At 42.0% G+C, this 120,602-nt stretch overlaps 1 protein-coding gene across 2 annotated transcripts; it reads left to right on the top strand.

Moving 5' to 3' along the window:
- Positions 1–18,669: 18,669 nt before the first annotated feature.
- On the top strand, positions 18,670–119,096 carry UVSSA (UV stimulated scaffold protein A). Of its 2 annotated transcripts, XM_045019033.1 has the most exons (14): positions 18,670–18,800; positions 20,902–20,999; positions 21,415–21,745; positions 30,681–30,801; positions 31,987–32,424; positions 33,570–33,679; positions 34,587–34,715; positions 60,651–60,759; positions 81,355–81,532; positions 83,663–83,815; positions 100,343–100,526; positions 101,950–102,061; positions 110,184–110,373; positions 118,694–119,096. In XM_045019033.1, the coding sequence occupies exons 2-14, from the start codon at positions 20,902–20,904 to the stop codon at positions 118,785–118,787; spliced, it is 2,247 nt and encodes a 748-aa protein (XP_044874968.1). In that variant the 5' UTR covers positions 18,670–18,800; the 3' UTR covers positions 118,788–119,096. The 2 variants fall into 2 exon arrangements, with proteins under 2 accessions (XP_044874968.1, XP_044874969.1); XM_045019034.1 differs by lacking the exon at positions 21,415–21,745 and having other exon boundaries at positions 18,703–18,800.
- Positions 119,097–120,602: the final 1,506 nt, after the last annotated feature.

Below are 120,602 nucleotides of genomic sequence, written 5' to 3'. Positions count from 1 at the left end.
CCTTCCCTCAAATAGCTGAGAAAAAAACAAAGGAAATCAGCTGTTGCCACCAGCTAATTAAACAACATATGCACAAACCTCTTAGGGACACACAAATCCGATCCAGTTCTTAAAAAAGGTAAATGTTATTAAACCCAAAAAGAGAGGAAATACATTTGGAAATTAAGCTTTTTGCTAGGTCTTAAAAGAAACAATTACAAAAATTGAGCATCAAGATAGCTCTCTTGAGGTTCAGCTTAGAGGTTACAAGCAAAACAAAAGCATCTGGGGTTAGCACAGAGGAGTCCACAAGCAAATAAAAAATAAAAGAAATAACCCTAATCACGTCTTCCTAGACATTCCCTAATTTATTTTCATTTCTGGGGTTCCAGATAAGCAATATTTAGGTATGATCTGATGCTTTTTCATACCTGGCTTAAAGCTTCTCACAGCATAACTGCTCCCTGTTCCCCTCTTTCCCGGAGAACAACAACAACAACACAGACCAAGGGAAGTTTTTCCCAATTTTAAAAAGTTCTAGCCCTCCCATTGGCTCTTTTGGTCAGGTGCCCACTTCTTTCCTTTTACCTGTGGCTTGTTAACCCTTTACAGGTAAAGCAAGTAGAGAACAACCACCAAGACGGATTCCATAGCCAACTGGCTGGCTGGGTGTCCATAAAAGGGAGCTACACCCCCTCCCCCTTCATTTATCACAACCTAGTTAAAGGATGAATTTGCTTCCTACCCTGGAGGCACACTGCTATGAAAATTCCGTGGTAATGGATCTGTGGACATCCACAGAAAGAAGAAAAGGAAAATGTATCTGAGCTTTTCCAAGAATGTCCTTTCTAATAAGATCCCCAGATCCAGTCCCCCTGGGAGACAAGCAGTTCTTCCAGAAATAGAGAGAGAAACTGACATCCACTTGGAATTTACCATGCTCTGCAGTAGGACAAATTTATGTTTTTATCTCAAAGTTATATTTAGCATAATCTGTAATTTGGGAAAGTAGGTTTGGTTGTGGAAGTTATTTCAACTGGAGGTAGGGTTGCCAACTTTCTAATCCCTGAAAACCGAACACCCTTTCCCTGCGGCCCTACCCCATGCCCCACCTTTTCCTCTGAGACCGTGCCCCTGGCCCCACCTGTCCCCGTCCCCCCCCCACACACACACACTCGCTGTCCCATCCCCCAGGGCTCATCTGCCGCCTGCAGAGCCGGGCTGGGAGGAGCTGACATGGATCCTGCCCATCTGCCCAATCAGGGCACAGCAAGGGTCCGTTCCTGGGGCACAACAGGGTGGGGGGGTCCATTCTTGGAGTGAGGGGCTGGGTGGGGAAATTGAGGCACAGCAGGGCATGGGGTCCCCAGAGTGAGGGGCTGGGTAAATCGGGGCACAATGGGGGGTGCAGACAGGTATACCCCCCCCAGGGCAGCACTGGTACCTGCTTTGGAGCCTGGTGCGGGAGCCAGCCAGTTCTCTCCGTCAGGCGGGGGCGTGGAATGGGGTGGGAAGAGCAGCAGATGCTAAGCAAAGCCGTGCTCCTCCAGGCTCCAGCAGCAGCTGCTGCTCTTCCCACCCCACTGTGGCAGAGGCCGGTTATTGCAGGTAACTGCTGACCAGACTGGACATTCTGGTCAAAAACTGGACACCTGGCAACCCTAAGGAGGGAATTTCAAGAGGCAGGGCATTCCCCTTCTGCCAGTGGCTGGCAGGTCTGGCTCTGCTCCCATGCTGCAAGCAGACTGATGTATTCATTGTAACAGATCTGTGGACCTTATTACTCAAAGAACGGAAATGTTCAGGTAACGTGGATAAATTTTCCTAAAGGAAACAGAATAAAATAAAACATGGACACTTAGCCTGATTCATTGTGATGAAATTCTAGTTAGTTTCTAATGCCATTTTTCTTAATTTCTTAGGGGGTCTCCTCCTGTGAGGGTGCATGTAAGTCCTTAACAGGGAGAGGAACTATGAGAATGTACTGAAGGGAGAAAATAAATACCAATTGCAATTTTTTGTAAGAGAAATAGTCTCTTACTACACATGCCACTGGTTTTCCTATAGTGCCATCTGCTGGTTAACATGAAGAACCGCTCAAATAATCCAGTTTGAAACATTACATAGCAAGAAATTACTATGAAAAATACACTCTAGGATGTCACCTCAATAAGATTTGTAGAGATGTTCTAGGTTTTATTCAGTCTTGCTCAATGAATCCACAGATGTATAGAAAATATATAGTATTAAATTTGATTTGTAAAAATACAATGTGCTTCTTCCCCTGGAAAGAAATATAATTTGTGCCTATAGCTTATTATGAATATTTTTTCTGGAGGAGCGGGAGGGAAGTCAAGGGCTCTGAGTATAGTGCCTTTCCTCTGATTTTCCAAAGTACTTTATCTTCCCCAAACCGTTGTGAGGTAAGTAACTAACTATTAATTATACTCATTTGTCCAGATAGGGTATCAGTGACTTACCCAAGACCATGTAAGAAACTGGTGGCAGACCGAAAGATAGAACCTTTTCTATAACTTTAAGGTGTGAGAAGGTTTGGGGTTGTTTTTTTGCATTATCCAGATCATCCCCCTGTATCAACCATGAAGTTCCTACACTACCGCCATACATTTACCTTGTCTTGTTTTCAACTACTCGAAAAGCTCTGCCATTTTCTTGTTTAGCATAGAAGGATGTTTCAAACTATATCACCTTATGTTGAGTACTCAGTGCCTTGCAGGACTGATCCCTTTGTCAGGTGCTATTGCATAGTAATTCCCAGTCAGACATGTGCACATCCCCAGAACACCGTTTGATCACAAAGTAGGATGTTCTGCTTGAAATATTTCACCTCTGATATTTACTTTAAAAATGCATGGATAATTTTTTTTTTTGCATTGATGAAAGTAATTAGGTATTGCAAAAAAGGTAGTTTGTCTTTTGATATCTTAATATCTTTTTTCTTGCAGAAAGGTTGATCCTGCTCTTGGGAATAGAAAACCTTAGAAATCTTTATCCTTTGGGGTCCTATTAACTGAGGTAGTCTTCTAGATCTCAGTCCCCAAGAACTTCTGAATGTCTAGCTGCTGAATTACTGACGCAAAGCCCTACATACTGGAGAAAAGTATTTATGCTTTACCCCTTTGAAGAGGGAAGAGGCTATTTACTGCTTTTATCAAAAAATGAGTTTAAATTAAGATTATGCCGGTTGCAGGAGTAGGATTGCTAATCTCAATTTGTGGGTAAAGGACCATTGCTGAGAGGCACTGTAGCTAGGGACTAGGAGTCAGAACACCTAAATTCCCCCATTCTGCCACGTACTCCTTGCATGACCTCCTGTAAGTCACCTAACCTCACTCTAGCCTCAATGTATCTCTCTGTAATATGGTTATAACACCTGCTTAACAAGGATGTTGAGGGTTAATTCCTGAAATGTTGTGAAGTCTTTTGAGATTCTCTGAAGTATACATTAGATATGAATAGTGGTACGTTATTCAGGAGAAATGTAATGATAGTATTATCTGTATCCTTTCACATTATATAGTATCCCTTTTAACACCTCTTGGAAGTATCCTAACATAAACAGTTATTATTATATTCTTTAACCACCAGTATTCCTTTAAGAATTACTTTTCAGAATTATTTCAGGAAGTGGTAGCTTCAGGATTAGTTAAATTTAGCAGATGTCTTCTACCCTATCACATATTATCTTAATAACGTAGTTTGATGAGGTGCTGCTTATGTCAGGAAGGGACAGGTGTAATATCTTGCCTTGGTTTGTGGAAGAAGTTCTACTTGTTATAACTAAAATCACTCTTGAATTCTTAAGAAGCTTGATCAGTCTGAGGACATGTCGAGTTTTAATGACCTTAAGTCCCAGTTCTATCTTTCCACATAAATTATGATGGATCACTATGAAAACAAAGATAATAGCATACAGAAGATCTAGTCCACTGATGCTTTAGTTGTGGTCTTTTTCTCTTCTCTCTCTCTCTCTCCTCTTTTCCTGGGGCAGAGGATGATGTGAAAAGAGAGACACTCTCCCTCTTCTCCTCAAAACTTGAAGCCCTCAGTTAACAGTCTATCACCGAGATGCTGATGCTATGCTTAAGGGAGCCATATTGGTACCTAAATCAACATTATTTTCCATTCCATTGCATCATTGTCTGATGATAAATTTGTGAAAAATAAAAACCATTTTTTTAAAAATCCATAAATTAATGCCTCAAGACAGCTCAAGCCATTTGCCATCTAGCTCTCCCTACAGTTATTCCCCTTTCACTTTTATTTTTTTGGTCACCTCACTATGCCCTCATCCCTTTGTTCCTTGACATCTGTTCCTGTCTCAACTAGTTTGTATCTCCTCAAACCAGGGACTTTGCCTTCTAGCTGTAAAGTGCCACTCACACCTGTGTAAATGGTCTATCCTTAAACAGGGAATGATTTCCTACGTGCTAAAGACAAGATGTTATTTTACGATGATAATAAGACAAGTTCATTTGATAAGCTGGTTCCCACACTCATCAGTTTCTTACCCACTGCCCTTGTTCACTCTCCCTGAGGATCATCCAAATGCTCTGCTGAATTGTTGTTTGATTGCTGCAGTCTCCTCCTAACTACTCTGTGCTGCAAATTGGGAGAGAGCATTTCAAAATGGATCACAGATTTGACGCAGTTCAATATGACCTATGCAAGTGTTGCCAAAGTATTATCTGTGAAGCTAAAATGCAACATTTTACAGCAGCAGTATTGTTTGCAACACACAGATCACTGATTCGGTGATTTAAAACACAGCCACTATTCACATACCTGTCATTAACTGGCTGACCCCAGGCAAGCACACATGAGCCACAAGATTCCCAAAATGGTGAGTAGCCGCAAGGGCAGGGGAAATCAGTGTTCCAGGACCATACTGTACACTGGGCCTGTGGCTCTTGGGGAGAGCCAGCTCTCTAGGGGGGTGTTCTGTGAAAGACTCTTGCACTTGATTTTTGTACTACTTTATATGCACTTTCCAGTTAGAAATTGTGTTCATTATGGAAGCTATCTCGTGGCTGAGGGTGAGCAGGGGGAATCAAGGGAGGGTCTTCTCCAAGACTGTGGCTTCCGCCCTGGCCCTTATGCAGCTCGCCTGTGTGCAGCAATGGTCCCCCGCCAGTGATGGCGGAGTGGCGTGGGAAAGTTACCCTTAACGGGGCAAGAAACAAAGCAGCTCTGCCAAAGAACCTGCAGCAGCGGATTGCCCAGTATCTCCATGAGGGTTTCCTGGAGATCTCTGATGGAGATTCCCATGAAGTGAGGGAGTTGGTCAACACCCCGTTCTGCTGTTCAGGCTAGGCATGTGGTGGTATGTGCATCATACAGACACAAGCCTGCTTTCTGCAATCCTCCTGCCCCCAACAACTCGCTTCAGCGATTCCCAAAATAAAAGCCACTTACCAAGTGCCTCCTCTCCCGTTTGCACTTCACCAAGCTCTGACAGCTGTGACTGGCTAGCCTCCTCTGGGGTAGAGAAGAGCTCCTGGCTGCATGCATCTCTGACCTCCGAGTCATCCTCTGCCTCTGGGTTCCCCTCCCCATCCACATCCTTGTCCAAGATTTCCTCCTCCTCCTGCTCAGTCCACTTTCGACTGGCACGCAAGCCACCGAAGTATCCACAGTGGCCTTTGCAGTGGAGGTGGGATCGCCACCGAGTATCACATCCAGCTCTTTGTAGAACCGCCAGCTCGTGGGCTCAGCACCGGAGCGGCGGTTTGCCTCCCATGCCTTGTGGTAGGTGTTCCACAGCTCCTTCACTTTGACCCTGCACTGCGGTGTGTCCCAGTCATGGCCCCTTTCTGTAATGCATTGTGAAATCTGTCCATGGGTATCATCATTCCTATGGCTGGAGCCCAGCAGGGACTGGACACCCCCCTCTCCCCAAATGCTGATGAGGTCCAGCAGTTTGGCATTGCTCCAAGTGAGGAATCACCTGGTGCCTGGAGCAGGCATGGTCACCTGGAAAGATGTGCTGAGACCACTGCACGCGTCACTGAGCAAACAGGAAGGGGACTTTCAAAATTCCCAAGGAATTTAGGAGGTGGGGCTTACAGTTGGTCACCTGAGGGCAGGGCACTAGAGCTCAACCGATGACCAGAAAGGCGAGAACAGGCATTGTGGGACACTTCCCGGAGGCCAATCGTAGTTCTGTAATCGACCAGGGTGTCTACACTGGCACCACGGCACTGTAGCCCCGGCGCAGAAGTCTCGTCAAGGTAGTTTTTTTAGAGCACTGCAACTGTGTAGTTTCTGCGCAGTAAGTGACTTGGCAGTGTGTACACCTCGGGAGTTACACCGCAGAAAGCTGCTTTACTGTGCAGAAATTTGCCAGTGTAGACAAGGCCTTAGACAGAGCTCTTCTTCAGGTCTTGGAAATGTACTCAGAGTGTCACAGATAAGTACTAGGTGAAACAGATTGTTGAGCATAAGTAGTTAACACATATTTCAACGGATCATTCAAGGTGAAGTGGCCCATTAACACCTCCTCCAGTCAAAGGAAAGGCAGGGCAAGTGTGTGTGGGGTGTGATTAGTGGGTTATAGATTGTTGTAATAAGCCATAAATCCAGTGTCTCTGTTCAGTCCATGATTTTTAGTGTCTAGCAAAGTTATGAATATAAGCTCTCAGGCTCATCTTTTGAAAGTGTTGTGCAGGTTTCCTTTAAGGATGAGGACTGATAGGTGAGATATAGTGTGCTCATTTGTGAAAAGTGTTCACCCACGAGTGATAGGGTGTTTTTGTCCTTTATCATTTTCCTCTGTGAGTTAATTAGACAGCATAGTGATTGTCTGGTTTCACCCACATAGTTGTTATGTGGGCATTTAGTTCACTGGATAAGGTACATCGCATATGGTGATAGGCATGTGTAGGATCCCTGGATCTTGAAAGACATGTTGGGGGGCGGGGGGGTGTTGTTCCCCATCAAGAGCGAGTTGTAGTTGTCTGATGATACCCCAACAGGTTGCAGTGTGGAGTTGTAGGTGACAACTAGGGGTGTGTGGTTGGAGTGGGTTTTATTTCTGTATTGAAGCAGTTTTGGGGGGGTATTTGGATGGTCCATTCCATTATGTGATCTACTTCTCTGGTGGAGTGTCCCTGCTTGGTGAAGGTGGTTTTGAGTATAGGTGTATATCCCATTACTATTCCAACCAGTTTACAAGTATTTAATTATCTAGATTGTGCAGACCCAGATTCCTTCATCTTCACATATCTAAAAGTATAAACTGTTGTGACAGAGCGAACAGTTGTCACAGCCCATGCATTTCACATCAATCAGAACAGGTTGCCAAATATATTGATGGGTTAATGAACAGACGATGTTTCTGTTTGAGAATATCTGTTTAAATATAGCACTTATTCCCTATGGGGTAGTTTTGAGCTTTCAAATAACTGCCATTCTTTTGCTAGAATCAAACGTATGGTTAAGAATCTATTCATCCCATAGAGAAGGTCAGTATTTTCTTTGTAACCCAGCTGGCAAAAACTCAGTGACAACTTAATACCAGTATTTATCATGTTTCAGAAGAGATCCAACTTGTATCTTTAACCTCTGAAACCGTTACCACAACTCTAGATCATCTGCAGGGAAGATTTCCTGTGCTTTGCGCTATTTCCATTTTGGCAGGAAAGAAAGCCCTCCTTTTTAATTTCATGTCATTAAGCTGGATAAAGTGATTTCAAAAAAAGTTCAGCAGGATTTACTTCTGTCTAGCATGTTATAACACGTTTTTTTAAGCTGAGAAAATTGCTTAGACAATGAATCATTTAATTAAATAGTGGAACTGTCTCCTACTTGGATTTTTCTCTTTATTGACCCTCCCATAAATTTATTACCACATAAAAGTTTGAAATGATCCTTTCAAGATCTGTCTGTTGCAGTGCAGCTTTCTTGATCAATGATAATCGTGCATCAGCACAACTCTTGCAAGCTGACACAGGTACATGTTTTATAAATGTCTAATAAACTAAATAATGTAGAGAATGTGTATTGTTTCATTAAATCTGTAGTAGGAAGTCTGGCATGAGGGCCTGGGCCAGACAAGAACTCAGCTGTGAACCACAGACATTGTATCATTACAGATAATATCATTTTCCTTATTCTAATAAAGTTTCTTGCTCAGTGATAGAAGAAAATGTTCATTTTATATTTAAAATTTTGGTGGAGTCCATTATACAGAGCAATTACAAGAAGTGCAAATTGACAAGTTTTCCAACACTAGTTTATTATTGCTGTTAATCTTTAAGGCCCAGGGCTACCAATCTATCAATTTTTAACTCATTGTCATCAAAGTTTATCAATACGAGTTGCAGCATTAAACATTTAGAATACTGAACTTTACACAGTCTGATTACACTGCTGATGTCGTACTGATGAGAGAATGCAAGTAAAGTTTTTCTATCTGAATACCTCTTGTGTTTTGCTGCTTATCAAACATTCCAAGAGATCAATTGAAGATCAATTGAAATGTAAATACTGAATAGCTCATCTCCAATAAGTGTTCCACATCACTTAATCAATTTGAGTGCACATAGTCAGCTAAAATCAAGCACAAGAGAAGCTGAGATCTTGGTCATCTCCAAGTTTATAAATATATATATATATATAATCATTATTATTAGTTTCCCCAAGTGCTGACAATTTATTAAGCATGCACCTTCTCTTTTCTTTTATCAAAACTTGACTTAGGTTTGTAAAGAATCACGTGTGAACCCAAAGGGGGAAAAATCTGTTAGGTAGAACTGGACTGTTAATAATCTGGCTCCATTTCTAAACAAACAACCAAAATCTCACCAAACTAATCTTTATGAATGAAAGGAATAAGTCTAAAAGTCCATTTTTATTTTGATGTCATTGGTGGCTATTTTGATCTTCAAACACACTGTTTATTTTGAATGTAATTCTTTTGAAAGTTCACAATGGTCCAATACTCTGAAGTCAATGGCAAAAATTCCATTCCATTGTTTGGGGGTTGAGCACCCTGTTTTTCTGCCTGTATTCAGAGAAAGGGGGAATACAGTAAAAGATCCCACGAGAGCTCTGGAACGTGATGAGCAGTTGTCTAGTACTAATCTTTGACTTAACTCAGAATAGAAGAATATGAAAGAGAGAAAATGTAAAGACTCAAAAATTTCTTCTCCCTCAAGGCATCTTACCTTCACTTGCATCTTCTCCAAGCTCTCTCCTTCTTTCTTCTTTCTTTAAACTCTCTCTCTCTCTCCCCATCCCAAGACTCCCTGCACTTCTCAATCTCTCACTTACCAATGGGCCCCACTATACTTCACAGTGTTGACATGTACCCACAATATATTCCTGGGCAAATACTCCTCACCACCAATGGATGGTACAGATCATCATAGGTAGATTCCTGACAGGGCAGTACCCTCATGGATCCTCTATGATACTGTGGAGTGTCACTGTGCCAACACCAAACCAACAGTTTGCTTAGGAGAGGAGACTGAAGAATGTGATTGTGCTGGTCTGTCTGTTTTCTGGACACTGCTGATCTCACAACACAACAACAACCAAACATGAAGTAGCAGAATTGCACCTTACTGACACTATTGGTAGTTACCCAGCAAAACTGAGACTTTGTATGCTTGGGGGAGTAGTGTTCATCCTTGCCTCAGCATATCAACCTGATAGTGCTTGATTCCAGGTTATGTTAAAGTACCAAGAACAGGTTAAATTGACATATTAATGGAAAATTAATACAGATACTTAGTAGCTGGGCCCTTTGCAGCAAAGAAAATTATGCAGGAGTGCTGGCTGCTTTTCAGCCTTTTATCATGCCTGCACACATGAAGGAAGTATGAAAATATTTGACTGGCAGGCACTTACCCCTCTTGATTTTTCTTACTTATATAGGCGTTTTTTTAAATGACTCCGCTGTAGCTGGGATTTGCCCAAGAGACAACCGTGAATGAGTTACTCAATTGAACATTTATTCATTGACTGAAGATTTGCAAAACCTTATGGCTCCTTGTGGGAATTTTTTTTAAACTTCATGCACAGACAGGAAATTGGTGCCTTTTTAGATGTTAACTATGCTGCTTGCAGCTCAGTTTGAAATATTGTTTATGGATAGCAAAACCAATGTTAATTCTCCAGCAATAAACTTATAGGAAGCAGTTGTTAAGGTATCATTAATCAAATTAAGAAAAGATGTGTAAAACAAGGAGGGAAATCTTGAAAGATTAAACTAATTGAGATTAATTCTGCAGCATTTTGTATACATTCCATATGGAAATTTACTGGGTGTGGGATGGCAATGAATGGAAAGGAGAAATATTATATAAAGCAAGATGTCACTGGTTTCATATGTCAAATCAGGAATAATAGAACCATCTGCAGTAATTTAATTAATATATTCATTTTGCTCTGTGTGTATATGAGAGAGAGAGAGAATTTATTACTTGGGAAGGGTGCTGGGCAGGGAGCTCTATTTCTCAAAAAACAGTACAGGCAGAAGCAGTGTAAACTCACTTATGCTGCTGTGACAATGTGTCTCAACCCTGGCCTAGTAAGAACATCTTCAAGGAACAAGAGTAATTTAAGATAAAATTTTCAAAAGTGACTAGCGATTTCAGATGTCCCAATTTCAGTGAATAGGTGCTCAGACTTTTCTGAAAATTGAGCACGTTTAAAGCATCACAAATTGGGCACCCGAAAATTAAAGCACCCAAAATGACAAGCTTGAAAATCTTGGCCTCGGTTTCTGTGGCCTGTTTGTCGACTGAGAGAAATACCAAGGAGTCCAACTGTGATTGTGGTTCTTGTGATGCAGATACTAGTTTGAATTACTATACTTTTCACACCAAAAGAGCAACTCTACTCTGAAAAGTGACTCTAATCCAAGTAACTTCTGCTGATTTTGGTGGGAGAAAAATATTTTTTTTGTGCTAGTTTTTAATTTTGTTGGCCTTGAAGGCCTTCGGCCTTCTTTGTGAAGGAGCTGGATTCTTGTCCATCTTGTGCACCATCCACAGAATTGTTTACTAACCACTTACACCTTTGCAACCCCACTGGAGGTCTTGGGGTTGCCCAGATGTCAATGACATCAGTTGGCCAGTATTCCTTTTATGATCTGTGAAGTATGAAAGGAAAGGATGCAGCTTGACTTTCAGAGGCCAGGCTGTATCTGCTGAGCTGGCAATTAGAAAAAAATCTTACTTGTAAACTGAGCACATTTGATCTGAAAATCATCGAGGGAAATTCATGGAGCCCCTTGCTACCTTATAAAAAGTAGCTAATTTGAAATATGGTGTGAAAAATCCACAAAATATTCACCTAACACTTTTAACATGCAGCACTTTCAATACTGCAAAAGCAATCTATTTATATGGAAAGGACATGTAAATTAGAATTATGGGGATTAAAACACGGTTAAAATACTGTGGAAAATATCATTTCAGCATTGTTCAATTGTTACCAAAATCATTTTTCAATAAGTATTGATATGGATTTTCCAGTTCTTCTAGGTTGCCCTAGTGCCAGCATGCATAAAATAGATAAATATAGTTGTAGACACAGGAGCTTGATCCTGTAGGACATCAATCCCAGGCAAGATAATGGAATGACTGATATAGGACTCAATTAATAAAGAATAAAGGAAGGAAATATAATTAATGCCAACCAATATGGGTTTATAGGTCCTGGCAAACTTTTTATAAGGTAATCGTGTTGATGTAATAGACTTAGACTTCTGTAAGGCATTTGACTTGGTACTGCATGACATTTTGGTTAAAAAACTAGAATGAAATAAGTTAACATGAGAAAGACAGGGTAGCATAAGTAATATCTTTTATTGACCCAACTGCTGTTGGTGGAAAGGACAAGCTTTGAGCTTTGCAGAGCTCTTCCTCTGTGGTAACCAGAATGCCCCAGATAAATACAAAGTGAGACAGATAGTTAAGCATAAAGGATTTGTACATATTGCACTTAATAACTCTGCAGGCATAGGAGGGTTAGCAGGCAGTAGGGTTTGTTACAAATTGTTGTAATGAGCCATAAAACCATTGTCTCTGTTAAGTCCATGGTTTTTAGTGTCCAGCAGAGTTATAAATTTAAACTTCCAGGCTTGTCTTTTGAAGGTGTGTGCACGTTTCCCTGAAGGTGAGGACTGAGTGGTGAGATATGGAATGAGTGCTCTGTGAACAGTGTTTGACCATCGGTGACAGAGTGTTAACCCTTCATTGTCCCGTGACTACAGTGTTATTAACTCCCCACTTCTTTTTAAGTGGTCTCCCACAACATGTGTGAACCCCTTGTGCTTAACTATCTGTTCCACCTTGTATTTAGCTTGGACATTCTGGTTACCTTCTCCAGACCTCAGGAAGAGCTCTGTGAAGTTCAAAAGCTTGTCTCTTCTACCAACAGTAGTTGGTCCAACATAAGACATTACCTACCCTACCTTGTCTGTATTGTATCGTGAGACCAATACAGCTATACAAACACTGCAAACATAAAATTAATATGGCACATATTAAATGGATTAAAAACTGGCTAACTGAGAGGTCTCAATGTAGTTGTAAATGGGGCATCATCATCAAACGGGTGTGTTTCTAGTGTGGTCCCATAGGTATTCATTTGGGGCTCTACTCTATTTAACATTTTTATCAATAATCTGGAAGAAAACATAAAATCATCCTTGAGAAAGTTTGCAGATGAGCCAAAGATTGGGGGAGTGGTAAGTAATGAAGAGGACAGGTCACTGATATAGAGTAATGTGGATCACTTGGTAATCTGGGTGCAAGCAAACACTATGTGTTTTAATATGAGTACATGTAAATGTATACACCTAGGAACAAATATGTAGGCTATACTTCCAGGATGGGGAACTCTATGCTGGGAAGCAGTGACACTGAAAAAAAATTGGGAGTCATGGTGGATAATTAGCTGAACATGTGTTCCTAGTGCAACGCTGTGGCCAAAATGGCTAATGCAGTCCTTGGATGTATAAAGATGGGAATCTTGGGTAGGCGTAGAGAGGTTTATTTACCTCTGTATTTGGTACCGGTGTGACTGCTGGTGGAATACTGTGTCCACTTCCGGTATGCACAAGTCATGAGAATGATGAAAGGACTAGAAAATGTGGCTTATAGCAAGAGACTCTATTTATGTTAAAAAAGAGAAGTTAAGGGATGAATTGATCACAGTACCTACAGGGGGTGTTCCCCGTTGCTCTCTGAACTCAAAGCTGTGGTAACTAATCTCTGTTTTCCAGGCAGTGTCAGGAAATAAATCAGAGGGGCACACAGCACCTCTGTCTGATAAATGAGAATGCCAGAATGCTTTCACTCAAAAATCCTTATTGTATTGAGTACAAAGCACACATCAAAACTAGCAATAGTCTAGAAGCACCCCAAATATAGTTACCCAAAGTCCAAGCTGGTATCAATAGATTCAGCAGCAGAGTTCTGGGGGCCAGCCTTTCTTTTAGCTATTGGGGAGTTTGATGCCAGTTTCCTGGCTTGTAGAAATCCTCTCAAACTTCTCTCCCAAGCTTCTCCAGAGCACACTGTAACTAAACTATTTTATATGTAACTCAAAACAAAGCATAATAACAACTAATAGGCTGGGATATCCCTAACAACAGCATAAAAACTCAGATTTTCTACTTATAAGAAAAGCAGTTTCCAGTAAGAAATTTACAAACACAGGCACCTAGAATCAAGTTTACAAATACAGGCACCCAGAATTCACATACCTCCCCCTTCTCATGAATCTGTCCTTGCTAGTAACATATTGCAACTGTGTAGTTGTTTTTGTCTGCCTAAGCAAGGCCAGATTTTCCAGATGTTGTGATGTCCTCACTTCCAGTTTATGGGGACTAAGATAGCTGTGAATTAGATCAAATCCAGTTCTCTCGTAACAGGGGACAAACATTTGATAACAGGCTCTTCAGTTTACCAGACAAAGAGATGCTAAATTCCAATGACTGGAAGCTGGAGCTAGGGAAATTCAGTTGAGAAATAAGGTGTAAATTTTAAGTGAGAGTAATTAACCATTGGAATAATTTATGCAGTGTCAAGGTAGATTCTCCTTCACTGGCAACTTTTAAATCATGATTGCATGCTTTACCTCTAATTCAAAAGGAATTATTTTGGGGAAGTTCTAGTACCTGTGTTAATAGTAGGTCAAACCAGATGATCACAATGGTCCCTTCTGGTCTTGGAATCTATAAGCAGATACCACTGCTTTTCTTTAGTTAGCACTAGGGCCCTATCAAATTCACGGTTGATTTTGGTCAACTTCACAGTCATAGGATTTTAAAAACAGTGAATTTCACAGCTTCTGATACTTAAATCTGAAATTTCACAGTGTGGATCCCAACCCAAAAGGGGGGCGATGGGGTGGTGGTGGTGGTATTGCCACCCTTACTTCCGCACTGCTGCTGCCGACACTGCTGCCCTCAGGGTTGAGCCGCTGAAGAGTAGCGGCTGCTGACCAGGCACCCAGCTCCGAAGGTAGCATCACTGCCAGCAGCAGCAGCACAGAAGTGAGGATGGCATGGTATGGGGGGGTCCTCACTTTTTTTGGGGGGAAGGGCTGGCCTTCAGGGTGGGCAATGTAGATGACCGCCTAGGGTGCCGTGTTTGTGTGCGGGGGGAGGAGGTTTCCGTGGTCATCCCAACACACACACACACAGAGCGCCAGCCCAAGGCCCTTTTAAATCCTGACTGCTGGGCCCAGAACTAGGGAGGGGCAGGGCCAGGGGCACCCTGGCCGAGGGCTCCTACCGTATGCGGGGCTCCACTGCTGGTCCTGGCCAGGCTGGTGAGGGATGGGACTTCCTCTTATTCTTCAGGGGCCACTGCCACCCCTCGGAACCTATCCTGGCTGCAGGAAGCTCTGCAGCTGCTGGCTGGGAACCCAGTTCTGAAGGCCGTGCCACCGCCAGTAGCAGTGCAGAAATAAGGGTGCCATGATATTGCCACCTTTACTTTTGTGCTGCAGCGCTGCCTTCAGAGCTGGGCTCCCAGCCAGCATCCGCTGCTCTCCAGCCAGGTAAAAGCACACAAAGGACCAGATTTCATAGGGAAGACCAGCTTTCACAGTCCCTGACGTGTTTTTCACGGCCATGAATTTGGAAGGGCTCTAGTTATATCACACATCTCCCATTCAGCTCTTAAGTAGGTGTTCTTACTTGTTGTTTGCATTACAGAAGTGCCTAGTGCTCCCCCCCACCACCCCCACCTATAGCACTGAGGCGTCATTGTGCAGGGTGCTGTATGTTCACAGAGTAAAAAAGACAGTCCCTATCTAAGGAACTTCTAATCTGCATATGGACAAGCTGTAACAGGTGGGTGGTGCACAAATTAAGGAAAAATAAGAATAGCCATTTTTTTACCAAACTGCTGGCTCATGTAGTCCAGTATGCGATCTGACACTGGCTAGTATCAGCTGCTTCAGAGGAAGGTGCAAGAACCAGTTATGGAATAATCTGTCCATACGGAAAGATTTTTTTTTTAACTTCCTCAGTTAGAAATTGGCGTATACTCTGAAGCATGAGTTTACATCCCTTCCATTTTTTTGTCTTAGTAAGTACCTCTGGATGTTCTTTAAGAGGGCAAATCAAAGGTAACAATGACAGGAACCTGAGGAAATGCAGTGAGTGTTATGGGCATAATTTGCAAGTTTAATTTTTTTTCTTAATATAAATGAATTAATCTTTAACTGACCACTAGCCATTAAGTGGAACCCTAAGCCTAGCTCCAACTGCCTCACCAATAGGAACCCTAACCCTAGGGCAGGAACCACTAGCCATAGGAACCCTAACCCTAGCTCCAAGTGCCCTACCAATAGGAACCCTGACCCTAGCTCCAAGTACCCAACCCAGAGGAACCCTAACCCTAGCTCCAAGTGCCCTACCCATAGGAACCCTAACCCTAGATCCAAGTGCCCTACCCATAGGAACCCTTTCCCTAGGGCGGGAAGCCCTACTCATAGGAACCTTTACCCTAGGGCGGGAAGCCGTACCCATAGGAACCCTAACCCTAGCTCCAAGTGTCCTACCCATAGGTACCGTAACCCTAGGGCAGGAACCACTAGCCATAGGAACCCTAACCCTAGCTCCAAGTGCCCTACCAATAGGAACCCTGACCCTAGCTCCAAGTACCCAACCCAGAGGAACCCTAACCCTAGCTCCAAGTGCCCTACCCATAGGAACCCAAACCCTAGCTCCAAGTACCGTACCCATAGAAACCGTAACCCTAGGGCGGGAAACCCTTCCCATAAGAGCCCTAACCGTAGCTCCAAATGCCCTACGCATAGGAACCCTAACCCTAGCTCCAAGTGCCATACCAATAGGAACCCTAACCCTAGGGCGGGAATCCCTAGCCATAGGAACCGTAACACTAGGGCCGGAAGCCCTACCCATAGAAACCCTAACCCTAGCTCCAAGTGTCCTACCCATAGGAACACTAACCCTAGCTACAAGTGTCGTACCCATAGGAACCCTAGCCCTAGGGCGGGCAGCCTTACCCATAGGAACCCTAACCCTAGTTCCAAGTGCCCTAGCCATAGGAACCCTAACCCTAGCTCCAAGTGTCCTACCCATAGGAACCCTAACCCTAGCTCCAAGTGCCCTACCCATAGGATCCCTAGCCCTAGGGCGGAAAGCCCTACCCATAGGAACCCTAACCCTAGTTCCAAGTGGCCTACCCATAGGATCCCTAGCCCTAGGGTGGAAAGCCCTACCCATAGGAACCCTAACCCTAGCTCCAAGTGCCCAGGGGCGGCTCTACATATTCGGCCGCCCCAAGCAGTCATGCGCGGGAGACGCCCCGGAGCCCCGGGAGCAGCGGACCTCCCGCGGGCATGACTGAGGACGGTCCGCTGGTCGCGCGGCTCGGCTGGACCGCCCGCAGCTGCGGACGGTTGGCTGGTCCGGCGGCTCCAGTGGAGCTTCCACAGTCATGCCTGCGGGAGGTCCAGCCGAGCCGCAGGACCAGTGAAGCGTCCGCAGTCATGCCCGCGGGAGGTCCACTGGAGCCGCGGGAGGAGCGCCCCCTCCGCAGTCATGCCTGCGGCAGGTCCGGTCGTCCCGGGGCTCCGTTGGACCTCCCGCAGGCATGACTGCGGCAGGTCCACCGGCCCAGCCTGCCGCCCCTGCCGGCAAATGCCGCCCCACGCGCGTGCTTGCCGCGCTGGGGTCTGGAGCCGGCCCTGCAAGTGCCCTACCCCTAGGAACCCTAACCCTAGCTCCAAGTGCTCTACCCATAGGAACCCTAACCCTGGGTCCAAGTGCCCTACCCATAGGAACCCTAACCCTGGCTCCAAGTGCCCTACCCATAGGAACCCTAACTCTAGCTCCTAGTGCCCTACCCATAGGAACCCTAACCCTAGTTCCAAGTGCCCTACTGTCATAAATAAACAGATCAGGGTTACGGTCTCTTTTACCTGGAAAGAGTTAACAAGCTCAGTAACCTGAGAAACACCTGACCAGAGGACCAATCAAGGGACAGGATAATTTCAAATCTCTGTGGAGGGAAGTTTTTTTTTGTGTTATTTGTTTTTTAGAGAGTCTCTCCATCTTAATCAAGTCCTCCCAGGTTTCTGCAGTATTGTTTTTCTATTCAGTCTAGTGAGTATTAGAAAGGCGAACTAGTATTTTTTTTACTTTTATTTCTGCATTGGCAGTTGTGTGTTTTGCTAAAGTAATCTCTTTATTTCTATTGCTGTACTTTGCTTTTACTGAGAAAGAAAGGGGGAGGGGGAGTTCTCTCCAGGTTTATAATTTAGACTCTGTGTATTGTTCCATCCTGGTATGACAGAGATAGTGTACTTTCTTTTTTTGTTCTTTTTAATAAATTCTTTTCTTTTCTTTGGACTTGGTTAATTCCTTCTCTTGTGGAGATTCAAGGGAAGGGGAGGGGGGAAGAGTGAGTTCCTCCTGAGGTTTACTCACAGAGTTGAATCGGTGTGTATCTCTCCAGAGTGGCTAGGAGAGAGGGACGGGGGAAGTGGGCTGCTTCCCTTTGTGCTGAGATTCAAGGTGGTTGGATCTGTGTTCCCCAGGGAAAGTTCAGGGGAACAGGGAGTGTGCTAGACACTTAAAAACCTAGCTGGTGGCAGCGTAGTAGATCTAAACTAGGATTTTAGTTTAGAGGAGTCTATGCAGGTCCCCATCTTGTGAACCCAGAAGCTCCAAGTGGGGGAGAAACCTATGACACCTACCCATAGGATCCCTAACCCTAGGGTGGGAAGCCCTACCCATAGGAACCCTAACCCTATCTCCAAGTGCCCTACCCCTAGGAACCCTAACCCTAGCTCCAAGTGCCCCATACATCCCTCGCCCCAATGTCTCTGGGCCCTTGGTGTACAGGCAGCTGTGTGTTCCCAACACCCCTCGCCCCAGTGTCTCTGAGCTCTTGGCGCACGGGTAGCTGCTTGCCTCTATGCCCCGCGCTGATGTCTCTGGGCCCTTGGCGCACGGGTGGCTCTATGCCCCGCACTCCCCCTGGTGGAGTCTCTGGGCCCTTGGGTGGCGCTATGCCCCGCACTCCCCCCCCGCCCCGCGGCGCGGCGCTGGGGTCGCTGCACCCCCTTCCGGCCCGCGCGCTCCCACGCTCTCTCCAGGGAGCACCTTGGTGCTGCGCCGCGAGCTCGCGGCTCCTTAAGACCCCGCCCCCCGGCCCATCTCGCGCGGAGACTCGGCGCAGCCGAGTGACGGTTACGTGACGTCATCCCGCAGAGGCAGGCGTTTGGCTTTGTGAAAGCGAGGTCAGGGGGCGCGAGGACCCCGCCCCGTTTCCGGTCTGCGCGGAGCGTCGGCGGGAGCGCCGGTATGTGGCGCGTCTCTGGCCGGAGCGGCTGAGGGGCGGGTTGGTTTTGTATCCTGCGGGGGGGCTGGGAGCTATTGACCCGGACTGTAAACTCTGTATATGCTGGAAACCACGTCCAGCGCGGGGGTGCGGCAGCCCCAGCTCCCCTAGTCCCAGCACCTGTGTGTGGGGCGGGTCGTGTGTGGCGCTGGCTTCCCCCATCGCTGCGGGGTGCCATGGCTGGCCCTGTCTCCCCCGCTGCCCCGGGGCGAAGGGGCCTCAGAAGCCAAGCAGTACTGTGAAACGTGGAGCAGTCACTGGATAGGTTTCTTTAAAATCCCAGGTTTCAGAGTGGCCGCCGTGTTAGTCTCTAGCCGCAAAAAGAACAGGAGTATTTGTGGCACCTCAGAGACTAACGAATTTATATGACGGGTTTCAGAGTATCATAAGCTTTCGTGGGCTACAGCACACTTCATCGGCTGCATAGAATGGGACATGTAGTAAGGTGATATATATACATACATAGAATATGAAAAGGGGGGAGTGCCCCTACTGATGCTAAGAGGCTAATTAATTAAGATGAGCAATTAGCAGCAGGAGAAAAAAAACTTTTTGTAGTGATAATCAAGATGGCCCATTTCAGACAGTTTGACAAGAAGGTGTGAGGATACTTAACATGGGGAAATAGATTCAATGTGTGTAATGGCTCAGCCATTCCCAGTGCCAGGGTTCCCTCCCCACTCTAAACTTTAGGGTACAGACATGGGGACCCACATGAAAGATCCCCTAAGCTTATTTCTACCAGTTTAGGTTAAAACTTCCCCAAGGCACAAATTCCTTCCTTACCCTTAGTATCGCTTCCACCACCAAGTGATTGAAACAAACATTCAGGGAGGGCCACTTGGAGCCCTACCTCCCCCAAAATATCCCCCCAATCCTCTACACCCCCTTTCCTGGGGAGATTTGAGAATAATATCCTAACGAATTGGTTACAAAGTGAACATAGATCAACCCCCCTGGATCTTTAGGACACTGAAAAACAATCAGGTTTTTAAAAGAAGTTTATTTTTAAAAAAATAAAAGAATCACCTCTGTAACATCAGGATGGAAGATAACTTTACAGGGTAACAAAAAGATTCCAAACACAGAGGATTTCCCCTCTAGGCAAAACTTTACAGTTACAAAAACAGAGATAAACCTCCCTCTTAGCACAGGGAAAATTCACAGGCTAAAACAAAAGATACTCTAATGCCTTTCCTTACTATTACTTACTATTTCTGTAATATTAGATGTATCATCTCACTAGAAGCTGGACTACTTGCTTGGTCTCTCCCTTTGTCTCCTGAGAGAACAAAGGACAAAACCTTCCCCCACAGATCTGAAAGTATCTTCTCCCCTTATTGGTCCTTTTGGTCAGGTACCCCCAGGTTATCTGAGCTTCTTAAGCCTTTACAGGTAAAAGAGGAATTAACCCTTTACAGCGTAAAGAGGGATTTTATGCTATCCTTAGGTGTATGTTTATGACAGTCTCTATTCAAGCCTAAATTGATGGTATTTAGTTTGCATATTAATTCAAGTTCAGCAGTTTCTAAATCTTTGAAATTTGCATATATCCACCTGCCTGCTCAAGGGGCCTTTCCCCCTTCCACCTAATGAACAGGTACCTTGTGAATAATGCTGTGCATGCCCCAATACACTTCCTGTCAGGAATGCTGTTGAGCTGGTCATGTCAACATGGGTAGAGTCCTAATCGCTTTCATTGCCCTTCTGAAAAGACAACTTCCCCGCTCATCTTTTGCCAAGGCATAACATTATGCCACTTGTCACACAGGTTCTTTGTGGTTGATTTTGGCAAGCATATCTGCTCCCAATCTATGATAACCAGAAACTTCTATGCTTAAACTCTGTACAGTTTTCTTTTTATTTTAACATCATCTTAATAAAATTCTTAAAACTGGTCAGATCAAGATGAGGGTATAAGCACTGGTTCAGGTAATGTAGCGGAATACCAAATCTGCTGGCCTGGCAAACGTTAAATATATATAAAAATACCCAGTCAAAATATTAATGCCAGGGAAATAAAATGTGATCTTATTTATCTTTGTTTTGTGTGTTTCTGCAGATGGACCAAAAGCTCTCTCAGCTGGTCGAGGATCTCACAACCTCAGGAGATCCTCAACTGAATCCAGAGAAAATGAAAGAGTTAAAGAAAATCTGCAAGTATGAAGCATGGTTAAATTCTTCAGTTGAGGAACATACTGGCATAGGGCTGTTCTCTCTAGCATTTTATCATCTTACACTATTTCATATAAAAAACAGGTCATAGTGACCCATTAGTCTGGCCTCTTCCAGACTCTTCTTTTTGCTTTAAGCAACACTTTGGAATTGATTGTTGCCTTGAAAGTTTAGGGAAACTCGTAGGAATAATGGGTGATGGTGGGTTTCCTCCAAAACTCGTTAAGACTCCTAGTGATTTTTTTGGGAGTGATTTTTTTGGGGGTTAAATATCTTTTAATCTCATGTCAAAACAGCAAGCTTCCTTTTTTCTGTTAAACAATATTTTTAATCTGTAGGACAAAAAGCTCGCTTGCTGGTGGTTGTACTTGTGTTGATAATATTTGTTACTTTTCAAAAGGTCTTCCGATGAACATATTAGTCATGCGTATCATCTACTGATGACACAGCTGAATCAAGAACATGCAGAGATGCGCTTCTCAGCTTTTCAAATTGTGGATGAGCTCTTCACCCGGTCACATCAGTTTAGGACATTAATTATTTCAAATTTTCAAGAATTCTTGGAGCTCACAATTGAAACAGACCATGAGCAGCCTCTTCCCCCACCAAAAGAAGTAGCACAAAAACTGAAAAAAACAGCCATTAAATCTGTACAAGCTTGGCATGAGAAATATGGAGAAGCCTACAAGAAACTCTCCCTAGGATATTATTTCTTAAAACAGAACAAGAAGGTATTTTGCCTATTTACTTCTGCATGTTTACTTCTCCACGTCTACTCATACTCTGGCTTAGAAAGATAAGACTGATTTCTGGAAGATGTTGATTTCTCCACTGTAAGATAATATAAAGGGATATATGCTGGAAACAAAGTTGAGGTCTGTTTCTTTCTGTCTAACTTTCTGTCTTTTTTGACAAATGTGTTGAATGCTGTTTTTTCTTGCTCACATCTTTGTTGAAATTTAGATACCGGGTAAGCTCCCCTCCACCCTCCCAACCTAAGTTCTTTCTGTACTGCTTAGGACTTAAAAAAAAAACAAAAAACAGCACAACCTGTAAACTTTTCCTACTACATGTCTTATTTTACTGCTTCAGATTAGAGAGTGTAAATTCCCTGTTTGGATAGGTCTTTTCTTATGTTACAATACCTAAAGCTCACTTCAACACAAATTTTATTTTTCTAGAGGTGTAAATCAAAGGCAGTAACAAGAAATGAGACACTGTAATATATTTTGTATTTCTTGTTTTTTTCTGTTAGTTAATTACTGTCTTGCAAAGCTTATATACTACTTCATATGCTACTAAACAGAGCGTTAAATATACCCATTCTCTATTGATACTGTAATATCAATGTTCACCTTTAGCCACTATCCTGTTGGATCTCATTAATAAAGGAACAATAGTTCAGTGCCACATGATCTCTTGGGGTTTTTCAGGATTCTGTTTCTTTAATAACTTTCCTGTTCAATGGGTACGTAGCTTATTAGGCGAGCTAGAGGGGATGTATAATCTCCTGTTTCAATACATGGATGGTGATGTTTGGCTCTTTCTGTCTCAGCTGAAGCCAGCTGGTGTAAAGCCAGTGCTCACATATGGCTAGATTAATAAATTACAAGGTTAGAAAGGACCATTGTAATCAACTAGTGTGACCTCCTGTATCACACAAGCCACAGTACTTCCCTGAATTAATTCTTGTTTGAACTAAAGTATATCTCTTAGGAAAACATCTAATCTTCATTTTAAAATTTGATAGTGATGGAAAATCCACCACATCCCTTGGTAAATTGTTCCAATGGTTAAATACCCTTACTGTTCAAAATTCAGCCTTAATTCCAGTCTGAATTTGTCTTGCTTCAACTTTCTGCCTTTAGATCTACTAAGGGACTAAGTAGTTGTGTGGTGGAGAGAGGGAGAATTACTATTATGGATCAGAAACCAGAAAGTTAAGAACACAATTGGTCAACCTTCATTATAGGAAAAGGCTACTAATGGGATGGCATGTAGTGCCATACTAGGATTGGTGTTCAATAATTTGTAAAAGAGGATGAACAGTGACTTGACAATTTGGAGATGAAACAAAACTTTTGGTTAGTTACGATTAGAAAATGCTGAGGAACTTCAGAGGGACATACCTATTCACCTAGCTTGGGTAACACAATGGTAGATGAATGCAAAATAACATTGGAGGACATTTGAACTACGCATACATAAAATTGTAGGGTTGGAAGGGACCTCAGGAGCACATCTAGTCCAACCCCCTGCTCAAAGCAGGACCAATCCCTAGACAGTTTTTTACCTCAGTTCCCTAAGTGGCCCCCTCAAGGATTGAACTCCCAACCCTAGGTTTAGCAGGCCAATGCTCAAACCACTGTGCACAGCTCATAGATTATCAAGACAGAAAGAGACCATTATGATCATCTAATAATCTGACCAACTGTATAATAGGCCATAGAACTTTACTCCACCAAGCCCTCTTGAGTGGAAGACTTTGACTGACAGATTCCACAACATCTGAAGATAAGTAGCTGCAATGGCTGATTGCCTTGACTGTTAATTAACACTGTTATTTCTAATTTTCAATCTGTCTAGTTTTAATTTCCTGACATTGGATCTTATGCCTTTGTGTTAAATTAGTCTCTTCTACTAATATTTCTGTTCCATATTTGTAGACCATGATCAAGATGCCTGTTAACCTTCTCTGGGATAAACTAAATAGATTGAGTTTCTTGAGTCTTGCTATAAAACAGGTTTTCCAGACCTTAAATTATTCTTTGTAGTTTTCTTTCCAGTTTGTATAGGTACCAGCACTGGACACAAAATTCTAGTAATGGTCTCACTCATGCTGTCTACAATTGTAATACTACCTTCCTACTTCTAATCAATATCTTCTCTATACTAATCTAAGGATTGCATCAGCTCTAATAAAGGCCTCTGCTCAATGTTCAATAATAGTAAAAGAAGCAAAGAGAATTTTAGGATATGTAAGGAATGGGATTGAGAACAATGAAAACATTTTAATGCCCGTTTTATAAATCAGGGCATGCCCTCACTTTAAATACTGTTAGATTCCAGTCACTATGTTTAAAAACAGGTACAATAAAACTAGAAGACATTTTGAGAGGGACAATGAGAATGACTGAGGCAATGACAATGACTGGGGGCATGCATAAACTCTGGAAACAGATTTACCCTAATTTACTGCTATCACAGTACAACAACAAAGAGATGTTCAGTCACAATGAAAAGAGTGCAAGATTGATAAAAGGAAATATTGTCACATAATGCATAACTGGCCTGTGGACTCACTGTCACAAGATATTCATTCTGGCTAACAGCTTGGCAGGACTGTAAAAGAATTGGATGCTTTATCTGAATGACAAGAATATCTAGGTTTGCAGTGTTGTTGTAGCTGCATTGATCCCAGGATGTTAGACAAGGTGGGTGAGGTGGTATCTTTTATTGGACGACTTCTGGTGGCGAAAGAAGCAAGCTTTTGAGCTACACAGAGCTCTTCCTCAGGTCTGGGAAGGGTACTCAGCGTGTCACAGCTAAATACAAGGTGGAACAGAGTGGTTAGTGTAAGTAGTTAACACACATTGTAAGGGACCATTCAAAGTGAAATGGCCCACTAACACCTCTGCAGTCATAGGACAAAAAAGGAGGTTAATGGGTTATTGTAATAAGTCATAAATCCAGTGTCTTTACTCCATGATAGTGTGTAGCAAAGTTATGAATTTGAGTTCCCAGGCTCATCTTTTGAAGGTGTCCTCAAAGGAAACCTGCTTGACAAGGTATGAAGAAAGTTTCTGCTTTGCCAACAGAAGTTGGTCCAATAAACAGTATTACCTCACCCACCTTGTCTCAGGAATAGTTAGATTCAGAATAGTAAATATTAGATTTTTTTTAATATAGTGTACACACATCCACACAATATTTTCATATATATATATATATAGTGTGAATGTGTGTAAACTGCTGTCGTTAAGGGTTTAAGACATCCTTTAGTTGTAGGGGATTAGGAGGAGAATTCCCTTGTAGGTACACAATCCCATAACTACCTCCTGCAACATTTCTTATAGCATTCTCTAAAACAGCTGGCATTTGCTACTGTTAGAGACAGGACTCTAGATCAGATGGATCACTGGTCTGATCCATTGTGAAATTCTTAGCCCCAAATCAATGTTAAGCATATCTGACTGCTCCTCAACATGAGCAATACTAAACTAGTGCTTGTAAACCGTTAAAAAAAACGGTTGGCTGAAGTCACTTTGACTCCCTTGCATGCACGAGGGAAACACAGCTACTGCTCGTACCTCGTGCCCCCAATCTGGGGAGGGAGGAAGGATGGTCCAAGTGGACCTCCAGCTGCGTTCTATGCGCTGATAATAGCACTGACCAGGAACACTTTTTTTCAATGTGTTGGTCAAAAGTTTTCTTTTCAGATGCAGTTACCTACATCTGTCACCTTATTAGTGTGGATCAGTGCAATAGCACAGTATGTGCCTGCCTAATAGTTTTGCAACTTGTCTCACTAGGAGCATATTATGCATGTAGTCTTCACTGGCTTCCAGTTTGTTCCAAAGTGGTGGTTTGACTTATGCAGCCGTAAATGTCTTGCATCCTAATTAATTACCTAGCAAACTACTTCTTCACTTGCATAATACTTGACATTTGCAATTAATAGAGGTGATTTATCTGATATTCAATGATTTAAACAAAAGGGGTATTGGGAGGGGATTAGGGCTTGATGCAAAATCTGTTGACTTTAATGAGCTTTGGATCGGGTCCTTACTCAAGGGCACTGGATTCTGTTTTCTCTCCTTTTTCTCCCTTTACTAGCCCTACTCCTTGTCTGGTCTAGTAGAGCCAATGTATTGACCTTATAGACCTTGCAGTATGGTCTGTCTGTTCTTCCAGGTGTTGGAGGAATTCCAAATGTATAAATATCTTGCTGCCTCTCCCCCCAATAAAAACTTACAATTTTCTTCACAGCTTATTTAAGCAGCAACAATTTGCTTAGAGCAGTACATATAACAAAGGAAATTAAGAATCCTGCTTGGAGGCAGCTTGCAAGCTATAGCCATAACCAAAGATTTTCTGCCTTTATAGGCAGCTGATTTAGGATCTGAAGCTTTAACAGAGCAATATTAACCAAATCACTGATATATATAGGTAACTTCGTTAATTGGATATAGAAGTTACATTGTTTCATTTTACTGCTCCACAAGCACTGATTTCCACACATCCCCATTCCCCTGTAGCTGAGTATTTTTAAACCATTTGATACTGCTGGGAACTGTATTGGTTAATAAACTTAATGCCTAGCTGTATTACAACATGCAACTTTTTCTGATCAGAAACATTTCAGACTGGTGGTAGTGATGGTGCGGGGAAGAGGTGGACACAGTGGAAGAGCATATTCTGAAGGCCACAGATCTCCACCTCTGCTCTGCCCATTAGTAATGTAATTACTTGCTTACTGTCCCAAAAGGCTTAAGATATCCTTATTGGCAAAGTGGGTTTCAATTAGATGTAAAAAGATTTTTGCATTTATAGCCATAAGTGTGTAATGAGATGTTCTGTTGCATTTCTGTTAGTATCCCTGCTGATTTTCCTTTCCCACCTAGCCTTCAAGTTCTGTTTCAGACAGACACCACCTTCTGCATAAGGGAGACTGAACAGGTCAGCACATCCTAATAGTGAGGGGTTGCATTTGAGTGATACAAGACTCCTATTCAGATTAAGTAGCGTGAGTGCTATCTGCACAGTATCCTCAACCTTTTTCACTTTGAGAAGGGCATCAATAGAATTAAGAGCTGAGCGTGGTTTCCTGTGTGCCATGAAAGCTATTATAATTGGGCCTACACATTTATTCTAACTGTGAGCTTAACTGTAAAAAGTATATGAACATGCATACAGGACATTGGAGCAGAGCCTGGAGCTGGAGCATGGAGCAGTGGAGCTGCAGGTTTTTGCCTGGAGCTGGAGCAGAGCCGGAGCACAGTTCCAAAGCCCTGCCTGCATAAGATGTCACAGTAACCTACAATAACAGATGTTGAGAGGAGTGGAGAGGAAAGTGCCAAAAGGGGAGAGACTAAATTGGTCTAAACAAAGGGGCCTACTGCTATGGTTCAAGAACTATGATGAAATCATACTTGGTAAAAACAGAAGATGTGGAACTGGAATTTGAATGAATCAAAATTGGTGTAGGATATTAGGCCTAGTTGGTGGACAAAATAATGAGGGGATGGGCTATTCCCCCATCACTTCTTTTTTGAGTCCTTAAAGAAAAAGACTTTTTTTGGGGGGGAGGAATATAGAAGCAAGCTTCACCATCATGGTTACCATCCCCACCATTTCCTGGGATCCTGGGCCTTTGTCATCCTAATCCTGAGAGATGTCCTGACCAGACTGATGCAGAGAATGGGACCCAGATAACATTTCTACCTCTACTGGCTCTAGTTGAATCTCAAACAACACCTGGGATAAAATGGGCTCAAACTTTAATAACAGCTACAGCCCATCGGAACTAACTTCTCTTTTTTCTAAAAGGATAGTTCTTACCTCCTGGGATACCCTCTTAAGGGAATGTCAAACAAGGGAGTTCTCCTTCTAAAAACTATTTCCAGCAAAGGGAACTAGGAATGTTGTCAAAATGAAAGCCATATTTCATACTTTACATTTCAAATGTGTTGACTTTTTTCCTGGTATGAAGGAGGCTGAGGTCTTTGTACCAAACCTTGTTTAACACTGTTTAATGTTAGACAGTGATTGGGTCCTGTTGACACTTTTTGGCCCATCTATTCTATTTAAATTAATACAACAGAGCCCAACTCCTACATCACTGGGCTGATAGTTATACGCTATGTTGTTCCCAAGATTGAAGTAAACATTTTTCTGTTGTGGAATATATATATATATATTTTAAAAGCTATCATTTAAGCGGGCCTGAACTGAGTACGACTGTGTGCCCCTGCACCTCAAATTCTGGTATGTTGGTCTGACTAGCACAAAGGAAAAGGCATCTACTTCTGAGACCAATAGAGGCAGAACAATTACTCTGATCTAACCAAGAACACCCAACATAATTTCTCAAACCCACTGAGCTAACACAGAGTAATTCTATTTTAGCTTTTTAGATGCTCTTTTCCCTATGTCTGGGTGGCCAGCCTATGGCCTGCAGGCAGTGCAGTGCCCACCAGAGCATTTTATAAGGCCTGTGGTCTGCTTCAACACAATATACTAATGGCTGATTCATTAGCATTTTTTCATCATGTTTACATCATTTTAATTTACACAAGTGTGTAAATAGACAACACTGTACATAGAAACAGCCTATCTATAAGTCAATACAGGTGACTTTAAATCTTATTAAAATATGTAGAATAGTGGCCACACAAGGTTGTGCTTAGGGTTTTGTGGCCCTCCTGTGTAAAAAGGTTGGGCACCACTGGTCTATGTAAGAATGAAACTGCTTCATGAGAGGTGTCACAGTGAGAACACAGGATTGGGATTTAGAGAGTCTTGGGTTCTAATTCAGACTGTGCCACTAGCTCACTGTGCAACCTTTTCACAAGTCTGAAATCATAAATGAAATGTTACCTACTAATGTTAGATGCACTTGGTATAACTAAAGATCAGAGGAAACTTTCTGGGTTTTATTTCCATTTATTTACTTTGTATGTCTGACATCACTGTATACAATTTTCATTGTTCACTGAAAGAGCGACACGCAATGTGAGGAAAGAAATATTTCTAAAAAGCAAATGTAATTTGTAAAACCACTAAGATTGATGAGGGAAATCAAAATCAGGTGTATTCATGCAACTACCTTTGTCTGTCTGTAGATATAGATGCATTTTCCCGCCTTAAATGTACTATATTGCAAGTCCCTCTGGTTGTCAGTTACTTTGTAAAATTGAAATATTGCCTACCTCACCCCTTAGCTTCAAGAAGTTTACAAATATTAGTTAAGTCTCACTTCATTCCTGTGGAGTAAACTAGTATTTGATGCACAAGAAGATTAGGGCCTTGATAGATAAAAATATGTATGTGCACGTGCTTAGACTCAAAGCCCAGTGGTTTGTGATTAACTCCCATTGACTTCAGTAGAATTTAAATCTCTGCTTAAAGTCAAACAAATGTGTAAATGCTTTGCAGAATTGGGGCTTAAGAAATGTGCCAGTGGTTGCACAGAGAGTGAATGACAAACACACGTGACTGGACAAAAATGTGTGAAATCCAAGACTAGGAACAGACCTGATTTTCCTGATTCCTGGCTAGTGAAGTACAGGTGCATGTTGTAGAGGAAAGGTTCTTGGAGGAAGCAAAAGGGGATGCTTGTTTGCTACACACTTATAGTTTGATCTCCAAATGGTACAGGCATTTATTATGCATGTTAGATTTTTCTCTCCTACTATAATTACAGTCACGTGAAAAAGGGCGGTGATTTAAAGCACATGATCTTGTGGACCTTATATGGTCTTTACATCACAACAAAACAAAATCTCAGAAACATCATTTTATTTTGAAATATGGTTTGTTTCATGTACAACAATTATGATCAAAGAAAATTTCATCTGGATGTTCAGAATGTGAATTTCGCATCTGGGGAGGGATTGCTAATTCCATTAGAATAATAGTTCCTAAGTACTCCTTCCATAGCATTTTACAGTATAAACTAGCATTGAAGTTAATGCATTGTAGAAGAGCTCTGTGTGGCATGAAAGCTTGTCTCTCTCACCAATAAAAGTTGGTCCAATAAAAGAGATTACCTCGCCTATCTTGTCTCTCATTGAAATTAATGGAAGTTAGTTAATGGTACTCAGTAACTTGCAGGATGAGGTGTCTCATGTAACTAAATTATAAGGTTTAAAGCAACCAAAAGTCAGCTTTTTCTTAGTGCTAGCTCATAGATTTGTACATCAGAATGTAATTTTTGGAAGGGAAAAAAAATTAAATTCTCAGGCCTTTTCATGAGCAAATTAAAACAGCAAAGCAAAAAACCTAACATTTAAAATTAATAAAATCAAAACAGTAGTTGGAGCTACTGTAAGGTGAATGACTTAAATTGTGTTCTGTACTTCAACAAATAAGAAGTAAAGGAGTAAAATAAAAAATAAGATTTGAGAAAAATCCACCAAAGCCAGGAAATTTAGTGTAAAAGCCAAAATTCAGTGATTTTACTCACTGCATGTTGCAGGGGATATGGCTGGCTCCTGGACTGGTTAGTTTGCTTGCATGCAAAGTTCTTGGGGGAAAGTGTGTGCAAGTAGCAGTTTTGGCTTTTACCCTAAAATTCTTGAGTTGTATGGGTCAACCTAGCAGAGAATATGCAAAACTTATATCTAGTTCATATGTGACACCTCTTTCCCCCTCCCCCATTACTGTAAGTGAGGGCCTCCCAAAATTATAAAGGGTACATCAAGATAGATTCCTTTCTGGACAGCAGAGAGAATGTTCAGGTTTCTGCTTTCTATGATCTCATTTTTCACTAATAAAAAAGTTACCATAGTTACTGTTTCTGGGAGAAGGGGCAATAAAAGGAAGTACTATGAAGAGATCCACTGCTTACTGATGTTAAAGGATATTTCATCAAAGAGAGGAATCTTGGGAGTGTTTCTGTATTTCTTACAATGAATATAACACTTTTCTTCAATTCCTCCTCAGGTGGATTTTCAAGACATAAATGTCAGAACTCTGGCTGAAAGGAGAAGGGAGGAGGAGAAGCAGAAACGATTAGATAACATTTACAAAGAGAGAGCCAAAAGAGCTGAAAAAGAAATGGAAGGTGAGATGTTCTGAAAACTTTAAAGTTTATTAAGGAATTATGCTATATAAAATACAGCCTTCAAGAAAGCAGCTATCCATGTGGTAATGGGCTGTAGAGGCGAATGAGGAAAGTAGTGCGTATGTAGACATAATGTAGGGTAAAAAAAGCAAGTGATGTTGTGCCAGGAGTTCAGGTAGAATGCGGGGTGATACAAAAGAAGGTAATTAAGTGTCTTGGGCCTGATTCAGTAAAGAACTTAGATATATGTGTAAATTTGAGCATGTGAAGAGTCCAGTTGAAATCAATGGCTGTATTCACATACTTAAATCACATGTCTAACTTTAAGTATCTTCTGAATCAGGGCATCAAAGAGGTGTCATGTAGAGTATCTGTGTTCCAAAAGGCTTTGCTAAATACCACTGTAGGAATCCTGTACATGGTATAGGAGGTCCAGCAAAAGTTCCATGGATATCTGTGCATACTGGAAAGCTGTTTCTTTAAGCAAAGATTTTGTAGCAAACTAATTTTAAAAAACTCAAGAATGAGTGGGGTGTGTGTGTGGAGACTCTTACCGTACAGTTTTTAAGTGTTGGCTTCACTTACAAATACTTTTTGCTGGTGCACTATGAATACTTGTGTGGCTGTGCGCTATAAACAGTTGTGTGGATGTGGAATTTAAAACTGTGTCTTAAGTTTCCTTAAGGCATTTTCAGCTGAAATGTGTCTGGGTTGTTACTCATAGATGCATCAGTAACCAGCTGTAACAGCATAACTTCCAGGACTGTAGGATTCTTACCCAGTGACATTGCTGAGAATAACCTTACCAATCCATCTGCTCTACTTCATATTTTGTAAAACAACTAAAAGGCCATCTTTGATAAGTGCTCTGAGATTTTCAGATTTTCGGGGGAAAGGAAAGAGAGTTGTTTCTATTTTGTACGTCTTGAGACCAGAGAATAATATCAGTTTGATGTGGGGGGGAGGGCATTTGGAGGGGAGGAAGGCAGGCATGAGGACCCATGTGCATAGGAATATGTTACTGATTTAAAGATAAATGAATTGCCCCTTTGGCAGGTATACTTACATTGTAAGCATTGTACTGCCTCCTCATAGTGGGGAATGGGAAAGAGTTTGTTCCACTTCTGAGCTGTAGACATTTTGTATCGCATGTAGTAATATTCTAAAATAATTATCTCCTGACAGAAATGTCCCAGGAAATCCAAGACACACTGACAGAGATGGAGAATTGTTTCCAGCTTTTGATGCCAGATCCATTTGACTTCACTGTGAATGATGCAGAGTTAGACCCTGTCATAGAGAGGACTGCTAATGAGCACAAACCTACTTCCTCCTTATCCATGCAGATAGCAGATTGCCAGCCATCTTTGCTTGGACACATGGATGACGAACAGCCTTGTTGCAGCAAGGACCTTCCTTCTGTTTCCCCATGTCTAATAGTTGGTAGAAACAGGGACCTGAACGAAGAGTTGGGGCTGCCTGAGCAAAAGGAAATAGACAGAGGGGAACGTTCAGAAGCTGAAATAATTGCTGCTGCCTCCAATGACGATGACTATGAAACCTTCGTTAGGAACCATGGACTTGGTTCTCATAAATACACTCTCAACCTTGAAATTTCCACAGGTACCTAGTACTGTACCTCACAAACAGCTTGAGAATGTCTGTATCTGAAGTTAAGCCGTTAACTACAAAACTGAATATTTTATATTTCAGCCCTCTCTAGCAGATCCCCTGCTATGTCTGGCCACTCATCTCGTAACCATTCTTCAATGCAGATTTACTAATGACGTGATTTACAGATTTTACTAATCAACCATTTTGGTTAAGATTTAGTATATGGCGTTGTTAATGTATTACAACACCTAGAATAAGACAGATTTCCTGTCCTGAATTGCTTGCGTTCTGTTTGCACGATATATATAACTTTATTTGGAGGTGGAGAGGAAGGCTGTGTTTCAATGCTTTCAACACTTACCTCTTTAAAATTACTGACCTCAGTCATGACCTTACAATAATATGCTTGAGTTATAGTGGGGAAACATTTTTTTAATAGGCAATCAAACTCTCAACACTTTGTAAAGACATCATAAAATAGTGAATTGAATGCTGGTAGCAAGGATTTTAAAATATGTTTCTTAATATCATTTCAAGAGGTTGAGTTATTTGTAGAAAAACCAGGCTTGATTTTTAAGGAGTCTGGTGCCTTACAGTTAACTGTACATGTGCATACAGTTAACTACAATTTCACATGTAAATGGCTAGTAAGATATATAACTGGCCATTTCTGCATACAGCTCTAGGAACTGTGAAAGCTTAATGGGCAGTTGCATATTTTGCACAGGTAACTGCATTCCTGACGTTTTGAAAATCAGGCTCCTAGAGTTGTTGCTTGGGGTAGGGACCGACTTTTCATTATGTGTGTGCTGTACTTAGCATAGTAGGGTTCAGATCCCTGATTGGAACCTCTAGTCACTGTTGCATTACAATTATATCCTTGATTCATATGGTAGTGCCTAAGCTGTGTTGGTTTAGCATCAATTTTTCAGAGTTATGCAGCATAATGAAAGCATTTTCCCTTCTTTCTCTTTGGTCTTTGAGTTAAGTATTTTTAGCTTTAACGCTGAACATAGTAATCTTGTGACTCATCTCTGAAGAGATCAATTATGTTAGAAAGTTTCATGTTGTGCCATCTCCACTTATTTATTGTAGGTTCTTATTGAAGATGCTAAAGACATCATGCTTGTGTATTTTTCCTCCCTTTTCAACAGATGTGAAGGTGCATGAGAATGAAGACAATACTGCCATAATAAACAATATCATAGATGCGCACAAACTCATCAGAAATAAATTCTTGCCATCTGTGCAGTCTTGGATTCAGGTGAGATGACTTCTGCCAAGAAAAATAAAAAAACCCTCTTTCCCCTCTTTTGCTTGCTTTCAGCCTGTCTTCCATAAAATGCCAACACTCATTATGAAACCACGTAATTTGGGGACCCACATAAAGACCATCTTGCCAAAAGTTACAGAAGCCTAAAGATGGTGTGGCTGCACCAAACTCAGTGTCTGGATGCAAACTAAAGGCTCATGCATTTATGTGTTGAATCTTTGGTCTGTACGTATGGCAAAAACAACAACAAGCAATAAAAGTGTGTGAGGGTAAAGTCTGAAGAAAACTAAACAAAGCAAATTAAACTGAGAAAAAATAATTGTTATAAATATGTGAGGTGGGGAGGGTGGTAATAATTGGCTAAATATAAATCTGAGTTAGGAACTGTCAGTGTTGCATCACTTATATTTGAGTGCATTCAACATTGCTTAAGCTACCTAGCACAGTGCACAACCTTTTCATTTTTGGAGATGTCAGTTTAAATGTGGCCTATATGGTAGGTTTAAAGTGAAAATGAATACGTCTTTATGAGATAAGTCGACATTAGAAAATCACTTATTCATTCAGCACAATTGGTAGTCTCTGCTCAAGTGTCCATTTCAGGGGATCGCAATTTTGTATGGTGAGGTGCGCTCACAGAGGAAAACTTATACTGCATCTGCCTACTCCTTGGTTGACTCTAGCTGCGGCTATCAGCTCTTACTCCCCCAGTTTAAAAAAAAAAGGTTTTTGAAAGAAGTGCAGGTAAAAGGAGAGAATTGGGATCACCGGTGATTGCTTATTATAGTAGCAAACTGCTTTATTGCATGTCATGTTACAAATGGACGAAAACCAAGAATTTTTTTCTTGGGGATGTGTGTAGCAGAAATAATAAGAATGTATGTCTCTTGCTTTGTAGTTGTTCACCAGAGCAGGAATAAATGATGATTGTCTAAGATGTGCCATTGATTTTAAGAATAAATTAGAGACTGCTATGGAGAAACATAAGGAAATGAACATTGACTATAAAGAGAGGAAAAGAAAAGTGGTGAGTGTTTTAAATTAAACATTTTTTTGAGTAGACTATCAAACACTTGAGTTGCACACAGAAAAATATAATGCTGTCTAAACATTTTCTTGTAGGCCCTAATTCTCGCAAACACTTAAGCATGTGCTTAACTCTATATATTTAAGTAATCCATTTGACTTCAGTATGACTACTTCATGAGCCAAGTTAAGCACATGTATAAATGTTTGCAGAGTCGGGACCTTCATTATTAGATAGGACATTAACACTGGATGTCTTAGTATTTTTTATACAATGAGGTAGTTAAATTTTAGAATTCTCTTTAGTCCCAGTTTCTTCATGTACAGTTTGTATTCTGACCTTTGTTCTCTTCTGTATTGGCATTTAGTGTTAATAAAGGAAGGCATACATATTGTTATTACCATTTTATTATTTTGAAACATGCAAAGCTATGCCAGCACCTCACAAGTGAGAAAAAAAGACGTGGTCTCTGATTTACAGTGCTTACAGTCTACAGAGGTTGGGTAACAGACTTGGAAGCCTCTCATAATAATTAACTATCACATGGTGCTTTAGTGCTTACAGTGTTTCACAAATGTTTACTCCCAGTGAAAATTTTGTGAGATGAGTAAGTTTTAATATCCTCATTTTACTATGCCACAGAAGAAGTCAGTTAGAACTAACTACTATTTTATTGTGTGAGGAAACTAAGGCAGAGAGATTAGATGTCCAAGGCCACAGAAGAAGTCAGTGACCCCCATCTATTCATCTAAAACAACAGAGTTTACTAAGAATTTTTAAACTTGTCTGTGGTCAGATAGTGCTTGTTAGGTATAAATGGCCAAACTACGTTTTTAAAAAACTAATGATTTTAGGTCAGAGTGTCGAGGAGTTAAACATGGCTTTTAACTGGGTTATAACACGGTTTATATCTGTCACGGCAGGCTAGCCTAAATTGTTAGTCTGATTCAGCCACAGTGAAGTTCATCAACTGTTGTTAAACTCTATTTGGCTGTATAGACAAGGCCAGATTGGGAATTTTGAATTTCCCAGTCCCAGCACATCTCCCTGGGACAGAAGGGTCCTGACTATGTATACTACTCCAGCTACAAATGCCAACACTGAATGAAAGGTAATATTTCAGAAGACTCTCTTGCCACTGCTTTCCCTTCAATGGGATGGCACATAACCAGCTATGGAGGAATCAGCACAGTTGCTGCAATCCCTGTTGTCTTTTTTATGGGAAAGGCTGCACATGCTGGCCCTCTGCCCAGAATATTGGTTACTGCCTTTTTGGTAAGATTTGAAAGACATTCAAGCCTTCATTCTATGAGTAGTGGAAAATAATGCTGTTACCATTCTTGTTCACCATTGTTTGATGTCTGATTCAAACCTTGTAGAGCATACAGCTAGGAAAAGGGAAATATTTAAAGGTTCGCTTATTTTGAACACAGTATTTGGCAACTTAACAGAATTTGAGGCGTGGAACCTGTTAAGAGATGTTGGAAAATAAATGAATAGTAATTCTTCCATTTTTTTCATGGCAAAATGCCCAAACTTGTTCTTAACTAGTGCTGAGCTGCTTAAATTTAAGCTGTGAATGAGAAGCATAATGAGCATTTTCAAAAAAAGCCTTTGGTTTCTCTACATGTGGTGGATTATTTAGTTGAAATTTACTTTTAGACAGAAATTGACAACATTTAAAAAAAAAAAGAAGTCAAAATCCAAGTCCAATGATCCAGCAAGCAGCAAGGCCTATCAAACAAAGAATGTTGTGCCCTGATCCTGCTAGGACTTACGCCCATACTTAACTTCATACACTCTGGGTACTTCCTTTAGCACTACTCAAGGTCATGAACATTAGCCCATATGTAAATCTTTGTAAAGTTGGTGCCTTAGTTCTTACTATAACAAAGTCTTGCTGTCTTTTGGTGGTGTCCTCTGTATGCCTGGAGATAAGAGAAATGTACTGATATCTTGATCGCTGAGCATCACTGCAAAGATCAGAACATCAGCAGATTTTACATATAACTGCTAGCACACTGAGTCAGCAGAATGGCACAGCAGGGAGTGTAGATATGCACCATGTGCAGAAATAAGAGGGAGGGGAGACCATGCAAGAACTGGAGAGAAGAAATGAACCAAGTAGGATGGTTATTGTGGAAAAGATCACTTGTAAGTTCCTGTCTGCTGTAGATCTGACATAAGCTATATGTTGTGACAATTGATATCAAGTCATTGTTATGTACCAGGGAGCAATTGCAATCTGCAAAGTAAATTGTGCTAGATGAAGATTATCACACTAGGTACAGGAGAATTGTTTGCATATCTGCTCATCTCCTTCAGTGTTGTCAAGACTCCCTATTAAAGTCATGTCTGTATCTTTCAGGGAGAGCATATTTTATTTTAGTGGCAACACCAAAGTGGCAAAATGTAAAACAGAAGGTTAGGGACTTACAAAATTTGCATCCATGACTGCTGCAGTGGCAACATTGGAGGATTAGCACTATTTTTATGCAGTTACTCTAGTCTTTAATAGACCAGCAAGAATGGAGGCTCTATCGAGCATTGCAGCCTGGATCCTCAGATCAAAATGGGTTTGTAGTCTTAGCTATCCACACTTTTGCATAAAAGATGAGAGCAGTCACTCATACTTCTGCTCTTGGAAGGAATTTACGAGTATCCCTTTGCTAGGGATATAGGTGTACTTTGCTAGTTCTATGGTCAAGATGTTAATGGAATTGATCCTTAACTGTTTGAATAAGGGACTCGGTACTAGCCTTTCTGATTCTTTGAAGAATTATCTTTTTAAATATTTTTCTACTCTTGGTGAACATAGCATCTAGAGTAGTAGTTATCAGCCTTTATATATTTTGTGTGGTATCTCCAGTGTTGCAAACTCTTGTGATTTTTATCTTGAATCTAATGATACTTAGTGTTTTTTCTTAAAGCCCCAGCTCCCGGAGGCAAGTGATTACTTAAGTAATCTCAGCTTTCATTTTTTTAGGCAAGTTTTTAGTCCTCCTGGTTGCAAGTCAAAAAATGCATCCTAAAGGCTCAGAACCCAGAAGGCAAATAAAAAGAATCCAATGTTTATTATTTTTAGATCTCACACTTTTTAAAGCTAATTTCATGATTTGTTGGGCCCTGCCTTGTCATTTTTGAAAGTGTGGGGTAGCAGTATTGTATCTTCCTTGCAATCACTGGGCATCTCTGCTTTCTCCCTGCTATCCCCTTGAACCAGACCACAGTTGCCACCCTTTTGTTTTTTCAGTTCTTTCTCATATATAGGACCCTACCATATTCATGGCCATGGAAAATGTGTCACGGACTGTGAAATCTGAGCTTCCCTCATGAAATCTGGTCTTTTGTGTGCTTTTACCCTCTACTGCACAGATTTCATGGGGGAGACCAGCATTTCTGAAATTGGGGGTCCTGTCCCAAAAGGAAGTTGTAGGGGGAGTTGCACGTTTATTTTGTGCTGCCTTCAGAGCTGGGTGGCCCAAGAGTGGTGGCTGTTGGCCAGACGCCCAGCTCTGAAGGCAGCGCCCCGCCAGCAGCAGCACAGAAGTAAGGGTAGCAATACCATACTATGCCACCCTTACCTCTGCGCTGCTTCTTTCAGAGCTGGGCAGCTGGAGAGTGGCAGCTGCTGACTGAGGGCCCAGGCAGCAATGCAGAAGTAAGGGTGGCAATACCATACCATGCCATCCTTACTTCTGCGCTGCTGCTAATGGTGGCTCTGCCATTAGAGCTGGGCTCCTGGTCAGCAGCCACTGCTCTCCAGTTGCCCAGCGCTGAAGCAGTGCCGCTGCCAGCAGCCGTGCAGAAGTAAGGGTAGCAGTACTGCAACCCCCCTACAATAACCTTGTGACTACTCCACAACTCCTTTTTGGGTCAGGATCCCTATAATTACAACACTGTGAAATTTCAGATTTAAATATCTGAAATCATTAACATTACGATTTTTAAAATCCTATGACCATGAAATTGACCAAAATTGACCGTGAATTTGGTAGGGCCCTACTCATATATACATATGCCATCTCTGATCTTTCTGTTTTTCATCTGTTTTCCTATTTGCTTTCTGCTCCCTGCCTCCCTCCTACCTCAAGTCATCATGCAGTTTCATACTGCTCAGGGTGAGTGTATGAGACAATGTGGTGGCGTTTTTTTAAGCTCTGTAGCAGGAAACCTGGCAAGAGAAGGTTGGGAAAGTTCTTTAAGTGCTGATCCCTATGGTTATAGTTATTTGCACAAATTTACCTTCTGCCCCTACCTTCAGCTAGCGCTATGGGAGGAGAAGGAAAAGAACTACAAATGTTGCCTGTATCCTTTGACTGTCCAGAGCCAACCGTCCGCCCCCCTTGGTGTTGCCTTTATAAATATTATTGCATTAGCCGTATATCCTGGCTGTCCAGATTCAAGCTCCTCTGGCAGACATTAAATAGCCATCGCCACATTTCTCATTCTGAAAGAACGTCTATTGTTTAAATTTGGGGTTGAAGGAGGGGCAGCCTGACCACATTGGTCAAGGATAACCAAACACAAGGATTACTATTGGTACTCTTCTGTTAGTGAAAGTCCTTGTGTGCTTACACCATAGTTAAATTCATATCATCAGCGATTATTCTGGGACTGAGTTAGATGTTTACATTCCTTAAGAAGAGTATTAGATTTTGAAAGTATATATGAGAGTTTAAAAGCACTCTGTGTGAGAATCTAAACTATGATTGAAATGAGGGAGGGGGTAAGCGGAAAGCCCTTGCATGACGGGACATGTTGCATTATAGTCTCTCTTTTTATTAAGACTGTTCAGAATAATCTCAGTGCCCAGTAGAGGGAGTGCATACTGCATGCTGGACATTTTCTTTTGCTTTTTCTTTATCTAGAGCAGGTCATGTCTTAGTGTGTACATGTTTTCTTGTAAACTTATTACAGCAGTACTATGTCAGACCTACTGTAATAAGTTAGTTCTCTGCTCTATTTAGGTGAATTATTGTAGTGTCACAGTTCTAGTTATTGGCTGAGATTGGTATTTATAATAGAAACACCTATTTTTAGAGGTTTAATGCTGTTTTAAGCATAAATTGCTTATGGCTGGAACTTTGCTAAAATATTTCCAAACAGGGAATAATTTGTTTTTATTTTTATCTTGTTGGCATGCCTGTCTTTTGTTCCTTTATTTATTTTAAAACAGATGTTTGGATTTTTCAAGATATTTTTTCTTAAAATGCCAGATTTTGCAGATGTTTATACCTGAATTGCTTTGCATTTTTAAAAGTTATAAAAGAAAAATCCATGTATTGCATCTTAAAAATCATGCACAAGTATGATGCACATCTACAGCATTTCCATAGTGACTAATGATAAGACTTAACACTTTAATAACATCTCTATTGAACAGCATAGCATGTTCTGATGACTTCTTAATCTTTTTCACATGTATCTATAATAACCAATAAATTATATTTAAAAATGTAAGAAATGTACATATGTCAAACTAGACTAAAATGAGTGTTTGAAACAAGAGCCAGGAAATTTGCCATTACTCTACCTCCATTATGTATGCCCTGCAGGTCAAAACATTTGTTTTCTTCTGCATCCCCTCGTGTGTATTTTTTTAGTTTAGAGTTTAATTTAAAACTGTGTTTTTGCTTGTCTTAAAATGTCTTCCTAAAATGGATTAAGCAGTTGTTTGTGCTGTTATGATTTTTACCCTGAAATAATTGACTGGACTATGATTTTATTTGTGAAAGAGAGAACACAACTGCATGTGGTTTGTTTACGATATGTTGTGGTGGAGCCTGCAATAAGGGGAAGAGGGAACTATTGATGCTCAACCACTTAAAAATAACAGATGACCAAGTCGTTTAGAATGCACTAATATTAATAGACTGGCTGTGTTTTAATGCAGCAGAATAATGTAGATTAGAGTGACAGAGAGAATTTGGTAAAACCATACAATTGGCAAAGCTTTTGGGATGATTTGAGTTTGCTGCAATGAAATTGGATAGGTGGAGTTATGCCAAAAGTCTTCTAATTGCTTGTTAAAGACTGAACACCCTTACCTCCCATGAGGTTGTGTTCAGCAATTCTAGAACATGTGTTTAACCAGTCTAAATGCTTTTTAGTTGTTTGTTTAAGACATTGTTCCTCAAATAATCTTACTTTTGAATAAAGTTCTAACTCTTCAGTAATTTCTACTGTTTGGAAGTGGGTTGGGGATTACTATATTGTAGATTTCACCATAACTCTTTATTGCAGTGTAGGTGAGAGAGAATCATAGAAATGTGGGGCTGGCCGGGACTTTGAGAAGCAACCTAGTCCATCCTCCTATGCTGAGGAAGGATCAAGTATACTTAGACCATCCATGACAGGTGTTTGTCTAACCTGTTCATAAAAACCTCCAAAGATGGGGATCCCACAATCTTCCTTGGTAACCTATTCCAGTACTTAACGATCTTTACAGTTAGAAAATTTTTCCTAATATGTAACCTAATCTTCCTTGCTGCAGGTTGAGCTGATTATTTCTTGTCCTACTTGCACTGGATGTGTAGAACAGCTAATCACCGTCCTTTTCATAACACCCCTTAACAGAAGATGCCCAGTTCTTCTTTGAGTGATTGCACATATCCATTCCAGTGTTGGCATGTGTGTGTACCAGTACACAGTTGTGCCACCCTGAATGGTACCGCTAAGGAGACAAACTCTGACAAGTGCCCTCTGGTGCCTCACACACAGCACGTAGGTGTAACGGGTGCAGTTACCCCCAACCCTACTCAGCCCCTTCCTACTGCCTGTGACTATTGGGTAAATAGTGGCCATTGTAATCTGTATAGTTAGTGTAGTTTAGTATTTAGTTAGTATAGTAAAAAAAAAAAAAAAAAAAAAGTGTGTGCATCTGGCATCCAGCCTTGGTACTGGCCCTGATACCGGAGATATGCCACATTCTCTGGGTTTCAAGCCCTTCCACTCTTGTGGAAGGCAATGCCTAACAGTGACCCTCACCCTGGCTGCCTTAAGTGCTTGGAGGATGCTTTAATGAGTGTTAAATGTAGTATTTGTAAGGGCTTTAAGCCCAGTTCCAAAAAAAAAAAAATCCAGGACAGCCAGATTGAAATATCTGCTGCTGGAGTCAGTGCTGTGTCCTCCATCTGAACCATCTACCTTGGTCCAGGTTGCGAGCACTACCAGCATTACCAGTACTGAGAGGTAGATCAGCATCACTGGTACTAAAGAAGAGGCACTGTAAATCAGACTCGGTACCAGGACCATCAGAGGAAGCAAAGAGGTCGAGCTCATCAAAGGGCTCAGGTGGAAGCTCAAAGAGGAGGCACTCTTCAGAGCACACCTCTAAGCAGAGGAGTTCAGTGACTCCAGAGCCCACCACAGCTAGTCTCAACGGGCCTCCTGAAGTACCATCTTCGGGATCACCTCGCGTCCCGGTACCTCAGAGTGCTTTCCCAGTACTATCTATGCCTGAAACATATGAGGCTGCAAAATAATTGTTGAACCTCTGGGTACCACCGTCACTGGCAGTTCAGGAGTCTTGCTTGGCACTGGTGCCCAAGATATCTACTTTAGCGGCTTCACCTCCGCACCAGGCAGGTCCATCTGATTGGACTATCATGATACCATTTAAGAAGGTACCGTCTAGGGCAAAGTCACAGATGATCTCTCTGGCTCAGAGTCTGACATTTCCTTCCTGGTACTGACCGGTATGGCCCCACCATGGTCGCAAGAAGAGGATTCTTCATCAAACTCTGAAGTGAAATCCTGTGTCCCCCAGCCAAGCTGATCGCACCACCAGGAATATACCATCTGCCTGCCTGGTTTTAGCCTCCGTATCAACAAGGGGCTTACTGAAAGGACTCTTAGGCCATGCACAATTGTGGACCAGGGCTGTACCAGTGGCCCATTTGAAACATATGAGGTTCCCCTCTTAATCGAGAGCATCCCCACATCCATGTCAGCTGACTTAATCTACTGGTTGTCAGGAGCACTGACACTGCAAACGCCCTTGCATTGGTACTGAGCCCATCACTGAAGATTCAGGACCCCTCTTAATTGTGGCAGAACCTATTTTCTGCCTTCTGATGATGAGATGCATCACAAGTTATTGAGGAGTTGGCTATGGCCCTAGACATCCACAAGCTGATGGTCATCTTGGCATCTATGGCCCAGGCTAGAATTCCTGTTTACTAATGATGCTATTTTGTAGCCTACCAAGATTCCTTTGGCAGACCCCGCTTCCCTGCCACTGACTGCAAAAAGAGTGGAGATGAGATACTATGGTCCCTCTCAGGGGTTCAAGTATTACTATAATCATCCCCCTTTGGGCTTCCTGTGTCAACAGCCACAGAGAGGTGGTGGTGGTAGAGTGTTACCACGCATCAACTCCAAAGAATAAAGAGATTGAGAACCTGGACTTATTTAGGAGGAAGCTTTGTTCCACAAGCAGGTTACAGCTTTGTATTGCAAACCAGCAAGTTTTGCTGGGGAACTATGACTTCACCCTGTGGGATACAGTTTCAGAGTTCAGAGACAAGCTCCCAGATGATGGGAAACTAGAGTTCTTTTTCCAGCCCAATGGCTGTAAGATTTTTAAAGGGTTTGGACAGACCTTTTTCTGCAGGTACAGAACTCTATTCCAGCCTGGGGCCTGAATCTAGTCTTAACAGAGCTGATAGGTCCTCCTCATTGAGCCTCTAGCAATATGCTGTTGCACCTGTCAATGAAGATGGCATTTTTAGTAGCCGTTACAACAGCCAGGAAAGTTGGGAAGTTGAGGACTCTCATATCAGATCCTCCTTATATGGGTTCGATGTGGACAAAGTCTACCTTCGTCCTCATGCAAGTTGTCTTACGAAGGGCGTCTCCACTTTTCATGTTAACAAAGCAATTTTCTTACCAACTTTCATCCCAAACCCTTGTGGTAATAAGGGGAGGAGATACTGCATGCTCTGGGTGTTAGAAGAGCTTTAGCATTTTATCTGGAATGAACTAAACTTTCAGGTCTTCATCTCCATTGTTTATTGTATTTACAGACAGAATGAAGGGCAGTCCTGCTTTCATGTAAAGGATTTAGTTAATGGCTATCCAGCTGTATTGGCCTGTCTTACCAGTTGGCTAACATGAATCTCTGGATACAGAGTGCTGGGCCATTAAACTAAGTTTGAATTGACCTCTGCAGCTTTTCTGTCTAATGTTCCTATAATGAACATTTTCAAATCTGCAACCTAATCTTCACGTCACTCATTTGCCTCTCACTAACCTATCTCTCAACAATCTAGAGATTGATGGTAAATTTGGATGAATAGCCCTCTAGTTGGGACTGCTTGTGAGTCACCTACAGTGGAACAGAGGTGTAATCACTTGAAGAAGAAGAAAAGGTTACTAACCTTTCTGTAACAGTTGTTCTTTGAGATGTCTTGTACCTGTCGTCCTTTCCCTCTCTATTGGAGTCTTTAGGTAGGATGGAACTGAGTGGGCTGGAGGCAGCTCCACCCTTTATGCCTGGGCTCCATTCACAAGGCAACAGAGGGCATTTATTGCCATCCTGACAGGTACCACAAAGGAGAAAATCTCTCAGAACTGTGCATTGAAGTGTGCACACTCCTACAGTGGAATGGATATGTGCAACACATCTTAAAGAACAGCAGTTATGGAAAGGTTAATAACAGTATCTTTTCTTAACTTTTCCTCATAGGTCAGGTTTCTAAAACTTTTAATAATTTTTGTAGCTGTCATTTGGGCTATCTCCAATTTATCCACATCTTTCTTAGACTGGATACTGTACCCCAGCTTCACCAGTGCTGAACAGAGAGGGACAATTACCTCTCAGGTCTTACACACATCATCCCTGTTAATACACCTCAGAATGATAGCCTTTTTTGAAACTGCATCATGTTGTTGGCTGTTATTCTATGTATGATCCACTAATAACTCCCACGTCCTTTTCTGCAGTACTACTGCTAGCCAGTTATTCCCTATTTTGTAGTTGTGCATTTGATTTTTTTCCTTCCTTCCTCCCCTCTCCCTCCCCTCCCTTCTAAACGCTGCAAGCCAGCTGATTGCTGCATTCGGGAGGCAGGAGAGAGAGGGGGGAGCCTGCACACCGAGTCCTCACTTCTCTCCCCTCCCTCCTGCCTCCAAAACGCCACAAGCCAGTTGATTGCCCTGGGCAGGAGGTGGGGGGAGGAGGGGGAAGGTGCTGATCCGCGGGGTCTGCCGGTGGGTGGGAGGCGCTGGGGGGGGGAGCATAGGGAGTCTGCCAGCTGTGGAGAAAGCAGGCGGCCAAACAACATAAGAGTGGAGCATTGCACAACTTTAAATGAGTATGTTCCCTAATTGATCAGCAATGTAACAACGAAACAACGTTAAGCGGGACGACTTTAAGTGAGGAGTTACTGTATTTATAGAACCTCTTCTTATTGCTTTTTCTTCCCTTGCCAGATGTAACTCATTTTGTGCCTTAGCCTTTCTGATTTTGTCCCAGTATCCTTGCTCTGTTCTTTTGTACGCATCCTTAGCAATTTGTACATGTTTTTCTCTTTTTGATTTTCAGGTAATTAAAGTACTCCTGATGGAGCCATATTGTTCTCTCAGTATTCTTCCTATTTTTCTTCTGTGTCACGATAGTTTGCTGTTGTGCCTTCAATATTGGCTCTTTGAGAAATGCCAGCTCTCCTGAACTCCCCTTTTCCCCCCTTAGGTTTTCTTCCAATGGAACCCTACCTAGCCGTACTTTCAATTTGTTAAAATCTGCTTTTCTTTTCAAGTTCACTGCCCTTACACCATGTGTCAAGTGTGTTGGCAACTACCATTTGGAAACGTGTTCCCCCGATGTAGAAGAAATTAGTGTATATGATACAAAAATAACTGAGTGAAAAACTGATTGCTGCTTCCAATTTTCGTTTTGTGTGTTGTCTAGTTTGGCCTTACAGCAATGTAAAGTCTTATCTATGCTATAGTACTTTGGGGGCATACCCTGTACCATGGGAAAATAAAACTAAGTGCTTTATGCTAATCCCAGCAAAGCATCCACCCTATGTTGTTGGCATTATGCAGAAAAAGAATAGCCATAGTGAAGTATTTCCCATTTATGGCATCTTGTAGATGTCACTGGACAAAAATGATAAGGGGTGGTGCTCTGGAGGACAAAAAATAATTTTGACAACTCTTTATGTCGAATAGACATTTCCACTCCTTATATACTGCAATGTCTTTAGCAAAGTGGACAACAGGACTTCTGCATCTCTCCAAAGGTATCAAACTGTTAAACCCTTTGTCATCTGGGAAAAGCCTTTTAAAATAGTGTATCTCCTCTGACAACATGACTTAACTCCTAGAACTGGAAGGGACCCCAAAGTGTCATCGAGTCCAGCCCCCTGCCTTCACTAGCAGGACCAAGTACTGATTTTGCCCCAGATCCCTAAGTGGCCCCCTCAAGGACTGAACTCACAACCCTGGGTTTAGCAGGCCAATGCTCAAACCACTGAGCTCTGATCCCTGTCTCATCAGCCACCCACACAATGCAATTTGGTGGATCTTTTTAATAGAGTGTAAAATAAAGTATGATTTTGCTCCCCACTTCTTTGGTATGCTATTGCTGTTGTTTTAAATAAAGTTCTCCCTGACAGGTAGGATCATAATGTCCATAAAATGTATTTACAGAGATCAGTACTGGATAAATTCATGGTGGCTAAGTCCATAAATGGCTATTAGCCAGGATGGGTAAGAATGATGTCCCTAGCCTCTGTTCGTCAGAGGATGGAGATGGATGGCAGGAGAGAGATCACTGATCATTGCCTGTTAGGTTCACTCCCTCAGGGGCACCTGGCATTGGCCACTGTCGGTAGACAGATACTGGGCTAGATGGACCTTTGGTCTGACCCGGTACGGCCTTTCTTATGTTCTTATAATTAGCTACATGCATATTTACAAAAATTAAAAAGAGAAAATTATGCAGGCTTTTAATATCAGTAAGAGAAGTTATGATTAAAAACTAATACTTCAAATACAGTATATATAGGAACACCAAATTAAAATAAGCAAAGAATCCTGTGGCACCTTATAGACTAACAGACGTATTGGAACATGAGCTTTCGTAGGTGAATAAGGTGCCACAGGACTCTATAAGGTGCCACAGGACTCTTGGCTGCTTTTACAGATCCAGATTAACATGGCTACCCCTCTGATACAAAGTAAAATTGTTATTACACCTCTACCCCAATATAACACGAATTTGGATATAACGTGGTAAGGGGGGGGGCAGGGCTGCGTGCTCTGGCGGATCAAAGCATGTTCGTTATAACGCAGTGTCACCTATAACGCGGTAAGATTTTTTTGGCTCCCGAGGACAGCGTTATATTGGGGTAGAGGTGTATTTAGAATTAAATATATGTTCCTAAGGCCCTGATTCAGGAAAGCCCTTAAGTACATGCTTAAGAGCTATTGACTTCAATAGGGTGCTTTCCTGAATTGGGATCTATAATAATACATTTAGAATTCTTTTATCCCACCTCTTGAGAACTGGAAATACTATTTCTTTGCAGCCTCCACAGTCAGCCTCATCTATTCCACTCATCTTGGAGGGATGACTAAACCTTTGATCTGAACACTCAGGCCTTTGGTCCACTCACCAGATAGGCCACTGCAGACCAAGTGTCTTTGCAGAATGATATTTTTGTTCCTGTTAGGAAACTTTCTGTAATGTGCATCCCGAGTCTCAGCTTGCACCCATAGAAACAAACGACAAAGCTTCCGTTGACTTCAGTGGGCAGGTTCTGTGAGGTTTCCTTGCTAACTAGCACGTGGCTAGCCTTATATTTTTCTGAGACATGCCCATTAAACCTCTCAGACTCTGGTTTGTGGAACCACAAGTCAGTGTACATTTCCTGGTAAGGTGGCTTGATTCTTACAATTAAACACTAACAATAGAACATCAGCCCCAGTACTAATAATTTGACTATCTCATTTATTGGCATCCAAGAATAGATGATAGTAGTAACAAATGTAATGTTTGAAATATGTTAAAAATTGAAATCTGTAGTTACATATTTATGCATACATTGTGCAACAACCAAAGTAGCTTGTATTTAAGTTACTGATTATTTATAAACACAGACATACATTGTAGTATATGGTTATAAAAAGGTTTTAATGACATGAGTTTGGAACAGTCTAAGCATTAGGTAAGTAGAACCAAACAAGGGCTAGCAAGGCCGTTCAACACCACTAATCATTTTGTTTTATACCACGTTTTAGATAAGATATTAAAAAATTGTCAAGTATCAGAGGGGTAGCCGTGTTAGTCTGGTTCTGTAGAAGCAGCAAAGAGTCCTGTGGCACCTTATAGACTAACAGATGTTTTGCAGCATGAGCTTTCGTGGGTGAATACCCACTTCTTCAGATGCAAGAGATGCCCTTGCATCTGAAGAAGTGGGTATTCACCCACGAAAGCTCATGCTGCAAAACATCTGTTAGTCTATAAGGTGCCACAGGACTCTTTGCTGCTTCATTAAAAAATTGGAGTCTTCTAAAAAGATGTCTGTGGGTAAGGTTTTTTTTCCCCCTTTTTCTCAGTCTGCAGAGCTAAGTTTCCTCTGAATAACAAAGGAATGAGAATAAATATTAAAAACCTTATATCAAATTTTTAAAAAGACTTTGGGGCCTTGAAAATTAGGTCCAGTGTTGCTAAAACAAGCAGGGCTACTTAACCAGTGCTGTATGATACTGGAAAGCCTAGAAGCTTTTCCTTTGGGGACAAGCGGGTATTTTTAGTCCTGGTCAGCTTTGAGTTATCGGACCTAAAACAGCTGCATGGACTAGGAGTGAATATAGCCAGCCTTTAGGCCTCATACGACTGCAAATTTAAGTACCTGCTATTGTCTGATGCAGACTGAGGGGCAAAAAATGAAAACGTTTTTGGAGCTGTTTAAAAATGGCAGCTGTTTGGAATGTTAGTGTAATCCAAACAAAAAATGACTGTAGAAATGGCACCACCTTACTTCTTGATCTCTGTGTTTTGAGTCAGATCTGCTGACTGACTTTAGTGGCATTAGTTTTATTGCTTTTTACCAATGAGAAAATCTCAGGAACTGTACTATGGTGTGGGCATACAGTATTCAGAGCAGCGGGCTCCAAAAGATGCATGATTAGCTTGTTATCTAGCTCTGCAAGGATTTCAGACTAATCACCTCCTCACTATACAAGGTTGCAAATGCTTCGTCTTAGAATGGAGGATACAGTGGAAACTGCAAGGAGGATTTCATGGTGTTTCCTCATATGATTATGCATTAGCTAGAAAGAATCCAGCCTGACTTTCAAATTCCAGGTCGAGTTTGCGTCTCTAACAAATTTAAAAAAAACCAACAACTTGTTAAACTGATCCCATCTACTTTGGAGTTATAGAGAAACATTAAGCGTAGAACAACACCATGCATCCTAAAGAGTCATTAGCTGGCAGAATTCAGATTTCATGGAAGTGAATTGTTTAGAGGGGCCAGAGTTGTTGTATTTGTTGGTGATAGTTAGCAAGGCTGGATTAACAGAGAAGCAACATATAGTTGTACTTTGTGAAGGCTCTCTGCAACTGACATGGCTAGATATGTTTTGGGTTTTTTCCAATGTAAGTGTAGAATGAAAAGCTTAAGGATAAAACATCTTGGAAAATACTGTATTGTTATAAGTGTGTGTGTGTGTGTGTGTGTGTGTGTGTGTGTGTGTGTGTGAGAGAGAGAGAGAGAGAGAGATGAGATGATGAGTTTGATATGTATTACACAAATCCTATTGTTGTAAATGAGAGCCTCCCTGTGCATCTAACAGCAGAATATGACCTATAATTTTTTGTTTTAGATTTACAAAATCAATGTATACTGATTTCCCTACTGTTTAATTTGTGTATAATTTGACAATAGGAGTTTTGTAGGGGATGAACCAGGTTACTGTTTTAGCTTTAATATTGCGAGGTACCTACTTAAAGTTAGCAGACTTTAAGTAGCTCTCTGGGTGGAAGGAAAGTGGTGTCTGGGTCTCCTGATTGTTTGCGTGGGCATCCCGGTCTCACAGCCCCAACCATCACTATCCCTGGTCTCAGAAACATCAGCGCTGGGCTGGGGCACTCACCTGGGGCCCCTCAAAACTCAAGGCCTTTGGACCCTGAAAGAACTCTCTCTTCACATCAATGTCAGAGAACTCAGTGCAGTCTGCCTGGCTTGTCAGGTGTTCCTGACCCCTGTTGCAGGCAAAAATCTATTGATCCTCACAAACAACATAGCGGCCATGTTCTATCTCAACAAGCAGCGAGGCGCTTGCTCTTTCCCCGTATGTCGGGATGGCGGTTTGATTGTGGGAGTTTTGCATAGCCCACTCAATTCACCTCAAAGCCTCCTACCTGCCATGAGCTCAAAATGAGCTGGTGGATCACCTCAGGAGATCCTTCTTTGATCACCATGAGTAGTCCTTTTGCCTGGACATTGTGAAGCTTATTTTCTGGCAGTGGGGAACTCCCCAGGTAGACTTGTTTGTCACCCTGCACAACAAGAAGTGCCACCAGTTTTGCTCCCTTTAAGGTCACAGGCCTGGGTCCCTCATGGACGCCTTCCTTGTCCCATGAACAGGTCACCTGTATTATGTGTTCCCTCCTACCCTGCTCATGCACAAGGTCCTGCTGAAGATCAAGTGGGACCAAGTGCAGGTCATCCTAATAGTTCTGGCATGTCCCACCAACATTGGTTCCCCACCTTGCTGGACCTCTCCATGGTGTCCCCGATCCTAGTCTCTCTACACCTAGACCTGATCTCTCAAGATCATGGTCATCTGCTCCACCCGACCCTCAGCTCCTTCCACCTGTGTGCCTGGAAGCTCAGTGGGTGAACTCCAGAGAACTAGCCTGCTCAAAGCAGGTCTGTGAGATCCTGTTAGGAAGAAGAAAGCCCTCCACCAGGGCCACATATCTTGCAAGATGGAAGCGGTTCTCCATCTGGTCATCCCAGCGGTGTGTCTTGTCTACGGGATCGTTGCTACCATTCATTCTACAGTACCTGCTGTACTTGAAACAGCAGGGTCTATCTATTTCATCAGTTAAAGTTCACCTGGCTTCCATATCGGCTTTTCATCCTTGGGTGGACAGCTCATCCATTTTTTTCAAATGATATATCTATCTATTTCCTTAAGGGACTAGAGAAGTTGTATCCAAGGAGTGAGAACCTGTCCTTCTGGGATCTCAACCTGGTCTTATCAAGGCTTACAGCCCTCCCCCCCCACCCTCGTTCGAGCCGCTAGTAACATGCTCCCTGTTATACCTTAGTTGCCATTACTTGGTCACCTTCTTAGAAGTATGGCATTCTTAATTGCCATTACTTTGGCCCGAAGGGTCTTGAACATCCATGTCCTCACTTCGGAGCCGCCATACACCATGTTCTTTAAAGATAAGGTTCAGTTGCATCGTAACCTGGCTTTCCTTCCAAAGATGGTCTCCTAATTTCATATAAATCAAGCTATCTTCCTACCAGTTTTCTGTCTGAAGCCTCATGCAAATAGAGAGAAGCAGAGACTTCACTCGAATGTTAGTTATTCACTAGCTTTCTACATAGAAAGGATCAGACCAAAATATACCAAGCTGTTTATAGCAGTTGCAGACAGGATGAAAGGTCTCCCGATCTCGGCTCAGAGAATTTCATCGTGGATCACGTCATGTATCTGCACGTGTTATGAACTGGCGGGTGTTCCACCCCTGCCTATCCTAACTGTTTGTTCCATAAGGGCACAAGTTTCTTCAGTGACAATTCTAGCACAGGTTCCTATTCAGGACATTTGTAGAGCAGCAACTTGATTGTTGGTGCACATATTTTCTTTTCACTATGCCATCACTCAGCAGCCAGGGACAATGCTAGATTTGGCCACGCTGTGTTGCCGTCAGTATGTCAGTGAACTCTGAGCCCACCACCTATACAACTGCTTGGGAGTCACCTACATTGGAATGGACATGTGTAAGTACTCGACAAAGAAAAAATGGTTAGTAACCTTTCCGTAACTGTTGTTCTATGAGATGTTGTCAAGGTTAATTCCCCACTCTGGCACTTCAAGTGCAGAAGGAGGGGTCCCGCAAAGATTCTAAAAATTAATACCGGCCACTCCAGGCTTGTATTAAACTCCCAAGGTTACAGCTTTTCACTGACCTTGGATTGGTAGATGCTGCCACCACCCAAGTGCAGAACCCCTTTGAGAGCCCAGGAAGGCGCACTTGGGAATACCTTCCTGTGGAGTACCCTCAAGTCCTTTCACCCCACCACCACCCCCCGGGGAAGAGCAGAGAAAGAAAAAGGAAATCAGCTGTTGCCACCAGCTAATTAAACAACATGTGCACAAACCTCTTAAGACACAAAAATCCAATTCTGTTCTTTAAAAAGGTAAATTTCATTAATAAATAAAGAAAATACATCTGAGAACTTAAGCTATTGCTAGATTTAAAAAAAAAGAGCAATTACAAGGATTAAGCACCAAGAATAACTTTTTTTGAGGTCCAGCTTAAAGGTTACAAGCAAAACAAAGCACCTGGGGTTAGCACAGAGGAATCCACAAGCCATAAAGAAATAAAAGGAGTAAACCTAATTGTGTCTTCCTAGACATTTCCTGATCTACTTACATATCTGGGGTTTTAAATGAGTAGTTTCTAGGTATGATACTGATGTTTTTTCATACCTTGCCCAAGCTTCTGACAGCATAACTGCTCTGTCCGCCTCTCCCCCGGGAGAACAACCACAGACAGACAAAAGGTGAGTCTTGTTTCAATTTTAAAAAGTTCTAGCCTTCCCACTGGCTCTTTTGGCCAGGTGCCCACTCACTTCTTTTTACCTATGCATAGCAGAGAGACTTTCTAACCCTTTACAGGTAGAGCAATTAGAGAACAGCTAGTAAGAGGGATTTTGTAGCTACTGGCTGGCTGGGTGTTCATAAAAGGGAGCCTTCCCCTCCCTCCTTTATTTATTACAGATGTGTTGCATGTGTCCATTCCAAAATCCACCCTCCTACCCCTCTTATGGGAGTTGGCTGGAAAGAAGGAACTGAGGGGGCGCAGGGTTGGCGAGGCCCTTTATACAGGCACTATGGACGCGTTGCACCAGAGTTGACCTGATGGATACCACTGAGGGAAACATTTCCGGCAACTGTGCTCGGGGCATGCACACACCTACATTGGAATGGGTGTTTGGAATACATCTCGAAGAACAACAGTTATTGAAAGATTAATAACCGTTTTTAATTAGATTCTGAGATGTTAGGTTGCTCTAAGTAAGAAACTATTACACACTCCATTGAATGTGAGTTTTATGAAAAATTCAGATTACACAGTTGATAATTTGGCCATTTTTTTCTAATGTACAACATTTAAAGCATTAAGTGTTCGAAAAGTGACTACTTCCATGACTCCTACCCAAAACATACTGAACTCTGTCAGTGTACAGCATTTTCCTAAAATACACCTCTACCTCAATATAACGCTATCCTCGGGAGCCAAAAAATCTTACTGCATTATAGGTGAAACCGTGTTATATCGAACTTGCTTTGATCCACCAGAGTGCGCAGCCCTGCCCCCCCGGAGCACTGCTTTACCGCGTTATATCCGAATTTGTGTTATATCAGGTTGTGTTATATCGGGATAGAGGTGTAACTATTTTGTTACCCCCACCTGATCGCCTGCCTTTGCTGACCTACATTGGACAGTAGATGAATAATCTAGTACAACATCTGAAAATGATGTATGCTTAATTCATCTGAATCATGCATCACTAGGATATAAGATTAAAAAACACTTAGACTACTGTACTTTGTCAGGGAGAAAGAAAGAAAAAGAAAAACCACATTGTAATGGAGTCATTTAATGTGAAGAGTCACCAAAACTGTACCTTTTGCTTTACTGCTGGGTCTGAAGTGTATCCCCTTAAACATCCATTTCCAACTCTTGAGCAATTCGAAAAAGTATGAAAAGGGCATTCCCAAACAATCTTGTATCAAGTTGCCCAGATTTGCCTGCTTACTATTGAGCAAATACAAATGGAAAAGGAATGAGAAGGGATGCTTTTGCTGATAAGCACAAAATGCAGTGTTTGACTAGGCTTCAGATACAATTTGCAGTCATTTGAGTGTGTTTTCCCCCCTCAGAAATGTAGCTTTTCTAACAGCTCATATTTATCTAGCACTACAGAGAAAAATCAAACATGATTTTGAAATATGACAATTTCAGTATTGATATTTCTGTTTCAACATATTTTAGAGGGTACAAAAGGATGGGGATAGAAATGAAGTTAAAAAAGACTTTCCCAATAAAAAATGTTTTGAGGATTGTTCCATTGTCAGTTATTTAAAAAAGGTTTTTTTACTTTGTTACCAATGATTGCGTATTTGTTACGCAAAACATCCCTGTCCCTCATTTACGATTACTTAATTATATTTTGTGGTGTTCTTGTGGCTGTATACAAAATGTGTTCCTTTAAGTTGCACCTTCAAACGGGTTCCACTATGATAAGTATTATAGTTCCTTGGCCAAAATCGTCTGACCTCTAGAAAAAATGTGTAGTTGGCTGTGAGTAGATGCACATGAGATATTGGCATGGTGGAATAATTTGCAAGATCTTCCAGTGAGAGTATTAGCATATAAATAGCAGATGCAATGACGACCATCACAGCTGAGTACATTTAATTTTTAGTTTATAAGATAGAATGGGTTTTTAAATGCATAGCCATCAAGCCTGCTGAAAGACAAATGAAGTTTAGAGTTCACTTGTCTGAGGATGCCTTACATCATTTTTTTTAAAAAGGGAAACAGAGACACATAAAACAGAGCACAAGTGATTTCTAGGATGAGAAGTAATTGAGATTGCAAACCAAGTTAATTAGACCATACAAAATTTATTTAATGGTCCCAGCTGTAGTTTGCAAGCAGTGTTTTAGCGAGTAAGTAGATACAGCTTCTTTACGTGTTGTCTTTTTTTCTCTTTCCTTTCTAAAATAATTAGTAACTCCTGTACATTTAGTTTTATAAACTGATTGCATTATATATTTTAGATATTGTATTGCTTGTTTAACTATGAATGTGGAGACTCCGTTTTCTAAATCCTCTTAATGTAGGAATCCATATAAAACTGAGAAAAGGACCAAAGGCTTCATATCTTGCAACGTATTTTGTTGCAGGTTTTTTTGTATTTGTGTAGTTTGCTAGCATTTAGGATAAATGAGCAATGCATGTAACTGGATGGTTGATTATAATAAGATACATTAACTCATTGGATGCATGGTAAGGCATAGGCTCAAAAGTAGAGAGGAGTTGTGATGAGATTTCTGCCAGCACACTATATCTTGTTTTGGGCTCTTATTTTTTAAGAGAGGCCTCAGGAAGGAAGCATCTGATTTATTTTTTTTCCCTTCTAGAGAAGGACTAAGTACACTTAGCTACTAACTACATAAGTCAGCACTGCTTTAACCTACTGCCATTGAACATGCAGTAGAATTGACAAGACATCCATTTTTCTATCACATTCCTAACATTCTGAACAGATACAGTAGGAAATGTTTCACTGTGGCCTGTGAATTTGGAAGTTGGCTTCACTAAAACCAACACTATTCTGAAAGGGAGGGTCTATTCAGGAATTCTGTCATTTTAGAAAAATGCTACTTTATCAGTTGGGTGGATATCTTTTATTTTAAATTTAAATTAGTTTAGTGCTTACAAAAGATGGATTGACAATATTCATTTGAAAGAATGCATTTATCCACAGAATATGTATATCATGAGCAATGACCGTTACAAACATCCCTACGCTGCCTCATAAACATATGTTAACTCTATATTTGAGGGACTATCCTGTAGTATAAGAGACGTAGTTGACTCTCCATTATCCTTCAGATCTGGCAACTAAGTTGATACTGCCAACAAGGATGCCAGTTGTGATGATGGCTTTTGTGAAGTGGTCTCGTCTCAACTGCTAACTAGACTGAGAACACAAATATTTTACCTGTTGTGTGGTAACCACTTTTGGTGACTGCTGACCTTAGTGGGGATTTAATTCTGTGGCCTAGAAGGGAAAAGCTTTATATTCCAGTATCCATCACCTGAGCTTATATTATATTTCTGTTCAGATATAGAGGAGCACAAGAAGTAGCACACAGATTTCTGATCTGCATGCCTCAACACTTGATAATTTATCAGTTTTGTTAGATTCATATACATTATGTTTTGAATTGTTTTTGTGTCTAAATTTATCTGCCATGAATTCCAAAAGGCACATATTTCAGTGAATTGCACCATTTAAAATGTTAATTTAAATGAATATCTTGTGAGCTAATTGGTAGTTTGAGGTGGCCGTTGTTAAGAAATTAATCCAATTTAAAACTGGTTGCCAAAATTTACATTTCTTATTACAAAAAAAGTGGAGAAGCAACATTAGGATGGCTCACATTTCATAAAGCATTTATGCTGTTCAGTCTGGGAGCAACAAAAGGGCTGTATGGAATAAATGCTCTTAGCAGGTGCTGGGGAAATGGAATTTATATCAGTGACTTCTCTGACTAAAGTAATGTTGCTGGGGAGTTCTCATCTGACTGAGTCAATTGTAGTGGAATGGAAAGGGAACAAAATTGCATGAAGGGAATGATATAGATGTAATTAATTTTCTTCATTCCACTGACATGTTAAGAAGTAACTAGTCAATAGTACCTCACAACTTTTGAATTTCTAACTACGATTAACCTCGCTACATATTTGAGAACCAAAAGGAAGATAGAGCTGCTTGTTTAAAATGGTATAAAAATATACGTTATGTCTGTTAAGAGAGAAAAGGAAGCTTAATTCCTAATAGTTAGCTAAGCAGTTAAATATTTTTACAGGAAAACTAAATTTAATAAAAGTCCCCATTGAAATTCAAGGGTGCAAACAATAAGCATAATATTTTATGAAAATGACCCCCATATTTAAAATCTGGCATTATATGTTATGCATTGTAGCACCAAGTCCACATCTACCTTTTTAGAAAATTAAAACACATAAATTCTGTTTAGTGTTTGATATGCACTGCACTAGCTGAAAGCCATAATGCCCCTAAAACCTTGGGTTGCTTTTCACCTTTCATAAATTCCTGGGTAGATTCTATACAAAAAATAATTTTCAGCTCCGTGGCTCATTGTTATTCAAACTTGATTGATCGTCGTCATTTACTCAGTGAGGAAGTTAAGTGCTCCTGTCATTTCCGAAGAGTATAATTGGGACGTTTCACAGGTCAGCGGTAGTGACAGGTTTCCCTTTTGATTAGTGTTAGACTGATAACAAAAATTACAGTTTCCTATGATTAATGTTTCCTATAGTACCTAAATGCGCAGTTCATGGATTGTACCTAAACAAAGTGAATTTGCATCTGATTATACCTTTTCACAGCAGGGCTTTTTGTGTGCTTCGAAGTTTTTGAGATCATCCAGGTATACAAGGATGTTGCTCCTGGTTCAGTTTTTAAGTCAGCTATGTGAGATATGCAGGTTGTTTGGTGAAGCCTCTTATAGCTAAGTTTTTCAAGCAATATAGAGGAAATAAAACAAACAAAGCAAGGGAAATTTAAAGTTAAGAGAAGTTCTGTGTCCTGAAGTCTTGCCCAAGTTTTGCAATATATATAATGTAGGTAAGTATTTGAACTAAAACGTCTCCAATATCCTAGACACAATGTATTGGGTTTAGGCTAGATTATCAGCCTTAACTAAGTTTTATTTTTGATTTTTCACATTTTGCACAAACAAATTCTAGACTGAGATCATCCATAACAAGCTTCAGTTTGCTGTAATTTGTTTTATAGCTGACTCAGAAATAGGAACTGAGAGTAGAAAGTTTGACACAATCATCTCTCTTAACAGGACAAACAGGCAGCTCTAACTAGCCAGAAGAGAACTAATTTGCTCCCATCTCCTAAATTGCCTTTAACAAGTAGAAAACGGGAAAAAATAGAACTTTGAAGCCACACTGCTAACAAACTAGTTTCTTTTCAGTCTCTCAACTGTTCATGTTGTGCTGAAAGCAAAACTCTACAATATTTCTCTTTCTAAAGGCCAACTGAAAGGTCTTCTAAAAGCTTGAAATTTAAAAATTGATGTGCCTCTTTTGGTAATTGGCTAACCCAGTCTGCTGGTGTGTTTCTGATTGGCTGTAGCGCACTTGACCCTTTCTGTGTTGGAACCCTAGTTTGACTTCCAATCTGGGCCATGAGAGGTCAGATGCAGCATTTGTCTGTCTTGGCCATACCAGGCAGGGATGAACTGTTTCTTTCCTTAAGATGAAGAGGAATAATTGCAGTGGGAAGTGAAAAGTAATTTAAAACTCAGAGCCCTCCAGCATGCCTAGAGCATGACAACTCTCGGTCTGCTGATTAGAGGTAGTGATAGTGTGGCCAATGGGACGTCCATGGTTGTAGCTACGTATTGTTGACTTCAGGGCTGGTTTCAAACGAGTTTCTGGGAATTAATATTAAACCCAAAAAATAATTAGGGGAAGAAAGATACTGTTTGGTTATGATGCACTTGATAAATCTACTGTCCTTTAGGACTTTTTAAAATTTAGGACTACAGTGTTCTGTGGAAAGAGTCAATTAAGAAACAAAGAAATCGTCCTCTAAATTTCACTTACTGAAGGGTAAATTGCAGTGTCAAAGGCAACTGAACGTTTTGTGTTAGAAATGAGCTTCAGTGTCACTTATAAGCAATGCTGATGCAAAGTTTTGCTAAGTTTGTTGATTTTTAATATAGTCAGTAGACTAAGGTTTGGTTTCCAAGTTTTTTTGGCTTCAGAATCTCAGTATGATTTAGAGGAACTCAAGTGTGCAGCTGTGACACACGATTAGATTAGTGAATTACATTGGTAAAATTCTGCTGCAGGGGGAAATTGCTTCTTCCTCCTGTGCTTTTTACAACTAGTACCTGCGTGAAAGAGGTAAGTGCAGTGGGAAGGAAATTAAGTGATAATCTGTGGTGGGGGAAAAATTATCATAGGTGATCTAATCACCTATTTCTCTGTTGAGTTTGTTTACTTCAGGGAATTTGAATAAGTGTGATTGAGAGTTCTGTCGTAAGACTGTTCATTTATTGGATCCTTTGCATTGTTTTCCAAACCCATAAAAGCATGTTTCAAAACTACAATAATTCCTGTATTCTGTGACATGTAAATCTCTTAAAATCTCCCCAAATTGGGCAAGAGAAATAAAATACTAGTGATTGGCAGCATTGTTGTCTTTTTAAGAGACTACCAGAATTTAGGGATTTTATAAGTTAGCTATACAAATTCTCATTGAAGAAGGGGCAAATGGTGTTTGCCCAGATAATAATTTTTGAGGGGAAATGTATTGGTAGATGTATGTGAAAGAAAGAGGCATTGGAGGAAGGTTGTAGAGTCTCATTGGCATACTCATGGCAAAAATTAGCTGAAAAAAAATTTAGGAAGCTGATAGCCTCTAATATGGGTTAGTTACTTTGATTAATTGATAGGAACTGCATTTTTATTTTTCAACTACTCATAACTATTCCAGTCTATGTATAATATGGGCTATACATGCATATATTTTAAAAATCCCAATAATTTCAGTTCCTTAGATTCCACGTAGTAAGGTTTGCAACCTAATGATGTAATTGTTTAGGGTCTTTCAAACAGGGCCAGCTCTACCATTTTTGCCGCCCCAAGCAAAAACAAACAAACAAAAAAACCGCTTGGACCACGGCTGTCCAAACTGCCAAAGCGCAAAAAAAAAAAAGCTGCCTGGACTCTGCCGCCCCAAGAATGGACAGAATGCCGCCCCATAGCATGTGCCACCGCAGGCATCTGCTTGCTCCACTGGTGCCTGGAGCCGGCCCTGCTTTCAAATCAGATAAGATATTTATGTATTGCAAGTATTTTTTTCTTTTAAAGCTGCTGTCAAAAAGTAAATACAGTAGAATCCCTTTTAATTGAATCCCACTTAATTGAGCCACAGTCTTATATCCCAGTCTCCCATATCTACTGCAGACTTTACCGCAGTTTGGGTTCTCAGACTGATATGCAGTGAAGGCCCTTGGCCTGTTGAAAAGAATTGTTCCTGATGTTGGCTGGATTCTTAATGCAATCATATATCCCCAAAACAAAGTGATGCAAACAACACGCCTGTTGGCTTTTCAGAATGGCTTGATTTATTGGGGTTGTATTAGTTTCAGCGTGTCTCTTTTAAAATTGCCTGGACAGTATTCTCTAAACTGGGGAAACCATTGTGAATGTGGATGCCCTCTTCAGACAAATTGGGTATACTGTAATAATTATCTTATTTTAAGATACAGGGTCTCTGGGGACTATTTAAAAATGTCCCTCCATCCACCCAGGCAACATGCCTCAATAAGTCCCAGAATAGACTCCAACTCTGCAAAGGAGGAGAAGCACAGTAAAATGGCATGACATTAAGGCAAGTTTGAATGTCCTTGATTTTATCAGAGTTGAGGCTGCCAGCCCATCCTTTGCTCATCCTATTTGGCCTGTTGTATGCGTAGGGGAGGTGTACACAGTGGGTGATCTTACATAACCTGTGCTGAATGAGCTGAACCAACAAAACTAGGATAGGCAGTGATAAGGCTCACTATCACTTGCTCATTAAGTCAAGATCTTAATGTTGTTTTAACTTTTTTTGTATTTTATAGTTTCACACTTTCTCACACTTCATCAACTGTGTGTCTTCTAATGGATAAGAAACCTTTAAAGAAGATATCTCTTAGGGATTGAAGATGGCTTTAGAGATGAAATGTAAAACAAGGGGTCTAATCTTAGATGATGATTAAATACATAATTAGGGAAATACTTTTGGCTCAGAAGAGCCTCGGTAGTGCACTGTCTTGCTGTCTGCTAATATTCTCAATATGGAGGGAAGAAAAAATAGTCTCATTTTCTGTATTTTTTTCCTGTAGATGAAAGTCTCCGACAATGAAGATGATGAAGATGAAGATGAATTTGTGGAGGTCCCTGAGAAGGAAGGTTATGAGCCCCACATTCCAGACCACCTGCGTAAGGAATATGGTAAGTTTGCCCAGCTGTGAAAAGCTTTATCCCTGCATGTTACTGCTGCAGTAAAGTAAATAAACAGCTATTATGAAGTAATAAAGTGATCAGTGGTGTGGGTAATCTCTCTGACTGCTGTGAGGAAGTCATTACATAGATAGGGGAGCAGCGATTGGCTCTAGATAAACAAATACTTTCTAGGAGGAGAAGCAACTGAGACCAGGAGCTTATTTCATTCAGCCATGTTCCACTATAATTTAGAGACAGAAGCTGCTCTGTATGTGTGTGTGCATGTGTGCTAAAAAAGGATATTTATTTACTCAGAATAGGGTGGTAGGAGAGTATAATTGTAAACAACCATGGCTTAGAAATACTGAGGATGGTTTGGTGAAACAGGATAGGATTTTGTGTTGCTCGCTGCAATTATAGCATCTGCAGGCACACAGCCACTTAACGCCCTGAGGGTGGTTAAATGTGGCCCACAACCTAGCCTCTCTCTCTCCAATGTGGGTGTCATCGTAACAAAAGGTTAAGTGGAGCTCAACCTCTCAGTACTTTGTTGTAGTGTCACTAAGGGAATCCTAGATGACAAACAAAATATAATCTTGTTCTTGTCTGCTTCATTTAAATCTAGCATCCCTCTTTTCCAAACACATTCTAAAGCTTTTTGAAATAAATGAGTACTTGTAAAGTATACCTATAAAGCTGACAGGTGAATTATTGGAAAAAGTTGATCTAAAACAGTTAAATTCCAGTACATTAGTCCTTGTCCTTCCCAGGTAATGCTTCATAAGTGTCTGGAGTTTTACTTCTCTGTAACATTGTGCATTTTGAGCATCAGAAGCTTTTGGTATAGAGGAGAATGCTGCCATCAAGTAAAAGTTAAAAATCCTTGGCAGTGTAGTAAGTTTTTTGTTCCTGCCTCACATTGCTGCTGATTGTGAGACTGACTAAAAATGTTGTGTGAGTGGTTTTTTTTTACACTCTTCTTCATGTCATTTTTTAAAACTTCTGTGTAATTTGAGCTGTATGGAAGTCAGTCTGCAGCTTTTAATGTAGAAAGCCAAATCTTTCTCTTTCGTAATATTAAGGTATGTGCATTAATATTCCCTTTAATTTTTTCTATCCATGTGCAGAATAAATGCAGAATGCCACTAGTAGAAAAAAATGTAGATATAATATATATATTTTAAAAGTTGCCATAGGGATAATTAGTCCAACCAGGACAGGTTAGGCATTTTAGAACTCACTACTCAAAGAATTAAATGTAAGCGTAAGAGAGAAATAAAAATGATGAAATGCATAAACCAGTCAAAAAACTAAAATAACAATACTTTGAAAGACTACAGTTACAGAGAATATATGTGTATTGCAGGAAGTATCAAGAAGTAACAACGACAATAATACAAGTATGTGTTGGGAGGGGAGCTTGAAAGAGTGTGTGTGTGTGTGTGTGTGTGTGTGAACAGACATGTGCTGCCCCTTTAAGTAGATTGGCATTCACCAGTCTGAAGCCTGCTTATTCAGACACAGCAGCAGCCGCCAGCAAGCTCCTTCCCACATCCCACTCCTGAGCCCTGTCGTGTTCCCCCGCAGATCTGTGGAGATGGGGTACAGGGGAGGGGGACACCCTGACATCTTGCTCTTCACAGCAAGCAGGAGGCTTCTGGGAGCCGCTGGCCAGGGTCTCCAAGGCACAGGGCAGGAGCAGTGGCGGGGAGGGGCACTTGGTACACTGCTGGGTAGCCACGCAACTTAGAGGGGATTTAGGTGTGCATATATAAATCGAGAAAGTGGCAATTAGAGTGACCTTGTACTTTTGACTGTCTCATACCATGTAGACTGACTACAGTGTGTGGGAGGTCTGCAGTAAAGTTAACTGCAGTAGTTGACAAAGTCAGCTCAAGGAAACCTCAAAATATCAAGTCATGCTAGTGCCTCAAAACCAAGTGAGGCCTCAAACAGGATGAGATCCCCATTGTGCTAGGTAAACATATATGAAGATGCAGAACTTACCTTGGAGAGCTCACAATCCTAAAACCAGCAATATAGGAAGAGTGGGCAAAAGGGAGACAATCAAATATTTACAGTATATATATATATATATATATATATATATCCATTTTTATAAATGTTAATGTAATTACATCAGTCAGTAAATAATCACTTGCCCCAACTGCCTCTCAATTTAGTTATATACATTTTGGTTCATTCTGAGTAGGCATTGCAGTACTACTTGAGAATGGACTTGAAGGAGAGGATTTGCACTAGGAGGGGAATCTGGTGTATTTTGCCTTGATTGTACCAAGCACTGGAACTTGGCTTCCATGTGTGGTTTAACAGCAGCCTGAAGATTCTTAGCATAACATATAAAAGGTCAGTTTAATCCTCACCACCTTCCACTCCAAGTGCAAAGCACATGACTTCAGCCTGCCCTCCTCTATCATAAACACATAGCAATGGGTTCATTGAACCCCACAAACAATGCAATATTGAAACAGAACAGTTGCACACACAATTCTCCCTGTGGAAAGAGGATGAGAGGATGAACAAACCACATGTAACAGATGTTAGTCACATCATTTAATGCACTTACTGGAAGGTGCTCAGATACTGCATTGATGAGAACTTGTATAGAATAGAATAATCAGTTCCCTATTTCTATAAATAATAGAGCTAATAAAAAGGTACATTCTTCTACTTTTCTTTAACTGAAGAACCAAAATGCCAATTCCCCCTTCCTCCTCAAACCTGACAATGATATTTTGCATGTATATATATCTGGGTAGAAGCTAGGGGACATACTTAATATGAACTTCATAGACCTTTATTTGATTTCTTTTAAAAGTTTGTTGCTAGCAATTATTATTTCTGTTGTGTTCCTGAGAGAATATGGGCTCCTTCTCTGGTGGAAAAAATTACTGTTTTAAGGCCCCAATTCAAAAAAGAATCTTTATTCAGAAAAGATCTTAAGCACATGAGGATGGATGAAAACATATACTTAAGTATATTTGTAACTTACTGGGCGAAACTCAGCTCTGTCTCCATAGTCTCCGGGCGGGTAGTATGGACGTACCCTAAGAGAGGTGTTGCAATGCTGAGCAAATCACTGCCTAAATACCTTTAAAAATCTGGGCCTAAAAGGATAAATCATGTGCATAGGAAAGATGTGTGGTGTGATAGCAGGAGACTCAACTGTGTTGAAGGGTTAAATATTTAACTAAATATAGACATTTTGTTTTTTCCAGATACAAAAGGGTTAAAATTGTCCCTGGTGAACTCTATTGAAATTAATTGAATTATCCCAGCTTTATACAGCTGAAGTGTTATTTTGGTAGCTTTGTTTTTAATTCATGTGAAATGCTTTGCATATAAGAAACAATGGAATTTTACACCTCAGTTCAGAAGTCTAATATGTTTGATATCTCTTAACTACAGCATATTACACCTTCAATTTTAAATACGCTCTTGCTGTTCTACAGAAAGTCTGAATAATTTAAAGGTTTTTTCCCCCCTTGATTCTGCACCTGAATAAACAATGAAAGTCGAACAGCTCCTCAAATTAACATTTTATGTTATGTAATAAAACAAAGATGTAATACACAACCACTGAAATTTATAAAATGGTAATCTAAATGTCATATCAGAAAGTCAGTTAATTCTCTTTTATTTTCCCAAAGAGAAATGAAAGTATTTACCAGTGAAATGAATTGCAACTTCCAATACTATTTTTGGTTGCAAATCTATATTTGTTGTTCCACTGAGATCTAAAAAGTTTGTGCCAAGGGAAAATTTATTTTGGAGAGAGTATATAGATATAAATGTTGCAACCCCAAAAAGTTACAATAATATTTAAAGGATAAGATAAGGAGCTGAGTTTTATCATGGAACTGTAGGATGGGGGGAGAAATAGATAAGTCAATTTGAATCTCCATGTGTAAGATGAAATGTAAATTTGTTAAAAGAATTTAGGTGATTAGGTAACTGAAGTGTGAAGATATAACCCATTAGGGGTGTCATGCCAAATTAGCATTACCAGACTTTTAACGACCTCCCATTTGTATAATCCCTATTTATGCTTGCACCTGATGTCTGTAGTGGGACAAGAGGCCAGCCATTTTGCAGTATCACAGAGTCATTGCACTGTAATTAAAAGAAAAATGTCAGATACTTATATAAGACACCCCAGATTGTTAGTTCATCTAGAAAAGAGACACAAGTTCAGATGAAAAGGAATTAATACAGAAAATTATCGGTACAACTTTATTAGAATTGATTTTGATACTTTGCATTGAAAATACTATCACTGCTATTGACTTATATTTTTTCTTCCAACGACTGTAATACTTCTGGAGTGCTGCTAACGCAGTAAAAGTTGGGGCTCTATTCATTTAAAAACAAATCTGGTCTCCTAGCTTGCATAATGTGATGTTACTGGGACAGACTAAGGCCATGTCTTTGGTACAAAATTATGTTGACCTAAGTTACATCAGCTTACAGTCACTGCAGTTATTAAACCACTTGTGTGTGTGCACACATGGTTCCTTGTGTCGGCGGTGCACGTCTTTACCAGGAGTGCTTGTATTGATGCAGAATGCAAATGCAGTACACAGGTATCCCACTGTGCAACTCACCACCTTCTAGTGCAGGGTCTTTTGGGAAGTTCTTGCAGTGCCTGATAGGGATGAAACAAGGCATGCAGGGGTGACTGGGAGCATGGGGCCAACTTTCCCTAATTCAATGTTCTCCATCCCATAATTTTGTCTTCAGCCCAAAATATGTTGTGCTTTTCTTTTTCCAAAATGCCATAAAATCGCCTGGCTCTCTCTCTGTCTGCCACCTCTGACAGAAGTATGGAGCCTGCACAGCTCTGCACTATTATTATGAGTGTTGCCTGATCCTGCAGTATTTGCATAGCCACAAGAGGACCTGCATTGAACAAGACAATTCCTTGGAGGCTAGATTGTTATGGGACATAGAAAGAAACAATTCAATGTTGTTGGTGGCGTTCATGGAGCAGCTGCAGACAATGAAGCGCTGGTTCTCGGCCCGAGAAACAAGCACTGACTGGTATCTCACATTGTCATGCAAGTTTGGGATGATGAGCAGTGGCTGCAGAACTTTCGGATGCGCCAGGCCACATTGGTGGATCCGTGCGCTGAACTTGCCATAGCTCTCCAGCGCAGGTACACCAAAATGAGAACTGCACTGACAGTGAAGCGGGTGGAGATTGCATCATAGAAACTTGCAACTCCAGATTGCTATTAGTCAATCGGGAATAATTTTGGAGTCAGGAAATCCAGTGCGGAAGCCATTGTCATGCAAGTGTGCAGGGCCATTAATTGCCTTCTGCTACGCAGGACTGTGACTCTGGGCAACGTGCAGGACATAGTGGATGATTTTGCAGCAGTGGGGTGATAGATGGCATGCATATCCCTGTTTTAGCACCAGAGCACTTTGCTACAGAGTACATCAACAGAAAGAGTTACTTTTCTATCATTATGCAAGCGCTTTTGAATCACTGGGAACGCTTTATTGACATCAACGTAGGCTGGTGCATGACGCGTGAATCTTTAAGACTATCTCAACAGTAAAATGTGCAAAAATATAGAATAGTTCTAACACAGAAACTGCTCTTTAGCATTTAAATTCAGTCTTCCCAGTGCATGGAAGGATAAGAAGAGTTTCCCACCAGTGGCTCCAATGCACTCCCCAGTCAGTATTTAAAAACCGAAACTTCCTGTTACAACATTTAATTAAAAAACCAAAAATCCTTTTCACCTGACAGTAAGAGTTCATATAGTGAATACCAATAAGTAATGGATGATTGCATTTGTAAATATTAAAAATTAATAACAAAAGTCATACACTTCAGACTCTCTTCAGAAAATTGTATTTGCAGTTCTGCATAGTGGACCCTAATCTCTGCATAATAGCAAATGTATTTTTGCAAGTGCAACTTGTATGCACAATTTTTCTAAAATCTGGCCCTTTGGCCTGTGCCTACCAAGATGTGCAGTTGATGATTACAGTAATAAAAAATACTGTGACAGTATAATAGAACTGCAAGTCATTCCACACAAAAATAGGAAGAGAATAAAAAATATGCAAAAGTAAATTTATAATTCTACTCATGCACTCAGATTATTTTATATATTATGTAAGAGCAAGCAGTCTCTCAACATTTTTAAAAAAAGGTTTTAGTGAATGATCATGAAATATACTAGTTATGTAGTCCTGGAGACTGAAGTCCATTATCCATACAACAGGAACAACATGCATGGTAATAGAACAAGCTTCGCCATGCTATCCTGACAATGTGGCTCAATCCTTTTGTGGAGGTACCACCTTTAGGGGTGCAAGGGTAGTTCAGTCTTCATGCTTGTTTAGTAGTTCGTCTCTCAGCTGAAACCACCAAACTCACTCACCAAAACTGGTAAAGTTAAGAGGTGGAAAAAACAATGCAAGCTATAGTACACCTTACTAGTGTTTTTGTCCAGTCTAGTTTTAAAAACTTGCTTCCCTTGTGCGACTATACGATTGTCAATTTTCCAATATTTCTAAAAAAAATTAAATAGAATCAGTAAGTAATGATTCATTGCATTGCATGCTAACCCACAACAATGGTGTCAGCATTAGTCTTTCCTTTTAATACCTGTGTGGTGATATGCTCTCAATCTAGAATATGGTTAACGCAAGCACAGTGCTTCCTTTGTGGTACTGTGGAAACAATAGCTTTAACCTTTAGTCAGTCTCCTATACATATCATCCAACTAAATTTGTACTTTAGCCATGCCAAGTCTTTTCTAGCTCTTCGTGCCCATCTCCCTTTTTGATGCGGAGTGAGTTGAAGAGAGCCAGAAAGCAAGAAAATCATATTAGTAATTATTGCTTATAGAAACACTTCTGTGCTTTTATCTTCTATCTAAACCAAGTTCCAACTGTAACTGTAACTGTTGTTAGTCATAATAGTATAAAAGATTTAAGGCAAAACATGGCAAGAAAATACAGCACAGTAAAATCATTTATGAACTGAAATGGAAACCATTTAGTCTAAGCTGCAAAGAAATGTTCTCTTGTACTATTACACATTGGTCTCTCTTTCTTCATGGAGATTCAGCCGATCTAGAAATATCCATCTTTATCAAGTGTTATTTCGCTGTTTATAACAGAACTCTATGCAGACCCAAGGCTTTCATATCTATCACAACATGGAAAAAAACCTCTTCCTCTGTTTCAAGATGTTATTAACCAAGGCATCTTCATACTAAAGCTAGCAAGCATCCATTAGCTGTCTTCAGCTCAAATCCCATTTCTCTCTTGCTCTGTCAAAAATGTGCATGATGGAGCAAGATCTTGGAAACCATGAGAAACAAACAACCCACTTTGTCTCAAGCTTTTCTCACTGCAGCACTTGAGCACCCCTATGTTTCTTACCTGCTGGTAGGAAAAATATTTTGATTAGTTTACAGGGGTTTCTCTTGGTGTGCGTGTGTGTGAAGGACTTAGTTAAAAAAATTTTTGATGGTTTACGTTTACTTTTAAAAGTGGTGAGGTCTGTGGTTATTGATATCTCTTGTGGAAATTAGTTCCTTTGTCTAAGTCCCGCTGCCGTGAACGTTCTGCACTCGTTAATTTCCCCTTGTTGGTTGATGGTTTCATTGTTCCAGTAAAGTGGAACTGCTATAATAGGTCACAGTTGGAGAGGGGAGAGGAGGCAATCTTTCATGTGGCTAGAACCAATCCCATGGAGGGGTTAGACCAGGGGTGTCCAAACTACGGCCCGCGGGCCAACTGCGGCCCGCGGGTCAGTTTTTATTGGCCCGCAGCAAATTCTGAAAATATAATTGAATATGGCCCGCACATGGTGCTTGAGCTCAACTCTGTTGCACTTCTCAGTTTCAACACTAGATGGAGCCAGTCCCCTCGCCCACAGCCTCAGCTCGCTCGCTCGCTCCACTGCCGGAGCCGGCACAAGGCTCTGCTGTGAGCTCCTTGGGCAGTGCAGCTGCAGAGCCCGGCCTGACCCAGTGCTCTGAGCTGCGCGGTGGCGGTGGTGGCATGTCCCGGCTCCAGCCGGGTGGCGCGGCTGTAACACTGCCAGCCACTGGTGCTCCAGGCAGCACGGTAAGGAGGCAGGGAGCAGGGTGGGTTGGATAGAGGGCAGGAGAGTCCGGGGTGGTGGTCAGGGGGCGGGGGTGTGGATAGGGGTTGGGGGGAACAGGGGGTTGAATGGGGGCAGGGGTCCCGGGGGGTAGTCAGGAAGGAGGGGGGTTGGGTGGGGTGGCAGGGGGCAGTGAGGGGCAGGGGTTCTGGGGGCAGTTGGGGACAGGGAGAAGGGGTGTGGATGGGGCAGGGGTCCCGGGAGGGCCGTCAGGAATGAGAGGAGGGGTTGGATGGGGCGGCAGGGGCCCAGGGGCAGTCAGGGGACAGGGAGCAGGTGTGTGTGGATGGGGCAGGGGTCCCAGAGGGACCATCAGGGAATGGGGCAGTTGGATGGGGCAGGAGTCCTGGCCGGGGGGGGGGGGGGGTGGTAGATAGGAGGTGGGGGCTGGGCCATGACCTCCTCCCCTAACCGGCCCTCCATACAATTTACGAAACCCGATGCGGCCCTCAGGCCAAAAAGTTTGCCCGCCCCTGGGTTAGACTGTCATAACAATGACCTTGAACTGGACTGTGCTTAAGTAGTAGTCAGATCAAAGAAGTGAGTACTGGAGTGAGGTGACTAGTGACCTTTGTTGCCAATGGGATGCTGTATCTCATAACAATTGGTTGCTTTTCATGATGTGGCTTTGTGCCTTGACATTGAGGAGTTTTGACCAAGGCTGAAGGTCATGAATGTATAGATCAGTGTGGGTGATAAAATGGGGCACAGTCTTCTGAGCAGTTGCAGATGGAAATTAGTATTTTTATGCTATAACTTTGGTAACTATCCAGTAACTTTGAAGAGCCCAAAATGATCATAGAATCATAGAAGATTAGGGTTGGAAGAGACCTCAGGAGGTCACCTACTTCAACCGCCTGCTCAAAGCAGGACCAACACCAACTAAATCATCCCAGCCAGGGCTTTGTCAAGCTGGGCCTTAAAAACCTCTAAGGATGGAGATTCCGCCACCTCCCTAGGTAACCCAGTCCAGTGCTTCACCACCCTCCTAGTGAAATTGTTTTTCATAATATCCAACCTAGACCTCCTCCACTGCAACTTGAGACCATTGCTCTTTGTTCTGTCATCTGCCACCGCTGAGAACAGCCGAGCTCCATCCTCTTTGGAACCCCACTTCAGGTAGTTGAAGGCTGCTATCAAATCCCCCCTCACTCTTCTCTTCTGCAGACTAAAAAACCTCAGTTCCTCAGCCTCTCCTTATAAATCATGTGGCTTAAGTCACTCAGAGGCTTGCTATGTGAAAGGGATCACCAGTAAAAAAGTTTGAGAGCTACTGGTTTAGCTAATATCGTAGGTCTAATATGTTGTGGATCTTGAGTTTCATTCTTGGGATCTGGACTTCATAAATTCTAAGTCTTATTTTTCTTCAGTTGAGTGTAGATGCATTACAGAACTCAAAAGCCTCCTTCCTAGGCTCAGTGATCCTGCTCTGTGTACCTCAGGACTAGGAGCTGCACAAGAGATGTCTCAGTGCCCCTCAGGTTATGTGCAGTCATTCTTCAGAAACTTGGAGAAGACCAAAGTAAACAGAAAAACATTAGAATTCATAGTCCCGTTCTCAGAAATTAAATTCAGAACCAAGAGCACGATAGACCAATTAGTCCATTAGGTTACATGGAGAATTTACTGGCAGTTATTGACTTCTATAGGGAAAAACTCAGACCAGTTATTGAAAAGGGAGTAAGAAACAGCATTACCTCCTGCTTTCTGTGTCCTGCAAAATTTAGGAGCCTCTTCCCCCCTATCAGAAGACAACAATATTAACACACAATTCATCATTATTATCTTCATTCAGAAGATATAATACCTCTGATTAAACAAGCATATTTTTTCTTTTTAAAAAAAGGAAGTATGAAGACTTTTGTTAAATTAAGATTAAGGTTGCTATTTAAATTTTTTTTCAAAATTGAGGAAATGAATAGTTAAGGTTATTGACTACATAATTAAAATACTGCCCTTCATAAATGGTTTATCAGAAATCTGCCTAGAGGTGATAGTCCAGTGGCTCTTAAACTTTTTTTACTGGTGACCCCTTTCACATAGCAAGCCTCTGAGTGCAACCCCCCATGTAAATTAAAAACACTTTTTTAATATTTAACACCATTATAAATGCTGGAGGCAAAGCAGGATTTGGGATGGAGGTTGACAGCTCGCAACCCCCCATGTAATAACCTTACGACCCCCAGTTTGAGAACTCCTGTGATAGTCAATATTCAAACTACAACTTTGATCCACTGTATACCAAAAAGATTAAAGTTTTTCCTTAGTGCATGCAATTATTAGAAATATTTTAGCTGTTAACTTAAAAGTAAAATTGCTACATTACATTAGCATTAAAAAATCATATTCAGACAAAAATATCCCTTTTACAGCAACCCATAAAGAAAAATAATACAATATATTTTAAGTCATTATAAAATATACCTAAGAATTTAATATAAATTGAATATTTGGACATTTACAGAAAAACATGTGATTAAAAATTTTTCTACTTCCAGCAAAATTTTAAAATTGTTTCTTTCTCATATAGACAAAGGAGTAGATTCCACACTTCCATGCATGGGTCCCTCTTGTAAGTAAGGTCCTTCTGAAATCTGTAGGCCCTTCCTCAAGTTGGTGACTACATTCATCTCCCACTCAAGTTCATAGGAGTTGAAGGTGCTGAACACTGCACAACACAATCAGCATCTTTTAGGTTTGTCCACAGGATTAATTTTACAAGGGGACTGTTCACGTGCACATTAATAGGGTGGAAAATTTGTCACAGAGCAGTCATGGTAAATTTAGTAAAAGTTGCAGGTTCAGAGGGATATAGTGTGTGAAGTCATCGGAGTGCTCTTGTCCTAGACTAGATTAAAAATGGGGCAGAGATAAGGTTTTAATGAGCATTAAGGTTATAATTGTTAGCATGTCTATAATTGTTTTGTCAAACCACATAAGATGTGTAATGTAATTTAATTTCTGTAGTTAATGACCTTAGCTATTAATTATGTTTTTTATAGCTTAGGATTTTTAGTGTGCAGTTATAGCAACTTCAATGAAAATTTGTTAGTGAACATGTGTGCATTATAGGGAGAGTTGATAGTGACCTTTATATTTAGGTTGCCTAACACTTTTCATTATAAAAGATTCTTTCAACCTTTCTTCAGGAAGCTCTGTGTATGTCCATGTTATGCATTGTTTTTGTCATGCATATGATTACCTCACTTGCACTCAGTTAAAACATCTACATTTGCCAGAATTATATCTAACATTTCAAACCGCCTAGCACTTCACACAGCTGCTTTGGGGTATTTTTTCGTTCGGTTGGGTTTGTCAGATACCTCATACACCTACAGGACTAGAAATGGGTGCCATCAGAATGGAAGATTCTGAGCTTCCCAGTGCAGCGTACAATACTTGGAGCCCTGGAAGGCTCCAAGATACTGTTAAACCATTTTAGATATTTTTTTAAAAAAAAGCTCTTTTCAGTCATTTTCAGAAACTTTTTAAACCATTTAGCTTTTTCTTTACCTCAGAGGTCTGTATAGCTGAAGTCATGTTACCCACGGAGCCTGTCTTTAGGGATGGAAGGATAGGAGAGAGGATCCCAGTAAAGTGGTTCAGAGTAAAGCACACTCTAAAACACTTCTGAAATGAATTTCAAAAATACATGATGCTATGTGATATGAAAAGATTGTAGCACCTGTTGGGGATGATCTGCATAATTCACTCAAGGTTTCATCCCTCCTGAGTAATGGAACCCTCGCAAATAATGAAACCTTTATAATACATTATCACATATCATAATTTGTTTACACACACTGTCTGTATGCATACATAGATATTATAGGCTGGATTCTGAAGACAATGGAAGCTTTGCCATTTGTTTTTGTGGGCACAGGTTGGGAGTACTTCTGTGTGTTCATATAGAACATGCCTCGCAAAATTCTCTTCACCCAGCTTACTGTATTTGGTAAATAAAAATATCTTTAGTTTTTTTCATGATCATGGTGGTAAAGGGTGAATGGGTAAATATTATACCCAACCTGGTAAATTTCCATGAGCATTTTGCTTGTGTGTGTATTAATATAAATTACACATACTTGGCTTGGGTAGGACTCCTTAAAATGTGAAACAGAAATTAAATATTATATTGCTCAAAGAAAGTTGCAGTCCATGATACTTGTTTATATTCTATCTCTGTTTTTTCAATTAAATGTAGGTGAATCTGAAGTAGTTAGATTTAGTCTAAATCCACACAGCTGAGGAAACCTGTGCTCTTTCTTTCTCATTTCTTTCTCTGAATTTTGACTGAGGGGCTTTTATCTCCTCCTAATCCCACCATTTCTGTCAGGACATAATCTCTTTCTCAAATTTACATTTTAATTACAAGGCCAGCTGAACTAGCTAAAATCAATAATGTCAGCATTCAGCAGCCTAACTTTCAGTTGAAACCCCAGCCTCTCTATTTCCTACTATCGATTTATCTCTTGAACACTGTCTACTTTATTGCTTCAGGCAAATAGGTGCCATTTGGTCAATTTAAACAAAAAGGGGTATTTGGACATTTTTATGATTCTTTCTAAAAACAGATATTGGAACAAATTTGAACCCAGGTACTGTACTTCTGCTAGATGAAATACAGGGAATAGTTGAAGTCTATAGAGGAATTTTACTTTTAAAATCCCATTCATTGTCTTGTATTTATAACACAGATACAGAAGTTTCATCTGTCTGCTTTGGGGGATTCTTGCTTTATCTTGTCACCAAAACTAATTTTATAAACAAATGTTAAAATGTGTACACTATAACAGTATTTGTTAATGCTGTAATAATGTATTTACCTTTCACATGTTTAGCCATCTTTCTTCTAATGATTTAAAATAACAAATCAATGAAAAAATATTTTGTTCTTGCAATCCTTCAGAATTCCTGTATTGATCTTTTGGTTGTGATTGTATATATCTAAATGTCAAATTGTTCATTTATCTCTCTTGGCGCGCGCGTGTGTGTGTGTGTGTGCGCGCGCGCGCCAGTCTAACTCAGTATGATAAGTGAGTGATTATGCTTTGCATTACAGTGTAGGAATCTGGTTTATAACTAAAGTTGTGGAACAAATTTTAAACTTTTTTTTTAATGGGTCTTTTTTCCCCCCTCGAGTATAGAACTGCTAAACTTTTTTTGAATATTATCAGTGACTGGAATATAATGCAAATAGAAGTGCAGTCGTAGCAGTGACTTTAAATGTTGCTTTCCAAAAAGGTATTTTTATCCCCATCCTCACCTTTTTTTTTAATCTGGTCAAAAATTGATCTGTCCTACATTCAAGATATCACAAATTCTTCTAGGCTAATCTTGTTCATATCAAAGGGTTTGTATATTATGACTAGTTGTATATTGTGAAGGAAGTTTAGCTAGAGCAGTTAAGACTTGGGGAAGTAAAGTACCCTTATAACTGGGGAGTATGTCTACTCTACAAGCATTGCAGAGGCACACCTTTAGTGCAGTAGCTATGCCACTGTAGTGTAGACACTTATTACAGTGATGAAGGGTTTTTTCCATTGCTGTAGTAAATCTCTGCAAGAAGCAGTAGCTAGCTTAATGGAAGAATTCTTCCATTGACGTAGCTGGGTCTACAGTGGGGGTTAGGTCAATGTAACTATGTTGCACCAGGCATTACTTTTTTCACATCCCTGAGCAATTTATCTAGAAATTTTAGGTGTAGACCAGGCCATCTTTTATAATGGAATTGGTTTGGTTGTGCATTGTTGCAACGCACCTGTTTGTTGGCAAACTTCCTTCAATCACTACAGCTGATTATGATAGAAGTTTGAGTTGGGAAACCATCCCTAGTCCATCGTCTTCTGTAAACCCTTCTACTCTTGCATAGTTTCTTTCAGTGTAATGTTCAGTGCTATTCTTCTTCGAGTGCTTGCTCAAGTCCATTTCAGTGTAGGTGTGTGCTCGCCCCGAGCACCGCTGCCGGAAAATATTTCTCTCAGTGCTATCCGTGGGATTGGCTCTGATGCCTACTAGAGTCATGCCTTCATAGCACCAGTATATAGGGCCCTGCCATTCCACCTTCCCCTAAGTTCTTTCTTATTGCCTTGGACAGTCGCTGGAACTTCTGCTCATTCTGTGTTCACGCAGGTACTCTCCTCGGTGAACTTTGCCTTTTCCTGTATATAGTTAATTATACTAGTTAGAATTTACAATTCAATGTTATTTAGTAGTTATTAGATTAGAACCTTGGTTTTTGGGTTATCACTTCCCCGGCACCAGGGCATGCCTTGGTTACCTGGGACTCTTGGGTACAGCCCCTTGAGAACGCAACTACAAAGTGAGTTTGCAAAGATGGATCTGCCGTTCACCCATTGGTGGAAAGTCAAAATCACTGCCAGGTGGATTATAATTGAGGATACTAATAGCCCTTGTTGCTTTAGGTGTTGCAAGTACTTCAGAATACACAGAACTGATGATTGCATGGGCGAGACCCCTTTCTGTGCTGTCCTGATCCACTTTTCCACTTTGCCAGGTATGTGGCCCTAGTGGATGGTTTTCTGTTCTCTAAAAGAACTTCTTGAACCAGACCTGAGCATGCTAACTCCAAGGGGTTCAGCCCTGGAGCTTCCAGGCCATGAGATGGAGGGACTTGAGGTTCAGATGATGTAAGCATCAGTGATCTTCAGAGATGAGATCCAGAAACAGAGGTAGGCTGATTGGCGTTTCCACCAAAAGATCCAGAAGGGTGGTAAACCAGTGCTGGCGAGGCCAGGCTGGGGCTATCTGGATCAGGTTTGTGACTTCCTTTCTGACTTTCAGCAGGACCTTGTGTATGAGAGGAAAGGGGGGAATGTGTAGTAAAGATGGTTTCTCCAGGAGAGGAAAAACGCATCTGTGAATGAGCCCAGGCTGTGATTCAGAAAGGAACAGAACTGAAGATGCTTTCACTTGTGTCTGGTTGCAAAACTGGTGTATCAGGGGAGTTCCCCACCTCTGGAAAAGGTTATTTACGATATCTGGGCAGATGGACCATTCGTGATTGGAGAAAGACCAGTGGAGGCAATCCGCTAACTTGTTCTCTCCCCCAGGGAGATAGGAGACGAGGTAGACTAAGTGGGATATGCAGAATTCCCACAGGTACAGAGCTTCCTGGCATAGGTGGTTCCCCATTCAAGACCTTGGCAATGGGCTCTCTACTCTACTTGTCATGGAAGGTAGCCTTTCTGGTGGCCATCACCTCGGCCATAAGGGTCTTGAAGATAAGGGCTATTACTTCAGAACCTCCATACACGGTCTCCTTTAAGGATAAGGTCCAAATGTGCCCTCACCCAGCCTTCCTCCGAAAGGTGGTGTTGCAATTCCACAATAACCGGGACATTTTCCTCCCGGTCCTCTACCCAAAACCACAGGCCAACAGGCAGGAACAGAGGCTTTATTCACCAGATGTCAGGTGGGCCTGGCCTTCTACACAGAAAGGACTAAATCATTTAGGAAGACTACTCAGCTTTTCATGGCAGTGGCAGACAGGATGAAAGATCTCCCAATCTCAACCCAGAAAATTTCTTTGTGGATCATTTCTTGTATCCGTGTGTGCTACAACCTGGTGAAAGTCCCTGCTCTGGCCCTGATGGCACATTCCTCAAGGGCACAAGCATCTTCAGCTGCATTCGTGGCACAGGTTCCCATTGAGGATATCTGTAGAGTGGCAACACGGTCTTCAGCCCACAGTTTTGCAACTCACTATGCCCTCACTCAGCAGGCCAGCAATGATGCTGGATTCAGCAGAGCAGTGCTACAGTCTGCTTGTCATTGAACTCTGATCCCTCCTCCTCCATCTGCTTGGGAGTCACCTACTTCGGAATGGACATGAGCAAGCACTCAAAGAAGAAAAAATGGATATTAACCTTCCATAGCTGCTGTTCTTCGAGATATGTTGCTCATGTCCATTCCACAACCCGAACTCTTACTCCTCTGTCAGTTAGCAGGCAAGAAGGAACTGAGGGGGCAGTAGGTCCCTATGTACTGTCACTATGAGGACACAACTCCAGGGGCCACCAGAGCCGACCTGATGGATACCACTGACGGGAAAAACTTTCCAGTGGTGGTGCACAAATCTACATTGGAATAGACATGGTCAACATATCTTGAAGAACAAAAGATATGGAATGTTAGTAACCAGTTTTTCTTCTTCAAGTGCTTGTTCATGTCAATTCCAATCAGGTGTGTGCACGTTCACAGTAGCTGGAAGATTTTTTCCCCAAAGCAGCAACTGTTGGTTTGGCCTGAGCACCACCTGGAGTCGTGTCTTCGTGGCACCCAATATAGAGCCCTGCCGACCCACCACCCCTTCAGTTCCTGTTTGCTGCCAGTGATGGTAGCTGGGACTTCCCCTTGCTCTTCTCCTGCTTCGGCAAGTGGATTAGCAGTGCTTTAGCTGTACCCTGTACATAGCTAATTTCCAGTAGTTAGTATAGTTTAGTAGTTCTTTAGAAGTTTCAGTTACAGGGGGTTCCCGCCCCCCATTTGTTACTGGGGCATGCCATGATCCCCGGGCTTTCAGACTTACCAGATTTGCGCGAAGTGCATGCCAAAAAGTGACACACACACACACACACACTCCCCACCTCCTGCTTACGATGCCTGGGTGAGGGTCACTAGGAAGACTGCTATCAGGATTTCCGACCAAGAACCATTAAGGAGAGGTAGCAGCATCTCAAAATTCTCCTTATGGAGGCAGCTGTCCGACCTCAGCTGGACCCAGGCCCCGGGGACCCTGCTCCCAGCACCTTGTCTTCGCCGCGAAGCCCTCCAGCACCGTCTTTGAAGGATCCGGCATCAAAGAAAGATGCTAGCAAGGAAGCTTGGCACTGGCATCAAGCCTCTCAGGGACATTCCAGCCTTGGGCACCGGTCCCAATTGCCAGCTCAGAAGAAAAAGAGGTCAGAGAGAGGCCAGTCTCCCTCAGGTGGTGATAACCTCGGCCAGGAGGGTGTCTGAATTCAAGGCCCTAACCTCAGAGCCCCCTTATACTGTGTTCTATAAGGACAAAGTGCAGCTCAGACCTCATTCTGCTTTCCTCCCGAAGGTTGTATTGCAGTTTCACGTTAACCAGGACATCTTTCTCCTGGTGTTCTACCTAAGCCGCATTCACTAGATGACCGCAGGGCACTAGCTTTCTACTTCAAGAGGACGAAGCCGTTCAGAAAATCAGTCCAGCTATTCTTGGCTGTGGCGGACAGAATGAAAGGCCTACCTGTGTTGTCACAATGCATTTTGTCATGGATCACATCCTGCATCCACGAGTGCTACAACCTGGTGGGGGTTCCTGCACCCCTGATCACTGTGCACTCCACCAGGGCACAGGCTTTGTCAACAGCTTTCCTGGTGCAGATCGCTACTTAGGAAATCTGCAGAGCAGTGACGTGGTCCTCCATACACACTTTCTTCTCACACTATGCGATTACCCAACAGTCCAGAGACAATGCAGCTTTTAGTCGAGCAGTGCTCCAATCAATGGATGACTCCGACCCCATCTCCTGAACTTGGGCTTGAGAGTCACCTGATTGGAATTGACATGAACAAGCATTCAAAGGAGGAAAAACAGTTAACTCACCTTCTTGTAACTGTTGTTCTTCAAGATGTGTTGTTCATGTCCATTCCGATATCCACCCTCCTACCCCTCCGTTAGGGGTAGCCTGCAAGAAGGAACTGATGAGGTGGCAGATCGGCAGGGCTCTATATTCAGCACCATGGAGGTGCAACTCCAGGGGGAGCCCAGCCCAAACCTGTGGTTGCTGCTAGGGGAAAAATCTTCCGGCTACTGTGCACATGTGCGTGCACACACCTGATTGGAATGGACATGAACAACACATCTCGAACAACAGTTACAAGAAGGTGAGTAACCATTTTTTTTTAAAAACGCACTTCAGTGATGATCTCCACAATGTTCCTTGAGAGGCTGTTCTACAGGCTAATAGACCTCCCTGTTAAGATTCCAACCTTTAGCCTATATTTTCTTCTGCTCAGTTTCATCCCATTACTCTTAATTATCATTGCCCTTATCTAGCTGGTTTCCAGTAAATTTTGCAGTGCTCATATCAAAACCAATTAGAATGAATTTTTACAGAGGATTTTTTTAGATAGTGTGTTAAACACAGCCACCTGCCCAGTGCTCAAGTTAAGAAGTGGAAGTAATAGGTGAGCATGCTATATATTCAGTGCTGCCAGTTAAGAAATGACGGGTGGGATAGAAGGTGGGAAAGACTTCAAGCAAACTGGGTTGTTTTCCAGTTGAAGGCTGCAACAGCTTGCTCAAACTTTCCTTCCCATGGAACAATAGTTTTTGTTGTTTTGGTCTTACAGTTTGTACTTGGGTTTGCATCTCTTATAAAGATGCTTACTTTATTTGTTTGAAAAGTGAAAATGTAAACTATTGGATAAGTGCATGTGATCAGGTCTCCCTCTAGTGGCTGGCCCTCCTGGAGAATCAGAGCCTATTACTACTGGAGCTGCTGGTTTAGTTCAGCAGGTAGAGGTCTATGCTTGTGATTTGTCTAATCTAATCTAACTTTCACTAATCTTAACTGTCTGTCTGCCTATGTAAAACAATTTATAGTGCCCCCATCACTGCAGTAGCTGAGCTTTTGGTGCTGAAGATCTTGCAGTGGGTTTGTTCCTCAATCATGTCAGATTGTCATAAGGATGCTGCTTTGGTGGGCATGCCCTGTGCTTCTGCAGGCAAATAGGTGGATCCTTTATCTTTGAAAATAAAGAATGCTCTTTTTTTTTCCTGATGGTTATCTATGAAAGAAAAGGTTCTGGTAGATTGCATCTGTTTGAGAATATACTAAAGGATCAAAGCTCTTTACATTGTCAGTGGAGCTGCTTCTCCTTTTGCAAAACACTTAGGAAAAGCGATCACATATACAGCCCTTCTGAAGCCTGTTCTATGTATCTGAAGGGCCAGTATGGCAATTGCAAATCACCGGGTTGGAGGAAAAGCCTTGCCACACAGCTCTTTCTCACTAGCCATGCTCCCTAACGAGCTGTGGTGGTGGTAAGGTGGAGGTTGTTGTTGGACCTGCTATATCAGCTCTACACCACCAATGAATATCCTACATCAGAGTTATCCCCCTGTGCCTGGTTGTGCCAAGTTTAGGTCTGCTTTGCACAGGGAATGTTACACCAAAGCAACCACAGCACAGGGAAGCTATGGCTATTAAGTCTGTTTTCTTTCTTCTGCTGCTCTGCAACTTTATTTTTTTGCATGTATTAGATAGGGAACTTACCTTTAGCATCACTCATGGATATAATATTCATAGTTCCTTTCACATACTACTCTGCCTTGGATTAGCAGTGAGTATGATATGGACTCTGAGAGGACTGATGTGAGAATATTACCAGCCACAGTCATGTCAAAAACCAATGTAGCAATTTGGACATCTTTTTGTTGTTTAACTTTCCTTTCCTGGTGGGATAATACAATGTCATAATGAGGTTTTACTGTTGATATGGTAATAATACTTGTTTTTACCAATATAACAATAATTTCCCCATAGTAGAAATAGTATTTGTAGCGTTGCGAGACTCACCCCTGCGGCGCCTCCTGTTGTCGTCCTGGGAATTAGCTTGTCTAGCCTTTGGAGCGCCCTCTGCAGGCCAGTGTCCTGCTCACCGCAGGCCCCGTGTCTCTCCCGGACCCCAGTACCCCTCTATCTTGGGTGCTGCCCCCTGGCAATACCCTCACAGCTCTGGGTCTCCCCTCCCCGGGGAACCCACAACCCTCTATCCTCCACCTCGCCTCAGTCTGTGGCTACTGCCAGTCACCATCTGGCCCTGCTTCACTGGGACCGACTGCAGTGTACAAGCCATTCATCATCGACAAAGCGAGGTTTTGAACCTGCTGCCTCTGCATACCCCCGGTTTGCACGCCTGCAACCCCAGTACCTATTAGGCCTTTGGCCAGACCTGCAGCCTGGGGCTTTTCCAGGCGGGAGCTCCCTAGCTCCTCTGCCCTGTTCCCCAGCCCTGTTCTATTCCGGTACCTTACTCAGTTCCCAGGCAGCCAGGTCCTTCTCTATCTACCGCTAGAGAGAGACTGACCTAGCTCCTGCCTAGCAGCTCCAGGGCCAGTTGTGGCCTGATTAGGGGCGTGGCCCCCAACTGAGGCTGCTTCCCCCAATCAGCCCAGCTTTTCCTTCCTACCACAGCCCCCTCCCAGGGCACTTTTAAGCCCTTTAAGGCAGGAGCAGGGTGACCACCCCGCTACATACTGTATCTACTGGCTTGTATCAGTAACATGCTGGTGGATCCCATTGCAACAAAAAATAGTCAGTGATGTAGCCAGAATCTATTCACTCCTTTGCTAGCCTTATCAAGCACTCTGGTGTAGTTGTAAGACTTTTCTTTTTAAAGGCTTTATTTTTCCCCTCCTAAACATGCTGGGGTTTGGGGTTTTTTTGCAGGGTTGGAGCCCCAGTCATCTCCGAAAGCATTAGCAAGAGGAATGGTCATGAGGCCAGCTTTGCTGAGCTCCCACTCCCAGTCAGAAAGGAATGAAGAGGAACTTGATCCAACCTGTGCCGCTGCAACGTTGAAACTTATCCGAGATAAGCTACCTAAGTTACCATCCCTAAACACCAGGTCATGATCATTTTATTTGTTTTAGAAACATCACTCTGATGTTCCTTGGCTCTGTTCGCTACAAAAGCACTCCCAGACACGGGGCAGGCTAGAAGAGATTAGGCCAAGGGTTCTCAAACTGGGGGTTGTGACCCCTCAGGGGTCTCAAGGTTATTACTTGGGAGGTCATGAGCTGTCAGCCTCCACTCCAAACCCTGCTTCGCCTCCAGCATTTGTAATAGTGTTAAATATTTAAAAATGTGTTTTTAATTTATAAGGGGGAGTCATACTCGTAGGCTTGCTGTATGAAAGGGGTCTCCATACAAAAGTTTGAGGACCACTGGATTAGGCTATAAAATATTACTTATTTGTATTTAAAATAATAATTTTATACCCAGTCTTAACACATGTGTGATTAGAAATGTAGGTTTTGCTAATCATTTTTTGTAGACTCTTTAGAAAATCTTTTACTAAGAACTTATCATAGGGATCCCATCCAAAAAAAGGCTCTGTTTGCTGGGGGACTGTTTTGATTTGCAAATCCTAATACTACACTAGCAAATAAATAGTTTCAAAAGCCTTGGATTTCCTAGTGACTTACTATGTCATAAATACCAGCTTTTTGGGCCTGTCATACTGATTTCAAAGAACTATCGTTTGTCAATTCTATTCAGAGCTTGCTGAAATTTCAGTCCTGACTATGAATTACTGTAGAATCTCAAAGTTATGAACACCTTGGGAATGGAGGTTGTTTGTAACTCTGAACAAAATGTTATGGTTGTTCTTTCAAAAGTTTACAGCTGAACATTGACTTACTACAGCTATGAAACTTTACGAAGCAGAAGATAAATGCTGCTTTAAACCATCTTAATTTAAATGAAACAAGCATAGAAACAGTTTCCTTACCTTGTCAAATCTTTATTTTTAAACTTTCCCTTTATTTTTTAGTAGTTTGTTTAACACAGTACTGTATTGTATTTGCTTTTTTATTTTTTTGTTTCTTTTTTTTGTCTCTACTGCTGCCTGATTGCGTACTTCCGGTTCCAACTGAGATGTGTGGTTGACCAGTCAGTTCCTAACTCTGGTGTTCATAACTGTGAGGTTTTACAGTAGCGGTAGATGGATGTACCATGCTTGCAAATCTGTGAGGGTGGACCCTAGTATTCCCTGTGACTGGAGTAACCTGCTAATGGACTGGCATCTCCCAAAATGACACTTGTACAGTGTAAAAAGCTAGCAGAAGCTGAAGCGCAACCTTGCAAAGGCAAAGTGCTGTACTCCATTAGTTTTCTGGAGGGTTTAACCAATATGGCAATAACAAACTAAACTTAAAAATTTAGATTTCTAAATTGAAAAAAAGACATGTTTATGTGTTTTAATACTATAAATTAGTGAGACCATCATAATTTGGGCTACTGAAGTGCTTAGGCTCTGCAACTTCATGTTTTGGATTTAGTCAATTGTTATCTAACATTACATAACTAGTAGTGTGGCATTCTTTAGTCAAATAGTGGAAGGCCATCCCTTTACTTGCTAATGATGCACCTGGTAAAAACCCCTTTATACCAATATACTTTGGAGTACTGTGTTTGAGTACAGCTGACAACCTTACCTTCTTCTTTTCTTTATACACTCTTGTCCTTCTGTAACACAAAACTTCTGCTAAGGGAAAGGTTGAATTGGTGGTGTCGCTGGAAACCCCAATGGTGCAAGTCTGGGAGATAGAATGCTGTGCACACAATACAAGGATGTTGCAATGTATGTAATGACAGTACAAACATGGACATAAATCTACAGAGACAAGACGGTTCTGAATTAGGTTTGCAATACCATCCTCACTGTGGCTTCTGTTGTACTACACCATCTATGACCCATTATTACATCACATATAGATCTTTAGGATCCCACAAGACTGGGGGAAAATCTTTTAAAGCAGCATGAGCTGAGCGTTCTGATAAGCTTAACTATGTATTGTGTTCTGCTTGTATGACAGCATCATGCTCTATATCCTAAAGAACAAACCAAGTAAAGTAGATAGTAGAAGTACTAGTGGATCTTAGATAACATGTGTTGGTGCAAAAGGTTAGCAAAAGCAGGGAAATAGTTGTGATCATTATTGTTCTCTATTGACTTTTTATTATCTTTCTCCAGTTCATCCTCAAATCCAGAGCCAGCAGCTTCAGGAGAGCTTGTCAGCGAGACAGGAAAACTAGAAGAAGAAAGAGCTAAAGCTCCTATAATACCCTTTGGATTAGATCTTTACTACTGGGGACAGGACCAGCCAACTGCTGGCAAAATTCTCAAGTAAATACAGTCTGATTTTTCTTTTAAGAAACAAAAAGATTGGTTTAGGCTGAGAGGTTGTGCAGGGGGATGAACCCTACTGCTTCTTGTAATAATTACTTTTCTCCTTTCCTTTACAGTAAGTGATCCATAAACATTCTTAGTAACTCTAACTTACAATTATATGTATTTTGAGAGGATAGGATTTGAATTAAGTATTTTAGTCTTTCAAAGCATATATGTAATAATGGTAGCACCTAGTCCAGTTGAGATAGGGGCCCCATGTGCTAGCTGCCATACAAACACAGTTCGAGACAGACCCTGCCCTGAAAAGTGTGCAATCTAAATAAATAAGACAGACCAATGGTAGAAGACAAGAAGGATTATTCTTCCCATTTTTATAGATGGAGAACTGAGGCACAGAGATCAAGTCATTCACCCAAGGTCACACAAATCTGCGAGCTGAGAACTGCACCCAGATCACCTGGGCCCCAGCTGAGTGCCTTAACAATACAACCATTGGTCTTACTTGTTTGGGAAGGTGCTGTGCTTTCTTGTACACAAAGCGGTGCCAGCTTTGTGGCAGGACCAGCAACACTAGGACAGTTTACACCTGCACCTCAGAGATTTGTTTCTGACAGTCTTAAAGCCTATTCATAGCCCTGGCTTTTTTATTAATAACCTAGCATTCAAAGACTTCCTCCATTTTTTGCTCACATTGTAGCTCATGGGTATGCATCTGCTCTCTCCAAACAAGCAGGAGATTTCCATTTCCCTGCCAAAGAATGTATCAGTGTCTGCTGCAGAAATTGGCACTGAAGCACCACAAAACTGTAGGGCCTGTAAGTCCCACACTGGGTTAAAACAAGTAAAAGATTGGAAGTATGTGTGTGTTGCTAATCAAAAAGGTAAACTCTCATGGCCTCACTGGTATTACTTTGAGTTTGTTTTCTTACCAAAGCAAAACAGCTTAATCACAATTAGCTTTGTGTGGATATCTGTAGTAATAATGCTAGACGAACAAACCATAAATGCTGCAGCAGCATGAAGCCTGGTGGAATATCATCATCAACTTTTCCACATTTGTGCAGAAATATGGAACATCAGTTTCCCTGGCACGGGGTCTTTTTGTTGTGCCTTACATTACAGATGATGGTGCTAACACATTTTCTCGTTCATACTGCACTTTCCAGAAGAACAGCAAACTTCATGTTTGGCTATTCTTCCCTAACTTGTTGATTTCTAATGCCTTCTTGGACAGAAACTCAAATGGTAATTGATTTCTTATTGTCTTTTGTTACAATTCATCCAATTTGATTGATCTCACAGAGGTAACATTTGCAGAAAATAGCAATAGTAGTGGCAGTGTTTCTGTGCCCCAAATCATGTAAAACACTGCACAGACTTTGTGTTGTTGAGAGGCAATGAGCAGTCACTATAGGGAGTGAAATTTGACACAGCATGATGCTTTAACACACTGCCTCCCAAGTGCATCCCATCCTATGAGGTGAATTCTTTAAAGTCTATAGAATGGTAAAGGTTTTCAGTAAAGCTTTAAGAAGTATTTGTCTCTGAGACTGCCCAAACAGTGGAAAGGCTTTATTTTACATTGGAAATGAGTTATTCAAGTCATAAGTGAAATCAAAAGCATATTTCACTGCCTGTCTGCCTAGTGCCCGTACTGTTTTTATTTTTATGCTTCCCAATAAAACAGAGGGCACACTTCTAAACCTTATAGCCTATAACTACAGATATGCCGATCTAACCAAAGATAATATAAGTAACTGCACACACATTATACCATTGACACCGGGGTAGAATATACTTGCTGAAAAAATTAGGATAGACATTGCCAGATCCTTTGACTTTATCTGTGGTAGAAATAAATACCTCACAAGATGCATTGAAAAATAAAGGAGGGGATATGTGCAGCTTTTGTGTAGACTTGTCATTTTTTAAATCAGAGATAGAAAATCTTCAACCTTCAGCTGTTTCACTTTATAACTTGTTAATAACACTATTTTGAGTTTCTATAGGGAGATATAGGTGGTATATCTTGACTTTAGTAAAGCTTTTGATACTATCTAACATGACCTTCTCATAAACAAGCTAGGGAAATACAGCCTAGATGGAGCTACTATAAGGTGGTTGCATAACTGGTTGGAAAACTGTTCCCAGAGAGTAATAATCAGTGCTTCATGGTCAAGCTGGAAGGACATATCAAGTGGGGTCCTTCAGGGATCAGTTCTAGGTCCAGTTCTGTTCAGTATCTTAATTAGTTATTTAGACAATGGCATAGAGAGTACACTTATAAATTTTGCAGACAATACCAAGCTAGGAGGGGTTGGATTAAAATTCAAAATGATCTGGACAAACTGGAGAAATGGTCTGAAGTAAATAGGATAAAATTCAATAAGAACAAATACAAAGTACTCCACTTAGGAAGGAACAATCAGTTGCACACACACAGAATGGGAAGTGACTGCCTAAGAAGGAGTACTGCAGAAAGGGATCTGGGAGTCATAGTGGATCAAAGGCTAAATGAATCAACAGTGTAACATTGTTGCAAAAAAGCAGACATCATTCTGGGATGCATTTGCAGGAGTGTTGTCCTCTCTACTCAGTGTTGATACAGCCTCAACTGGAGTATTGTGTCCAGTTTGGGCGCCACATTTCAGGAAGGATGTGGACAAATTGGAGAAATTCCAGAGAAGAGCAACAAAAATGATTAAAGGTGTAGAAAACATGACCTATGAGGGAACATGTGACCGTCTCTGGGCCATACAAGTAGTATATATATTGTGTGGATGCATCCCACATAACACACAGAGAGCTCATATGCGGTCCACAATGGTAAATAGGTTGAGAACCACTGATCTAGATAATACTTAGACTTGTTTTGAGTGCAGGGGACTGGACTAGAAGACCTCTCGAGGTCCCTTCCAGTCCTGCAATTCTATGATTCTATGAGATTGTGATTATCAGGAAGCTAATTTTTAATTGGTGTTTAATTTAGTCAGCAGCTGGTGTACATTAGTCTTTTCTCAAGGAGGCTACTAGAGTGGACTCAACAAAGAAGTTGGATTAAACTTTATTTTCAAAAAATATCCTCAATGTTTAGCCCAATGACAATAGCCCATTAAGCTCTTATAAGAACCTTACATTCAATATATTCTTTCCGCCCTCTGTATGTGGAACTCCTATTAATACCTCAGTTATTTACCTGGATTGAGGACTGATTGTCTCTTAGGGTACGTCCAGACTACCTGCCGAATCGGCAGGTAGCGATCGATTTTGCAGGGATCAATATATCGCGTCTCATCTAGACGCGATATATCGATCCCCGAACGTGCTCCCGTCTACTCCGGAACTCCGGAGCGAGTGGCGGTAGCGGAGTCGACGGGGGAGCCGCGGACGTCGATCCCGAGCGGTGAGGACAGGAGGTAAGTCGGGATTAGATATTTCAACTTCAGCTATGGTATTCCCGTAGCTGAAGTTGCGTATCTTACCTTGACACTGCCCCCCAGTGTGGACCAGGCCTTAGTGCATTGGTTCTTAAACTGTGAACTATGGAGTTCTTCTCTGAGTGCTTGTTCATGTTGATTCCAATCAGGTTTGTGCGTGTGCACATGCACGGTAGCTGGAAGACTTTTCCCCTAGCAGGTTGGCCTGGGTGCCCCCCGGAGTTGCACCTTCATGGCGCTCAATATAGAGCCCTGTCGACCTGCCACCCTCTCAGTTCCTTCTTACCGCCAGTGACGGTTAGCTGGAATGTCCCTGTGCTCTTGTCTTGACAAGCACATTTAGCAGTTTCTTACATTGTTCTCCATTAGTTTTCCATTGTTTGTTAATAGTTAGTAGTTTGTTTAGTGTTAGATAAATTTCCTTTTTGGGGGGGGAGGAATCCCCTTCTACACTTTCCTGACACTGGGGCATGCCAGGGTCTCTGGGCTTCAAAGCCTGCGAAGCCTGTGGCAAGTGTATGCTCAGAAGCGATCCTCACACCTCGTGTTGAAGGTGTTTGGGAGAGGGCCATCAGAAGGATCGTTGTGCCATTTGTAACACCTTTCGGCCCAGGACTTTAAAAGATAGAGAGCAGTGCCTGAAGGTCCTGTTGATGGAGGCAGCGCTCCTTCCCCAGTCTGACCCTGGGTCGATGGACCCTGCACCGAGTACCTCCTCCTCTGTGCGGCACGCCCCGGCACCATCAGCATGAGCACCGGTGTTAGGTAAGGATAAGGACTCACAGCACCATCCCAGCTCCACTCACGGCTCACATGCCACACACAGACATCGTTCACAATCGCTGATGCCACAAAAGAAGAGGCGGCTTGAGAGGGGTCGCTCTCTCCCTGCTAGGCCTAAGGAGCCTGCCACTATGAGACCCGAGTTGGGCCACACTAGTGCTGCTCCACCAGTGATGGTCATGCTGACTCCTGCCCGTCTGGAAGGGCGGTTCAGTCCGGACTCTCCACGCTCGCTGAGGCTGAGCTGTGAGCTGCACCTCTTTTCGACACCAAAGGCGTTTGAGGCGGTCCATTCACGGCACCATTCTCTCCTCCCAAACAGGACAGGTTGCTGGCACCGGTTGTTCCCCAAGCTCCTTCAAGAGGAAAGCCCTCTATGATGGCCGGCTGATCTGACCCCAGTGCGCCACTCTCTGGCACTGGAGTACACCCAGCAGCCACGCCGATCCCCAAGCCCTCAGCGCGAAAGCTCAGTTCCTAGAAGTACCACTTCCCCGTGGTCATCGTTTTCAGACATCTCAGAGTCGGAGTCAGGCTCCTATTGGTCCCAGAGGAGTAGGAGCAGACGGTCCATGTCAACTTGGGATCGGCACCCATACCTATCACCGTGGCCGGCACAATGGCAGCCCCGGCACAATGGCCCTTTTGGACTCCCTGGGCTTTTCATCAAAGCCAAGGTCACAGCCAAGGGTCTCATTCCAGGGTGACGTCAGTGGCCTTGGACTTGTTTGTACCCCCACTAGCACCGCCGGCACCGGCAGGGTCGGGGATAGGCCCATTACCACCCTGCGCTACCATCTCAACGCAGCTGGGCCCAGGAGAGGGACTCCGGTACCAGCAGCAATGGCAGTTCCAATGTCGAGGATGGCATTGGCGCAGATGGTGCTTTTGGCACGAGCTGTGCCTGTGTCAGTGTATACAGCTCCTACACTGAGGGGCGCGACACCATCTGGGTCAGCACCAGCCCAAGAAATCCAGGTGCCATGGGACCCCTTGGGTGCGGAAGAAAGGGACCAGCCACCCCTCATGGGGGTCTTTTCCTCATCCTCGCTAGATGAGGCGTTGGCAGGCATGGCAACAGCCCTAGCCTTGGAGGACAACAGGGTTCTGCCGCACTTGTTGCGGAGGGTTACCCAGGGCCTGGGTATTCAGGCGGAGGAGGTAGTGGAGGATGCAGATCCAGTGGTGGACATCCTCGCCCCCTTCGGTCCTGCACGTATTGCCCTGCCCCTCATAAAGACCATCTCTGACATCACAAACTCTGTGGCAGACCTGAGCCTCGTTGCCCCCTACAGCTAAGCACAGCTAAGGATGCTACTTTGTACCGTCCAAGGGTTCTGGGCATTTATACACGCATCCCACACCTGACTCTTTCGTGGTTGATGCTGCCAACCAATGCGAGCGTCCGGGCTTCCAGGGACCCTCCCCGAAGAATCAGGAGGTGAAAAGACTTTGAGAGAAAGGTCTACTCAACTGGATGCTTACAGCTCTGCATTTGAGATCAGCAGGCCATTGTTAGCAGGTACTGCTTCAACACGTTTGGGGCAATGGCTAAATTTGTGGAGCTGTTGCCGCAGGACTCCTGCGCCGAGTTTTCAACTGTCGTGGAGGAACGGAAGCTCATTTCTAGGGCTTCGCTACAAGCCACACTGGATTCAGCGGATGCAGCTACTCATGTCATGGCCACAGGCATAGCTATGAGGAGGGGCTCCTGGCTCCAAGTCTTGGGCTTGCCATACGAGGTCCAACAAACTATTCAGGACCGCCCCTTTGAGGGTTCGACTCTATTTTCCAAAAAGACGGATAAAAGGCTGCATAGCCTAAAGGATTCGAGAGCCACACTCAAATTGTTTGGCCTCCATACTCCCACTACACAGCATAAACATTTAGGCTGCAACCTCCTCCATGGTTCTACCAGCTGCAGAACCGTCAGGACAGCTCCCGGAGGAGGAACAAGAATGGCAGAAGGAGGCCACATCCATCCTCACGCCAGGGCTCTGGGCAATCTAAACCACCCTCTTGGCCGAAACAGGCCTTTTGAAGCTGCGTTTGAGGACAGCGCACCAGATCCCCAGCTGGATTCACCCCACTGTACCTTCTCGTCCCAACTATCCCCTTTCTACTGTGCATGGTCCTGTATCACCTCAGCCTGTTGGGTGCGCCACACAGTAGAGAGAGGATACTCCATCCAGTTCTGTGCTCTCCCGCCCTTCCATCCCTCTTCAGGGATACTTCTCACGAGCAGCTCCTTATCCAGGAGGTGCAGTTGCTCCTATCTCTAGGGGCAGTGGAGGAGGTTCCTCGGGAGCACAGAGGTGAGGGCTTTTACTCCCGGTATTTCCTTATATCGAAAGTCAAAGGCGGCCTCAGGCCCATCTTGGACCTGTGAGAATTCAGCAAGTTTGTGAAGAAACTCAAGTTCTGCATGGTCTCTTTGGCCTCAATCATCCCATCACTGGATCCAGCAGGCTGGTATGCCGCCCTCGACTTGATTTCCATATCGCAATCATTCAGCCCCAAAGGAAGTACCTAAGGTTTGTGGTGAACAGTACCTACTACCAGCTTAAAGTCGTTCCATTTGGCCTGTCAGCAGCTACTCGAGTCTTCACCAAGTGCATGGCAGTCGTCGCCGCGTTTTTGCGCAGGCACCAGGTACAGGTGTTTGCGTACCTCAATGACTGGCTGATCAAGGGCCGCTCCAGGACCCAAGTGGAAGCTCAGGTCAGATTCATCAGAGCCACCTTCGACAACCTGAGTTTCCTTCTAAACGAAGCAAAATCAACTCTGTCCCCCATCCAGAGGATAGAGTTTATATGGGGCAATACTGGACTTGACCCAAGCCGGGGCATACCTGCCAGAAGCATGGTTTCAGGCCCTGACAGATATAATTCAAGGCATAAGACAGTTTACCACCACCACAGCAAGAAACTGCCTGAAGCTTCTCGGACACACGGTGCCTGTACCTACATGGTGCGGCATGCCAGACTCAGGCTTTGCCCTCTTCAGTCGTGGCTCACATCAGTGTATATCGCCCAGCCCGGGACAGCTTGGACAGGTTCGTGACCCTGCCTTGCCCGGTCATCAACTCCCTCATCTGGTGGCTCGACCCTAAGGAGGTGTGCACAGCCGTCTCTCTCGCTAGTGATGGACGCATCAGGCTTAGGCTGAGGAGCTCATCTGGGAGACCACAGGACCCAAGGTCTCTGGTGTCAGGCAGACCTGGCTCTCTACATCAACATCGGAGAGCTGAGAGCAATGTGCCTAGCATGCCAGACCTTCCGTGTACACTTAACGGGACATTGTGTATCAGTTCTGACAGACAATACAACAACAATGTTGTATATCAGCAAATGGGGGTGCATGCGCCTCTCCCCTGTGCCAAGAAGCCCTCATGCTGTGGGACTTCTGTGTGGAACATTCAATACACCTGCAAGGGATACAGAATGAGCTGGGGGACCACCTCAGCAGGTTGTTTCACGCCAATGAGTGGTCCCTTCGCCCGGACATTGCATTCTCAATCTTCCAGAGGTGAGGCTTTCCCCAGATAAACATATTCGCTGTGTAACACAACAGGAAGTGCCAGCAATTCTGCTCCTTCCAGAATCACAGCCTGGGCTCCAGAGCGGAAGCGTTCCTCCTTCCATGGGGAGGCCATCTCCTTTACGCATTTGTGACGTTATTGATATAAACTGGGACCATATAGAACATGGTTTGCAACCAAGGTCCTGTAGTGGCATCAAATCTTAGGTAAAGGGGGTCATATAAGGTGTCCAAAGACCAGGTTATGGGTTGCTGGTTATGATTATGCTGTCTGTATGTATGTATCATTTTGTAGTTGAAGTTATAAGTATTGGCTCTGTACTGTCTGTACTTCAAACTTATGCTGTGCTTCTGGGAAACATCCCAGACAAGTTGGTGTTAGCTCTGCCTAGCCTGCTTGATGTCCCATTAAGGACCATCAGCTACACAATTGACTCATGGAGAGAAGGCAGACGCCTTGTGACTCAGCAAAGTATGCAGGGACTGGCCCATGTGACTCCAGACTCCATTTTGCTGTAATTTTCCACAGTAAGGACAAAGAGGTTCTTACACCTGGAAAAGCCTATATAAGGCTGATGCCTCATCTCCATCTGGTCTTCAATCCTGCTTCTTACCTCTGGAGGGACTTTGCTACAAACTGAAGCTCTTACACAAGGGACTGATGACCCATCCCAGCGGGGCATGTACTCCAGAGACTTGATTTGAACCTGCAGTTTATTCCATCACTGCTACAAGCCTGAACTAAGAACTTTGCCATTGCTGTATGTAATTGTTTTCATTTAACCAATTCTAGCTCTCATCTCTACCTTTTTCCCTTTATGAATAAACCTTTAGATTTTAGATTCTAAAGGATTGGCAACAGCGTGATTTGTGGGTAAGATCTTGTAGCCCTGAGGATTAATCTGTTGGTCTGTATAAAATGTCTTTTTTATAAAAGCGTGTAGGCTGCATAGATTAATAGAATTTGCAATAGTTGTAACGCAAGATACCTAGAAGCTTCTAGGCCAGACATCCTGGCCAATTTCCTCTGTGACGCTGACAGCAACCTTTAAGACCCTTACTCAGAAAAGTAATAATAGGATACAAACCTACGCAAATTGTCTAGGGACTTTTGAATGTCTGCTAACCTTTCACCTAGTTGGGTGAAAAGTGGGGTTTTTCTGCCCACAAATTTCACACATACACCCGCAGATGCGTACATAGCTGTCATTAATACGTACACAAAAGGTCAGCCTATGAAAACAGGTACCCTCACCTTTCCATGGGGGAAAGACAAATTTGGGCATTGGAGGAAGGATTTCTCCCTATAAAAAGGGTGACAATCCACCATTAGGTGGGCGATACATCTTTCTATTCTTGTCGTCTCAACCTACTTCGAAGCCTCTTTCTCCTACGAAAGCTGTCAATACTAAGCCGTAGTATTAAGTCTTTTCACAGCTGTAAGTATGAACTAAGTCTTATTTCTGTTTTACTTTAAAACATCTAGTTTAAAAAAGGGTTCAACTCATAACTAAACTTCCTCTATCAAAGGTGTGAAAATTCACTCTAGTGCTACTGTTGCAGAGTGCATTTAGAACTGTGATATTTTGTAACTTTGTAATCTCAAACTGCTTTTAACATTTTACATTTACTTCTTGTTTCATTGATTTTAAATAAAAGGTCTTTATTGACTATTTCTGTCTCAGTGTAAGTTTCCTGTCAAATACCCCAATCTCCTTGTATAAATTCTGTGAAACCTGATTTAAGACGAACTTTAACTTCTGATCACACATATTGGCGAGCCATACCCATATTATTAATATCTATTAATTATTATTATTATTAATTAATTAGAAAATTAATTATTAAATAAAACTAAATTAAGTGGATAAAATCCACTGTCCCTACTAACCCTCCCCAAATCAGGCTACAATCTGATGTGTATATTGACCTGGGTCTGGGGCTTGATTCTTTTTCTTTTATTTGGGTGTTGGTTTTTATAACCATTTATCCCCAGGACGAGTGGGACTGGTGGTGATACTGAGAGACTGGAGTGTCTAAGGAAATTGCTTGTGTGACTTGTGGTTAGCCAGTGGGGTGAAACCGAAGTCATTTTTATCTGGCTGGTTTGGTTTGCCTTAGAGGTGGAAAAACCCCAGCCTTGGGCTGTGACTGCCCTGTTTGAACAATTGGTCCTGAATTGGCACTCTCAGTTGGGTCCCGCCAGAACCGCCTCGTCACAGCATTTCCACCCATACCGCAGGTACTCTGCAAGATCTGGAGGGAACGAGCTCAAGTCACATTGATAGCACCAGCTTGACCCCGTCAGCACTGGCACACATCTCTCCAAGACATGTCCGTGGAGGCCCTGGTCACCCTTCCACTCTTCCCGGACCTTATGACGCAAGATCAAGATCATCTTCAACATCCGAACCTCGAGTTGCTTCACCTCACGGCGTGGAAGCTCCATTGTTGAACCCGATGAAGCTTTCCAGTTCAGACCAGGTTAGACAAGTCCTCCTTGGCAGCGGGAAACCCTCTACGAGAGCCACCCTACCTTGCCAAGTGGAAGAGATGTTCAATCTGGTTGGCGCAGCACCATTCATCCCTGTCGCTAGCCTCATTGCCACTCATTCTGGACTTATCTCCTCCATCTGAACCAGCAGGGGCTTTCGTTATCTTCAATAAGAGTTCACTTAGCCGCCATATCGACCGTCCATCCGGGCGCAGGGGTCTGCTCGGTGTTTGCTAACCCTATGGTCAGCTAATTTTTAAAAGGACTCAACAGACTGGACCCTCACAGCTGTCAGCCTATTCCCACCTTGGAACCTCAACCTGGTTCTCTTTAGGCTCATGGGACCACCATTTGAGCCATTGGTGACATGCTCCCTGCTCTACCTCTTTTACCAGGTGGCATTCCTGGTAGCGATAACCTTGGCCAGAAGGGTGTCTGAGCTCAGGGCCCTAATGTCCGAGCCTCCCTACACCCTGTTTTATAAGGACAAGATTCAGCTCGGGCCGCCTCCTGCTTTCCCCCCAAAGGTTGCATCGCAGTTTCACATTAACCAGGATATTTTCCTCCCGGTGTTCTACCTTAAGCCTCATTCCAGCGGCAGGGAACTGAGATTCCACTCTCTGGATAACGGCAGGGCACTAGCCTTTTACATCGAGAGAATGAAACCATTCAGAAAATCGGTCCAGTTATTGTAGCAGTGGCGGACAGAATGAAAGGTCTGCCGGTATCATCACAATGCATCTCATCATGGTTAGCGTCCTGTATTCATGAGTGCTACAACCTGGCAGGGATTCCCACCCCTCCAATCACAGGGCAGTCCACCAGAGCGCAGGCTTCGTCAAGAGTGTTCCTGACTCAGTTCCCACTCAGGAAATCTGCAGAGCCATGCCCTATGTGATAACCCAGCAGACCAGAGATGATGCAGCCTTCGGACGAGCAGCGCTCCAATCAGTGGAAGACTCTGACCCCACCACCTAACCTTGGGCTTGTAAGTCACCTGATTGGAATCGACATGAACAAGCACTCAAAGAAAAAATGGTTACTCACCTTCTCTTAACTTTTGTTCTTCAAGATGTGGTGTTCATGTCCATTCCAATACCCACCCTCCTACCCCTCTGTCGGAGTAGCTGGCAAGAAGGAACTGAGGAGGTGGTGCGTCAACAGGGCTCTATATTCAGCGCCATGAAGGCGCAACTCCAGGGGGCTCCCAGGCTGATCCAACGGATGTTGCTAGGGGAAAAATCTTCCGACTACCGTGCACGTGCGTGCGTGCACACCTGATTGGAATGGACGTGAACAACACATCTCGAATAACAACAGTTACGAGAAGGTGAGTAACCGATTTTTCTTCCAGGTAGTCCATGTGCCTATTTTCATTCCACCGGTGATCCCCACTGCCTTAGAAAATTTCACTAGTTACATGCATCCATTTTCAAGCAGAATTCCCTTTAGATTGCATAGGAAATGATGGCTGCAATCCAACATAAGCTCTTAAATAACTGGGTGCTAAATTTCATGCAAATGAGCGATCCCAGTGAAGTTAATGGGACTATTAACATGCTTAAATGCTTTGTTAGACTGAGGCCTAGTTCTTCTAATACATTTAATTGTTTGTCATATAAATCTAACTATGATCAAACTTGCTGGCAACATCAAAATTGGAAGGGTAGCAAAAACACAGGCAGACAGAACCAAAACTGCCAAGTAACCTTGAGAAGTGGGGGCAGAAGGGCCTGCAGGCAGTGAGGAGAGATTTGCTATTAATAATTTTAAAGTTGAGCTCCCTAAAAAATAAAAAAATAATAATAAAAAAAGAGGAAGTAAAGAGCACAACTAAAAATAGGATGGGAGTGGACATAGCCAAGTGGCTGCCCCCTTTGCACTGAGGTGAGTTTATTTTCATCTTGTCTCTTTAACATTCTCCTAATATTAGTTATTAATGTAACCAAGCATTTGCAGAGACGATAGTCAATTGGAATTGAGCATCCAGGTGGTCCATTGAAGGACTTCTATCCTACAAAGTTATACACAACCAAAAATAAAAAAAATTGGAAATCCACCACCTTCATGTACTGCATAGGGAACATGCAGCTAAACAAAATAACCCTAGTTTTCAATATTCCTTTGTTCTTTTCTCACTTGCCTGCAAATATAGTTGTGAAAGAGTTGGGGGGGGGGGAATAGTTTATAAGGGCATAGTAAATGGAAGTGCTTATGGCTATGCAGACGTCAGTCCATTATTTAAGCTCAACTCCCTAAAATGTACCAGGCATCTTAAGGAAATCTACAAAGAGGAAAACAGTTTTATTACATTGAAAAATACTGGATACAGATCTTTTTTGGAGGGGTCAAGTTAAAATATCAAATGAGGCTGTCTCGTATACGGAAAAGTTGGACCATATGCATATCATGAGTACCTCTTCACTCTAGCATGAATACAAATATTTGATAATTTTAGGAAAAAATCAGACCACCAGGGGGCATTAGAATTTTGCTGCAGGTTTATATAAGGCTACTTTGTGTGTAGCAATCTAAAATATTAGTATGCCTTTTTTAGGGATCCTGTCACTTCATTGTGCCTTTATAAAACTGTTGATACAGAGCATGAAGTGAGTCCTATTTTAGGGAATTAAAAAAAAAATCAAGCACAGCAGAATTAATCAAACTTACTGTATTTTATTATCCATCACTTTACAGCCCCACTACATCATTTGTAAAGCTAAAAAATACTTTCTTTTTCAAGAGTTTCACTAAAATATTTATTTATATATTGTAAAGGGTCTTTTCTTGGAATGGTTTTTGAACAGTGAGAGTATAAAGACATGTTTGTCATTGTAAATTACGAGACGCATAGAATCATAGAAGATTCGGGTTGGAAGAGACCTCAGGAGGTCATGTAGTCCAACCCCCTGCTAAAAGCAGGACCAACCCCAACTAAATTATCCCAGCCAGGGCTTTGTCAAGCTGGGACTTAGAGGTTTTTAAGGATGAAGATTCCACCACTTCTCTAGGTAACACATTCGCGCTTCACCACCCTCCTAGTGAAATAGTTTTTCCTAATATCCAAACTAGACCTCCCCCACTACAACTTGAGACCATTGCTCCTTGTTCTGTCATCTGTGACCACTGAGAACAGCCTAGCTCCATCCTCTTTGGAACCCCCCTTCAGGTAGTTGAAGGCTGCTTAAAATTCCCCCTCCCACACTCTTCTCTTCTGCAGACTAAATAAGCCTAGTTCCCTCAGCCTCTCCTCATAAGTCATATGCCCCAGCCCTCTAATCAGTTTTGTTGCCCTCCACTGGACTCTCTCCAATTTGTCCACGTCCTTTCTGTTGTGGGGAGCCCAAAACTGGACGCATTACTCCAGATGTGGCCTCATCAGTGCCAAATAGAAGGGAATAATCACTTCCCTTGATCTGCTGGCAGTGCTCCTACTAATGCAGCCCAATATGCCGTTAGCCTTCTTGGCAACAAGGGCATGCTGTTGACTCATATCCAGCTTCTCGGCCACTGTAATCCCCAGGTCCTTTCTTGCAGAACTGCTGCTTAGCCAGTCAGTCCCCAGTGCATGGGATTCTTCCATCCTAAGTGCAGGACTCTGCAGTTCTCCTTGTTGAACCTCATCAGATTTCTTTTGGCCCAATCCTCCAATTTTTCTAGATCAGCTTGGACCCTCCAGCATATCTACCTCTCCCCGAGGTTTAGTGTCATTGCGAACTTGCTAAGGGTGCAATCCATCCCATCATCCAGATCGTTAATGAAGATGTTGAACAAAACCAGCCCTAGAACCGACCCTGGGGCACTCCGCTTGATACCGGCTGCCAACTAGACATCTAGCTGTTAATCACTACCCATTGATCCCCATGATCTATCCAGCTTTCTATCCACCTCACAGTCCATTCATTCAATCCATACTTCTTTAACTTGCTGGCAAGAATACTGTGGGAGACTGTATCAAAAGTTTTGCTAAAGTCAAGATATATCACGTCCTCCGCTTTCCCCATATCCACAGAGCCAGTTATCTCATCATAGAAGGCAACCAGGTTGGTCAGGCATGACTTGTCCTTGGTGAATCCATATTGACTGTTCCTGATCACCTTCCTCTCCTCCAAATCTTACTACAGTGAATGTTGAAGCTAGTCTTGCATTATAAAACTGATTTGGATTCATCCCCCTAATATTGCCACAATTAAATGAATCCAATTGTTATATGCCAGTTTCTGAATCATATGAGGCAATTCTTATGAGGAGTTTGTAAGATAGGAAGATTTAAAAATTAAGTTTCACCACAACTGTAAAATAATTTTTAGCCTAGAAATGCTGAGCCTAATTCTAATCTCACTTATGCTAGTGTAAATAGTAACTCCACTGTAACCAACGAAGTTGAAAGCTGGTATGAGATCAACTTCAAGTCCTCCAAATTTGTTCTAATATTTGTTAGGGATGACTCATTTGGGGCCCAGTTCAAAAAACTCTTAAGCACATTGACTTCAGTGAGACTTAAGCACATGCATAAGTGTCTTTCTGAATTGAGACCTTAGTTATAAATAAAAGTGTCTTCCTCATATATTAGACTATATGGAGTCTACAAAGTGCAGAGGGCTTCATTGCTGGGGAATGACAGACAGAGAACCACATGAGTGGGAGGAATAGGATGGAGGGAGACAGAGCCACCCAGAGGCCAGTTATGGGAGTGATTGGGAAGGAGAGAACCACGTGGAGGTGACTACAAGTGCACAAATAAAGTGGATGTAAAATGTCCTTGGCTGCCCAATATGTACATAAATTCCTTATCAAGACCTCCTTCATTCAAATATTTCCATCTTGTATGCAAGGTGTGATGGATATGAGCGTTGTGAGCAGAATGAAGGTTCTTTGGGATCACTGAACTTAGGGTGACCAGATGTCCTGATTTTATAGGGACAGTCCCAATATTTGGGACTTTTTTTATATGGGCTCCTATTACACGCACCCACTGTCCCCCAATTTTCCTATCCTGATTTTTCACACTTGCTATCTGATCTGCATATTTCTGTCTTTTTAAGACATCGCCTTAAAACTCTTTTTCCGGTCTTTCTAATATTTTGTGTTTTTTGAGAATACTACATCATTCAGCACATAGGTCCTCCCTCTCCTTAAGTAATAGATGTTTACTGCCTTTGCTCCAGGGTAATAAAGGGGTTTTGGGGTGGGGGTTGTTGGGGTTTTTTTGGCCTGGAAATAGTTCTGCTTTTCATACAATGACTATTTTTCATGAGATCTCTCTAGTTTTAAAATAAGTTTTCAGTATATTGCTTTTAATTTCCTGAAGAAACTTCCTGTAAATACTTGTTAGCTCATAGCAGGGTCAAAAAGAAGAGTTAGCTATTGAACCTAGAAGAAAAATTGCTACAAAGTTCAGTTGATAGTTGGCTCTATTCCATAGTCTACAGTATACTGCAGTCTATCGTCACTCCAGCCCCTGCTCCTTTGCTGCTAATAAAGAGCAAAACGAACAAGCCTGAGAGCATACACTGAACAGTAGCTTAACTGTTTGTCTTACTTTATTTTACCTCATCTGCTACACAGTAAGGTTATCGAGATAAGGTTAGTGTTGACCATGGCATTTATTTATTTTAAGCAGTTTTTGGCCCACCTTGACTTCTAAAGCCAAGTCGCAACTGAAATTACAAGGGTGGGCAGAGGCAGACTAGGGGTTTATGGGGCCGTGAGCCAGAGCAACTGGGGGCCCCTCCCCACCCCTTCTTCCTGCAGTCCCCCTCATCCCTCCAGCGCTCCTGCCAGGGAGCAGAGTCAGGGTGCAGGGGTGCCCCCAATTGGCCGGGGTCCCTGGGCACGGGCCCCATTGGCCTAGTGGCTAATCCGCCACTGGGTGTAAAGTGATAATATTAAATGGGAAATTGGGGAAGACAAGTTGTTTGGAAATGAAGGACACCAGTCAGTCAAGCTTCCACAACATTTTAAGAATGTCTACACAACATAGCAGTTATCACTAGTTGTAGAGCCCTAGATTATTATAATTCATTAATATATCTCTGTGTGTACAAGGAGGGAAAATTTTAACAGCCTACCAGCTTGTAAAAACTTAATTTTTTTCTGAGAGAAGTTGTTGTTAAAGACTAATATACATGTGTTTTTTTAAGTGCTCTTCTGCCTACTTAGCCCAATTCTTAGCCAGCTGATTCCCTTGGGGTTGTATAGGTTCACAGTAAGTACAGAACTTCGTTTATGGGCAAAAAGGTATACCCGTGTTCTTTATTTTGCCAGATTTTCTTCTCAACATCGATTTTGGGCACCCAATGAAATGGAGGAAGAGGTGGAAAACAAAGAAGTAGCCGAAATGTTGAAAAGTAGATGCATAACTTTTTCTGGCAAGTTTGAACCGGTGAAACATAAATGTCGAGCGCCTATGCCTGATGGGAGACTATGTGAAAGACAAGATAGGGTTAAGGTGCGCACTTAATATCATAATTTCTAGAATATGCCATACATAGAAAGGTCTCATGAAAATATTTGTTCAGGAGTTTACATCTCATTGCAAACAAGGCTAAAGTGAGTGAAAATTCATGTTCAAAGAAATCTCCACTTGGTTAGCTCAGCTAGGCATCTTTATCTTGCACATGGGAAGCACATTGTTCTAAGAGAAAATTGTAAATGATGTTTTGAAATGAGCTTTTAAGTATATTCGGCATTGCTCCATCTGCATGTGTCTACAAAGTTGCAACAATATGACTTCATTTATGATGAATGTCTCTGGGTCCAATGTCATAAATCACAAATAAGTGTCTACTTTAGCAATTGGGGGAAGTATTTTTATTTATGGGGCACTTTGTTTAAAAATCAAATATTTAATGCAAGGTTTCCTTATCTTTGCTATAAATAAAAGCTTACATTATATTAAAAAATGGAAATTGGGTTTTAAAACTTACTTTTCACACTTTCTGCTCTTTGTTTGCTGTTTTACATTTCTGTCCATTTGGATAATGAAGATAGACTGATTTCACTTTTTTTGTGGTAATTTCTACTCTGTTACAGTTGCAGGGTTTCATTTCAAAAATGTTATATTTGAGTTCCAAAACATTGCAGGGAATATTTGTTTAATAGGAATGTATGTTAAATGTTTGTGATATGGAAAAGTTTAGCTACTGTAATTTAAAAAAAAAATCAAGAGCTATTTCTGCTGCACATACTGTGGTATCTGAGCATCTGACAAGGAAACAGCGCCCAGTAGTTGTTTGCTGGGTGGTTCTTCCTTCTCCTCATTCAGTGCAGGAGTGTGTTTGATATTAGTGGCTTTTTCAAAACATTATAATCCTTATTGTTGAGGGGACAGCAAAGAGATGGGCTTTTATGAGAGATTAGTTTTTTTTATAAAAGCATAATTTTATAAAACTTAAATTATTGGATAAATTTGAACAATGTTTCCTTAACATTAAACATTTTGCTTGACTATTACATACTGTGTTTGCCATTATTAAAGGGTGTGAATGGGTTGAAATACTTAAAATGGAATTCCTACATGTTCAGGGATTTAGCTTTAAAAATACAAATACAGAATTAAAACCCTGGTTCCAGAGATGACAGGGCAGCATTCTGTCTGTTAAAAGGCCTATTATTTATTGCTGTTGTACTCGGAGTTCATTTCATTAAGGGCTCAATCCTGTGAGGCTGTGAGTGCCTTTAACTCCCACTGAAGTCTGTTTATGGTTTCAGTGGCAATTTAGGGCTCTCAGCACCTCATAAGAGGTGCTAATAATCCAGTCCAATATGCCAGTACAAAGTGTATCATTTAATTCCAAGAATTGACTACTAGCAACATGAGATTACATAGAAATGTTTATTCTCTAACTCGTGTCATTTTTTCCTTCCCTCAGTGCCCTTTCCATGGGAAGATAATCCCTCGGGATGACTCTGGGAATCCTGTTAATCCAGAGGACAAAATGAGAGAAGAAAAGAAGAGGTTTGAGAAGCAGGCAGAACAGCCAGGTTTGTGTGAGAGATTAATTGGAAAGGTGTCATAAAGTGTTGAGGGAGCTGAGAGGTTCACTCTGAACATAAGCATAGATATTGAGGGTGCTTTTTTACTATATCCATTCACTGAAGTAATCTTGCTTTGTAGTCATAACTTGATACTGTAACAGACAAGGATTTGGAAGAAAACTATGCAAGATATGATCAGTGTGACCATAATTCACTGAACAACAAAACTGTTATCAGGCCATCATGTTAGCTACGTAATGCTGAGCTGATGCTAGAAAACAAGGTTAAAGGTAAGGTTTTGGGTGTCACAGTTCTTTGGGTTGTAGAAACATCGGCCCAAGACTGTCAAAAGCAACTGTGATTTTTGGCTGCCCAGCTTGAAACAGAAAGTGCTGAGCACCTACCACCTGAAAATCAGGTCCCTGGAGGGTGTCACAAATTGGGCACCCAAAAATAACTAATTCTTCCTCAAGTTGTGTCCCTATGGGTGCCCCACTGTAGGTGTTTTTGCGTCCCTCCACTGCTGATCAGAGAACCTGGTAGCAATGCCAGTTCGGCCTGCACGTGAGCTGTCCCCCTCCTTGTGCTCTGCCACAAGTCTAGCCAGCATTGCCTGGGTAAACCCTCCTCAGTTCCTTCTCAACTGCCCGTGGCCACAGACAGAACTTTTAGCTGTCTATCAGATTAACAACTCTCTAAATACCTGTTCATCATTCCTTTTAGTTTCCTTTCTGACTATTACTTAGTTTTGCTTTGAGTTTTTCCTTTTGTTCCTTTAAAACAAAATTTAAAAGAATGTTTTAAATTTTAATTTCAATTTTTATTCACCTCTTCCTCTTTCCCTTGTACGTGGACCATCCCAGGACAGGGTATGCCCAGTTCACCAGGCTTTGAAAGGTGTCTCAACTGCAAAGAAGCCATCTTGGTGATGGACGGACATTTGCATTGTGTCCGTTGCCTCCTGGAGGTTCCCCAGAAGTGTGGTTTATGCCACAGTTGAAACCATGGTCCCAAAAGGACAGAGAGCTGAGGCTTTAACTGTCTTCTAATGGAAGCAGCTCTCCAACCGCCTTCAGACCCACCTCAAGATTCACCACAGCCCTCTATATCCAAAGGAAGTGAGCCTAAAAAGGCAACAATCAGCCATTCACATAAGGCTTCTAAAAAGAGAGTCCTCAGAGCAAACCCTGAACCAGCCCAAAAAGATCACCAACTTGTTCAGTATCATTGGTACTGATGGCACTGACGCCGTCTCAATGAGCACATTGGACTGCCTAAGGGACCCAATGTCCACAAGCAATGAAACATCAGTACTGACTGGGCGAGGCAAAGACCTTGCCTTGGGGAAGATTCCATTGGTGCAGACGATGACGTCAGTACTGTCAACGTATGCCAAACACAGTTGGATCGTTTAACCAAACTACATCACCAACTCCATCAATACAATTGTCCTGGCATTAACAACCACCACTGGTACTGGTATCTATGACATCACAAGACTTCAGATACTCGCGAGACCTCACAGTGTCTCATGTTCCTGAGTTTCTTCTACTCAGTACCAAGGCCCCGGTACCAAGTTTGCCTTGAGCTCCAGATTCCCCTTTGACATCAGGCTGTGCAGCCCCAGTCTCCAGTGGGGAGTCAGATAATGAGCAGGAGGAGGTAGTCTCCCATCACTCCTTTCAGTACCTTATTGTGCCCATTACCAATCTGGACCTCCCTCACCATACCGTCAATCTGACCCTCAGCCTCCCTGGTATGGTCAAGCATAGTACCAACCACTGGGACCCTTCCCACCATATCAATGGCATTACTGGGATCCCTGGCAGGCATATAGACATCATGCCTCCCGAAGTTCTAGTATGGCCCACCAAGAACCAATGAGGCACCCTTTCTCTGCCTCTCTATTCAGAGCCTCCTGAAGAGATGAAGGAAGAACAGAAAGTCAACACTGAGGAAGAGGTTATGCCTCAGACTAACATCTCATCTTCCTTACCAGATTGAGGCAGTGATGTCCCCTCCACCATCATTAGCGGATGACTTTAAACTTTTTCAAGACCTAGCTCAGAAAGTGGCAAACACACTGCAGTTACCACTACAGGAGGTTACAAAATCACACCATAAATTGCTGGACATTCTGCACTCCTCTTCCTCCTCAAGAGTAGCTCTTCCCATCAACAAGACTCTCTTGGACCCAGACAAAACTATATCGCGAACGTCTGCATCGGCCCAGCCAACCTGTAACCAGACTGATAAGAAATATTATGTACTAGTGAAGGACACAATTTATTTTCTCCCATCCACCCCCTAATTCGATAATTGAGGAAGTGGTAAACTCCAGAGGTCGACAACATCTGAAATCCACCCTCTATAATAGGGTTTGGAAACACCTCGACCTATTTGGGAGAAAAGCTTATTCTTCCGCCACTCTTCAATTCCACATCACAAATTACCAGGCCTTAATGGCAAAATATGACTATCAACTACTCAAAACTCAATTCCTTTATTGAACAGCTTCCAGAATCTCACAGAGATCAATTGAGAGCCATCTTCAACAAAGGAGAACTGGTAGCCAGGACAACACTTTAATCAGTGCTCGACACAGCTGATACGGCAGTATGTTCCATCTCCACTGCCGTTGTGGTGCAGCAAGCCTCTTTTTTCCTACTGTATCCCTGCCTCATTTAGTGCACACAATGGACAGTGAATGAGGCAGAAAGTTGTAAGAGGAGAGAGGCTGTTCTCTTGTGTTTAAGGCACTGGGCTGATACCTAAGGGAGAAGGAGCCTATTTCTTCCTCCTTCACTGAAGTCCTGTGTGGTGTATATGAAAGCCACACGTGCAAGGGGCCTGAATATTGTTGCAAGGGCAACTTTAGTTCTGGCATTTCATTGAGTGCTTGACTTTGCAACCACAATATTTTTTTTATGTTGTAGTTTGTATGAAATACATAACTAAATACATTCATTTCATTGTATTGTATCAGAGGGGTAGCCGTGCTAGTCTGGATCTGTAAAAGCAGCAAAGAGTCCTGTGGCACCTTATAGACTAACAGACGTATTGGAGCATGAGCTTTCATGGGTGAATACCCACTTCGTTGGACGAAGTCGGTATTCACCCACGAAAGCTCATGCTCCAATACGTCTGTTAGTCTATAAGGTGCCACAGGACTCTTTGCTGCATTTCATTGTATTTTTGTTGTATGGTGCCTACTCTAAAATCAATATTTGTAATGTTCCTCTTCTCACTCTGTGTGTGATGATATTTGTTTATTGCTTATACCCAGTAGCACTCACAATGGACTACACCCTTTCTATACAGATACGGTGCAACCCTCTTGAGGAGCTCACATTTTAAATACAGTTACACCATTTTCCTGGAAAATATTCAGTGGCAGCTGTTCCTATATTTCTGATTAAAGCCAGCTAACGTTTCAACTGGAAGCAGTACTGATTTGTAGCAGGTGCTACATGTATGTACTGTGGTGATATCACTATAGCATCTACACCACTGTGGTATCATAAATACTGGTTCTGTGTTTTCATTGCCTTAGTGCAGGAATTTGGTATTTTCCTCCCAACTTCACATTTTTATTTACCCTCCCCAGGAGGAAAGTTTGCAAGGAATTCACCTCTAGTATAGTTATGCTTCTGTTTCTGCTTAGTAAGACCAGAAATAGCACTTCTGAAACTGGAAAAGATTGTGTGCCTTGTCCATATGTATTCCTGATACTTTGGCATCTTATTTGAAGTGAGTCTGGAATCCAATGATTCTTCGATTGTTAGATATTATTAGTTCAGCCACTAGCCTCCCCTGGAAGTCTCTTTTCAAAGCATAAATAACAGTAATTGGCCATCATGACCTAGTATTCAAAAATTGCTAACCAGCATAAAGGTGCATCTAAGTATAACCCAATAGCTCCGACTTGTGTATAGCAAGAGTGTAGTTATTTTGTTTTTTAAAAAAAGTTTTGACTTTTCTTATTTTAATTCTGGCAAAATCTACAGACAGAGAAAGGGAGTTATGTTAGTAGCTACTCTTGAGAGGCTAGTTTCAAACTAGAAACAGAACCTAAGGCCAGGCCTACACTCAAAAGTTAAGTCAACCCAGCTACATTGCTCAAGGGCGTTGTAAAATTCACACTCCTGAGTGACTTAATTAAGCCAACCTAACCCCGATGTAGACAGCGGTAGGTCAATGGAAGAATTGTTCTGTCGACCTAGATACTGCCTCTTGGGGAGGTGAATTAACTATGCCAGTGGGAGAACCCCTCTAATTGGCACAGGTAATGTCTATGCTAAAGTACTACAGTGGCACAGCTGTAACGTTTCAAGTGTAGACCAGCCCTAATGCTCTGGTGTAAAAAAATCACAAACTGAAAACTATTGATTTTTTTTCTGTGAAATTGACATTCCTCTAGGCTAGACATAATACTGATTTTTATTACTGTGTCAGTGTGGTGCTGTTGGTAACATGCTCACCTCTGGCCCAGAAAGATGTGTGCTTGAGTCCCACTCCACTTCTGACATTACTTTGCTGCCCTACTGAATGCCATTTTTAAGCTGAAATGTCAAACTGAGCTCCCTTCTGCCCACCATTCTCTGCCTGTCTAGTGGGAAGCTAAAGAAACTATGGCACTTAGTTTCCTGGCCAAAACTTCCATTCATTTAATTTAAAGAAAGTTTCTAATGTCTGTGTATTAACTGTTATTGAGCATATTTGCTCATTGGTCGTAGTATTTGGTTCATTAATTCTTGTCCATAGCTAAAGACTTTTAAATTAAGATCTGATGTATTGTTTTAACCAGTGTTTAAAAAGTCATGTCTTTCCTGCAAGTGACTTGTAACAGCATTACCAAGCACGTCAGTGTAGCTGTGAGGATTGTGCACATGTTCACAACACAAGGTAGTTTAGAGTTTAAAATAACCCACCTGATACTACACATACTTTGTTCTTACAGTTGGTACTGTGATTCCACACATTAGTGACCACACACTGCAAAATGAGGATCAATCATGGTCAAGAGTGTAGTTCATTCACTGCACAAAGACCCTGAGAGTGTTGGGTGTTGCGGTTATGTACAACAACAGTTTGTGGGGGAGACAGGAATAGCATGCACCTATTCCACCTTCTCCAGTAGCCCTGTCCATTTCCTAACTAGGCTTGTAAGGCTGAAAGAACAGGGTGTTTAAGCAATGAGTGGCAGGTTTGTAAAGATGACAGTAAATAAGATGTTACTTTTTGGGGGCCAAGGAAAGGTGCCTTTACTGTTCTAAAGTAATAAACACTTCCATTCCCTTGCCAAATTAAACTTTTTATTTTACTCTTAAGTACAAAATTGGTCCTTTTACTAGTAATTTCTAATACAGGCCAGAATCTAAAGACTTCCTGAGGGAACTAATCTGGTTCCTTTTATTTAAATGTATATAGATCTAATTAATGTTTGCTGCTTCTGATTTCAAGTGCATGAATTTGTAATGGGTACTCCCAAGAAGACTCTGCTTATCAGAAACTTTAGGCTAGCTCAGATCATGGGTTTCCTGTGTTCTTCACTCTACTGGAAGGTAGATTAATTTTTATCCCCATGTGACTGAATGGAAAAACAATTATGAAAAAGTAATATAGTCCATATGATAATGACCAGTGTGTGTCTTGGCAATACAGTCACTACTGAGATATTTTTAAAAAGTTAGGCTTGAACATTATTAAATTAAAACTTAGTTTAAAGTATTAGATTCTAGCCATATGTTCACAAAACGGTGCTTTAAGCTGTTTGGCCCTGAAACAATGAATCATGAGGGATTACACTGACCCGCTAATCTGCAGTGTTCATCCTTTTCCAATAGTTCGCACACAGGAGCAAATTAAGTGCCTATTTTTTGTGTCAACCCTGAAGAGTATCTGGTTTTTCAGCCCTTAGTGACTTGTTAACAAACAGGTATCAGGACAAGCTGGTGAAGGCAGGCCGCTGGCCAGTCAGATGTGAAATAGCATCTCTTTACTAACTACAGTATTGATTCCCGCCTACCCTTGCAAACTGTGTAATTTTCTTTTCCCTGCTGCTAAACTCAGTAACAATGTATGAAGAGCTTTAGGGGCCCATCAATGCTCAAAAAGGCTGCTCTTCCCTGGCATTCTATTGATTTTTCTCAAAGGCTTTTAAATTGCTCCTTCATTTTACTCAAATGCTCATTTCATCTCTACTGGATGCCGGCATTTTTCGTTGTGTTTAAACAATTGCTCCATTCACTGGGTTCCTAAACTGTGACGCCTTCTTATTACTGGGAGATAAACTGTTTAGACAGTTTTCCTTAATCTTGGATTAATCGTTCCTGTATCTGAATTGTGCTGCTATGTATTCCTTCACTTCAAAAAATAAACTCTGTGAAGTCTTCTGATCTATCAACTGTGTGGGTTCTATTTTCTCCCTCTATACTTCCCTTTCTCAGTTCGTTCCCAGCTCTGCTTTCTTCATCATTTTGTTTGTGCATAATTTTAATCTCACTCCGTTTTTTTGTGCATAAAATTGATAGGTTAGATCTATCCTTTCCCTGCATAGATGAGTTAATACTCCTGAGCTGTATCATTTTAATGCTGCTAAGAGGAATATGTTACCTCTGACCTACCTGAAACAGCATAATCTCTATTTTTGTCATAGTTCTTGACCACTTAAGGTATACACATGAAATTATAGGCTTCTTTATTAATAAAATTTAGCACCTTTGATTTTTTTCAAAGCTCTGTACAAATGTTAAGTAAACCTAATGTCACCCTTGTGCTATTGCTATTCACAGATGGAGATATTGATCAAGAAAGGTTAGGTGACAAACCCAAGACTACTTGACAAGTTATTGGCAGAGTGAGAACTAGAACTCTGGCGTTCCAGGATTCTAGCATGTTAGTCAGTCTGCTGCTTTTCAAAATTATACTTGCACTTTTGTTTCCAATCCATAACTTGATTTTTCTATTTTAAGATTAATTTTCCCATGAATTTGAATTATTTTCAAATGTAGACTATGTTCCTTTTGCCCTGACCAACACCATAATCCTACCTGTTTATATTACACTGACACCTACTGCCCCAGTCCAGGACGGGACCCCATTATGCTAGACTCTGTGCCAAAAAGTAATGACAGTCCCTTCCCTAAGAGTTTATTTACAATCTAGGTTACTTAGGCCTTTTCCTATTGTGGCACTTAATTCTAGTAGTGTTAACAGTTATTCTAGTTCTGAAACTTGTAAGGCTTTAATAAAATATCAACAGACGTTTTTGACAGTGCTAAATTGATTCTAGTGCTGTTGTAGGAAGAAGAAAGTTGGATTTAGACAATTTAAATTTGGAGTGGTGGGATATTTCAGAAGTGAAGGATTTTCCAGATTAAATATTGAGAGGATGAGAACAAGATCATATTTCTTTTCCTTAGAGTGTGCTATCAGGTCTGTCCGAAATTAGCTATGTATTTTGAAGTAATCTTACTTCCTGACTATGGAAATGCTATTGCATATCTAAGCAACCACTCTTCTCCAAACATGAAATATCCTGGGCACAATTTTTTTATAATTCATTTTTCCAAAATTTACTTTACATCATAAACTCGTGAGCTCAGACTGGCAGCTTCTTGTTAGATTAAATAATAATAACCTCAGTAAAAGCAGCAAAGAGTCTTGTAGCACCTTATAGACTAACAGACGTTTTGGAGTTAGTCTATAAGGTGCCACAAGACTCTTTGCTGCTTTTACAGATCCAGACTAACACGGCTACCCCTCTGATACTAATAACTTCAGTGTTTAGGCTACTTCTCCCATGTGAAGTGTATTCCCTGGAATTCTGCCGTTGCTCTTTTACAAGAAGTTGACTTAGGCCTTACATCCAGAACTGTATTAGCTACCGCAGTTGATATTAGGAAGTATGCCCAATCATCTTGGCCAGGATTTCTTCCCAGAGATCTGTGCTGTAGACTAGTCCTCTTGCACCCATTAGGCTATATAACTTAGATTTCAGACTAAAATCCTTGCAGCAACATGGTTCTGCCCTCCTTGTGAACAGGCCCTAATACCACTGGAAACTCGCAAGTTTTAGATGGGATTGTCTGATCTTTAAAATGTTGTTTTTTTCCTCTTTAAACAGAGTGGCAAGACCCAGAATTCATGAGAGAGGTTGAAGCAGCTACTGGAATAGATCTTGGATCCTCTAGATACAGTGGGAAAGGAAAAGGAGGGAAGAACAAAGGGAAGAAGAGGAAATATCCAAATCTGACAGACTTGAAACAGGAGGCTAATACTTCTCGTTCACGGCTGGGGAAGAAAGTCTTCAATAAGTAAGATAGTTACCTTATTTGAAACCCTCAACCCCCACTTCATTGCCTTTTTTAACATTTTGATTTTAGTAGCTGTTTCCACCTGAACAAGCAGCAAGGAAAAAGCCCTCACAGCTCGCTGCAGAAAAACGGTGCCTTCTGTCTGCCAGATAGTGGGCGCATGGGGCAACAATAAGCTAATGAACAGGGTTATTCCTCGGGGGAACACTTCACCACTGGCGTTTATAAAACTGTATAAAGGCCATTTATAAGTCTTCTGCTTGCTTTCCTTGAGCCTCCTGCTGTGTGGCATTGTGCTTCCTCTCTAGAATGTACTTGCAAGATATATAGGATCTGAGAGAGAGAGAGAGTGTTTCAAATGACATGGGATAAATTTCTGTAGCCTCAGGTTCATAACCCAGAATTTGTGATGTAATTCTATAGTAAGTGGCCCAATACTTGTTTATAATTCAGTAGTTTAGATGTAATGTAAGTCTAAAAATAAGGGATGTCCCTCTTGGTATGAACAATTTAGAGGTGTGCTCAGGGGTAGGGGTGAACAGCATTGACCAGTAAAAGGGCCTATGTTTGAGCTGTTTTACTTTTGCCTGCAGTGGAATCTTGGTGCTGGTTACTGGGCTGATCTCCCTCGACCTCTGACCACTTGCTAGGTTTCCGGAAGGCCATATCTTCTCTCTCGCCTCCCATGTTACCATCCCCCATACCTTCTTGACCTTAGAGTTGAACTTTGACCCCAGCTATACCTTAGCTGGACAAAGGCATACCATTTGTGATTTGGGACAAACCAGATCCTAGAGCGTACAACCAGGCTTTGTATTTCCTAGACTCCATTCCTTCTCAGAGCAGTAGTTCAACTGGGAAGGGTTGTGCAGGGTGGCAGGAAGGAGGGTGGTAGCTGCACACCTATTAGCCATCCCAGGCTGCACAAAGTGGTCAGTAGGCAAGGGTAAATGGTGAAGTTGAACAGTGATAGAGAAGAAAGTCAAGCTATAGAGTATAAATGGAAGTAAAAGACTAAAGGAAATGTGTCTCAAATGGTCTTCAATTTCTCTACTAGTCTTATCAGGGAGGGGAAAAAAGTGTGTCTCACACTGTTCTCCCTCCTTTGTTTCTTATGGCAGGCTGTCACACTGCTTTGCTGTTGCTCTTTTTTACCTTAGTAAAAAATTAGGCATTGGGGTCCACTAAAGGTGCAGTAAACCAGTTAGTAAAATAAGCAATTAAAGATAATTAAAGCTGTACAGATCTATGCAGTAAACTTATACCTGTGCCTGTGTCACTCAATAAATAAGAATTTGGTCCAAAGCAGCCAAGCTTGGGAGGAAAGGTTGGTTACTGATCTTCTCCCCTAAAGTCCTAGCTGACAAGAGACATGCTGGCCATTCAGGCACCCAGAATAAAACTACAAGTAGCCGCCGTTATTTCTTACGCACTAGTATTCATCAGGCTCAGTAACTCTCCATTGTAATTGAAATGTCATTATAGTCTGAAAAGTACTTGGTAAAAATAGAGCATTTCTCAACAGATCTGCCCCTAGCATGTATTCAGAGTTCTAGCTGCTTACTTCCCTGACACAAATAAATGTACTAGAGTTTATTCTTGTTAGCCCTAATAAGCCATTGCAGCTGTGGGAGAAGGAGCTGGAGCCTACTCTGTTTCATGTATCCACAGAATCGTAAGCTGAATGTCAGTTACAGAATTGTTACTAGTGGTGATGATACAGGTCACAGAGAGAACTCAGGTTGACTTTCAGATCACAGGTTGTGTTTGTAGGGCTGGCAAAAACCTTTCAATTGGACAGCTGGGATCTGAAAATCACCAGCAAAACATGGAACCCGTTGATATTCTTTTAGAGAGTCACTTTTCATGGGTTAAGACTTGGCTGAATTTTTCCCCTAAACTTCACCTTTTAAAAATATTACTCTGTGGCTGGTTTGTTTTTGAAACTTATAGCTAGTTTCTGCATTCTCACTCAAACTTCCTCCCCCAAAATCTTTCTTCACTTTTATAGCCCAAGTCCCATCTTCTTATGTTAGTAGCAGCACAAACAACATGAAGGGAGCTGAAGCATTGTGACCTGGGTTTCTACTGTTCTCATCCCAGCCTCCTGTTCAGGGACTTGGGGAAAAGCACCTCTGCTGTGCAAACCAGGTGAAAAGCTGGTGCAAGAGAGTAGCACACAGCTGGAGAGTTCAGTGCCAACCAGCAAGCAGTGAAACTGAGCCTCCGTCCCCAGCCCAAATTCCTGTAATCCCCCAATGGGCCTTTGTTAATGCTTCTAGGTGGGAATCTGCTGTCTCTCTCTCCCTTTTCCGAAGAAGTGAGAGTTGGAGAGTTTGCGTGCCCTGCTGAGAGAGAGGCCTGGGTGGAGATTCACAATACTGTTTCCATTCCTCTCCCGTTTTCTCCAACCTATTGCATTCAGGCAGTCACTGCTGCCCTCTGGTGCTGCTGGGGCCACTTTTGCCAACTGCATAGGAAACTGTCTGGACAAGGGAGTATGGGCTGGCACATTTCTCTTTAAAGAGAGCAAATTAGTCAGGGGTCCCAAAATAAGCAATGTGTGCATGGATGTGTGCGTATATATTTTAAAGATTAAGATTAGTCATTTGTATATTATCACCTTCACTTACTGCCTGCATCTCCTGCTCTCACTCAAGGCTAACTCAAGGGAAGTTAACTTGATTGTCAGTAACTTGAGCTAACACTGCAGTGAAGACATGCCCACAGACAGGAGCGGTGTCTCTGCTGTCATAGACTTCCAATGGAAGGCTGCAGCCCATCATCCTGACTTACAGATCTGTTTACTTAGTTTTAGTCTTGTTAAGGAGGAAATTAGACCTTTTTCTTTTTACAGAGATTATTCTCTTGTGAGGCACTCTGATACTGTGATGATAGGTACCATATAAGAACTTGGGTAGAGAAACTTTAGCATGCTTCAAACAGGGTAGCAGTTGTATGTGCCTAGAAACTTTCAGACACTGACTGGTGTGACCAACGCAAGTGAAACAGAGTAACTAAATTATCAATTCAAGAGGCAAAGTACTAAAAAACCACTGATGCTGGACTATTATGTCCAGAACATCAGCCTGTGTTAGTTAAACACCATCCAAGGGATAGCATTTGTTTTAAAATTCTGCATTTTCCCTCATTTGATGCAGTGGGTATTGTAACTAAGAAAAAGGATTGCTTTTCTGGCTTTTGGTCAAAAAATGGCACATTTTCTATGAAATTCTCATATTATCTGGTCTTCGTCAGAGAAGTCAATAAGCCATAAAGTTCTACTAATCAGAATTTCACATCAGCCTTTAAAAAATAAATTTAAAAAGCTGTTTTTAGTTTACTGTGCTTCGTGCTAATGATTTTGAGTGTGTGTTTGTGCAAGGCGTGGGGAATCAAACCTGTCATGTTTTAATAGGTTTCATGGTTTGCAGCACTAAACAAGATGATAACCTTGGCTCTTTATAATAACCTCAAATTACTTGAAATGTACAGGTGATAAACCCAGGCTCTAGTCTGCCAATAAAGTTAAGTGAAATTGCACACAGATCATCAGAGTGGGATCTCATTTCATTTACAGTATCGCACAACCCAGTGGTGCTAATGTAAAACCTACATGACATGAAAGTGTCAAGGCCACTGTGCAGTGCTAAAGACTCACTTTTCTCCTGCCAATTAGATAATATTTTAAGTGCAAAACCATGATCACATTTTTCTTCTTCTGGCAAGAACAGAGCTACAATCCTTGTTAACTTTGCTGGTAGAGTTTTTGTTAAAGGGACGCTATTTTCAAGGTGTTTATTTCAGAATATTGACATCTGTTACAACTGCTGCTGAGAAGAGCTTTACCCTGTCCATTTAAAAGCAGTATTAAGAAGTTTCTTCTGTTTTCAGAGGTTTCAAAATGGTTTTCAGAGTGAAGCAGTTAGAGTTATACAGGGGCAATTAAAGTACGTCTCATAGTGCTTGGCTACCATGGAGATAGTTTGTGTATAAAAACCCAGATAGAACAGAATAACACTAAGACATGACCCTGCAAGATGTTGGGTGCCCTCTATTGATTGAGTTCAATGAGCACCTTGGAGACCAGGCCCTGGTTCTACAACACATCCTGCAGTTTGTCACTTAAGCCCCATTCAAAGAAAGTTGTGAGCCTCAAATGTTTACTCATGGATGCAGCACTTCACCCTCCATCAGACTCATCTCACATGGAGAGCACTCCAGGTACATCAGCTTCAGTATGGAGTGCACTGGAGATGCCTGCAGCTCCTTCATCCCTTTTTTAGGCTCGGTATCTCACTTGGGTGTGTCCGTGCCAAAGCCAAATAGAGGCAGAGCTTCTACGAGACATTTTGGCAAGAGTCACTCACTGGAACATTCTTCAGCTAAAAGGGGATCACTGCCTCTGGAGCCTGTGTGAGGTCTGTTGAGGGTGCTCCTGAAGATCTCTGTGGTAGAGCCATCAGTCATTGCCACTCCCAACCATCTGCAAGGGACCTGCTTAGCCTCTTGATATCAGTATCCCTGGAAGTGCAAAAAGGTTTACAATCAGTAGCGATGCCTACAGCGCCTACCTCACTGCATCAGGGACTCACAGTACCATTATCCGCCAAGCTTCCGTAAAGGCCAGTGCAATCAAAAGGCAAGCCTCCATTGATATCCCCAGTACTGCCATGTCCAGGTTTGGGCTACTTATCCCCAAGTCCTATCTGCTTCTGCTCCCCACCCCCACTGTTGTCAGACATTTCGGATTCTTTCTTTTCAAACTCAGAGATGCATTCATCTGTGCCCCATCCAAGACAGAGGGCATACCTTCCATCAGAGACTTGGGGACCACGGGTCATGCAACAGTTGCAGCACTGGCCTTCCCTTAATGGGCAATGGTCCAGTCAAGGTTGGGCCCTAGGCCCATATCAGTGCCTGGTTAACATGATGGAATGGCCAATCTACTTGCCAATGTTTTTCCCCAAATCCCATGCTCATAGAGATAAGGAGAAACGTCATTTGTTGGATATGAGAAGGGCTTTAGCTTTCTTCCTGGAGCATATTAAGTCCTTAAGATCCTCCATGCAGTTGATTGTTGCAACTGTGGACAGAGCTAAGGGCCAGCCAATTTCCACTTAGAGAATCTCATCCTGTATCTCTTCATGCATTCATTTATGATACCAATAGGCTAATATAACCCCCAAGAGATAGAGTATTGACACGTTGCACTAGAGCGCAGGCAACTTCAGCAGCTTTCTTGGAGCAAGTGTTGATTACAGACATTTGTAAAGCATCAATTTGGCCATCAGTGCACACTTTTGCATCTCATTATGCCATTTCCCATCAGTGCAAGGACTGTTTCGGATGGGTTGTCCTACAATTGCTGTTCAGGTAAACTCTGACCCCACCTCCATGTTTATCTGCCTGTTTGTCACCTGTAGTGGAATGGACACAAACAAGCACTCAAGGAAGAAAAAACTGTTAGCTGCCTTTCTGTAACTGTTGTTTTTTGAGATGTTACACATGTCCATTCCACGACCCTCCTTCCTCTCGCTATTGGAGTTCATCCAGTATGAAGGAACTGAGGGGGTCGGGGCAGCTCTGTCCTCTCATACCAGCACACAGTGGTGTGTGTGGCAACAGAGCTGCCTCAACTGGTTCCACTGAGGGAAAAAGTTCTCCAGCAACTGTGCACGAGGTGCACGCACACACTCTGAAATGGACATGTGCAACACATCTCAAAGAAGAACCGTTACAGAAAGGTAGGTATGATTGTCTGGACCCCACCCCTTCTGGGGTGCCACCTGATGTATTGGGGTCCCACTGAGCCTGCCCGTTCCACCAGTCTGGGCTCCCTCACCCTGTCCTGCATGCATGTACACACACAGGTAGGGACACACCCAGCTGTAGAATCACACAGAGTCTGCAATCAGCTCTGTGTAGGAGGACTCAGCTCAGGGAATTGCCCAGCACTCTGGTGCACACACCCTCTGGAGTGTAAACCCAAAGTTATATTGTCTGGCTCAGTATAGAGATCTATACGGCATAAGCTCATGAAATTCGCTCCCTCCCTCAATGTGTAGGAAGATATGCACAGCTTTCCACTCCACACACACACCCCATATGAATTGCACAAACTGGATTTTAGAATAAACAAAAAACAAATTGATTAACTATAAAAGATAAATTTTAAGTGATTATAAGGGATAGCAAACAGAACAAAGCAGATTACTGAGCAAATAAAACAAAACATGCAAACTAAGCTTGATATGCTAAAGAATACTAGCTACAAATAATAATTTCTCACCCTAAATGTTGTTTTAAGCAGGTTGCAGAATTTCTTTGGGGACAGACAGCTCTTGCTTGCAGCTTAAAACTCCAGGTATATCTTTCACAGGCCAGACACCATTCCCAGACCGGGCTCAGACCCTACCCCCCAAGTTGAGTTCCTTTCTTTCTTCAGGTGTTTTCCTTTCCTTCCTTCCTTCCTTCCTTCCTTCTCGGGCAGGGAGGCAGTAGAGAAGAACCAAGATTAACTCACTCCCCATCCTTACATAGGATTTACATATGGTGGGAATCCTTTGTTTCCTAGCTTGACCCCCGCCCCAGAGGTGAAAGTAAGCTGGTATGCCCTGGTATGGCGTACCGGCAAGAGCCCGTGCACAGTACCGGTGCGGCCCAGCTTCCCCAGGCAGCAGCTAGAGCCCCAGGCCCTTTAAATTGCCGCCAGAGCCCCGCTGCTGGAGCCCTGGAGTAGCGGCAGCAGGGCTCCAGGGGTTATTTAAAGGGCCGGGGCTCCCGCTGCCTCTACTGCACCAGGCCCTTTAAATAGCCCCCGGAGCCCTCGGGTAGCAGCGGCAGCCGGAGGCTCCAGCAGTGGTTTAAGGGGCCCAGGATAGTAGCAGCGGCCGAGCCCGGGCCCTTTAAACTGCTGCCGGAGCCCCCGGCTACAGCTGCTATCCCGGCAGGGTAGAGGGAGGACACTTACCAGTACAAGGCAGGCCGGGGCTGGCTCTGAGCCCCCCCCCCCCATCCCAGCCCCTTCCAGGGGCCAGAGCCAGCCCAAACCCAGCCCCATACCGGTAAGTCCCTATTTCTACTTTCACCCCTACCCCACCCCTTTTCAGTGGCAAAATATCAGAAGTCCAAAATGATGTCCAGTTCCAGGTGACATGATCACCTGACTCTGCAGTGTCAAAGCAGCAGCTTAGGAAACTTCTCAGGAAGGAGGGAGATTAGTATCTTCAAAGTCCTATTGTCCTTCCTCAAAGGATTCCTGCCATATGTAAATTGTCCTTCCATCCAGGCTGTTTGCATACTGTCTGGTGGGTGTTCCCCAGGTGAAAACGCAGTTGTAATTATTACATAGTCAATATTGCTAACTTCAGCTACAGAAATGATACATGAATACAGATTGGATAATCACATTCAGTAAATCATAACCTTTCCAGTGATACCTCACATGACTCATCTTGCATAAAACATATCTTAGTTATTCCATATTCATATCATAACACTATTTCTATGAAGAATATAGGGCATAATGTCTCAGTACGTAACCGTTTATTTACAAGGTATTATCCTCCACCTTCTTTCTAAGGTACTGTAGTGTTTGTGTGAGTTAAATAGCTGCCATATTCCATCTTAGAAGTGGGATAGGGGAAGGGATGAAGAGATTTCCTTTATATAGTAGTAAAACATTTGGGGAACCTTTGAAAGGAAGGTTGCAATAAAGTGTGTCTTTTTAAAAGGCATCTCTAAATAAGATATTCACCTAGGTTTGAGTTTTGGTATTGTAGAGTAAATGTTCTTTTCATAAGAGAAACTACTCTAAGAAATGTCTTTGCGATAAAACTTCTTGATTCTGCATTGCATAGTCTCTCCCCTTTCTAAAAGCTTACTCTGCAGGATTTCAAAGGTGGGATTTTGCAGAAGTGCTGTCCAAGCACAAGTGTGATTGAAAACCAATGAGACTTGTGCCCCTAAGCCATTTAAATGCTTTTGAAAATCCAACCTCAAATGTTTGTCTACCAAGGATGGTGTTGTAATGAGGGTAGAATGTACAACCATTAAACTGAAAGACTTTAATTTGTTTACTCCTGTTAATAAAGCCACTGTTGAATTTAAACTATTTGTATTGTTGCAGCTAATTTAGTTAACATGACAGATTTGTTCTGCCTCATCAGTGCAGTGCTCAGAGGCCTGATTTGTGATTAATCATACCTCACTCCATTTTTTTTGCTGACATTAATAAACATTTCCCATGACTCTACATATAGCATCAACTTAGCTGTTAACTTGTTTTCATTCACCTTTTTTTTTTTTTTTTTAACAGAGGGTCCATGAAACGGGTGGTGAAAGCAATGAATCGAATGGACCAGAAGAAGCATGAAAAGTTTGCAAACCAGTTTAACTATGCATTGAATTAAGTTGCAAGAAAACAGAGGACCAAAGAGGAGAATTAACAAGACTGCAACTGTACAAAACATTTCTCTAACACCTTTATATTCAAACTAAAATATTGTGCTCTACATTTTTACTGAGGTTATTTTTTAATTAGTGTCAACTTCTTCTGGTAACTTATTAATATTTGATAATGAACATGAATTTTAGCAAAGACGTATCTGTACATAATTGAATGCACTTAACAATTTGATAACTACTTGGAATTTACATTAAATGGAACAAACTTTATGGCTTGTACTTATTCTAATTAAAATGCTCAGATATTTTCCTTTCCTAGTGGACTGATAAAAATTTTTACATTTCAGTGTCAACAAAAGAGGCTGTTTACAGTTTGCTGTGACTGGATCCTGCCTTCAGCCAGGATTTCTCCTAAGCAATTAGATTTGTGCAAGAGATCACTGTACAATGTATTGCTCAACCTATGGCTCTTGAGCCTGGTCTGAACTCAAAAGGTTTACCATTCTAAGCACCATCCTGCCCCTAGAATGCCTGTAAAAATGCCATCCCCATGTACAAAAGGATTCCAAACAGTTTTCATGCATTCAGAAACCAATGGGATGAGACTTGCTTTCAACAGGTCTAAGAACCACTTCAGTCTGAATCGTTTTAGTACCAATGTGGAGTTGCTGAAGTAGCTCAGTTAGTCCTCCTACTATCATCCCACAGTGCATCTGTGGCCTTTTCAGATGTTCCAGACCCACTGCTTCTGGGAGTTCTGCCACAAACTGTAGGATAGGTACCCAGAATGCATTGCAGTTGAAATGGTTTAGAAGAGCACTACTATGGAGCAAAAGTATGAGGGTTTAAGTGATTCTGCAAGGCTAGTCTGAAAGCAGTGAATTGCTTGTGCTTAAACAAAGTCTGTCCAACCACTTCATTTCTGTCAGATAGAAATGGAGTTCACGTGTCTGATGGGCACTTTACGTGCTATGGCTGAATCTCAAGCAGGGTGAATGTACCATTAATCCAGCATTGAACACAAAGCTGCAAGGTCGGGGGATGAAGTACTGAGCGAGTCAGGAAGGAGGGAAGGATGTGAAGTTTAAAGTTGTATTTTCATGGGTACTACATAAGAGTTTTTGATAAAATACTGAATCCGAATGGTTTCTCCTGCTCTGAATGGTGTTCGCTTAGCCTGCTCTCCCCTGTTTCAGGTGCTTTTCGAAGTATTAAAGAAATTAAAAATCTTCAGTGTAGCTACTGACCAGATCTGACAATAGCTAATTTACAACTGTGGCACATACATACCTTGACATGTGCAAGCACTGCTTGGAAAGCAGTTAATACTGAATCTTGATCATTTATCTTGCAGTGGTTTGCAGCTTGGGAGACTTTTCTTTTTCTCTGTGGTACAAGTATTTAGAAGCTGTAGTTTCAAATCACAACTAAAGTTCCAGATATTTCATTGGGAAGTTGGAACCTCTAAGGCCTTGACTACACTAGGAAATAATTTTGTCAGTGAGGCCAGCTGACTTGGCAATGAATGCAATTTAACTGTAAGCATAGACAAGAACAAATTATGATCAACACTGGATCAGTTGAATCATAAAATATCAGAGTTGGAAGGGACCTCAGGAAGTCATCTAGTCCAACCCCCTGCTCAAAGCAGGACCAATACCCAACTAAATCATCCCAGCTACGGTTTTGTCAAGCCTGACCTTAAAAACCTCTAAGGAAGGAGATTCAATCACCTCCCTAGGTAAACTATTCCAGTGCTTCACCACCCTTCTAGTGGAAAAAGTGTTTCCTAATATCCAGCCTAAACCTCCCCCCACTGC

Source organism: Mauremys mutica, chromosome 5 (assembly GCF_020497125.1).
Source record: "Mauremys mutica isolate MM-2020 ecotype Southern chromosome 5, ASM2049712v1, whole genome shotgun sequence".
NCBI classification, from domain to species: domain Eukaryota; kingdom Metazoa; phylum Chordata; order Testudines; family Geoemydidae; genus Mauremys; species Mauremys mutica.
Note: the sequence above shows the minus strand (reverse complement) of the source record. Positions and strands in the feature narration are given on the sequence as shown.

Coding starts and splice junctions, on each gene's coding strand:
- UVSSA (XM_045019033.1), top strand. CDS start 20,902: ATGGACCAAAAGCTCTCTCAGCTGGTCGAGGATCTCACAACCTCAGGA. Junction 81,533..83,662: donor TTACCATCCCTAAACACCAG/GTCATGATCATT, acceptor ATCTTTCTCCAG/TTCATCCTCAAATCCAGAGC. Junction 110,374..118,693: donor GGGAAGAAAGTCTTCAATAA/GTAAGATAGTTA, acceptor TTTTTTTAACAG/AGGGTCCATGAAACGGGTGG.